Below are 140,839 nucleotides of genomic sequence, written 5' to 3'. Positions count from 1 at the left end.
TGAGCTGTCCCCTAGCTCTTACCTTAGAACTGCTGTGTTTCCTTGTCTTGTTGTACATCTTTTGAACAAAGGACTGTTTCTACGGTAACATTAGGCCATATGACCTGTGACCAAAGGAATGTGGCAAGCTATCAGCAGTGATTTGCATGCCCTGATTGTTTGCCATTTCCTTCTCTTTAGATTGGACCGGCAGACGCAGGCGACCACTCTCATCCATCAGATCTTTGGAGGGTATTTGAGGTCTAGGGGTAGGTGTTTGCAAAAAGGGAAATCTTTTGTCCATGTCTCACACACCTTCAATTGATAATCATTGTAATTTTTTTAAACTTTGGTATATATTTTTCTATTTACAGTTTCTAGTGTGTGTGGCTGGTCCTTATTTATGTATTTTAATTCACAGTAAAATGCCTAAACTGCAAAGCAGTGTCTGATACCTTTGACCCATACCTAGATGTCACTTTGGACATTAAGGTAAGATTTTTTTTCTTCTAAATACGTGAATCAATTGTTTGATTTTATGCACTGTGATCCTTATCACTGTACCATTGCATTGTTTTTAAAATCCAGACTGCCCCTACCATCACTAAGGCTATGGAGCAGTTTGTAAAGCCAGAGCAACTTGATGGAGAGAACGCCTACAAGTGTACCAAGTAAGTTATTACAATAATATTTAAATATGACCATTGAATTTGTTAGGTGATTGGTCACTATTAGTTCTATAGACATCTTCCTGGTTTAATCTGTCATCATGTGGTTTATAGATGTAAGAAAATGGTTCCAGCATCAAAGAGATTCACCATCCATCGCAGCTCAAATGTGCTGACCATTTCACTCAAGCGATTTGCCAACTACAATGGCGGCAAGATCGCAAAGGTCAGTATCCTTCTTTTCAGCCTTATTCCACTCTACTGTTCCTCTGATGACCTCGAACAATAGCTCATGAAAGGCCTCATCTCTACACAGGACGTGAGGTACGCGGAGTACCTTGACATGCGTCCCTACATGTCCCAGCCACATGGGGATCCACTGATCTACAATCTGTACGGCGTGCTCGTCCACTCCGGCTTCAGCTGCCACGCCGGCCACTACTACTGCTATGTGAAGGTAAGGCCACACCACGCTTCGCTGCGCCCCCTCAACCCCTCGCCACGAAAAAGACTTAGGCATACCTTCTCTGTGGAAGTCCTCCACAGTGTTGATACACAAGATGTATTTTAAAACTTTCAAATGGGGTCTTTCTGTTTTTAGGGTAGTAGCGGTCAGTGGTACCAGATGAACGACTCCTCTGTGTCTGTCAGCGATATCCGTTCGGTTCTTAACCAGCAGGCCTACGTCCTCTTCTACATCAGGTTTGTTGCCATCCTCCTTTAAAGATTCTGCGTTGGATATTCTCTTGGCATCTTGCTGCCAAATGACTGATTTAACGGGTTAATTGGAAAACATCTACTTTAATCTGTCCTCACCAGGTGTCATGATGTCAAGAATGGAGGGGAGTTGTCGCCCGTGATCCGCACCCCTCCCAGGCCCGCTATGAGCGTTCGGGGCTTAACGGTTAACCGGCCTGCTGTACCCTCCAACGGGCCTACGCGCCTGATCAAGGTAGAACATCAGGACCCTGGCCTCCGAGAGTCATAGTGGCATCTATTTGCTTCCATCAATACGAAATTATGAGCTGTATGCTTGAATGGAAATGTATAGTTTGCCTGATGTGTATGTGATTGATGGCACTCTAATGCTGGATTGTTACTATTTCCCTCAGGTTGGCCCTCAGGTCAATGGGCGGGCGTACCACAGTGGCTTCAGATACGGCAGTAGCGCCGGCAGCGGCAGCAGCACTTCAACCAAAACTGGCGCCGGCATGTCCTCGGCCTCGTCAACCTCCTCATCTGCATCATCCTCCTCCTCCTCCTCCTCCACCGCTACCTGCACCTCCCACACGCCCAGCAGGCCCACGGAGATCGCCGACCCGGACAAAAGGCAGAAATTGTCCTTCCTCATTGGCCAGGGCAAGAACGTCCGCCCAGGCCTGACCCAGCCTGGCTCCTCGTCCTCCTCTGCGGTATCCCACACTCAGCCCTCCTCTAGCGCTGCTGCTGCCGCCTCCTCTTCATCCTCCTCCTTCTCCACCTTGCACTCTACCTCAGACCCCTCCTCCTCTGGCTCCAAGCTCAACGGTGCCCCCCGCAGCAGCAGCAGCAGCAGCAGCAGCAGCGCCACCGCCGCCTCTGCCTTCCTGGTGCCCTACGGTCAGGAATCCTCGGAGGAGTCAGACCAGGAGAGCAATAGCGGGCTCAGGCACAACGGTCAGACCGAGGCTCACGCCAATGCCAAGCCCACCAATGGGAAGAGGAACGGACATAGCATGTCGCCGCCCCCTAAAAGGCATGCTAGCGACCCGATGGGCGGCCAAGCCAAGACCAACGGCTCCTCCAATGGCTATTCTAACGGCCACAATGATAACGGCCACACTGACCCAAAGCCCAGCCAGAATGGCCACCACAAGGTCAACGGCGTGAAGGTATGTAACACAACGACATATATGTTTTCTTGAGACTTTTTTTTGTCTCCTGACATAATACAGATACCGATTTATGCTTCACTGTCGCATGTGAGTGTGGAGTGCCTCTAATTATTAATACGTCATGCAGGTCAACGGGAATGGTCATGCGACCTCTCCCAACTCCTTTAACGGCCAGGATGCTGAGTTTAGGGCTAATCCAGGCCTCAGCAAGCCCAGGTGAGTTCCAACGAACACAACACTACTTTTTTCAGATTAAGAACTAGTGGGTCACTATGTGTGGGGGAGAAGTGGATAATTATGAACTACATGATACTGACTCTTCTTTGCCCCTGCGATATCTCAGCAAAAACCCTGATACCTCTGCTGGCATGAGTATGCCTTCTGTCGGCAAGAACGGTCATCAGTCCCCACCTCACACCTCTGGTATCTTGCGGGACTCGGGTGAGGGTAACGCCTTCTCCCAGCTGGGCGGCCCCTCTGGCACATCACCGACCTGTGAGGCTGCTGCTGAGACCCAGGAGAAGCTGCCCGAGGAGCATGTGGACAGCCTCCTTAAGGCTAAGGAGCAGATGCAGCGAGCCTTTGAGGTAAAGCACCCGCCCCAGAATGGTTCAGGAGACTGCCCCTCGGTCTCGCAGGTGAAGGCCCCCCCCATTGAGCCGGTGCATGTGAACGGGCTCAACGGGCGACCAGAGGCGGGTGACTCTGAGTCTGCTAAGCATGCCAGCCGGGATGAAAGGGACAGGGACCAGGATGGGGACCGACACACTCGCCCATCAGCCTACCTCTCCAAGGACCGCGAGAGAGACCGGGTGCGCGACTTGCACCGCCGGCACTATGACCACAACGGAGGGGGCGATAGGGGGAAAGAACGCTATGGTCACCGTGGCGACAGGGAGTACCGCCCTCCCCGCACGCGCTCTAGCAGCCGAGAACGCTACCACCGTGACTCTGACCGCTCCTGGGACCGCCACAGGTCCTACCACCACCGCGACCACTACCACCACCGTCACAGATCCAAAAGTGACCGCGACAGGAGGCCTGTCGTTGGGGAGTATAACCACCACAGAGGCTCCGGGCGCTGGGAGGACGGCTCCAGCCGCTGGCGTTGGGGAGGTGAGGAGGGGCGCGGGCGGCTGCATGTCAGCGAGGAGGAGGAAGCGGAGCTCTCCAGCAGGGCCAAGCAGCCTCAACCCCCCGCCTACAACACCTCTGCCTCCAGCAGCCACACAGACAGGAAACGCAGCCTGGAGGACGACCGTTCAGAGGAGCGGCAGGTCAAAAAACACAAGAAGTCCAAAAAGAAAAAGAAGAACAAGGACAAGCATAGGTATGTCTCCTAGCGAATTGAGATAACACCAAGCCATATAATGTTCTAAAGTGATTTACTTTACAATGCAGCAGTTTTCAATCACACTTATTTTAATGAAGGCAGGGCAATTGGACAACAAAATCAAAATCATGCCAGTATACCATGTATTTGCCAATCCACGTTTTATTCATTTTTCTTTAAAGATTAATGCATATATATATATATATATATATATATATAGAGGATGTAAATCTTCTACGTGCTTATCTGATCTCCTCTTCCGTGCAGAGATTCAGATCAGGACTCCCCTGAGCGGACCAGCGATGGCACCTCAGTGAAACACAAGAAAAAGAAGAAGAAAAAGAAGAGGAGGCACGAGGACGAGCTAAACCACAGGAGTTCCGGCAGCGAGGAGCGACCCAACCGCAAGCGTCGTAGCCACCAGCGAGATCCTTCGCCGCAGGACTCCAAGCGCGCCCGCCTCGACAACCATTCTGCCCACACACCCAGCACCCAGCACCGACAGCTGAACGGCCACATAGGTTCGAAATGTACATACAGAAACAATGCATACACAATTGCAAATCACATATAAATGTTCGCCTTGTTCTCTTATGCTAGAAGAACGGTTGAACTGAATTTCTTACAGTGATCAGGGTTTTAACAGCTCAAGTTTTATGTGTCGTCTCGCAGGCAATGGCTACTCCTCCATGTCTTCCCAGGAAGGCGATAGCACCCATGGAATCTCCAAAGATGCGAAATGCAGTGAGTGTTTTAAGGTTCGGGCTTCTGCTGGTCTTGAGAAAAGACTGGCCAGGGTTAGTAGGTCTGAGCGGCATTTGTAACGCATGTTTTGGTTTTGCCCCCAGTGATGGCATCTGGTCGGCTGCTGAGCCCACTGTGTGGGGGAGGAGATGGGGAGAGGAGGAGAGCTTCAAAGATGTCTGCCGTCGATGTAAGGAGTTTTGTTCTGTTGTTCCCTTGTGTGCTAGATCAAAGGCATCCCAGTCATACCTGAAAGAAGACGCACTGCCACAATGCCTTGTATATTTCTCACCACAGAGGTGAAAAATTCTAATCCAATTTAATAAAAGGCTAAATTCTAGATAATTACAATGTAATAAAAGGCTAAAGCCGAATGTTGACAGAACCACAATTAGGCCTGTACAATAACCTGACAAAGATCAGTTTCTGATTTGATGACCGTCAGAGTTTGAGTTACACTCCAGCAGATTGTTGCAGGGTCATTTTGTGAGGTTCGATATCCTGATAGCTGTATTCCCTCTTTGTAACAGGTGTATGGACATGTGGTGTAGAAGACGCCGCTCTTCCTCTAGATGCCCAGGTGAGGTGGCAATCCTTCTAGCAACCTTGTTATTCCCATTTTTCCACAGGGCAAATGTGTTTCCGTGACGATAACCATATTTTCTGCATACATTTATACTTAACTGATGTTTATTCTTTCCTTTCAGATATGGTTAACTGTCAAAAATAAGCTTTTGGAAAATCGAAACAAATCTACAGCAAAAGAATGAGATTCTTCTAAGTGAACCTGGTGCTTTAAATCATTGATATACTGTATTTTTTAACCACACAAGAAGCACTTTTGTGTGGATTTTAAAAAGAAAAACTTTTTTAACGGACCGCATTGGAATATTTTTTTTTCTTTTTAAGTTCACTCTACAACTGTGAACTCTACAACTCAATGGAAGTTATGAATCTAGAGTTAATATATACATTCAGAAATAAAGAAAAGACAGAAAGCCTGGAGCTTGAACATTTGACTTGCTGCTCAGACACAGACTCAGGACACACACTCAAGGTGAGACCCCATTCCTGTTGAGGATGAATCTCTTGCCCCCAACCCGCCCCCACTCCCACCCCCCTCCCCCGCTTTGGGACGTTTGGGAATTGGGAATTACCAGACCACCATGTCACACAGGAGAAGAGGAACTTTATCAAAGTGTCTCCTGGCCTCTGATGTCACTGGACTCATATCTGTAGGGGAGCATCCGGTGGGAGTGGACTCTTCTGCGAATGCTACATGGGCACTTAACCACATCCTTCACCTGGACACGCTTGAGGATGTTTGCCGTGCTGCTTCTCTTCTCGGCACAGACACCTACAATTGTCCTCCATTAACCAGAAACTTTTTTTTTTTTTTTTTTTAAGTAAGCGTTATTAATTAAAAAAAACACAATAATCATGTATCTTTAACGTAATTTTAAGTTGTTTTTAAAAGAAAAGTTCAGTTCATTCTGTTATGGAAAAAGAATACTCTGAACTTAAATTTGTTTGAACTGTACTATCAGTTATTTGTATACATAGTCCTGTATCAGGAACAAGACACTTTCTCGTTTTTTTCCCTTTTTGTTTTATTTTCTTTTTTCATTTTGTAGTGAAGCCCCATGGCAGAATTTTAGACCATGTAAAATGGGCGTCAGGTTTGTTTGTTTTGGTTTTGAGTGTGTGTATGTGCGTCAATTCAAGAAGTGGAATGGTTATGGTAATGTCAAAGCCTATGTTCTACTGTAGCATGTTAAATTAAGTTTATACATTGTACAGTTCTATAAAGGGGGAGAAAGCCTTAAATGCATTTGTTAATGTTGGAAATTGAAAGTTTTCTTTTCATTTTTTTTCCTCACTGTTTACATGATTTTCTTTGTTTGGAGTGAATGCTGACAGTTGAAAATGTTTGTTTGATGTGTGAGGGGAGAATGTTTGGATTTGTACAGAATGGGCTCCCTTCTTTTTTTTTTGTTTAAAAATCAAACAAAAAAAATATTTCGTTAAAATGTGACTTTTGCAATTTTATTGAATGTGGTCTTGTGGAGAGACCCGGCCGTTTTGACAGTAAATACGACAGAATACTTACGTTCTAGAGCTGTTTATTTAAACACAACATGGGTTGAGTAAGGGGTTCAACAACATGGCACCACCTTCACCCCAAGTTCACAATTGTCTGACCCAGATTTGATCCTGCCAAACTATTTTCTGTTCAGAAAGGTATTTTTTCAAATCGCTGACCCTGTTAGAGGACTGGTTAAAAGATCTTCAGATTCAATTCCTACATGTCCATTTTCAGTTGTTGGTCTGACCGCAATATCCTGGTCTTTTAACCTAGTACATATAATATAGAACACTCTCCTGCTACAGTGCTATGGGAATCTCTTCACCATTATTGTTATTATCAGTGTCTTGCAGTTCTTAAAGAAGACAATAAACAATGCTGCAATAGCTTTTAATATATGAAATCACAGCAACAAAAACTGGTTATTGGTGTATTGCCCAATATGCATTCATACAATTAAAACAGTCACTGCAATTGTTAAAACTATAACTTTACATGCTACAAAAAAACAATGAGGTAAAGTAACAATCTTACATTATGTACACATAACTTACGACTTTTAATGATGGAAAATAAATACGAGTTCTTGTGACATGTCATAGTAGAGCAATACTTAAGTAGCCTTGAAGACCTCTACACAAAAAGAACATTGGAGCCTTCATTTACTATTGTACTTTTATGAATGCAAATACAATGAAACATGACTTATTCTAAAAAGCTTATAATGCTTCACAGCCTCCCAGCTATCAGTCCAGCTGACTCAGGTGGACACTGTGTGTGTGTGTGTGTGTGTGTGAGGGAGTGTTTATCACACCTTTACATCAGTAAAGAACCAGCGTCAACATGAAATGAACACAATAAACCTTCAGCACTATTTCAGAAGGAGGGAATGTAGCAATTTAGGTGATTCCTTCAAAGAAAAGAGCTTTACGAAACAAAAATGACCTTTGCTACTGTTTAACATACAAACCAAAGATAACACAAAATGTCATGGTGGTGGTTTTTACAACAAAGGACCATTAGGGGGCATCCTGGTTGCAAGTGCCCTGAGAATTGCATCTTAACTGCTGCATCCATGATCAGATTCAACAAGGGGCATACAAACACTCGTCCACCCCTGTACAAAAAACACTCAAACATTTCAGCTTGACTCACTAAAGTCACAGTGTCATTGTCATTCACCAAAGTATTCTGAAGGTTAGCTGAAGAGTTCTCTACATATCACATCAGAGCATTATTCTTCCGTGACAAACCCAGCTCTGATGAATACATTTGCGGACACTTGATTGTCCAGTCTGTCGTCTCATGCTGATCCTCTGGAGTTCTGCTGGATCTTGCCTAACCCCCACACCCGTGAATTGGCCTGACTCAACTCCACCCCATGGAGAGACAGAGTGGATTGGCCCATCTCTTTGACCCACGGGGGGCGCTGGGCTCTGGTCAGACTCACTTCTTGTTGGCCACCCGCCGTTTCCTGCTGGCCAGCATGTCGTAGAAGGGGTCCCTGCTGATGCTGGCTCTGTGGAGGGAGAGAAGACGGTCAGCAGGAGGCCAAAATATAACACGCCCAATCAAGGTTTAGCTATTACTCAAGACTCTCTTAAGGTCGATTTAGGCTACTCCGACTCCGTTATGGACGAACTGACAGACGGATTTGATGGACTTTTTTTCATTTATGGTTCTCTGACGGCTGTGGGTGCTAACCAAGATAATTTACTGATAAGCCAATACGTCCTCACTTACATATAGGTAGGCCAAATGTAAAAGGTGGAGTAATATAGAAGTGAAGTCCTGTCATGCACTACAAATCTTTTGCATCAATACACCTTTATATATAGTATTACAAGAATGGACGATGCAAGAGCCTGGTTCATTTTTTTGCAGTCAAACAGTGAATATGTGTCTGGTCTGGCGAAAGTCACACATACAAGCACAAGTTTTCTATCATCTAGTCTATAAAAAAGGTCCCAAAATAATGTGATTTAAGATTCATGGGTGTTTTATTTCAACCTTCACAGAAGCATTTTAAATCAGACACATTTGTGTCTATATATTGTGTTTATGTCCCTTCAACAAATTCACAAGGGCAAACTAAAGCTATCTTTCATTGTTTTAAACAATCATTTTAGGCATTCATTTGTTTGGTTTGCACAAAGTGTGATTCATGCCTTATGTCAATTTTCAAGTACACTTGTGTTTGTGGAAGTGCGTGTATATGTGTGTGTGTTTCCGCAGCGGTTTACGCCATGCTCTGTCTGGTGAGGAGTCTGAGTCTGAGCCAGGGGTGGGAAACATTGGAGAAGACGCCCCTGTGTGTCCTGCTGGGAACATAGTGTGTCACTGCTATGCCTCAGACTATGTGAGTCTGTGTGCGGTCAGAGGCTGGAGGGGGGCTTGGGGGTTGGGGGGATTTAAGAATGTGTGTGTGTGTGGAGGGGTGTGAGTAATTGTCCAGAATTCCCGGCAGGCGCTCAGGTCGTGCTGAGCCAGCCATTCACAGTACAAACAGACGGTACTGACCGCAGGGGCGACTGCCACCTCCTCTGCGCCTGAGTCAGGGGACGGCCGTCTGTCCCCACACTAATGAGACGTGCACGGACCACCCCTCTGTCTGTCACGGCCAGATCCCCAGCACTCCACATCAGACAGACGAATAGGTCTGCATAGCAGCATTTAAAAGACTCTCTATCTCCACCTTTCATTCATCCATCACTGTGCTGCCCACACCAAAAACAACGACTACAATACTGTTTTGTAAGAGAGCTGTCATCTCGCAATTCATGGAGCATTAATAGCAGAAGGACAGGGACAAGATTGTGTTCTCCTCCCAGCGTTCTGAGGAGAAAGCACATTGGCCGTGTCTGTTTTCAGTCCACACAGGAAGTTCAGCGGCAGCACAAGAGCTGCCTGTGCGGAGAGTGTTCATGGTCTTCCCCGGGCCTTCCCCTGTGCAATCAGTTGGGTGTTATCCTCAGGAAACCCATTTGGCCTCCAGAGAGCCAGACCTCCCTAGGCCTTATCTCTCCCCGACTGTGAGAAAAAGATCTCAGAGTCACACGCTCGTTACCCTGGAGTTGTGACCCTTGTCACAGGACTCTCTTATTAAACGCTGGAGTAACAGAAATACAATAAAAGCCATTCTTCACACCGCAACGAGCCCCTAAGGTGCTGCTATGTTTACTGACAAACACTCCCCACGTTTAGACCATTAAACTGTCCCTGGCGGCCCCTTTGGGGCTTAAATAACACTGAAAGGAGCAGAAGGAGTCATTGCCAAGTTTCCAAATGTGAGGTGGGTTTACAGATACAGAGCCCGTGTAAATCCAGTGAGCCCTAAGAAGGAGGATCCTTAGCAATATGGGTACACTGTTTGTTACTTTATCGCTCATTGACGGCACGATGGGGTAGCTAGTCATTTGTCCGAAATTGACACATTCAAGTTACGCAACGTAACAAGTACAGTCGAGAGCATAAAAGTGGTGGAATTAGTGGTGGAGTTTTTGGCAGTTGTGAACTTACTTGATGGATTTGATCCACTCCTCCTTCTCCTCAGCTGTTGGTGCTGATATCCTATAGACCACATGGTTTCCCTCCACCACCCTTCCATCAGCTTCAGTCTTACAGGCCTTGATTACCTGGCCCTTATGGTTGGGCTTGTAGAGCTCAAAGCAGTTCTGAAAACACATAATAATATACTATAATAATATACTACTTAGAGTCCAATTTAAACTGCAGGTTTTTTCTCGACCACATATAGAGATATCTGCCATGGCATTATAGTATTGTAATATTGTATTACAATATTATTTAACATTGTCTTATTATTAAAGGCACCCAGTTCAACTTTATGTAAACATTCAATGAAAAATAAACATTCAATTTCTAGTCTTTTTTACACGTAGTAAGTTTCAATAACTCCATACCATTACATATTGACATTCAAGGAGCAAAGATGAGACGTCGTTGTGTGGTGAGAACTGATAGAAAATCGTAAACAACAACAATCGCCGGTGGGGAGAGGCCATTTTTCCATTGACTGGAATCCTGCTTTATTTATTGTAGGTAACACAAAATAAAGAAAATGGCGGTGATTGTTGTTGTTATCGATTTTCTATCAGTTCTCATCACACAACGACGTCTCATCTTTGCTCCTTGAATGTCGATATGTAATGGTATGGAGTTATTGAAACTTACTACGTGTAAAAAAGACTAGAAATTGAATGTTTATTTTTAAGCCTTGAAAGTTGCACTGGGTGCCTTTAACATTGTGACACACTGACATGATATAGAAACACCATCAGAAATCATGTGTCTATGTGCTATCTCTTCAATAAACTGTATCTACCACATGCATGCAAACTTACAGTATGAAATGTGTGCCATTGTTTTCTTTCTTTTATGAAAGGTTGTCAACTGAAAGTAGTTAACTCACAGTAATAAGGTAAACAACATAGATATCTCACCGGCTTCCTGGGCTCGTCAACCTCCCTGATGCTGAGGTTTTCCAGAGGAATAATCCCTCGAGGCTCCTTGTCCTATGGAAATATTACCAGGAATAGTTCTGTAATCCCCTTTCAAATCCACGTCTTTTTCTTTCTTAATACAAACATGATTAATGCCTGGACTTATTTTGCAATATGCTTACTGAAACAACATCAGGGAGGGCTTATGGAGGTGCTTAGCAAACTCAAACCAATTCCAAGTGATGTGGAGCAGCTATTGTGACTCTCCAGGTCTGCATTTAGAATGGAGCGTTGTGGGGGATAAGCGCAGCATTATTCCCTGGGCTCCCTGGCTTAATGAGGGGGTCTCAGCGGGGAGGTGATTGCCAGGGGACCCCGAGTTTAGTGCTCCTCTGGGGAGAGGGGGGGACTGGCATGGCATTGCGTTTGAAGTGGCCACATGCTCCACAGGAGACCATGGCCAGATGTTCTCCGGTGTTTTGTTAATTGTTGGATGCGAGAGCAAATTCCGCTTGGGGCTCTGTCTGCTACAGCTTAGGTTTCACTGATAAAGGCCTTTCAAACAAAACAAAAAAAAACTCTCTCACTGTCTGTTTGTCTTGCTCTGTTTTTCTCCTTCTTCCCTTCCCCACTTGAAATGAAAGGATGAAATGTTTCCCCAACCAGCCAGAGAGCTGAGTCTGCAGTTACTTACAGTTGTGTACTCGAAGTAATACAGGCAGTTGTCGGTTAGAATGAACCACCTTCTCTTCCACGTCTTCACTCTTCCTCCTGCATGGCAGACCAGACATGAATTATAAATGACCTGTAAACTACACAGAATGGCGGAATAACTTAAGCTACAGAAAAGTGCTGTCGCTGGCAGGAAATGCAAGGACAACCCACAGTGGCTGAGGTCATTCTCCTGTTGAGGAGAGACAGTCCCAAGACGATACAGGCTGATTTGCTTGAAATTGCAATGGTATGGCTGGCAACAAGAAAGCTGAGAGACAGCTGTCATGATACCTAATTAAATACTGACACCACACTAAATTCTGAAATGTATCTGAAGCTACATATCATTTACTACCATTAATATATATAACTACACATCACTGCATGCAGCATATGTTGTCCTCAATCAAGACAAAACACCTGTTAAATAATTGCAGCCTGGGGCCAGAGGCTCCGAGGAGTTTTTCTGGGTCAATAAATATATGTTATACGGTGGTGTGTTGTTTATAAAATGTTTTAACATTAATATAATAAAGAACAATTGTCTTAAGAAATCCAGAAAGGAGGAATCAGCTTTTTGCCCGGTGCTGTGGCTGAAGTGGCTGCCCACGTCTTGTAAGTGTTAATTGGTCACTGCTCCTAGCACGTGTGTGTGTGTTCGTGTGTTCACTGCCAACGAATGGGTTAAATGCAGAGTCCTAATTTCCCTCGGGATTAATAAAGTCTCCAAGAAATTACATCTTGGGACTGTTAATTAAAGTCAAACCTTTCAGTGAGTGCATACACAATATTAGACTGTTCAAATGGCAGTGCCATACTTAATACACTGATGAATATTTTCAAAGAACCCATGAAAAAAACCACCACATCCAAACTATGCCATTGATATGGATATTCAACACAGTAACACATCATAGTTTTTTTTTCTTCTCCAAAGTGGGTTCATTTAAATAAGCCAATACAGTGAGCCGAGGACTGCACAGTGTTCACACACGCTAATGAACCTGAACTCAAACGTGTTAATGACCTGGAATGAGGAGCCCAGTCCCCAGTGGCAATACTGTATTAGCCGTATGTCTTAAATGACCTGGAAAAGCTGGAAAATGTCTCATTGCAATGTTTCACGAGAGCTGTAATATTACAGTTTCGCTGTCTCAATCAGGCCTGAAATGGGTATATGGTGCGAAGAGACGAAGAATAAGGAAAAAAGAGAGGAAAAGCAGCATTAAACTAAATTAGTTGGCACAGTAGGGGGTCTGGCAGGGAGAGGGCGCCCCCTGAGAGGGAGAGAGAGAGAGAGAGAGAAAGAGAGAGAGGAAGAGAGAGGCCAACAGCGGGAGAGGATAGAATGTGGCACAGCGCTCACACTGGCCTTGGAAAGCCGCAAGGGAAGCTGCCTGCCAGCTTCGATCACAACGGGGGGCGTACAGTAAACTGTACCAAATCAGTTTCTATATGGGGGGAAAACATTCCCTGTCTTCAGCTGCTGATAAAGCTCTTGGGAAAGTCTTTCCGAAAGAGTGATGATAATGTGGAAATCTGTGTGAAAGGGTGAGTGTTGATGAAGCTACTGCGTGTTTTCCTGACCATGACCAGACCCTTTCCCTAATCTGCTGCTACACTGGAGTGTGAAGTGTAAAAGCAAGTGTGAAGGAAACTTTGCCTGCATGCAGCAAAACATTTTAATGGGGCTGAAATCTGAAGGAATTCTAAATATGAAGGGAATACAGTATCTGCTTACACTCGCTAAAATAGGGCACAGAGGAATCACTCACCAAAAAAGAAAAACAAAGTCCTAATTCTACTATATCCACCGTCCACGTGAGTTCACAGAGAGATAACCTGATATTGCCCAGGCAATCATAACTCTCCTCACACTTTTAAAAAACTAGTATATGGTTCAAGTCAAACATCAGGGCTGTGTTTTTTTAACAGCCAGCTGATGAACCGATAGAATGTTTGCAAAGAGTGAGACGTAGCTTCAGGGTCGTGTATGCTAGTTTAGCGAAACAGTGGCGCCACCCAATCAAGGAAGAAGGAGGTCAAAGGTGGCGTAGAGATAGCAGGAAGGAACATTTCAATACAAACAATTCCTGCAGAAAATGGACAACACAATGGACAGCAAGGAAAGCACAGCTTCAGAGATGGGTGTGGAGTGGGTATGGTGGGGAAAGGACGGAACAATGTCACAGCACAGCACAGTTGTACAGATGCCCTGGCTACTCAAGGGACAGAAACACAATCTACTTGGCGAAAAAAGGTTGATAAGAATGAGCACAGCTCATCAAGTTTTACTGACCCAGCTTGAGAAGCCAGCCTTCCCTATCCGGGTTGAAGAACGTGTGTGTCAGGTCGTTGCCATCATCCTCGGGTATTTTGAAGGGTTCATTTTTTATGCTTTCAAACAAATTCTACACAGAAAAAGACACACATGCAAAGCATTTTACCAACAAATATTTCTTCCAACATCTCTTTAAATTATGTGCCATTGCACCTTCAATAACAGTTTGTCATCTTTGACATGGCACAGAAGGAGCAGCTGGGACCAACGACTCTACTCTACACCGTGTGTTATACACACTGACAGCAGCTAACATGCTGACAACACTCACAAGCCTCTATAATTAACAAACACATCTTGTCTTTGGCTTCCTATAGTGAGGATTCAGGTCATATCCTGTGGGAGCCGTATTAAGCATGCTTTCTTGCAGAATATGCTGGTGAAGTGAAATGTCATCTGTTACTGTTTTCCCATTGCCGAGGACAAACAAAACTGGAAAAACTCTGCTGTTGGTCAGCCGGTGTCTCTTACATGGTTTTCCGAGTGAAGATTTGTAATTGATAGACTGCATACGGTGTCTGAATTAAATTCAATTTAACATCCAATTCACAATCATGCACTCCACCATCACACAATTTCTTTAGACAATTATGTACCTATAGGGTCTGTTTATTTGTCCTCACTGTCATTGAAGTGCCCTTCAAAGATTTTAAACACATTTAGAACACATTTAGGATACCCTTAAGGTTGTGAGAACAGTTCTAGCTGGAGCAGAGAGGCCCCTCACCCTGAGCAGCTCCTCGGGCAGGTCTCCTCCCTCGTTGATCCCACGGTTCATGGAGATGAACCTCTCCACCGGCGGCTTGTCCCTGACGTTAGGGTTGTGCAGGCTGGTGTTCAGCATGATGATGGCAAAGGACAGCACATAGCAGGTGTCTGTTAAGAAAGGGCAGGGGTCACGTTCAACTCTGTCTCCCACAAGCTCTGCTGTGTCACAGGGTGCAGCCAAAACATAGAACGTATCTCCTATTGAGGTCAGATGTCATATAGATGACATTCATATTTGACTGTTTAAACATCATCCCATATTTTGAGCACTAAAGCTCGTGTTGCTGCAGCACTGAATTCGTTGATGACCCTCGGCAATAGCAGAGAATTGGTGACATCCATTGAACACCGCAGGAGTGTGCTTTTCTAAGGGTTTGGCTTCGCGAAGTGATTGAAGTTTGGATAAATCTGAGCTCACAGTCTGCAGTGACGCACCTCCTTCCACTTTCCAAAAGGATGGAAAATGTTTTTTGGCTTCCAAGCACTGGCAAAGTCTTTTTAAAGAGAAAGACAAACTCTACCCTGAGAGTTGCTCCGCCATTCCGTGACGCACATATGCACCGTTCAAGAATCAGTGACCACTGGAGCTCTTTGTGAGGAAACAATATAAAAAAAGGAGCGGGAGGTCATGAATATGGATGCACTGACGCACAGCAGATTCTGAGTGAATAAATCATTATCCTGCGCGCGGTCATAACTCAGCCCCCTACTCACTCTTGCCAGAGTTGTACTCCAGAGAGTTCCCCCACTGTGACAGTACCCATACAATGGAGCTCTAAGCTCTGCATATAATGCTATCTGCTGGCATGTCATGCAGGATTCTGCAATCCCACAACAAGAGACAGTAAAACACATTGTTATGCAGATCTTGCGCCTGTGTTTCCTTCTCATGTGATGGACAGTGCTACAGTGCTAGGAAACTGGTGATGGTGCTGTTTTAAAGTACACTGCAAAGCAATTGTGTTGAATTTGTCATTATATCCTGCAAGGGAATTTGGCAGTGCATACCTTGCATTGCTTATGGTTCTAGTGATATTAGGAATGATGCATACTTCCTCTTCCTACTTCTTAGTTTTATGATTTGTACAACATTCCATAGAATTATGAGCTTGCCTGATGTAATAAAAAAAAGTTGCATAATGAGGTTTTAATGATGGGCAACTAATCGCCCCTTTCTCTCTCTCTCAGGCACTCAGCAGGGTGCATGCAGCTCTACAAAAACATTACACATATTTAGGGCAGCGAATATGTGGTGCGAATGAGCATAGAAACACAGAAACGTTCTTTCCCAGGATTCATTCGCTTCCAAAAAAATCAGAGGCTGTGTGGGGGCTGACCTGTCGACTGGAACACGCCTGGGTTGCACTGACAGTATCGAGAAGCAAACGCCTCCATCATCCGATCAATCTTCTGGGCCTCGCCGGGCAGCCGGAAGCTCCACAGAAATTGCCTATCGTGGGGAACAAGGGGATAAATCAGGGAGTACTCACATACACCTATCACTGCACGAGTTACCATTCACCTCAGAAAGAGACAGGGAAACAGACAGATGTGAAATTGTGCATTTACACTCATGTGCTAAATAAATGATCTGATCAACAAAGAACATTCACGTGTAACACATTCAATGGTCAGATTAAAAAACAATCGCTAACATGCTGAATTATATTATATTTTGTTATTATTATTTTCAATTTTTGCTATCTCCTATATCTACACACTATCCTCTCAGATGCGGCTGCCACCATTCCACACAACACAGATACACACCAATCAAAACCACTGCCTTGAAGTTCACAGCTGGGCAAAATTAAAGACACCCACAAAAAACCCACATTTTTATGTGAGACAGATGACATGATGTGTGAGCAGAGCAATATATTTTGGCTGAAAGGCCTGTTTCCTGCCTCAGCGTGACTGAGAAAACAAACCTCTCACCTCAAAGCCTGCACCAGGTTCAGATCTGCAAACTCATGGAGCTCCACGAAGGCCTGCAGAACCTTGATGTTGAAGTCATCCCTGAGGAGAAGACGAAAGGAATTCCAATCAGGAAAAGCTCCCCCCCTCTTTTGCTTTTCTCAAAGCAGGCAATGGTAAATTATCAAGGGAGCATTAAAAATACGAAATGGAATAGCTGCACAGTTTGAGTCCGGAATGGGAAAGCAATATTTCCACAGTGATGGATTTCCTCCTATTGGCACCTCTCAGAGTTCCAAGCATTTTTTTCCTGCTGATATTGACAAGAGAAGTGGAGTGCTGGCCCTGAGAACAATCTGGATCCAATCTTTAAAAGCCACAACTTCAAAAACACATTTTTGGTAAAACTAGTTGAAGTTCGAAACAATCCTAGTGGCAACCATCAATCAAGGATTTAAAACTCGAGAGGGCCAAACCCAGTCTACTTCAGATGAGACAACCCTCAGGAGCCCTTACCCATGGCCAGGCACTGATAACACTGATAACTCAGTAATCCAATTTTACTCAGAGACAAGCACTAGCAACATGCACAGCACACAGATTCTGAGTGCTGATAGTATGTTTACCAGACTAAGTGCTAGCTTACTGAAGCAAAATCTAGAAAAACAAAGATATCAATTAACACAGAAACACATGATCATCTCTTGGTTCCACAAACATATAGTCACTATAAAAAAACACAGAAGAACTTTAAACCAATAATTCATTTGGTTCCTGCACTCATCCTTCTGGGTTTACAGCCTAGCAACACAATGAACTGAGATCAATTAATCTGGAATTTTCCATCAAGGGCTATAAATATACGTGTCTAAATATATACAGCTTTGTGTGATAAACACATTTGTTTAAAAAAAACGTATGGAACGAGTCATTGGACGAATTTCCTGCAACATACGCCTGATTACACAAACTCCACTTGAGTCATCCCTTCCTAAAGCAAGCCTATGACCACAATGAGAGGTAATAAGAGGTTACCGTTCGAGTTCCTCACGTAAATACAATTAGCAGTAATTGCTAATTATACCTCTCCTCCACTTTTGTTTACAGTTGCCTGTGAGTGGGATGGCGAGGGCTCTTTGAAGAGGCCCTGGAGCCTGGCTGAGGCCCTCAGGGGAGGGCAGACTGTAAGCCACTACGCTCACAAAAGAGCTCATTCGTTTGGCACAAGGAGTGGAGATGAGATTATCTTCTCACTTAAGCTTTAAGACAGTGATGGATCTCATTAAGGTGGTTTCCTGAGATCAGAGAGAAAGTTTGACCTTGCTCTGCTTCAGAGACAGTGGTCACCTTTGATTTTAAAAAGTCTCCCTAATGAAAAGATTATCACAGAGGTGGCCAAATGAAATCCTATCCTAATTAAATTTGTAAAAATTCATTACCGTGTGAACTTTTTCGAGTTAAACTATAAATCCTTGCTTGCAAAATATAACTTTTTTAAATTAAATATTTGGGTGGTTAAAGGAACAGCATATTCCAGCAAGTATTGACCTCACAGCCACAGTATGCACAGGCTGTTATTTAACAAGCCAGTGTGAAATCTGCCAGACACGGATAATAACATTTATTGCCAGTGAGAGGGGCAATCAAAGAGATAAGACATCTATATTTCCAGAATGAAACACGTCTCTGCGGAAATTGCTGGTTTTCTTATCAATTAGTGTAAATAATTTCCTGCACAGACGGAGTAAGATTTAAAGGATTGTGTTATCTCACAGCACATACATCAGTCGTCAGAACTCAAACCAAAAAGAGCTGAGAAATCATCTCTTGTCTCCAGCCACCACATAGCTGATCTGTTCCTTACCTTTCACCAAGGTAATCGCCAATGACCGTTTTGTTGAGGCCCTCTCCTTTGTAAAGAAACTGTGCAATGTCCTCTGGCGTATGTTGCAAAAGGTCATTTTCCAACAAAAACTGGATGCCCTGAAATCAAGACAAGGTTATTGTCCTACACCACATGTCCAAATGCATAAACATAAGATAATTAGCAATACGCTTATAAATAAATGTATTCAAGGACCCCTAGGGATTAGTTAATTGATGCCTAATTGGGCAAAAGTCATTATGGAGTACATGATACACCTGCAGTGCCAATGACATCTAACCTTTTTGGGATCCATGTTGAATTTCTTCCTCCCAACTGCAATCTGTTTGTTTCTTTGTGTTGTTTTGCTGTAAATTTATAGGAAGAGGATGGAAAGCATATCAGAATTCCAGGTCAGTCACACTACTCTTGTCTCTCATAAAATCTGTGATCATAAGAACAAACGGAGAACAAAGAGAGAACAAACGAAGAACAAACAGAGAACTCCGTGATCTACTCACCTCTCTCCCACACATGTCAACTGCTCAATCTCAGTCATTACTTCAGAAATCTCAAACTTTAACCGCTGCAAAAGGAAGGCATAGTGTAGAATATTAAAAAAATGCTCTGATGTCATTAAAACTGTTTCTACAATAAAGATGGTGTTTTTTCCTATAACAATTGTTGATTTGAATATGCTTAAAACAGCATATCAAAGAATCGGCACAAACACATGAACAACCAAGTTCTGTGAGCATGCTCTGAATGCCAAACCATTAATGTTCAAAGAGTTTGAGTATTAGAACACAGACAACTGGGGATCACGTTTGTTCCTCCACTTCAAACGTAAACACAGATCAAGCCGCTCAACAAGGGTTGCATTCATGCAACGGCGGCCAAATCTAGTCTGTCTGTCTCCTGCTGTGTATAGGAAGAGCGGCACAAAAAAAATGGGGGGGGGGCTTTCCGAACCTCACTAATCAGTCCAGGCCAAATTAGATTTCAAATACAGTACCTCAATGTCATCCAGGAGCTCCTTCTTCCTGCGCCGTATGTTTGACAGCTCATCTCTCTCCTCCACAGAGAGGTCCTCAGGTACTGTAGGGGGAACACAGCGACAGAAGGCATCAGCTTCATGTCAACATGCTAACTCATGTGTTTTACGTACGGCACAGTCAATGTCACATGTGTATACATCCAAGGATTTAAAACCTCTAATGAAACAGCAGACAATACAGTTTTAATGAGTTGTGATTGTGGCAAAAGTGTCTTCAGAAGGAAATAATTAGATTAAGATCATTAATAATTGGATTAGGGGAAAAAGCGCATTCACTTCTTTTAAGTTAAAACCAAGAGGACACCCTCATCTTGGATCCACAGCATGAAAGCGGATGGGGCTGAGCGAACGTGTGCAAATCCAGCCTGGGAGGGCAACCCGAGAGTAAGACTCTGATTGCCCTAATTAATCCAGCCTATAAGCCAGCTGAGGTGTTCAGCTGGAGGGAGGAAATTATATGTGCTTTTCAAAGAGCACGTTGCTGTGGTTACCCAGGTTCGTACCACTTAGGTAAACAGTCTGCTTACAATCTCCGGAAATAATTACAGCTTCTCACTCAACCGATGGTTAAATGAAGGGTCAACAGGTTTTTAATGGCAGTCTTATCTAAAGCTGAAGCCTTTGGTCCAATAGGGTGTGTGTCAGCAAAGTTATAGCCATTTAGCATGATTGATATATTTTTAATTTTGTATTAAATTTTGTATTGATATATTTAAATTTCTATATATAACTGTTATTCTGTGTAACATTTAAATTACATGTATATATTTTTTTAACTTAATATCAGCTTCAAATCTGTTATGAAACAATAACATTTTGTGAAGTTATGGGAGACAGAATTCCGTAAGATTTGGCTGCTTGAAGTGTAGAAGTGAACAAGTACTTCCATAGTTTCTTCCATGACTGCTTTGCATCCAAGCTATGCTCGTTCCATTGTGAGTGTGTGGGTGATTGTGGAAAGATCGGCGACATTGGAATAACCCCGAATTACATACATGGAGGGGTGATCAGGTTTTGTTCTAGAGCATTATGTAATTGTACACCAGAACAGGGAGCCATTTGGGAGAGAGTGAAGGGGAGGATTTCCTCTCCCTTTGTGGTGTTACTTCATGACAATGGGGTGAATGTGTACCGCCATTATATCTGCAGCCCAGCAGAACAGAACAATGACATAATTAGCACAGTTCACCACAGTTACCCAGTGCTGCTTATGATAAATAGTACAATCTGCCTTATTATTTAATAATATTTTATTAAAAGGAATGGCTTGTGGTTATTTAATGATGAACATTTTTAAATTTGCTCCTTAAAGTGCAATCTACCATCTTCATTTTCCATAGAAGAGTGAACGCCTGAGGGGGTTGCCAAAGATTGTATTTGGAATTTCATTGGGAACTGCAGATTAATTGTGGGAAAAGACACCCCACGGCCTTTTTTTGTCATAGATTTAGCTCCTTAATTAGTCAGAGAATGTGGAAAACTCAGTTTTAATTAAAAAAGTTTATTTGAATTCAAAGGGTTTAAATTCTGTGCAACTCACTGACCCTCAGTCAACTGTCACATCCCACAGTGTGAACTGCACACTTAATTACCGAAGGAAGTCATTCAATTTAATATGCAGCAATGATTAGAGTGCTAAGCCATACATGTACATGAAGAACACAGTGTGAAGAGAGACAGAGAGGTGCCCATGGTGATAAAGAGTATAGTGCTTTCATCATGTTCCCTGGAGAACAGAAAGTGATCATTCGAACCATGCAATGTCTCAGTCTAGCACAGCTGAGATATAGAGCTCCAATTCAACTCTCTCTCTGACGAGATGATATACATGACCATGAATGGAGGAACAGCTGGGGCATGCAAAACTGCATTGGCAGAAATTCTACACTTTTGTATACAGCATGTAGAGGAGTGCTCTCGTACAACAATTCATTTAAAAGATATTTCATTTATAAATGTCCATGCCAGGGAAGTAGTCCTGTCAATCAAGGTAGGTTGTCTTTATTTTCAGGGAGCTTTGAGTCTCATCCCCTCAAGTCACCTCTACAAATGCTCAAATGCCTACTTGAGGAAGAGATCCATCTCAATGAGAAAGACGTGACATTCTGAACTAGATAAACAGCAAACAGTCGTTGCTGAGCAGCTGCGGACGTCAACAAAAACACTTCATGTAGTCCATGAGTGCTTAGTTGAGTAGCTCGGACAGTGGTGGAGATTACGGGGGGGGGGGGGGGGGGTGGGGGGGGGGAGAAGCAGTGTCTACATCCAGTGGGAATTCCCCCCGCTGACTGCCTCTCTGGCACGCCACCCCGCAGAGGCTTTAGGCTCTGCTGCGAGGGGCGGCAGAGGGCCACGTGCCCAAGTCATGGCTCCTAACAGCCGCTATAATCTACATTTTGTCCCTAATCCCCCTAACCGTATCTCACCCAGTTTCCTGTGGCCCGGGTGGGCTGCCAGCTGGCTTTAATCCGCCGGCGCATCCACAGCGATTAACCACCGCCTCATCCCAAGCTATGGCACAGGGAGAATACTACACACACAGATGTGGCCAGGCGCTCCCACTAACCTACTTTAGCTGTCATGATTATACTCAGAACCAGCGGCTCCTGCAGCAGCAGAAGCACATCTCTATATTTTCAGAGATGCATTTAGGCCATATATTAATATGTTACACTCTTAGGGGGAAAACAGGGCTGAGTAAAATGATATCCCTGTATCCTTCAGCACACTGATTTCTGAGTACAACCTTTCAAAGGTGATAGATTGTAGCCGTCACTCAGCAAGATACAAGTATAGCCAAGTCAAGTCAGTCAGGCTCTCTCTCAAGTGTACACTTGCATGCAATGACGCTAAAAGGGCCTTGTAGAACCTGATAATGTAATAATTTCCCGATAATGTAATAACTCCCGATAATGTAATAACTCACGATAATGTAATACAAATTCCTTCATAAGTCCCTAAAACATGTAATAAAACCTGATAATGTAATAATACCCCGATAATGTAATAAAGTGCATTTCCCAATAATTTTGCAGAACCTGATAATGTAATAATTACCTGATATTGTAATAACTTGGTTGGTAATAAATGGTTGGTGCTGTAGCATCAGGTCTCCAGTTTCAGAGGTCCAAACAGTGAAGCTGTCCAGAGACCTGCTGCTTCACTATTAGCAGATACCGTATATATTTTATATGATTGCGAATGCACAATTTTTACAATGGTGAAAGGGATATTCAGTGGTAATCAACTAATAGAGAAAAAATAAGAACATTTTGGTATGTTATAGACCGGCAGCTAATGGGCACATAGAACATTGAGTTTCTAAGTCCTCATTGATCATCAATAGCTGACATTTCGCTATTTGATTTATATCAAATTCTCTTTTGATTTTGTGTGGCAATGTCCCTTAAAAATTACACCATATACTGCAAAACATCATGCAACATGCATTTCCCCTACTTTCCTCAGCTTCTTGCTGTACAGGTTTGGCTTGCGAGGCTAAAGGCCTATACCATTGGGATCAAAATATGAGCAAAACAATAGTGGGTGGTTGTCTACACAGCATCACTACTTGGTCTGAATAACTGGTGTCCCAACATTTCAGCACTGACCAAAGTTTTTACAATATCAGGAATTTATTACATTATCAGGTTCTGCAAAATTGAGGCTAACCTGATAATGTAATAACTTCCAATTAATGTAAAATTTTATTACATTATTGGTATGGCGATTGTTACATTATTGGGAAATGCACTTTATTACATTATTGGGATATTATTACATTATCAGGTTTTATTACATCTTTTAGGGACTTATGAGGGATTTTTTATTACATTATCAGGGTTATTACGTTATCAGGAAATTATTACATTATCAGGTTCTACAGGCCTGTTTAAAGGAATGGAAATCTGAGGCAATGCATTTTGTATTGACGGAATATATCAGTCAGTTAAAATCTGATGATGTCATAGGTAATTGTAGTGATATGGGTGATATCTGGCTTAGATCTTATATTGAATGTGGGTGAGGTCATCCTGGAGTTGTTGGGGAGGTGTCTGACTAATGGAATTGGAACTCCATTATGCTGTTCCTGCCTGTGACTGGGTGTTCTTCCTGTGTTCAGGGTATGGAAGAAGCTGACCTACTGTTAGGTCACACAAAAGCAATGACCAAGACATTCTAATATTACCTTGATGTATGCTGACACTGTACTGAACAGCACTTCTACTACAGTACAAGTAGATCAGCACCTACAGCCCATATGTTTCCATTTAGAGAGATGACGAAACTGAGGACACTGTTGTCCTTGGCTCATTAGCCCTCTGGACACATGTGTCCAATTTCCGAGTTCAGTCCGATTTAAATTGGAGATTGGACACATGTGTCTCCCCAAATCTAGATTAATTGTGTCCGACTTGAGTCCGACTGGACTTCGATGTAAACCCCTGGATACACGATTCGATTCCGCTGGGAATTGGACTGGGTGCGCATGTGTCTCTCGAATCTAGATTCAAATTGGACAACAACAAATTTGCACGTGCGTGAGATCGTGCCCACAGACATATACATGCATCATATATGTCTATGATATGATAATCGCTGCTAGACGCTCAGTTCTTGTTCTCCCTCTCATCCACGTTGAAATACTGAAACCGAAACTGAAACTTTGAAACTGGAACGCAACTGTTTGGGACAGAACGCGCTAATTCAGTGAACAAATATTTTCATATTACTTTTCCACCAGTTGTTAGTCATGTAATCCATTCATATCGATGTGAATCAATCAATACTAATACAACTTTAACTGTGGTGTGTTTTTGTTTCATTTCACAACGTATTTACTGTATAATCAACGGTAGCAGATGTAAACATTCCGCATTTGATTTGGACTGACGCGGCCAAGATCTAGATTTGTTACTGCCATGTGCTTTGAGATAGAGCAGTTAACCCCCCATGGAGACCCCATGGAGAGAATCAGATGGGATCGGAGTGCTGCCATCATGTGCCCGCACTGAAACAGTTTGTATTTGGGTTTGTATTTGGGGATGTCAGGGATCCAACCTCTTCTGTTCAATCAGACTTCTTTGGCCTTTGGGCCAAATTCGACAGAACAACAAAACTGATTACCATAGTTGTACAGATGATAGACAGGTAAATCTGGCGCTCTGGCCAGATGACTACAGCCCAATAGACTCACTGTGTCAATGTTTAGAGCAAATAAATCATTGGATGAGCAAAAATGTACGATTGGACCTTTGGACCATTGGACCATTATCCAGGACCAAGAGAACAGAGCACATTACTCCAGATCTAAAGGCTTTACACTGGCTTCCAGTCTGTTACAGAATAGATTTTAAAGAGCTGCCAATAGTCTATAAATCACTGAATGGTTTTAGCCCCGAACATATCTCTAATATGTTTAAAGAAGATACACATAGATCCATGGACTCTAGGTCATCTAGTAGAACCAGAGTCCAAACTAAACATGATGAAGTAGCATTTAGCTGTTATGCTACATACAACTGTACCAAGATGCAAGAAGATGTTGCAACTGCCCAAATGTAGGAATTTCTACATCCGGGTTAAAAGAATTTTTGCTTTCATGTGCCAATTATTCTGTTAAGTTTGCTCCACGCTTGTCCGCTGGAGTGCTGGAGTGTGTGAAGTTGTACTTTATACCTTTTAATTATATTTTTTATAATTGAATTATATTACTGTCTTTTACTCACAGGTAATTATATTTTGTTGTGTTTCAGTGTTTTTCACAGTTTTAAGCACTTTTCTTTCTGCTTTTATTTATGTAGAGCCCATTGAATTGCCTCTGTATTAAATGTGCTATATAAATAAACTTGCTTTGCCTTTATTTTGATTAACCAATAAGACACAGGCAGAGGCTGACTCTGCATAATCAAACAAGACCAGATTGCCAAATGAGAGGGAAAAAGTCCCCTAATTTCGGAACCCCTCATGGCTATCTTGATCTTCTTACTTCCACTTAATCCGTTTATTTATAAAACAAAACAATTAGCAAGGAGGCAGAGAGAAAATAATGCCACATCTGCTCAAGCTTAGTGTAGGGAGGGGAAACCGGCATCAATTAAACAAATGAGATGGCAGCACAACTGAAAATCTAAAATTAAACTGACTGAACTGAAAAAAACAACAACTCAAAATCAACTTATTCTTGCAGAAATGATGGTGGTATCACGAATTATAGCTTTAGCTCCAGATATGAACAGTGCTTTTGTCCTAACATCTTTGAGGGGAAATAGTAAAGGAAGGAAATGGCTGTAAATTGAATACATATTGGGTGTGAGGAGGCTATTGTCTCCTCTCTAATTTCAAACTGCTGTTCGAAAACCTTCAGTCTGGGTTGACCTGGTGTGAACATGGCAGTGCCTGGAAAGGAACCAGATACTGCGGTGAGTCCGTCTGTGAAATTTGGGGCGCAAGGAAAACTACAAAACCAATGAGACCTCTCAGTTCCACACCACATTAAAAGCCACAGCTGTACAACAGGAAATTAACCGTCTTTTGCGAATCATAAACAGCCCTCTCGACTCAGTTATTGTGGCTGGTGTCCTCCAACATCCCAAAGCGCGTCTTTAATACCATAGTGTGAGCTTGTGTCTCACATCAGTGCGTATCACAACATATTCATCAGGTTTGAACACATGGGCTCTCTTATGTAATGGCAGCTCTGCCCTTTCCTCAGGTCAGGCCTCCACTCTTGACTGATCAACCTGAAAAGAATGCTGGCATGCTGAGGGTCGCCCGCTCTTGCATTCCTGAGGGGTGAGGGGTCCAGAGGCCTGGGCTTCCCTGTGGCTGGACACACTTCCCTCTTTCCCCCCTCACTATCAGTCTACCTGATGCCCTCTCCCGAAATGCTGCCATTAAACAAGGGGGGCTGTTTTTTTACCCCAATGCCTGTGCTGAAAAAGTTTCCATCACGGTGAAACTCAAGTCGTCAAGCGGTTTGCTCTCCGTTATGTGTTTTTCTCACTTCTCTCGCTCCCTCAAAGAGAGGGAAAACATACATACGCTAGTCCACATCCCAAACATAGAGCACTTTGCCGTGTACCACCCCCGGCCGTTTTCACGGCAAAAGAAAACATCTTGGAAGGCCCCGCACCCCCCCTTAAGCAATGCCTCAAATCAATCCCACATGTTTGTGCCGGGCCAGTAAGACTGCTGCCATTTATGAGCACGCCTCTCCTCCTCCAAGGCCACGTCTACCTAATATCTCAGCTGAAAAACAACCCCGCATCTAAATGAATGCCGTGGCAATATGCGCAGAGTAAATCCAAGCTTGAGAGCCTACACAAACAGAGCAGGATGCTTTTCTAAATCTCTCGCTAAGTCCACAGATGACACATCATGGGCGGATGCCTACAGCGGCTCTTGCCGCTCTTTGCACGTGTAATGTTTTTTTTTATCCTTTTATCCTTTAAACGAACTGCATCTCTTTAAGCAGCTGACAAACAGGGTTTTGAAAGAGAGAGAGAGAGAGAGAGAGAGAAAAAGAGAGCGAGAGAGAGAAGAAGGGAGAGAGAGTGAGCTTATGTCTATCAGCAACAGGGCTAGGTGCGTAAAGCTTCAGCCCAGGCAAGCATCTCCTCCAGCTTAAAGTCCTGACCTCGCTTGGCATCGACACGCCGGCTGGAAGGCTTCGCCGGCATGCTGAGAGATGATGACACTGCTGATGAGGTGATGCCCGCTGCCCACAGTGGCGTGCCTAGTGCCAGACAGCCCCCCAGGGAGAGCGTGAGAGACCATCTGAGCCAACTCGCCCACAGTATCAATAACTCTCTTCCAGAGGGCCGTCTGTGCAATCTCCCCTGATTACCTATCCATCCCATGAAAATGTTTAGAACCAGGCCAGGGCGTGTTATTTAATGTCAAAGAATAGAGGCAAGAGGTCCTCCATGCAGAGAGATGCCTGTGGTGTGCATAAATGACAGCCTGTTCACCATTTTCCATGCACCAGTTAATACATTTAAGACCAAGTGGAAAAGGCAGGGGAAAAAAACAAGCACAGAACATTTATTTATGCGTGGGACAACAGACGAATGCACTGTTTGCAAAGTGTCCGTTCTGATAAGATTGTTTTACACACATTTTGTCCCCTCTGGCTGGCGTGGTGTCCCCACCCCCTCTTCCTAGTCCAACTTTCAGCCTGAGGAGAATAGGAGGAAGAAGCCTACACAAATGGCCATTCCCACGGTTTAAAAAGAAGAAGAAGAAGCAGAAGAATCATTGAGTCAATGAATAACTAAGGTTGTCTGGCATTATGATACACAGTTCACTGGAGGTTACCCACTGAATGTGAAACACGCCAAAAAGCAAACATTTTCCCCCTGAACTGGTGACGTCAGACACGCCTTAGCAAAACCCTTGCACACATGGACTGTAACCAAAGAGACCGACTCCCAGGCGTAAAACATCCTCATGCAAGCTCTCACCATTCCCAGACTGAATAGCTCTCACGTCTGTTTTCAATTTCCCACCCCGACTCCACACTGAATCTATAAATAGACCCTGATTGCAATAAACAGTAATGAGTTACAGGCCATCTTCCACAGCGGCGAATACAGCAGCTCTTTATTTTTCTATGAGGCATGTGGTGCACAAATCAAACCTGTGAGCTAAGACAGTTGTAGGGTGGGCACAGTGTATTCCTCAGGAGTGTCTTTAGCTCAGTGTTCTTGCCTCATGTGCCCGATGCTGGACGGAGCACACTGTGTGATATGCATCTGAAACAGCACGCTCCCTGCCTAGGAGACTGTGATATATGACGGCATGACACCTTGCTGAACGGCTTATTTCCTGTGCAAGATAACTCCGTTATCCGAAAGAGAACAAGTGCTCACCGCCTCCGTCACCCCGTATGAATAACACTCTGGATTGATTTGTCTCCTTGCTTGGGTTGGACACAGAACGTACAAATCACTCGGCAATCCAAACACTTTATCTCACACGTGCTCTAATTACACCAGATCCCATTATGACCTCCACTGTAAGTGGGTGGCGGTGTGGAGACTAATGGGCTTTTTAACTGCCTTCTGTGTGATTGATCACACAGTGCTGTGGCGTGGAGGCAACACTTAGCAAATCAGAAATGGTGTGTCAGATGAGCCAGTCTGCCTCATGCAGATATCAAAAGCTGTGACATGATGCGACCCACACTGCTTGAGACCCACTGCTGGTGGGACCAGACTGATTGGATGGCATCCTGAAGCGACCGCTGTCTCTCATGAATAAATGGTTCCGTGTTTGGCGAGGACCTGGTACAATAGTGACCCTTCTTATATTCAAACAGTTCTACGGTTCTACAGAGTACCCCATATGTTTCCACATAGGACTTAAAGAATGGGGATCTTGTTCTGGAGAGGTAAAGTCAACTTTCAACTGTTCATTTCATAAAAGGTTTTTTTCTTTCGCTAATGTAATGGCAACTTGTTGTCTTCAATTTACAATAAACAGGAAACACACAACAGACAACCAAACAAAGGCAGTAAATGTCCTGCCCTCTAATTATTTTTGTCCATGACATGATCAGATACCACAATGCCGATCCCAGTGGTCACGAGGCAGCCCTGTGCAAAATCATTTCCATTTGATTAGCATCAAATCTTTCCAGTTTGATCACAAGGCAATATGACTGTCTGCACAGATAGCCTGCCACGTGAACCAGAGGACATAGCTGACTGCCCGTGCACAAAGCCAGCTCTATGATAACTCTCCACTCCAGCCTAGACAAGAAAGGGACTCTGGCCCACTGGTCAGACCGAGATACAATCTCAGGCTGCTGCAACACATGCAATATTGAAAGGCAACATGCTCGCACATTACTACCCCCACTCTGTTCTGCGACACAGGATTTAATCTGGGAGATTTCATGACATTCCAGTGCCATAAGTGCAAAGTATACTTCACCTCCCAGCTGCTGACTCGTATCAACTCACACAAACCAGGGATTGAAATTGATTTAAGAGACAATGGTTCCTCTCTCCTCTAACTGCTGAAATGGATGGCATGTTGGGACATCAGACTGAAGTCAATCAGAGGCATGTCTGATGAATTATGAAGAATGATTTGGGAGTCACTCCCAAATTAGAATGCCAAATTCTTCTATTGAAATTGTTATGTTTACTTGATGATGCATCCATGTCCAGCCAGTGATACCATGTTTTGGTGCCTAAGGCACTCATTGACGTTTCACTAAATATCTCTTTGCCCCCGTCAAGCAAAAGATGAACCTCTTCCAGCGACGTGTTTGTGTGCGTTTATTGTAGGCTACGAATGACTGACTTCTTAGGTGTATATGCACTTTAAGCCAGAATGTATAACAAATGGACGTGAACGGAAACTGTTCGTTGTACTATCATTCGTTAAAGCTCATAAGATCGTTGCCTGGTTTTCTTGCCACTGGCGACCGCCACACAATAAAGCAATTACACGCTCTCGACCGTCAACGGAGCAGTGTCTTCGTTCTTCACTTCAAAGCATCTCCAACTAAGATCAAACACTGAACTGGCAAAATATGTATCGCACTGCTCCACTTCTGGGCTATAGTCTATTTACAGCTGGCCCCTTCAAAGAAAAGCTTTAATAAGTAGCTATCATGAAGTTTGTTTAACAGCGCTTCCATTTCATAAGTCATAGCCAATAACTAATTTAAAACGGTCTAAATAGCCTAATTAGATCTCGTCACCCTGAGGGCAACTTTTTAAAGCACAAACACCGATAAGGGTAAGGCGGTGTAACATTAAATGTAACATTATATCCATGGACATCACACATTTTGCCAATAGACTGTCAAACTTCAAACGGGATTTGTTTTTTGCTGCTCGTGGACTTGCCTGGAGCAGAGAGACCCCCAAGTATCGTTATAGTAGCCTAACAGTAACCTTGAATAATTTCACTGATTAATACAGGCAACACAACGATACATTTTTCTAATCACTTATTCGGATCAAACACAGGCTTCAGTCCATCAGCTCATATCATACACAAGAGCATGACTTAATAAAAACGGTCAATGAATTGTCTTACCTCTGCTGTCTTCATCCATGTTAACACCTCCAGACATTGTGATCAAACAATCCAAGCAGCTGGTAGCGAGGGGGAAAACAAATAAAAAAAACGATCCTCTGTTCAACAGTCGGACTGCTGTGTGTCTGTAGCGTTGACAGTGTTTAATTTATTCATTTAATTCTACGATTTAGTAATCGTATGAAGTGATTTACATATGCTACATATAACGATGTTAAAACCTTCAAATCGATATAGCAACGCCGGAATCTAAGGTGTTAGAAGTGTTTTATCCATGAGAAAAATGTGGGTCCTCCGTCTCTCATCGCAGTCCACTGTTTCAATGGTTTGTTGCAGACAGCTCCATCTACTCAACGTTTACCACACGTCATCACTATGCTCCGCCCTATTGGAACTTGAAAATCTCTCGTTTAATTTTTTCGATCTGATCTAACCACGGTGCCCCTGAAAATATGAGGGGGTAAAAAGCTTACCTTGATCTTTCTTCAGTATGCATGTTGAGAATACCATTTTCAAGTTTGCACATAGGATTACTGGTCGTTTAAACCAACAGGATAGCTGGTGGTGTAAATAAAACAAAATTAATTTGGTATTGGACTGGATGGTGAAATCTTAAAAGCAATACTTACTGATTGATGCCTTAGAAATATAACTTAAGCATGATGTCAATACTAAGGCTTTTTCCCCAAAGATTATTTATGAGAGTCAACTAGTGAATTATTAACTCTCCTCAAACAAGCCACAAAGTCCACTATACAAACTGAGTCACGTAGCCTATCGTTTCTATATTTGTAACACATCTAGTACACTCAGACACATCATGCATATTTCAATACAATAGACGTGACCTGCATTGGTCCAGTCTGGGATCTGAGAGTTTAACAAGTGAGATTTTGTGAATGCAGAATCGCCCCATTGTGTTTAACTTCACTGACTCAGTGTCTAGTCAGAGCTTTGTTTGATAGCAAAAATTAGACAATTTCATATTCAGGAGACGTGGGGAAGAAGTGTAGAAATGCATGGTGTGGGGGGAGAGTAGAGGTCTTTAGACATATTATCTCCCATTCTACCATGTTAGCACTGACAGTGAACTGTAAGGAAGAACTTAAGCTAGCTATGTAGACCATGAGCCATCAGTTTTTAATGAGGCTCCATGATGACGTTCCTTTTAGAAGGGCCTGAAAATGAAGCGATCAGTGAACACAGCACATGACCTCTACTGGGCCGTGCAGGACAGCAAGGACTTCCCGCACAGCCTCATCCAGGACACACCCTAGCAGCCAGTGATCTCATTCCCTGCAGTCCATGTGACTCACATGTTTCATGAGGTAACTATTCCACATATCTAATCCAGAATCAAATAAGGTCAGCTGTCCTGACCGAATAGTGTCATCTCTTGTCTTTTTCCCTCTCAGATGACAATCATCCCATTCTTTTCGTTTCAAACTAGTATTTACATGAATAATTCATAGTCCAAAAAGTTGATGGTTTAAATTGGACTTCTAAAGATCACAAGGGTGGCCAAAGAATTGTGCAACAATGCTAGGAAGCTAACTCTCCTTCACCACACCCTCCCATCATTTCCACCCATAGAACTTCCAAGGCACAGAAGAGTATCCCAAGATGCACTGCCGCTATTCTGATAAAGGCTCTAAGTCATGTTTACTGTGTCTAACAACATTACTGCCTAATATGACCTGGCACCGAAACAATGAGCCTGCTAACATGGTTGCGTGGAGAGTCAAGGTCAGATGGTATATTTGACTGTGTTTGCATACATTTACAGATGCTATACGGCAAAAGTGCTGAGGAAGGAGTAAAAAAAATATTTGTGGACCTCTCGTGCTTAGGGAGGTGATTAGGCAAACACAATGTAAAACTGCTGTAAGATTCACTCCCAGTGACAAACACAAGACTCTTGTATATTCTGCCAATATTATGTTTCACTCCATAAGAACAATTACATTATGTTAAAATGTCTTCTCTGAAGAGGCTAAAAGAGGTCAACACATTTCTAATACACTGAAAGAATCGTTATGGAAAGCCTTCCTAAATATTCATTTAGCAAATCCAATAATATGAAGCAAGTCAGGCAATTTATATGATATGGAGACTCAGGAGAGGCCTATGACTCTCCTCATGGTTGGTAACCAGGACTCTGTGTTCACATACAGGAAAGGGAGAAAGGCCAAATGATGTTCAGTCAGAGGAAGAGTTCGCCTGCCACGACCTGCCAGTAAGAGTGCGTGAACGGGGGAGCGTGCGGCTGACTGAGTGGGAAATGGGGGGAAATAAGGGGCTCCAGAACGGGATTGATTTCCTGTTGGGGGGAGCAGAGCAGATATCCGGTCTGGCTCAGAAAAGCTCTGCTGCCTTTGGGATTTTTCTTTTCAAACAGCTAACGAAATTGAAAAAAAAAAGTGCATGTGTAACCTAAGGGACTTTTAAGGTCTTGGCTCTGGACACGACTACGCCACCTGGTGGCTTTCACACCAAGATATAGGGTGGATATGATGTATACCTTTTTCGAGAGACAAGCGGTTTCTCGCTCAGGTTCGCTCTAGTGAAGACAAAGACAAGGTACTCCAATGATAAAAATGACAATATTTATTTATACAATTTCTATGGGTGGAGGATGGCGGGAGAGTTGAAAAGGGCTGGATAGTTAGTACCGGCTGCCACCAGGATGGTAGGGGGGCATAGGGCGCAGCTGTTACAAGGAGGTTACCTGTCTGAGGAAAAGGGGAATGAGACCGACACGCCACCCGTGCTCTGGATTTGTACTCCTACTCACACAAACTCTGTACACAACACACATAGGAACATGCACTGCAAACAGGTATCAACAAATTGTGAGGTGCGTGTTACCACTCAAGGGCATGCAGTGCCCGAAGAAAAAGACTCAGGTCCGATAACCTGCCCCGCAGACAGCTGTGATATTCTGGGGAGGAAGGGGGAAGAGGAGTTGGGGTTAAGCCTATTGGGCTGAAACTAGGCAGAGTTTCAGCATCAAAAAGGTTAATTCACTAGGGACCAAACTGGGGCAGCCTATACAACCCTGATCGCACTGGCACGGCGGGGAGGAGAGGGAATAAATACTGAGAGAAAATAATAAAATGTAGTACACTAAACCTAGCTCACACCTAGGCTAGGTCCAACAAACAAATATGAAAACAAACAAACCAAAAACTACAACGAGCAAACACTGAAATTAAACCAAATTTAAGGCAAAGCAAAGCAGCAGTGGCAAATCTCCTGAACAAAGGAAATAAAATGGTTTATCTAATTAAACATAATCGAAATATTATTTGTAACCAATCACAATAACATTTTCAGGTTACCTTCAGAAATGACAAACCCAAACACGGACAATTGGTTCTCTGGCAACCTCCGACAGTCTTCTCACTGCACCACAGCTTAATGTCATTCAACCAAACCTTCAGTAGCAAAACGCACACGCTACCCGGAAGCGTTTGGATGATGTTGACACCTGTTGCCAGACAGTAAACTTAGATACCGTACGGTACACATTCACACAATAAACTTAAAAGTACGTTTCGTCATACATCTACATGCCGACAATGGAAATTATTCACAGCACATACCTTTAAGCAGCAGCAGTATGGACCGAAAGAATGTTAAAGCCCCGAGATCGCTACCATGTAGGCTACTAGTGAGCCTGTTATATAGGGTTGCCATTTTGCACTAATGACTTGAAATGCTACCTGGGGGCGTGACAGAGCAGGACAGAATGTACGGTGGCTGCTGAGTGACAGGACCGTACTTCTGCCGGTTACAATCTACCCCACCATTTGTTATCGGCGTCCCGCAGATAAAAACAACAACCTATACATTAAAAGAAAACATAAAATGGGCTCTTAACCCCAGGGTCGGAAAACTGCTAGAGTTCTATTACTAGACCCAGGCACCTGGGAGTTCGTAGACCCAATCACGGTGGTCCTACTCTTAGGTACTGGGAGGTGATGTGGATTTCCATGCCTCCCTGCAGTGACCCGGGACGTCCTTCGTGAAAGTGGTACACTCCCACCAGGGCCAGGATCTGTGGGAAAAGGTAGTGCAGAGGTTAGAAAAGGCAGTTCAATCTGCTCGTGGGGTCTGACGGACCCAGAGGCTGCCGCAGGAGGGAAAGCCGGGTTGGATGGTGCAGGTTGCATTGAGGAATCAGGAGGAGTAACGACAGACTGTCCCGTCTCATCCTCTTCAGTACTCTCTGGTTCCGATACTCGGGGTGCTGGAGGTGCAGCAGGGGGGTCGGGCCAGTGACTCCGTGGGGCCGGCTTCAGCCTGGTTCGCTCTACTGGATGGTGTACCCTCTGGTCAGGCCGCTCGTTCCTCCGTAGCACCACAGTCTGCTGCACAGGAACCACTCGATCATTCTCACACTCTCTGGCATAATGCCCAGGCCTCTGGCATCGCCTGCAAAGAACAGAGGGAGAACGTCCAGGCCTAGCCTGGTGTACTGGTACTTGCACAATAGCAAAGCTGTTGATGAGCTGGTTAATCTGCTCTTGCTGCACCAGCAACATTGCTTTTAATTCAGTCATCTCGGACTGAACTGGGTTTTCCTGGGGTTGGTGGCTGTTCTGCTGGGCGCTAGAGGCCTGCATTGTACAGAGGGCTGGGCTGGAACAACAACTTCTTCCTCTAGCGAGGTCGCGGGGCCCTCCTTCACGCTCCCACTGGACGGCTTCGGCTCGTACCTCCAACATGGAAAGCCCTGGGGTCTGGCGGACCAATCGCTTCAGCTCCCTGCGGAGATCAAGGTCAAGGACATGCTCTACAAATGCATCACGTAATAGAGCATCAGGGTCAGCCACTGCCACAGGGGAACTCCGAGTCACTTTATTCATCAGAGATAACAAGGCATGAGAAAATTTGTGTAAGGACTCTCCATCCAGCTGTTTCCTAGAGAAAAAGTTCTTTTGTAAAGCAATATATGATTCCGAGCAACCATAAAGTTCTTGAAGGATAGCAAAAACCTTTGTTGGATCCTCCCTCTCAGCCCTTGTCCTATATCTGATCTCATCCTTTGCCTCCCCATCCAAATGGTCAAAAATAAAATAAGCTTGATCAAGTGCCCCCAAGTGCCTTGCCCTCATGCTTGCATTGACTTCTTCCACCCATTCTTCAACCCCAATACCTGCTCGGCCCCTGAACAGTGGACACTTTCTTTCCCTAGGGAAATACAATAGTCGTTCAGAGGTAGCAACAGGGTTAACAGAACCAGGATTAGCATGGCTAGAGGCCCCAGCACTTTCTGTAGACAACGCTTCAGCTGCGTCCCGTCCCTGCTGTAAGCGTTCTTTGTCTGTCTGTAGTAGCAGCACCTGCTGCCTCAGTTCCCGCCGCTCATCTTCCATGACTACACCAGAAGGTCAGTGCAGTACCACAAGAAACACATAAACAAAACAGGTCTCTCTGCCGTCAGCCGGTAGAGGGCGCTGCCGTTTGCCCAGTGTTATCGTCGGGTCCCACGACGTGCCAACTGCTGCTTTGCCTAAAATTTCTATCACAGTTCAACAAAAACACAAAGAAAACGAAAACAAAACCAGAAATACCCGTCTCTGTGAACCAGATCCTGCCGACTACGCCAATTTGTAACCTAAGGGACTTTTAAGGTCTTGGCTCTGGACACGACTACGCCACCTGGTGGCTTTCACACCAAGATATAGGGTGGATATGATGTATACCTTTTTCGAGAGACAAGCGGTTTCTCGCTCAGGTTCGCTCTAGTGAAGACAAAGACAAGGTACTCCAATGATAAAAATGACAATATTTATTTATACAATTTCTATGGGTGGAGGATGGCGGGAGAGTTGAAAAGGGCTGGATAGTTAGTACCGGCTGCCACCAGGATGGTAGGGGGGCATAGGGCGCAGCTGTTACAAGGAGGTTGCCTGTCTGAGGAAAAGGGGAATGAGACCGACACGCCACCCGTGCTCTGGATTTGTACTCCTACTCACACAAACTCTGTACACAACACACATAGGAACATGCACTGCAAACAGGTATCAACAAATTGTGAGGTGCGTGTTACCACTCAAGGGCATGCAGTGCCCGAAGAAAAAGACTCAGGTCCGATAACCTGCCCCGCAGACAGCTGTGATATTCTGGGGAGGAAGGGGGAAGAGGAGTTGGGGTTAAGCCTATTGGGCTGAAACTAGGCAGAGTTTCAGCATCAAAAAGGTTAATTCACTAGGGACCAAACTGGGGCAGCCTATACAACCCTGATCGCACTGGCACGGCGGGGAGGAGAGGGAATAAATACTGAGAGAAAATAATAAAATGTAGTACACTAAACCTAGCTCACACCTAGGCTAGGTCCAACAAACAAATATGAAAACAAACAAACCAAAAACTACAACGAGCAAACACTGAAATTAAACCAAATTTAAGGCAAAGCAAAGCAGCAGTGGCAAATCTCCTGAACAAAGGAAATAAAATGGTTTATCTAATTAAACATAATCGAAATATTATTTGTAACCAATCACAATAACATTTTCAGGTTACCTTCAGAAATGACAAACCCAAACACGGACAATTGGTTCTCTGGCAACCTCCGACAGTCTTCTCACTGCACCACAGCTTAATGTCATTCAACCAAACCTTCAGTAGCAAAACGCACACGCTACCCGGAAGCGTTTGGATGATGTTGACACCTGTTGCCAGACAGTAAACTTAGATACCGTACGGTACACATTCACACAATAAACTTAAAAGTACGTTTCGTCATACATCTACATGCCGACAATGGAAATTATTCACAGCACATACCTTTAAGCAGCAGCAGTATGGACCGAAAGAATGTTAAAGCCCCGAGATCGCTACCATGTAGGCTACTAGTGAGCCTGTTATATAGGGTTGCCATTTTGCACTAATGACTTGAAATGCTACCTGGGGGCGTGACAGAGCAGGACAGAATGTACGGTGGCTGCTGAGTGACAGGACCGTACTTCTGCCGGTTACACATGTATTGTTGGTTCTCATACATACTCATGGTTTATTCTTAAAAGCAACAACCAGGTAAGAAAAGAAAAAAACTCTTCTAATCTTTTGGCTGAATACTGAAAACAAATGGTTGAATGCTCATCTCCTGTGCCAATAATACACATTCCTTCAGTTACTGTAAGTCAAAAGGGAAATACAGTGATGAGTGATGGGGAGGGACGGCCAGGCAAAGGGCTGTGTGCTTGGGTGCACTTACACATCCAGTGGAGGCATCACAGGCCAGCCGCTGCACCCCCCCCTTCCCTGAGGCAGCATATGTCTGTCACAGTGAGGCATCGGGTGTGGGGGTTTGACCGAGTTAACACACAGTGGCCAGGCTGTGTATGCAAATAGTCATCTGCCTGTCTTCCTGGCCACTGGAGGCTAGGCTCCCCACCCCCACCCCCACAAGCGAGCCCTTTCATCCAGCCTCGCTCCACTGTCTGCAGACCTGGAGCTCTTTGAGCCAGACTGTATGGCCATGTGGCAAGATTGCCCTGTCTGCTTCTATAACCTAAGACCTTGCCCTCCTTTCAAACAAAACATCTTCAGCTATTGTGTGTCAATGTATGTCAAAGCCATAGGAGCATCCAAATAGCCCTGTGAGGGAGATGATCCTCTAATGTAGAGAAGGTCTAATGTTTTCTCAGTATAAACAGCCAAGACCAGCTCTCCCAGTAGGTAGATGTTGTTAGGAGGTAAAAGGGGAACTTATTCCTCTGATGATTCTATGGTGGGGATGGGATTCTGAGAGTCAGAATGATCTCTTTTGATATATAGCGGAGACTTACAAGATTATGAATCACACTATTCTTAGTTAGAATTTCAGGAAGGCTGAAACAGAGGAATAAATCATAGGTTCAAGAGAGCGATTCTTTGGAAATCTGTGTGTCATATAAGTCCACATGTATTTATCTCCTTTTTTGTAACGAAGAACACTGAACAAAACCCACACCTTTTTTCCTTCTTTGTAAACTAGCAATGGTCCTTCACACTTATGTCCACAGAGTCCCATAGCCTTCCTGTTTGACAATAAGAGTGCCTGGTGAAATTGTCACAGAAGGCAGAGGGGGAGAACTGGAGGAAACGAGAATGTGTGGAACATCCTCCTTCCTTTCAGTAGGATTTGACCCTGAAACAAATTAGCTGAATAAACAAGTGAACCTCTTCATATTCTGACTATAGGAGGCTGCCAATCCTACTTTATTTTGCCTCAAAAGAATCCACTCCTGATTCCTCACACTGTAGCTGTGTTGTAACATGGCTAGAGAGTTGGTAACTGAAGTACAGCTAATTGGTCACTGGTAAATCTTACCACTGGTAAGATATGTACAGTCGATGTCTTAAACCACAATAGGCTTTTAAATGACTTAGGCTGTTTGAGACATCCAACATTAACACTCCAAATGAAAATAACTGTCACAGCTATATTTGAGTTGATTTTTGGAAAAAGAGTTTTGACTTTATTCACCTGCCCAGGGTACTAAAGATTAAATGAAGCTTGTCTGTTCAACAAATAATCAAACATTTGATGGAGACATTTCCATCTTTAAAAAACTGATGTGTAACTGGAATAAACAGAAATTTCACAATGATATTCTTGACCTTGCTCCTTAATATAATAATTCTAAGAGTACTCTGGATAAGGATGATAAGTGGGCAGATCCCGTTACATTATCTCCAGAAACCCATCACAAGCATCCCAGATGACCTATGTTATCCCTGGTGTCATTTCAGAGATGGATGTCTCTTATTTCCCCCAGAACCACATGTATTGATCCCAGATGATGTAAGAGGGAGGGGTGCCACCACCTTACGGGAGAGGAGATGACTGGAGAAACATAAATGGCTTTGAAAATGGCTTCCTGTTCTTCCAAATGCGTGTTCCATGCTACACACTTCTCCATCTCGCCACCATGTAGGAGGGATGACGAGGGGAAGATAGGAAAGTTTTGACCTCAGTGCTTACGCTGCTCTGACAGACTACATCCTGCTTCAGGGACACACTATAGGCAGCCATTTCCTTGGGTGGACATTTGCACACATACAGGACAGGACATCCCTCCCACTCACTTTTTACACACACACACACACACACACACACACACACACACACACACACACACACACACACACACACACACACACACACACACACACACCACACACACCACACACAAACACACACAAAAAAATACACACACGTGCAGGCATGTACACACATTTGTACTCCTCGAATTGTTTCTGTTAAAGAATTGGACGTGGTGACATAAAGAATGAAAGAGTGGTTAAGTGATAAGGAACCAGTGTACATTCAGAACCAGGAGGCGAAGTACTTTCCTTCACTGATATTTCTGATTTGCATGCTGCTCTTCCTGATGCCTTTTGCCCTTTAGAAAAAAAAGAACAAATCAACAGATCTGTTCATTTCAACTGATTTGACTGAACTTGCCTTTGGGCAAAATATTAAAGATGTCTTTATCCTAACATCCAAAGAAACTTCCATATAATGCAGTGTTTGCAGAACAGTAAAAGAAATTTCAGTGGTGCTTATCCATAAAGGAAAGGAAAACAATGTATTTTCTGCTCATGTAGCCTAGTGATATGTAATATGAACCTGCAGAATGTAACACAATATGATTGTGGTCTTACACATCTTCGAATCAAATCCAGACTCCTGGTTCTCTGGGTTTTACCCCTTCATGTTTTCTGAAGATTAGTAAATGTGCTTATCCTTTCTTTATTCTCTGTTTGTGGCACCTAACTTAATACTGTTTATCCCATTAAAGTGTTTCCCTACTAAAACACCCCTTCATTTAATCCTCTATTTACAGTTCAGGGCATGGCATGGCAGGGGGGCGGGGTGGTGGTTGCGAATGGCAGTTACCATAGCAACAATGATTAATTATCTTTAGTCACAGAAAGACGGAGATTGAGGAGGGGGTGATAAGTGTGGGTCAGGGAAAGGGGGATTGGATTCAGTTTTATACAACTTCAGTTTAACTGGATGGGACATGGATTTATGGTGTCAGCAGTTGAGAGATTCATAATTATTTCACTGATGAGAGATGAGATCACAAACGGCCCCACTGAACTATTCATAAATGTTACATCAGCTTGTTTTTACGAAAGTCATTTCAAGGTGAAACAGATGATCAAATAAAAATACGGTTTTATTGGCCTACTAATAGTTCATATGGGTGACCATATGGAGCCAGGCCACCCACATTTCCAAGAGAACGTTGTCCTCTAGTGGTCAAGAACCCCCCCCCCCCAACTAAGTGTTTACTTAAGTGTTGAGAATCTTGTGGTAGTTTATTTTGTGGTGCGCATCCATGAAGTACATAACTGACCAGATGATTAGCCAGGCGCCAATGTAGTGACAGCACAATGTTTGGGGATACCTACTACAATCGTACTACAAAATGCTTTTTAGAAACTCACTTGGTTTTGTGTGGGTGTTGGCCATAGTTATCCAACAGAGGGCAGTGATTCACAACCTTTAGAAATGTCCTTTCCAATCCTGCAGCGGGAGAGACCGGAAATGACTCGCCTGGAATTGGGAACACTGGAACTACAGTTTCCGTTGTCTGAGTTCGAGGGCGTTTTTCCTAGCTCAGGACCAAAGATTTTTTGGGGTGGTGGCTGTTTGTTTAACAACTTCAGAATTCCTCTGATCAAGTTAGTCTAAAGGCAATAGGTTTGGGAAATTTCCCGCTGATAATTTTCTTGTGACTGAATCTCCATCTGGTAGCTGCGATCCTTGTTTTTCTCTTTGGGAAAACAAGTTAAATCAACAAAGGGTGGTTTTACTAGCTAGCTCAAAGAGGCTACATTAGCTGGCTCGCTAGCTAGTTAGCTAACGTACAGAAGCGTCAAAAGAACGCAGCGCACAGATGCAGGCCATAAAGTGTGTAGTCGTGGGAGACGGGTAAGTTTTCTTTTTGTTTAAAATACCCGCATGTGTCTACTACTAAGTGTGGAGGTATCGCGTTAATATTTGTGTTCACACATTAAATGGGATTGTGTTGCCGCAGTCTTTCAAGCTCACTTAGCAGAGCTTGCGTGCTAGCCAACTGTGTTGCAGCACCGACCGACTTTGTTGAGTCTTCGCTAACGATTGCTAGCCAGACTAACTTCACTCGTTGAAGCCAGTGATGACTATCTATCTATGTCGGTATCATTATGTTCCGCATTCCTGCTTATGCCACTTCTGTTTGTTGCCGTCAGTAACCTCGTATTCAAAAAGAATGTAGGGAACAACTTTGTCACAACCCTTTCGTGCTTAATATAAGCGTTGCCCAAATAAATTATAGTAGTTGATGGCAAATGCATGTTGCCTTGGGGTTGAAACGACACGTTAGCGAGCAAATTTCCTTTAAATCTGTTGGTTTTCTTTTGAGTTAAGCCAACTATATTTCCCCTTGAGAAACGTTTTCAGTCCCGATTACGTTAATTTCACTTGTTCCAGTTGGCTAGCCAGTCCTACAATAATTGAACTCAACCATCAGTTAATCTTCACCTAGTTAACGTTATTGACAAACCAAAAATCTCGTTGGTAATTTAGTAACGGTATCCACCCGGACAGCTAACATGTTGGAAGGCGCAGCTTGTGTTAAATGGGCTTTTGAGTAATACCGTGGCCTGATCCAGGGTGGGACCTGAAAAGAGAAACTTAAATAGTGTCATGTTGCTTGTAGTGGCAGTTTCGTCTAACATGAAACTATCAATTTATACTTCTACGTTGTTCGTCTAACGTTATAATGTAAAACTGTATGACGCTCTTCACGACCAATGACTGGTAAATATTTACCTAAAGTGACCGTGGCATGAAGATTTATGCGAGACATTTTTTTCCATCTCAACGTGATCTTTTTTCATGCATTGTGTATTTTATGTAGAAATTGGATGTTTTTATTATAAGCGCCACTGCGCCACTCTATGCAATCACGTTACCGATATATTTTGAACGTACTTCTTTATTTTATCAACAAAAGGATTCCATTATCCCGCAAAACTGGTACCATGTTTCCTTATTGACTAATGACTAGGGTGCCTTACATTGCAAAACAAAGCTCCAAACAGACTCAAGTCTTAAGAGAAGGCATGGGCAAGGCAGCCTTGAGTCAGCCGCTGATTATAGTCATGAATTGGCTTAAGTAGGTCAAAGTGGTTAAAGGTGTTATATCCCACACATATCTACAAAGACTGCAATTTTTGTTATCCAGATGTTTGTTCCTCTGTTTCTTATGTGTGCATTTAAAAACAAAATGTATTTCATGCTTTTATGTATTGGCCCTGTAAGGGGTTTTAAGACTTTAAGATAGGTTTCCTGATACATGTGACCACAGCTGCTATTTCTGTTACAAGTTCCTTGATTATTTCAGGAGTTTGACTGCCACTGTGTCTATCAGGAAGTAGTCTGAAATTATTGCGCAAACATTTGTTTGTTTGTTTGTTTGCACGAAGAGGGTTCGCCTGAAATCTGGATTGAATTGGCATATCACGTTTCACTGCAAAGTTTTGTCAGTGTGGGTAAATGGTCTATGCTAATAGCTATCTTCTTTTTTCCATGTCAGTGCGGTGGGTAAAACATGTCTTCTGATCAGCTACACCACCAATGCCTTCCCTGGGGAGTACATCCCCACTGTGTGAGTATACTACTTGTAGGACCTAGCTGAAAACATGCCATGCCACTTCAAGCACTGTCGAAAACAAGTATAATAATCAAATTCGCTTCCTTAGATTCGACAACTACTCAGCCAATGTGATGGTAGATGGGAAGCCGGTGAACCTGGGCCTTTGGGATACAGCTGGGCAGGAGGACTATGACAGGCTTCGTCCTCTCTCCTATCCTCAAACGGTGAGGCGACGACTGTGGTGCTCATTTTGTTTTTGTAGTGCTTGGGCTGTTTCTCGTGAGTCCTAGATTGATTGGGTTATTTACAAGCAAGAGAAACAAGGCAATAATGGACAGAATGAAAGGAAAATGGGGAACTGCATCCAATCAATTGTTCATCCATAGATGTTTATTGTTTGTGTTCAGGTTTAGACATACGTATTGTCTACTTCCCCCAAATTAGTGGCCATTGGTGTCCATAGATTGGCATGTATCTTTTCTGGTCCAGAGAGTGCAGCGCGGTGTCCATTGACCATGATAATGTCGACCATGCTTATTTAGAGTTGAGGAAGTGAAAGACTGCCTTGTTTGTCCTTTGAGTCACTGCCACAGACTGTCCTCTGTGTTTCTGTCCATCAGTGTAGAAGTGAGAGTGGTTCAGTGTCCACACCAACATTGTTCCCAAATAGTTGCCTGCACCATTCATCACTCATTAATCATTGACTGCAAATACAATGGGTTATGTAATACAATAAGGGACTGTACTTCTACAATTTGCGTGGAAGTGTTTGGGCTGTAGTTAACTTGCACCCATTAGAGGATGTCACATGGGGCTTATCCAACATACCCTCAACTAATGAGCCTTTTTAAACATTTGGCCAATTTGTTTTTCTTTTTTATACAGGATGTGTTCTTGATTTGCTTCTCGCTCGTGAGTCCTGCCTCCTTTGAAAACGTCCGTGCTAAGGTAAGTGATACGTCACGGCGGGTGTCTGACCACTAGAGGTCTAGAAAGGTAGAAACTGAAGACGAGCGTTCTGATATACGATGTTGCCACATTTTCAACTGATCAGTTTGAGCTCATCTCATTTACCACTACTGAATGTTTCAAAGTGGCTTCAACACAGTGGTTCTTAGATCTTTGAGAATTAGTAAATATGTCATAGCATGCAGTTGTACCTTAATGTAAGGGGGTGGGGGTTGTCTGGGTCCCTGATTGGTGTGTGCCAAGTGATTACAAAGCTGCAGAGAACGAGTTCTTTGGCTGAAGTCCAGGAGGAAGTCTGTGTTCTCCAGTTTCCCCCACAGATAAACATCTCGTGCAGGTGGTTTGTGCTCAGAATTGCTGTGTGGGGATTTCTGCCTTAGGATGTAGTGGGAAGGGAATGGAAAAAGTGATTTCAAGACTTAAGTAATCACTGCTAACTTATTTTGAAACAGTGCTGAAGTATGATTGTTGTTTTTCCTCTGCAGTGGTACCCTGAGGTTAGACATCATTGCCCGAACACTCCAATCATCCTGGTGGGGACCAAGCTTGATCTGAGGGACGACAAAGACACCATCGAGAAGCTGAAGGAGAAGAAGCTCACTCCTATCACCTACCCACAAGGCCTTGCTATGGCCAAAGAAATCGGTTAGTATCTAAAAGTATATAGTAAAAGAATAAGTATAGTAAACGTATATATGGTCACCGCACATTGGTTTTTCTTCTGTGGAAATAGTTTTACATTTAGTAGACGTGTTATGTTTGTTATAGCAAACTCTGCTATATTTTGATTGTAAATCATTTACATACAGAAATATTTATGGCATGTGTGTTTATGTATATGAAGCTGGAAAAGTAGACACAGGGGTCAAAGGTTGTAACATTCTGTCATGCTTGGTCTCACTTGTGACCCATCCCCACAGGCGCAGTAAAGTACCTTGAGTGCTCCGCCTTGACACAGCGCGGCCTTAAGACAGTTTTCGACGAAGCCATCCGGGCAGTACTTTGCCCGCCGCCGGTCAAGAAGAGGAAGAGGAAGTGCTCACTACTCTAAATCCGGAATGCCCAGAAACGAACCGGCTGCAATCTGAGCTCACCTGGGAAAGCGTGAGGGAAGGGGGAAGGGAGGGAGGCAGGGAAGAGAAGAGAAGGGGAAGGGAGGAGTGGAGGGGAAGAGAGGAGTTGTGCAGAACGTCTCGGGAAGACGAGAGAAGACGCACCATATGCATACTGATATGTCATTCTCTCTCGTATTGTAATTAGTACTACTTATATTCAATCGACTTTTATTCCTAAGACCCTAGAATTAATTGTCAGCTCTGGAGAAGGGCGGGGAAGGATGCCTCCGGCCACATTTTCCCGCACACTAAGAAATTCCTGCTGCCTTCTAATAATGTTCTTTCTTTTGTTTTTAACTTTGATGCAAAAGGTAACATAAATACTCCTTTTTTTTCTTCTCTCCCCCTGAGAGCCCATATATTTTGTTTACAGTCTGCAACTGAGTAGAAATGGAGGTTTTGCCAAAATTCAAACTGCAGATCATGGATTTTGCTTGAACTCTACACTAAGTCCTTTTATTGATTTTCTTTTTTAAGGGTTTACACCTACAGAATATGAATCATTCACAATCTTGAAAAGAACGGTTTCACACATGAGCAAAGAGAATTAAGTGTAGTAATTCATTTAAAAAGTTGTAGCTGACAAATGTACTAGACTGACGATCATTTTAGGCAGTTCACTTTTGAAACGCTATATATTGTGAATCAAATGATCTCTTAGGCTACGTTCAGATTGCAGGCAAAAGTGGCCCAAATCTGATTTTTTTTATTTCTAAACTGCAGATGTGACTCAGATCGTTTTTTTTATTTTCATAACAGTGTAAATGGCACAAATCACATAGAATATGATCCTTTCAATTCCATTTTGGACCACCTCCCTATGTGGTCCTAACTCAGAAACCGGTCTGCTTTTTTGCAGTGACACCTCAGTCTGAACAGTCATGTCGGAATTCATGTGACACTAACGCCGCTCTGGATCGGCATTCAGCACAAGTCTGCGCTGGCAGGAGTCACTCTGTGAATACAAACATGGCAGTCAGCTGTGATGGAGGATGTGTAACAATCTTTCTCTTCATCCATGTCCTTGTTATCACAAATTCCGCTTATAACTTAAACACTAACTTAAGTGGCCGCCACGTTTACATCCATATGACAGTGTGCAACACATGACGTTTTCGTTATTGTTTTTTTTTTTTTTTTGCATATGCTGGCCAGTTCAGGACCGTGACCAGTTCACACTGGAATCTGATATCGGCCACATTAAAAAAAAAAATGAATAATGTGAACAGCCAAACGGATCTGAGCAATACATCCGGAATGGAGCACTAGGGCTTGCAGTGTGAATGTAGCCATAGATTATATACTGTGTAGTTGTCACTGCTATATCAGTCATGTAAGCAGAATTATCATTGCAAATATTGCTCAGCCATCCCTGTGCTTTAGCTACCCTGGCTGTAGACTTCTAATGTAGCTTATCTCTAATGCGCGTATGGAGAGGGTATACAGTATTTCATGCAGAACAGGTAACAGCGGTTGTCTTGATTCTGAATCTACAGATTTACTGGGTTATGCAATGAGCAAGCAAGGATCCATTTTTAATTCTATGGGCCCTTTTGGTTGATTAGTCAAGATGGAGGATTCTGCGTATGACGGTGTATGTTTTAGTACTGATCAGTGGAGATGACTTGTATTCTCTGTGGGAAGGTATCAAAATGTGTCCTTCATAGTTCCAGCCAAGTCCCCACCACCAGTAAAATGTAAATTCTAAATTATGCAGCGCCAAGTATGTTTTATAATGCTGTGTACTGCAGATATCATGATGTAAATTTGGTCTTTTTTTCCTTTAACAAAGCTATTACTGTGTTTCTATTGAAGCTATGAACAATGTATTAACCAATACCTCTGACATAGAAATTGTAACTGACCATGTTGTCTTTGTTCCCTTTAAAAGTATAGCTTTAAATGGTCCCATATACATTAGAAGCAGAGTCAATAAATACTCTAACCACTACTGTATCGTTTCTGAAGTCTGAAAAAAAAAGAGATCAAATTTGGTGGGCCTTTGTGGTTGGATTGTGATGGCTTTTTTTTCTTTCTTTTCTTTCCTTTTTTTTTGCCATGCGGCCAGTGGTGTGAAGTAAGTTGTTGCTGTTGCAGTTTCAGATGGACCAGCCACTCATCAACTTGAAATAGTGAAGGCCACCACATGTTTTCGGTCATATATTTGGGTTTCATCTTTAGTACATCATTACACATTTGTCTTGTTTTATTTTTCAAATACAAATAAAAGCATCTAAAGTCCTTTTGACTTGTATTTTATTTACATTTCATACTGGGTTTACAAAGATCAAAGTACAAAGTTGTTTATGTTTGACATTATTAACCGGCTCTGCAGTCTTCTTTTACAATTGTGTACAATTATGTTATCACTTTGCAGCTGTGAAAAACACTTGACATGATTCTGAATCTGGTTTTAAATACATTGGTCCTTTAGTTGTGCTAGACATATCTGGGGTTTAATACACAACAGAGATGGGACACCATGATAACTTCTCACAAACTAAACCTGGTTTGGTCTGGACCTGATTCACTTGGTGATAAAGGCACTCGATCTCAATCCACTGAATTCCTTCACTGACTCTTCCACTGGTCGTACACCAGCTTGGCAGACACCGCGTCCTGAATCCCCATACCTGTAATACAGGTAATTAGATTAGAGCTGTGTGGTTTAATCGGTGGTGGTTGTCTTACCAAAGTTTCAGGTCAGTTAGCCAAGTGTGGCACATTGTGTTTGATAAGTGCTGGGACCTTTGCTATACATAACTAATGTTTAAGAAGACAAACACTTGTTTACATGAAGCAGTGAACAACAGTTATCCGTCTGTAGAAATACATACTGGCAATCCAAATAGCCTTTTTTAGTGTGAGTATGTTTTTTGAGATAGGGTCTCAGCGGCTGGGATGAGAAGGCTAAAAATAGAAGGAATCCCTTTAGGGGGCTTATTTTTACCCCAAATAGCAAGTATCAAGATTTGGGACTCAAAACAAAATGCACTGTTAGGGTTATTATAACTATCAAACAGTTTAATTCAGCTGGCTGTCCCTCGTCTCCTCTCAATGCAAAATGGAAAAATGTTTTGGCCATGTTTGTAGTGTGTGAGAAAAGGACATTACCCAGAGACTTGAACACTGTGGTTTTCTCACGGTGGGCTGGAGCTGTTCCAGTTATGACCTCCCCAATCTCAGCAAATACTTGGGCCTGCAAAGAAACACTATGTTTACTAAAGGACTTCAGCAGATAAATATGGTGATGATGATGATGATGATGATATACACAACACAAAAGAAAACAAATTAATCTCATATTGCCTGGTTTCCTGTTTACAAAAGAGAGTTGCCAAGAATTGAATCTGTGATGCCGAAACACTGTTTAAGCATGGGCACCAATAAGGACGTTTCAGGACATGGATTATTATTTAAATTTTGTCCAAAAATTGCGACACAGGTCCAAAACCTCTCATGTCAAATGTCCATCAGACCATAACAATCTCAAAGACATACTTCAATGTCCAAGAATTGATGTAAAGTCCTCACAGTCGGTATAAGTTGTGGCCGTTATGGCTGTCTTAACAATGTGAAAAATGTTACCCCGGAGAGGATGACATCTCCGGATTCCTTCAGTGCACCCTCTCTGCTGTCCACATACACCACTGCCTGCCTCATCAACACGTCGTCCAGCTCCCTCCAGTCTGGTCTGCATGCTCCCACCGCTGGGACCATTTCAAACACACAACATTTAGGTCTGCCATCTGTATAAGGAACCGGCATGGAGGACCTACCCATGCTTTCAATGAAGATGCTTTTGGAGAACAATCATTCAGGGATTACTAAAATGCTTTCCCACGGGCCTTACCAGCAACATGGGCACCCGGCTTGACCCAGTCCCCAAACAGAACTGGCTGGCTGGCACCGGTAACTGTGATTATGACGTCGGCTCCTTCCACTGCCTCTTTAACAGAGGTGCAGACTGTCACCGGACCCTGGAGGGCACTGGCAAAGTGCTCTGCACTCTCCTTCCTTCGACTCCACACACGGACCTGTATGGACGAGCATGAGCACTAAAGGACTTTTTGAAAGGACAGACTTCCAACATCTCTCACTGTGATTTCCACTGAAGAGATGGACGAGCACTATCCTGTGTGTGAACAAAGTCCTAATTGTCCCCCTATAATGACTGGCAATATAGAAACCCTAAAAGCAATAGATAGTGCTAGGTGAAAAGGGGAAATGGATTCTGATCTTTTGGTTTTCCATTTCTCCTTCACAATCAGTATAATTTTCTGTAAATGTTGCTACATACATTGCTAATAAACAAATGAACTGTGAAAATTGTACCTGTTTAAAAGCAAATGTTTGTGTGAAGACTTCGTAGTGGCTGACGGCTTGGTGACCAGAGCCCAGGATACAGAGTACCTCTGATTGGGCTGGCATTAAAAACTGTGAATCAGAAACTGTAACTGAGTTCTAAGTTCATTCTTACTATAAGGCCTACGTTTAAAACAAAACCATACTTTAGCAGATATTGCTGACACTGCGGCTGTCCTCTTAGCTGTGATGACTTCCCCGTCCATGACCTGCAAAGAAAATCAAAACTGAGAATTTCCAATGAACACTTAAAATGTCTGACTTACCCAGTACATTATGAATTCCTTATATAAAGTGATAATTACAGGAGTGAGCCTGTTAATAAAGAATTTTGCAGAGAGTGGTATATTTCTCATTTGTAATAAAGTGATATTTCAGTTGCACAGCCTACATAACTGTCACTTATTGTTTTTATAGGCTAAATAGATGAAACAGTCATTAGACAGTGAAAGCCTATCTGGCGTTTGTAAAGTCAATCGTGCTAATTTCTCGAAAAAGTTAAACTTATTGTACAAAATTGTAAATGTATCTATAAAGCCATTACGTTTCGAAAAACCACTCACCGCTAACACACATCCACTTTCGGGATCAAACAACAACACCGTTGCCTGGGTAGAGGGTAAAGTTGAGCCCTGTTCTCTGCGGTAGAAGGCCACCATTTTTGTGCATAAAATATCTTCATGAACCATATATGCCGGCATTAATCCCAGGAATCTGTTATATAGTGGTGCAAAATCATGCATTAGTACAGTTTACCTTGAAAGTAGAAAAAAGTTTTGTCCAAGTCAAATTAAATGTCCAACTTTCATAGTGGATTTAAGACTGTCGGAGGGATCATACCCATTGTGTTTCGTTAAAGGGACCACAGTCCGGACGGGCTGGATCACCTCACAGATGTCGTGTTTGGAGAACTGCGCTAGTGCAGCCTCCAGTCTAGGAAGCAAATCTTTGAAATGTAGAAGTCGTGCAATATCTTCTTTACCGATCAACACAGGCAGGCCCGCCATGGTCATGAACGTACTAAAATATTTTCGTATTGGTCGAAGTTCAACTTGCGCTTTTTAACGCCGTGCATAAAGCGCCGCCTGGTGGACACTGTGCGTCACCCAATAACATACTGTCCCCCTGGCAAATTCAAGTAGCATACCGTGAATGCTTCTGTGGTTTCACTTGAGTTGCCGTTTCAGAGGTCCCACCCGCAGCAACAAGGTCCGACAGTATGTATTGATACAGACAAAATGATGCAAACATGCATGATCCAACAAACACCCACAAACAAATGTGTATCAGGGGCGCACAAGCACTGACTCTTATTGGTGGTTCCTCTGCCTCCAGTCAAATCATTTATGCGAGATGTTATAGGACATGGCCTCCATGATGACGTTTTGTCCCTCAAAAAACCTACATACATGATTGAGGTGGCAAAAGCCAGCATTTTCACTCATTGCCATTGTATTCTTAACACCTGAAAAAAAAATCCAAGTTGTAACAACTGATGTATAAACATGGAAAATCCCAGCCATATTCAAGTTCCTAGTGAGTAAGGTTGACATGAGCTCAATAGCCCATCAAATACACCACTACCTCCATTCTCCTAAAGCAACATTATAGGTTGGCTAGAGTGTATGCGTCCGTCTGAGAATGTTATTTTTTTTTTATATATATAAATTGGACATAAATGAATGTTCCACACTGAAGGCTTCTGAGATTAAAGGAACCTGATAAATTGTTTACCTCATAACATGGTCCTATTCAAATGTATTGACAGTTAAACAGTTTGGCTTACAGTGTTCTACAGATACTCAGATGAGAAGAAAGATGACACTTCAACAAGAAAATCTGATTTCACCAAACTTTATTTTGGCTTAATGTGTTGTCATTATACTGAACCTACAGAATATACAATTACAAAAAAAACTATATACAAAGAGGTAATTTACTGGAAGTAATGTGTTTAAAAAAAATAATGTTGGCATATGGTCTCAGCAGTGGCAACATTTGCCAAGCTTTTAAAAGCAAAAAAAGAATCACACCAAAAGTCTCTCAATGGACATCTGGACTGACTGGATCTGAGGCTTCAGCTGAGAGCCCTCCTTGATGGTCACCGATGTGGCTATGACTGGTCTGGAGACCCCACATGCCCGACCGAGTGCTTGCTTGGACCTCACAAAAACGTAGGGGACATTTTTGTCCTCGCAGAGCAGCGGCAAGTGAAGGATGATTTCCAGGGGCTCTGCATCAGCCGCCATCACAATGAATTCTGAGATTCCACGGTTCAATGTTTTAGTAGCTATAGGGGAACAGGGCAAACACTTTTAGTACAAAATCACAACCGTATCAATGCACCATTAAGTAATTAATCTCATTAGTATCGACATTAAAACTCGGAACCACACTCATAAGGACTAAACCCACCTTCATTGGCTCCTTTTCTCAGTTGTTTGTAGTTGGATGCTTGTTGCACAAGGTCCAGAATGGTTTTGCTCAGAGTGGCGTCTGCCAATGGGTAGGCTTTAGGATTCACTTCTGGCTCAGTCTGTGGGGGGAAAAAAGGCGATTGCCATCATTATCAGTCAAACCTAATCAAACCGTTACAGTTTAAAATAAATATTCTTCACACACTTCAATAAGACTCTGGGCACTGATTATGGGTTAACAACGGACTACTATGAGGTGAACAACGTGGGGGAAATAAGCGTGCTTGGTTAGCCACCTAGCTAGCTACGGTATACTAACTAGGTACCGCTGTGGCCTTGCTAGCTGTTCCTCCACATTTTGCGGTATAATAATCAGAAGCTGAAAACAAACAAGGAAAGTGTGCTTAAAATCAGGCTATAACCAAGTATTTCTGCGTGAAAACTCTACAGCACCTGACTAGCCCATGGTTAACGCTCACGCGTGATGATTCATTCACTCACCATGATTTTAGCTATTTTATTAGCTAGTAGTTAAATGTGGGTTTTCCTTTTTGTCGGAAATGCGGGGTCCCCTCGGCGAATGCTTCACGGAGGACGTCTGACGGAAAGGACAAACAAAATACTGCACTTTTAAAACACTTTCTCAAAAGCTTCTGAGCAAGCTGGGTAGACGGTATGGCAGTGCTGTTGCTCGATCCAACACGTGTGTCCTGCTTCGAGCGTGGTGCGCAGGCTCAAATACAGGCTTGGGGACCGGAAGTAGGTCTACAGATGATGCTCCTCCTTATGACAACCACTATGTCCTGGAAGAAGAATTATCTAACAACGAGCAGCTTTGAGTTAATTGATTATTAATCCAATTTTATAATTATCCAACTTAATTTATAAATATGTTCAGGTGATTCATAGTTATCAGTGGGTTTAATTTGAATGTTCTCTGGGTGGCATTCCAGTACACACGAGGCAGTATATAGCTTGCTTACTAACTTCCAACATTTCCACAGAGGAAGAAAAAGCGCGCTAGGAAGTCTGGGTAGGACATCAGTAGGTCAGCCATATTGTGTTCTCGTCCGGTCTGAAGGAGAGCGAGCATGAAGGGGTTGCGGGGAATTAGTCACTTATCGGTGAGACATTTGGGCATATTTTATTAATTACAAACTGTCTGTAGCATTTTGTTGTTAATAGGCTGTATATAGTCATAGATGGGTTGACATCCACTGGCCTTGGCCTTCATATGATGTCGGAAGATACGTGACAGCTTGGCCTTGGCTGGTTGAACTGATTTAGCCAAAGTAACTAAGTCGTTCACAGCATCCCTGTATCGTACCTCCTATGATGTTGATGAATACCACTGGTGATATTTCAGCTAACTGAGGGACTTGGGTGTAATCCGTGTCACTGTAGTCAATACAGAACAATACATATTTTGTTATCAGAGGCATTTAAAGTTGGAGCTAAGCGACAGATTAGGTAACATGAGCTAAAGCTAACGTCATTCTCACCAGCTGACACTAGACTATTCGAACTCAACTCAAGATTTTCTCGGGAAATTGCTAGGGAGTTTTATTGTCTGATAATCTTATCTGCAGTAACAGCCAGACTAGTTAGACCGTGTCATATGTGGGGTGACTGAACGTGAACGTCATTTCAGGTCACTGGGGGGTTGCCTTAAAATGTAGAGTAACGCTAACTACAACGTTTGATCGTCATCAGGATGAATTTGAAAATGGAAACATTTGTAAATGAGACTTGATGCTTAGTTAAGACGTATTTGAGGTCCTTTCATGTGACTGACAATAAAAATGTATGGCACGATACGGTCATTTCAGGTAAATGGCTGGGTGTGGAAACCTGATTCATAGCCTCCATAGCCAGTTGTTTTCTAGAGTTTTAAGTTAAGTTTTTCCAGTTCACCAACTAATATTTTAAACGGGAAGTCTGCAGGAGTATATTTATCATGTCAGTAGTGTATACAGGCTAGGGGTTGGGAGTGTTACCCTAGAACAGTCAGTCAAGTTGCAGTTTGTCAATCTGATCACTCTGCAGAACATCTGATTTCAAATATAAATAATGACATGTTGGAAGGACTATTATCACCCTTTCACTCAGCAGTCAGTTGTCGTAAAGTTTTATTAAATGTAAAATAATTTAGAAATATTGAGTCTTGCTTTCAGTATATACTGTTTTATGTGATGCTATGAAGATAGCTGAAGTTTTTCCCCATCATTAATTCTTTGGTAATTTTAATAACGATCATGTAAGGTTCAACAATGGTAGCTTGATACATGTGGAGAATTTGGGCTAACATTTTTGTCTTGCTCATGTATTACCAGTGCATGTGTTGACTTGATTGTTTACCGTGCTGTCCAAGGAAATCAGAAATTCATCCCTGTCATTTTATGCTCATTACTGACTTTTCATCAGTGATGTTGGTCTTCCATGAGAAGCATCTTGATGTTTAATTTTCCCTCCACTGCTGTCACTGAGTCAAAGAAGGCAATATAGCCACCACCACTCCACTCGAGTAACTGAAACTATATGGAGTTAAGTTTATGGAGCATTGGGGTTGGTCTAGGCTTGTCTTTTCCTCCCATCATCTGCTCCTTCACACACCCCCTCTCCCCTCTGGAGGTAAGACCTCGAACCCGCTGTCACCTCTCCATTTTCTGATTTGCAGAGGAGGCTTTACGCAGCCCAAGCTGCCCGTAAGGTCGAGTTTGCAGTGGCCGGGGAGCACATAAGGTTTCAGCCGCAGGAGGTGCAGGTCAGTGGGTGTTGACTTCTCTCTCTTTTCACAGAGGCGCTTCTATGCAGCTGGAGGCAGGCAGATTTTGAGTGAGCCTTTGGCTGGCCTCAAGCGTTCTCCAGGTGCCGGACACTCTAACCAGGATGTCCATGTATGTGTGGGTGGGGCATTTGGAGTTGATGGACGGGCCTTGCTTTGTGGGAGCACATAAAACTGATTAGCCATAGAATGGCCGCACTGTGAATGTTAATCTATTATAGTTTTTCTTATCAAAGTATTCAATACATGTGATTGAGTGCTGTGAGTACACATGGCTTTTATAGAGATGTTTCCTTTGGTTTAGTAGGTGTTTGTGATGTGAGAATAGCCGTAGCACATTGCTCAAGATGCTTAAGTCTGTAGCAGGCTTCTGTCTTAAGTAACTTAAGTTATAGTTAAGGTGTTTAGCAGTAACTAAATCATAAGAGATACCTGTCTGTAATGGTAAATGGTTTTCAGCAGGGATTGAAAGGCTGAACTATCCTGAAACTTCTTCTTTCATAATCCCCTTGAGAAGTTTTTTTTAATTGGCTTCTGTTTTTTTAAGGTCACTAAACTGCCCAGTGGTCTGGTGATTGCCTCCTTGGAGAATTATTCCCCTACTTCCAAGATTGGTGTGCTGATCAAGGCTGGTAGTCGATATGAAACTCCAGACAACCTTGGTGTCACCCACTTGCTCCGCCTGTCGGGCAACATGGTATTATTAGTGTAACTTCAAATGTCATTAGTGTTCCCTTGTAACCAATCTAGCCATGCCCTGACTTTGTGTGTTTGTCTTTGTTTCTTTTTTTTTTTTCAGACCACCAAGGGTGCGTCTGCATTCAAGATCACCCGTGGGATTGAGGCCGTGGGTGGCAGTATGGGGTTAGTCTGACTTTTGCCGTCTTTAAGGCGACAGAGGCACACTCTTTACTTCTGTCACAGAACTATTGTCTGCATTGCCCTTTGCAGCACAATATATGCTCCACGGGACCCCCATAATCGTTAGAAGAGGGTATTAGAACTTGCCCCTTGGGGACTAGAAAAATGGGGCAAAAAAATGTGTGAAACAATGTAGGAGGCTGTAAGAGTCTGTGTCTGTGTCTGTGTGTGTGTGGATGTGTGGTGTTAACAATTCCCCCGTGTGGCTCTTTCTTCTAGTGTGTCATCAACCAGGGAGAACATGATGTACTCTGTGGATTGCTTGAGGGACCACATGTGAGCTCTTTTTTTGTGACTTATCAGCCATCTCTCTGTTAGCTGTCTTTATTAGCTAATCAGTATTGTTAATATTGTGTATAATTTCTCTGACTTGTCTACCTGCAGTGACACCGTCATGGAGTACCTGATCAACGTGACCACTGCTCCTGAGTTTCGGCCATGGGAGGTGTCCGACCTCACATCAAGGGTCAAACTAGACAAGGCCCTTGCCGCCCAGACCTCACAGATAGGTTTGTTTTCTCTAAGATTGACTTAAGATTGATTCTGACTCATAATGGTTTTCCAGTGGCACAGGTGACAAGGTCTTTTTTTTAATAGGTGTGATTGAAAGTCTTCATGCCGCTGCATACAAACATGCTCTGTCCAACTCTCTGTACTGTCCTGACCACCGAGTGGGCAACGTTACCTCAGAACAGGTGATAACTAAGCTAACTAAGCTCTTATCCCAGGACGTTTTCTGTATGGTCATAATCCTTAACTGTCAATCGATTATTTCCCTGTGTTGTTATTTAGATGCATGAATATGTTGAGAGCAACTTCACAAGTTCCAGGATGGCTCTGGTTGGACTGGGTACGTGTCCGTGTTGTCTGTCGGTGTGATTACACCTTTATAACCTAGAAGTTGGCCTTAGTAGAATAAGCATGTGCTAGGTTACTGACAGTACATTCCCTTAATTCATGGTGTTCTTGGGTAGGTCAAATGATACAGAAAAATACAGATACACATATTCAGATTGTATTGTCCTTTGTATTTATTGTGTCTGAAAACCATCTGTTTGTACACAACTGTTGACACATTGACAGAGCATGTAGTCATGGTTAAGGTTTAGCTCAGTTCCTTGGTAGTAACTTCTCCTGTATTGTCCGACACATATGTGATCATTGTTACTGTATGTTGCAGGAGTGGACCACACTATTCTGAAGCAGGTTGGGGAGCAGTTCTTGAACATCCGCAGTGGAATGGGCACTGCCGGCTCAAAGGCCCAGTATCGTGGAGGTCAGACCCTTGAAACGCACTTGCAGAAAAGATGTTTAAATATATTGATGTAGGCCATTAGCAATTAGAAAGTGATTGTCCCAGTTCAATAAGTGGTAAAGGCAAGGGGCATAATGCTTCATTATGGCATATCAGTGGATATGGAAATAAATGTTACTGTATCTGCCATTAGTAAAAGCTGTTTTAATGGAATGACAAATATGAGAAAGGTGTTTTAAATCAACAAAAGCTGTCTTGCTTTTGTAACTAAAATGACATATTTGTTGTCACAAAATACCTCTGCAGGTGAAATCTTACCAAAAGCAACTCACTACATCCTGTTCTTTATCAGAAACCCATGTCTTGGTTCTACTAAATGTGCACTGCGATTTAGTGATGGTAATACCGTCATTCCCTGTATTGCAGGTGAGGTGAGGGAGCAGGGATCCAGTGGCCTGGTACACGCAGCAGTGGTCAGCGAGGGAGCCACAGCTGGCTCTGCCGAGGCCATGGCATTCGGTGTCCTGCAGCACATGCTGGGCGCCGGGCCCCATGTCAAGAGGGGTGCCAACATCTCCAGCAAGCTCAGCCAGGGTGTCTCCAAGGCCACCGCCCATCCTTTTGATGTGAGTGTACCCCCCTCGGTTTTCTACAGACTTTTCTTGCCAGAGTAAGTGGCTGCAAGTGAAACGCTGGGGAGAAAGGTTGTCCTGTGCTTTACCATATTTCCAGTTATTTGCCCATGCACAGTAGAGTCAGTGTATTCTTCTTAGCTTTGAAATCATTGCTGTTAGTGTTTTTATGCCTGTTTTTTTGTGCCATTTCATCCTTAAGTCTTAAGTCTTGAGGTGGACCTTAATCACGTTTAGGCCCCTGGAGATGAGGTGTTGCCTACCTTTCACAGGTCATGATGACACAACACCTTCTCCTTTGCTTCCTTGCAGGTTTCTGCTTTTAATGCTGGGTACTCTGACTCTGGCCTCTTCGGAGTCTACACAATCTCCCAGGCAGCAGATGCTGGTGATGTGAGTATTTAACTAACACACTCACTTTCCTCCTGAAATCAACCCTTCATTTTAAGAGCGCAATCTCAGTATTATCTATTTAGAGTAGTGCAAAGTTCATTATGTTTCATTGACTGGACAGGGAAAAGTCGTATTTATATTACTTATAGTTTTAAGGCATATTATGCTTCTCTTTTTTCTTCTTCTTTAAAAAAAAAAGTTTATTATGTAATGTTTGAGGATGTTACGAGTTGTTGTTGCTTTACCCTGCATAAGCCAGAGTAGGTCATAGAAACCACATTATCTTGCTGACTTGCTACAATTCTGTTAAACAGCTTATATCCTTTTAGTTTCCTTGTAAAAACTGTTTACAGTTTCCACCCTAAAACTGGCAGCTTGTGGCCTGTAGTGTTAGCTGTGTAATCATGTGATTGTTTGACATATATGAATGAGTGGTCTGGTTCTTCTCTCTTCGCAGGTGATTAAAGCAGCATTAGATCAGGTTAAGGCTGTGGCAGAGGGAGGCTTGACTGCAGAAGACCTCAGCCGTGCCAAGTGAGTCGCTCATGCACTGCTAAAGTATACACTTTCAGACAAGCAACACTTGAACAGTGACGGTAGGTTACAAAAGACATGGTTGAAGTGGGTTTCGTTTTGTGCTGAGAACCCGGCTTACCCACAGTGATGCACAATCAGAGCCATAAATCATATTTTAAGTGCCTACTGTGTTCTTCCCTGTGTTCGCTCCACCAGCAAGAGATCCAAGAAAAGGTGTTTTACGAGCTCATGTATTTTTGGTTTGCATGTTCATCATTTTGTCTATAAAGGTGCAGGTAGTACTTTGTGTGGTTCAGAAAAATCTAAATGCTTCAAGACTTACAGTTCTCATGTACCGAAAATTAGGAGGAGGAGTAATCGAGTCGCCCCCTTTGGTGGTAACCCTCCCACTTTTGGGTGAAATGAATGGGACTCGTCATAGAGACGATTTTAGAAAAAATATATCTCAGTTCACATCGAAAATCGAAAAGTTAGTGGAATTACCTCCATGACATATACTTTGAGATAAACTTTATTGACTCTGGTGATCATAGTTTACTTTCAGCCACATTTCGAATTGTTTCAATTCATCTTATAACGAGGTGATCGGGAAATACAGTGAATATGTCTTATAGAGGACGTCACCGAATTTGAACACCTCACTGATCAAAATCCTATGGCTGGGTGAATATTTTTGTAATAACAAGAAATGCATAGCGCATGATGGAAACCATTGCACATGTGTGTGGTGCAGTGCTGCTACCCACATGGTGCACTGACAGGTGGTGTCAGGACTTGCATGACGGATAAGGCATATGCTTGCAGTACGTTTATGAAACGAAAGGAGCCATATCAAATGTTTGAAAGAAGGCAGTATATTACTGTACGCACAATGACTTTTTTTTTGTTTGTATAACTTCACTGATTTGAAAATCCGCTCTATGGGATTTTACTTGTAAACTGCTCTCCGATAGGATCGCAGCCACAAGGGCTGTAGGTTTTCGCTTTCCCTCCCTATAATATAAACAGTGTCTCGATATTACTGTGCGCTTCATTTACTTTATATACTTTTATTTACTATATTTGTAAACATATCCTGCCCCTCTAAATTGTCAACAATCTTAACAACCTTACACTTCAAACAAAAGTATCAGCATGCACAGAAGATCAAGTAACCATTGTCACTCATTTACTATTGAGCCATCTGTCCGACAACCGTATTGCCACACAAAAAAAGAGCGGATTTCCCACTCTCAAAAGAAAATAGCATTTTAAATGGACTCTTGCCATAAGTCAAATCTTAAACAACTCCCCTCTCTGTATTGTTTCATGACTTGATTTAAGGGTATTTTTGTGATATTGGTTCAACAGCGTCCATAAACTTTAGGCCTAAACATCACATTCTCTGCTTATTTGCACTTTTTATAACACCTATAGTGATTGTGAATGATGACCAGTTTAATGTAAGGTGTTTGTGTTGAAATGGTACAATGTCATTGAGTTTTGTTTGCATGTCTGTGTGCAGGACTCAGCTGAAGGCTCAGTACCTGATGTCCCTGGAGACCTCCGAGGGCCTGTTGGAGGCCATTGGCACTCACGCTTTGGCCGAGGCAACCTACCACACCCCTGAAGCAATGTCCCAAAAAATTGAAGCTGTGTCCTCTAATGATGTTGTCAGTGTAAGTGTGAGCTTACACCACGGCTCTGGATTGTGGCCAATTACGAAGATGTTTTGGTGTGGCAACCTGGTGTTGATATGGCATCATAACAGGTGGTGTACAAAATTGTGTTATTCACGTTGTATTTCTCTTTTTGTTGTTTCTGTATAGGCTGCGAAAAAGTTTGCTGCTGGCAAGAAGTCAATGGCCTCCAGTGGACATTTGGGGAAGACTCCCTTTGTGGATGAAATTTAATCTTCAACCTCTATTCCCTAATATTTATAAACTGAATGGCAAACACTGTCTTTCAGCCCATGTAAAAAGCAACAGCAATGGTTTTAAATCTTACAGCCACAGTGTTCAACCAGAACATCTGTCTTGTCTAAACAAAGTAACTGTATTCCTGTCAACAATCGGTCCTCATGGTTGTATTATTTTTTTAATGTGGACGAAGAAGTGGGGAGCACAGAGGGATATATGTTCATTTAAAATGTATAGCTGATGTAAATGAATAAAGACTACCGAAGTGTTGAATAGATATTGGTCTTTTTTGTTAGCAAAATTTGGGGAAACAGGATGCAAATAAAAACAGGATTCATTTTGGAGGCATTTGTTGCAGTTTTGAAACTTTGGAGGGCATTTATGCTCTAAACCACTGATTCAGATTCTGGATGAAACGGAAAACCTAGGCACTAGACAATGTTTCATTGGTTTATTATAACCTTAGCTTTACTGATGCTATTCAGTCTAGTTTTTAAACTAATTTAGATCTTTTGGATGCTTCTGAATATTGTTGAGGTAAACATCTCTAGGAATTCGTGAACTGAACAGCTGTCCATTATAGTCGATGCGTCATCAAAACATCGCCCCCCACGCAACCAACAAGACCCCGATCTCTCGCGAGAACAGAGGTCATACTGATGTGTATTTGTGGGGAGGTCTGACAAACGTTTAGCGTTCCAGCTGATGTCTTGCATTGAGCATATGAGTGGGTATTGCACATCGGTGAAAGAAGATGGGGCCACTATACTGAAGTATACAAACAAATACCTCGGCTTCCTGTCACTCTTTTCGTCTACAACGACCAGAGCACACCTTCAGTGAAGACCTTGTGGCGAATAGGCTCACATGCGTCCTTTAAACGAGGAGGACCTTATATGCGCGAGTTGTGATGGGGGAACAAGGGGCACAGGAAATGGATAACCAGCTGCACAAGAGCCCCTGTGAGAGATTCGATATTCGGTGGACTTTTAGCTTCCAGTGGGGCGCTAACCTCGTCGAAGGTATCGGTCTGAATTGCTCAAGAGCAGCAAATGTTATGTGTCCCGTTTAGGGCCAAGTTTTGTGTATAAGTTCGAGGCAAACGGCAGCCCGATGAGCTCTTTACCTCGTCAAAAGATTATGCTATTGTTTTGCTTCGCACCATGGGGCCAGTGATGGAGAGCTACAGACGGATATAATCCCCAACTGTGGCAAAACCTGATAAAAGCAGACTATTTCAAACGCTCACTTGTTCGTTGTAGCCTCTCGCCGTTCAAGGTTTTAATTCACAGAGGTGTGGACGCAATGAGAAATGGATAAACTAACCATTATCTCAGGATGTCTCTTTCTCGCAGCCGATATTTTTGCCATCGCTAGTATTGCAAATCCCGACTGGATCAACACTGGGGAAGCAGAGGGTAAGCACATTGCCCATCATTATGAATTGTCCTAGGTTTATGCCGTTTGGACTAACCTCTGTACACATTACTTCGATACTTTAATTTAGGCTACAGAATAAGTCGTTTTTTGATACATTGTGTTTAAGTCCGACAAGTTGGTAAAATATCTGGATGTGATGAGCCACACGCTATTTCTTATCTCAGTGTCCATTGGGAGTGGGTCATTTTTAAGTATTTTCTAGTTTCATGAAACAAATTGATTAATTGGTGACCGTAATTGTCGAAATCAGTAAGCCTGTGACTATAGCCACATGGAGCTAACATACTCATTTAAATAGATAACAGTTATTCCAATGTGAAATGACCATTACATCGTGTCGTTCACTTTCATGGCAACTTGCAGTGATTAGCTTGTTGTAGGCTATTTAATATCGAAACGCTTGAAAGCCTCCCACAGGCCATGTACGTTGGTCTTTATTTACTTCAGGCCGACTGTATTATTTAACCTAATACGTAACTTTAGAGTTTTTGTGACATGACCCTGGTCCACCCGAAACTATCCTGTTCACTGTCGTTTAATTTGCTTAATGATAATTGACCATTGTTGCTCAGAGGACATTCGTGGTTGTTCTAATGAAGACCCTAGGGATGAATATTCTTTCCACAGGAAAAGAAAATCTAAACATGCTGTGCTGGATTTGTCTGGGAGATTTACATGGTCACGATGGACATTTCCCTGTCCCATGAGGGAGCCTCGAGACTTGTTTAGGAAAGAGAAACAGCCTCCTTTGCACTTTAATGGCGTAGCATTTGACCAGAGTTCTGTAATCTAAACACTATAATGGAAAGAGTATTTATTGATTAGATGGCTTATCAAAGGTCAGTAGGCCTGTATGAATTGGTTATAACCTTTCCAATGTCTTGAAGCGGCTGTTTTCCACACATACCTAATAACTGTGCACCCTGGTGGTGCAGACCCAGGCATGTCGTTGTTTGCCAGGTGGAAGGATTTTGTTTAGTGGTCTGTGGTGGGCTCCTAGCGGGTGATGGTGTGCCTGGCAGTTATTATGCAGGTATTCTGAAGTGAGGTTTAAAGCAGCAGGAGACGGACCTGAGCTGGATAGGTGAAAATACTCTGCAGGCTCTGATTAAGCTGAGTGTTCCTCTCCTCCCCACTGAAGATCCAAGAGACCTTCTGCTTGAAACAAACTCGTCAGAAAGAACAGCTTCAGAGTCGCTTTCATATGAACCACCAAAAAGTTCCAGAGAACAAGGCATACAGCTCGCTCTGTTGCTTGGGTAGGTATGTAGATTATGCCTGCAGTTCTGCACGAAGAGACTTTTGACAGAGCCTCTTGAATATTACTGCATTGTACTGAACACTAAAACAGAAATGTTTAGTGGAGGGATTTGTAATCTTTATCAAACTAAATGATGTGGTCCAGTAAGGACTGCGCCGAAGATAAGCTACAACATCTAGGAATGTGAGGCTGTGTTTCTTTAAAAAATATACAGGGGTGGACCAGGATTTCCTGTATATAGAAGGAGATCATTTTTTAGGAGATCATATCATGTGGGGGTAGACATCCACATTGTGTAGTATGAGTTAAATCAGTTAAGGTTGTACTCCAGCAAATGTTAAGACGGTTTAGGTTAAACTGTGAAATCCTTTTTGTGATGTCAGAAGACACTGTTCAGCCTTCCTCAACAGTGTAAACGCATTTGCGCTTTGATTTACTTGTTGCAGTTGGGTTGATCTAATTAGATTGACTAAATATGATTTCAAAGTGGCCTTTCATCACATTAGTCCTCCAGTCATGGTAAGTGTTGGCTCAGACATCCAAGCTCACGTGCAACCTCATCCCAGTTTTAATGAGTCTATGCACAAAACATTATTTAACCACATTAATGAAGATCCGTTTGTCACAAGACACAGATCTTTTCTTTTTTTCAGATCTGTTTTGCAGTCAGGGTTTTGTTTTCAATTTCAGCTAACAAATCAGCAGTTCATCATTTGGACACACCAGGCTCTGGCCCTTAAGATGAAGCCTCTCTTGGGTCTGAGTGAGAGGCCTTTCCCAGTAATCCTCTTTCAGGGGTTCTGAGCTGGAGACGTCTCACACATCCCTCATTTGTGAAATCCCACTGGGCTTGCCATAGCTGGAGCCGCTGGTACGCTTCCATACAGAGTCACCAAGAGTACCACCCTGAAGATAACATGACCACGGGGACAGGAAGAGTGAGCTCATTGGGGAGGTTATTAGGTCTTGGTAGTTCTGTGGTCGGAAAACATAACACTGCTATACGCTTGGGATGAATTAGGTAATGATGACTCTTGATGTAGGGAATTTTGCTTAATTAGTGAGGACATGACGGGAGTTGGAGCCTACTTCTCATCACACGCAATATAGTTCTGTAAAAGCAGGGAATGCAAAATGCTCTGGGAATTATGCAACGCAATGTGAATTGCATAACCTCTTCATTATGTTGTGTTTGTAATTTTGTAAAACATCTAGTGTTTATGTCTCCCAGTGGGTTGTTTTTGCAATCACATGGAGCATGACTCAGTTGCCACATCGCAGCCATCAACTCAGGTGCTGCATGATAATTACAGACGACTACGAGTGCTCTGTGTTTTTATTGTTCTGGGTGTTTAGAGGAGCTCATTTCACAGGAAGACCTCGCAGAGCCGCAAATAGAATTGTGGACTAATGTGCGACAGAACACTTGTAATCAATTACGCCCGTTAATGATGGTATCATGGTATCGGACATTTGGTACATTCACCTGTAATGTATCATGTTTTTGCAATAGAATATCTATTATATTGATTAACAACTCCCTACGTTTAAGTGCATCTTAAGTTTTGCTGGCCTTTTAGTGGTTTAGACAACTGAGATGCAAGGTGTTTGTGTTTTGACTTCAGTTTGACTTGCAACACATGAACTAGTAATGCTAGTAACACATGCAATTCTTTTGTTTTTGAGAAATCCTAATGGATGGGCCGTAGTTTTAGCGAAAATATTGATAGCTGGGGCTGTGTGATGTCTTGCGAGATCCTCTCCTCTTATGTTTAGCCCGTCTTGTGATAATTAGGCCTCTGTTATTAACTGACAGGTGCTTTGACAGTGGGTCTTGTCCAGCAATGCCAGACCATCCATGGGCGAGACCGGACCTGTATCCCACCCAGCCTCCCACCAGAGTGGGTCACCACCCTCTTCTTCATCATCATGGGCATAGTCTCCCTCACCATAACCTGTGGCCTGCTGGTGCTCTCACACTGGCGACGGGAGGCCACCAAATATGCCCGCTGGATCGCCTTCACAGGAAGTGAGTGACATACATGAAATGGGAAACGTGCATAGTCATAATAACCATGGTTATGGTGAAGGAGCAGCAGCATGCTACTCCTCACAGGTGTAAGATTGAGATCAAATTTACAGTAATTTTGTCAATTCATACTGTCACATTTTTTCTAGTTTGCAAAGATACACTGGAATGTTGATGTTGAATCTGATAAAAAAAAGAGTTCCTGTTTGTGACAAGCCAGTTTCAGCATGATCACCATGTGCTGGTAAATTACCGGATCTGTTAATAATACAGTGAAGCTACATTTGGCTGGTGTTAAGGTAGTTTCCTAAGTCAATTACATTGATGGTGTTCTAGTCAAGTTTTTGCAAAATGTCAAACAGTAGCCTGTGTAGGTATAGCCTATAGCATAAAGGCCCATCCACTGTAGCACACATAGGCCTAGTTCAAGGAAGAGATTCTAATTAACGACTAGTAGCCAATTACTTTGGTAACCAAATATGAAGCCTAGGAAATAGGTGCTCACATAGCTTAGGCCCAAAAGGTTTTATTAAGTTAGACTGAAATAGCTGCGTACATGATGCTTATGTCCTTTCTAAATCGGAAGTTTACAGTAGTGCTCTAACTCAGATGTGCACTTGCATCTGCGACTACTAAGGCTGATAAGTTATTGATTCACTTACAGCTCCCTAGCCCAATTTAGCTTATGCAACACTGTAAGTAGGGGCCAGGAAATCACTTCAGCATGTTGAAGATTGCAGCCTCTTTGGCCTCTCATCTCATGAAGAGCCTCTCTGCATCACAGCTCTTTATGGATGCAGCAAATCTTTTTATTCATGAGTATAGTAGATGGCACTTAAAATGAGTCTCGGAAGAGCTGTTGATGATCCTGTAATCAGGTTAAAGGTTGCCTCAATTGATACTAGAACCACCTTCTCTGGCCTTCATTACTGGCACTTCCAGTGTAGCCATTTATTTGCATTTATCACTCAAGACACAGAAACCAAGCAATTTCCAAGGGGTAGAAGAATAGAACCCTAACCCTAGAATGATGGTGTTCTGTTCTTTTTTTCTCTCTTCCAGTGGTTCTGTTCTGCATGGCTGCTCTCATATTTCCCATTGGATTTTACATCAATGAAGTTGGAGGACAGCCGTACAAGTTGCCAAACAACACCGTTGTTGGTTCTTCTTACGTACTTTTTGTTCTGTCTATTTTCTTTACAATAGTAGGACTGCTCTTTGCAGGAAAGGTATGCTTACCTGGCTGACAGACTCCACTGTTGTTGCTAAATTGAAAAAAAAAAAAAAAAAACCTGTAAGGGTTTGAAAGCATTTCCTCAAAATGCATACACTAAAATGGGGATATGAGACACTTGTGTTTCCACAATTTTCCCTCCTGTAATGCACTATGGAAGATGATGGTCCACTTTGCAAGGAACACAAAGAAGAAGAATACCATCATGCCATAAACATCCGGCTTGCTGTTCACAACAGCACAAACCATCAATAAGCTCCAGCTTGAATCCCCTATATCCTTAAGCGCATTAAATTACTATGGTCACTATTGTTTAATAGTTTGGTTCTCTGATCTTGTTTCAATGCTGTTTTACTCAGCAAATGCTACAGTTGAACTGTAGCCCTCAGCTTTCCAGAGATCTCTGCAAAGGGTGGGAGCTTCATGGAGTGTAAGTTGGGTGGTCAAAGAGGTTCATGAACATCCATATGTGACCCCTCCCAGGAAAAGACTAAAGAGTGAGGGGAAACATGGTCAAAAGTTTTCTTTTTCTCTTTCTTTTCTTCTTTTCCAAAGGGAACATTTATAAATTAAATATTTGAAAACAAGCCAGACAGGACTGCTGGTCACATGTACGTGGGGCTGGCCACAGATTCAAGAAATAGTGGCGAAGTATCTCTCTTCAGTGGGCAGCCCTCACAATCTGACCAATCATTGGAATCGAACTGTAAAGAAAGAATGGGTATTCAAGGACTTTTTTTTATGTTAACGATTCAGTTGAGTTTATAAATGAACTTTTTTCTGTAAATGCACTGCATCAGGGTATTTCACAAATCTATTTGTTTTCTTGCTCTATTAAATGTGTAAGTCTGTTTGGTTATTTTGTTGCCCAGAAATCTGTAATGAACAATTTGAGGAAGCACTGTGATGGAGTTGAACTACTTGGGCAAATACTAAGAGCCATTATAAACTGTTACAGACAAAAACTGACTGGCGTTTTATGTCTTGCTTTGAAACATTACATGTAATTTTGCTTGTATTTTCAAACTGGTATGAAGGTAAAATGGATCATTTGTATGGATTACGATTATTTGAGATTGAGAATTTGTATGGATTTGAGATTATAGAGCATAGTACAGTATTTTGTGGATTCCTTCAGGATTTTAGTTTTGTTTGGTAATGCTAAGGATAATAGCACTCAGACACAGGCTGCCTCTCAACACCTTTCTTAATTTCAACACCTTTATTAATCTCAAGCACCTTTCTTAATCTCAAACACATTTCTTACTCTCAACATCTGTTTTAATCTCAACACCTTTCTTAATCTCAAGCCTTTTCCAAGTTTACATCTCTGACCTTCAACGGTATACTTCACCTCGGGGGCTATTTAAAGCCATTTCGAGCTTAATATTCCTTCTCTTTGTGAAGTGCTCTTTTTAGCTGAATGTGTCCTGCTGTTTCCATGGCAACCACCAGTACTGGAGGATAGGAATGAATAGCTTTTACTTTACATCTCTCTCAATCTATTCAATCAGTGCCAGGCACCAACAACATTGAAAGGAATATTGGATGAAACCAAAACACACAATAATTCTGAAGGAGGTAAGAGGTGTAGTGACAGGATAACTTGAGCAACCTAGGTGCATGCTGTACCCATGAAAAGTACAGAATGTGTGGGAGTGTGTGTGTGTGTGTGGTTGGGGGGGGGGGGTCAGGGGTTAATCCTAAAGATTTCTATGAAAAAAAACTACCATTTGATGAAGGGACAATTGAATAGTTTCCATGCCACAGTCTAATAGAATAAGACGCAAATGTGGACAGTTCATTAAAACGATGGTGGACAACAGACAGCAGAAATTTTCCTTCACATTTGTTCAGAATGGATTTGATGATAATACATTATAAAGTGGACAAACCTGGAGCCTTAAGAAAGGCTTTTTAAATTGATTTTCCAGGCCACTAGAGGGCGTTTGTTTTTATGTTGTTAAAAGAAATTAAATCTATTTTGAAAACTGAACGAACCACTGTTATCGCGCTGATAACTGTTTTTGGTAAGCAGCAGTCGGTTAACCTGCCACCCTTCAAAAAGGAAAAGAATGTGGCAGCGGTGGGATTCGAACCCACGCCATCGAAATGACTGGAGCCTAAATCCAGCGCCTTAGACCACTCGGCCACGCTACCATCCCTAGTCAACGGTAAGGATCCGCCAATTTCACATTGTTTTCACTACTCAATTAACCTGTATTTTTCTCTGAATTCAGTTTCATGTTTTACGGCCACAATTGCATACAAAACTATAACGATAAGAGCAATGTTTCAATCACACGTTCCTTAACTACAAATATAACATCTGCTATTACTATAGTATTAGTATAAGTGTTGTCACTACAGCTAGCTAGCTAGTTTGCGATATCTACCGGTTGTGTGAATAATGCTTACTTCAAGCTTGCAGTTGATGCAGATGATGGAACCATCTGGCAAAGTTCTAACAATTTACAAGACAGACTTTGGCTTCAATCGTCAGTTACCTACGTTCACTAATGCACGTCTAAAGTTGATTAAATGGGTTTCTACCACTTAAAAATGTGCAGTTGTCACACAAATGTAGCTAACGGTAGTTACCCTTAATTGATTTCTTGCCGATATTTCACAAGTGTCGCATTTTTGCAACCGTCTAAGCCAGTTTACATTACTATCTTGGCCATATATCTCGTCAACATCAATTATGTAAAGAAAGCTTGTTCGAATGGTATATGGACTTAGGCATTTAGCTTCTTCAAATATTTAAAGATAGCCATATGGCAAAACCAATCAAAGAGGTTTTGCTGTCATCTAAAGTGTACCAAACCCAAGTAATGGTAGTTCTACATTCTTCTTACGCATTGGAAGTACATCCGCACAGCAGTTTCTGGCTGTGGTGGGTGGATATGCGTAGTACGTGCAGTCTGCACATGCTGTCGTGGAGGACGAGAACAGAACACTCGAGGAGTTCGGGAGGGATATTAAAGCAGCTAGCGCAGGACTGGCACTGCACTTGGTCTCCAGCACCACCAGGGTCGACCGCTGGAGTGACAGCTGCAACCCAACAAACCAGGGGTAACGATATATCTAATCCACGTTAACAGGTTCCAAAATCGAAACGGAACTGTATCGAATCCTCATGCGCAGCATGAATACTTTCTTTTAATTGTACTCAATTGTGTAATGACAAAGGTTTGTGGTGTTTTGCCATTCAACTAATCGTTTTAGTCGTAGTAAAATAAAGCTTTTTAGTGAAGAACTGTGGACACACACCGTCCAATTGCAGGACTGTATGTTCACGGAATGCACGTTTTTTGACTGAATTCCACGAGGCTGTTTGTGGCTGAACAGCCGTACGTCTATTGTCGATGGTCGCTAGCTAGGATTGTATAAGGAGGCTCTTAATCTGTGGGGGGAAAAAACAACTACCAACCATAACCAAGCGTCCCATTGTTCTAATTTATTTTAATCAATAAGTGTTGTGGGGTTTATGGTTCGTAGTCATAACTGATGATTAAAAACCCTTAAAGTTACACTATGCAACAATTTGACACTTTTTGAGGTAAGGTTTTATAGGAACCTAGTTTTGGTATCCTCAAATGTATTTTGATAGCATATGGTGATGTGAAGGACAGATAAACACCTGTGTCTTTCCCACTAGCCAACCAGGATATGCACTATGTAGTTATGTGTTTCCTGGCTGGAACACCTTGCGAAAATGGAAGAAAAGCTTTCACAGCATGACATTGCCAGCTATACTGCCAAAATACACCATTTAGTTAGTTGGCAAGCTCCTATCAGTGTCAACTGGGCGGTCGGTGGTGTTTGTAAGTTTTTTTTTCATGGCTTTTAGGTAGTTAGCGTGCTAGTTTTGGAACAGAACTCTTTACTGCTGCTTTAAGTTTGCATATGGTTGTTGACTTGTGCCCATGCCTGTGTCTGTCTTTACACCAGCTCCATTCCTCTCCCCTGTGCAACACACCTCAGTCAGAATGGCTGAAGAAGAGCTCATGTTTACCATGGAGGAGGTGGGCAGCGTCCAAAAAGGTGGCAGGCAGCAGAGGAGTATTTCTTTCGGTGACGCCAACGCCAGTGAGGATGAAGATGATGATTACTACATCTGCTCCATCTTGGACGACCCCATCAGCCCCACCAAAGACATTTGCAACTATTTGAAGAACCTCGTACACAACAAACAGCTGTCCAGCTCCCTGCCCAAAAATTCTTTTGCCTACAGAGTAAGCTATCATCCATTCATATTTCATATATCTTTCATATCTCTCTTCTCTCTAGACTCTTGTCAGTTTTACTCAATGCAGTTACACAGTAGTATTAGTACAGTACAGTATACTTTTGTGTACATCTTAAACTTTCACAATGGAAAAGAAAGTTCAGAGCAGTTTGGTTGCTCACTGTACTTCCTGCATAAATGTGAAAATGCTTAGTATTGTCTGTGGTGAAACACCATAGCTTCACTGACCACAGAGATTACATCCTCAGCGTTGACGCTGTCAGTTCTGAGGAGGTTTGACTCATCTAAATTCAACATATGCCTTGCATGACTGGCTGTCCGTTTGCTCAAGTTGTGTTGTCTCTTTATTGCTCAAGAGTTGGAGTGATAACCAAGACAGTGCTAGAGGTTTTAATGTTTGTTGGCCAATGATGACTCTCAGAGAAAAAAATCCCTTGAATGCCACTGTTTTGCATAACATATTTAAGCATAGGTGTGTCTATACTCTATAGTGATGGCTATGCAAAGTGTAGCATTCTGAAAGCAAAAAGGCAGGGGAGGGACTCTCCCATATTTGGAGTTGGAACCTTCTGCGCCTGCTATGAAGCACAAGGGGGACCAACACCAACAGCTTTCCCACCATGGTCACTTCTGAGAAGCAGGAAGTGATGTCAGAACTCAGAGATGTCTTAAGCTCAATGTAAACATGTTGAATAACTACCTATCCGGGTGACTCTTTCTTAGGTCACTGAGGGATCCATTTGTCCTATGCTGGTTTTCTTGAGAAAAAAAAAAACTAAACTTTTTTTTATACCTTCCATTATAGACTACAAAGCAATTAGAGCCAGAGAAGAGGGTGGTCAGGTTTGGGTCGTTAACCGAGAAAGGTCGGGTAGGTTCAAAAGTTCACAGTTGTTCTCTTTATGACCCTTGTTCTCTTTATGACCTTTATCTTCTGCTTCAGTGAAACCTCTTTCCTCTTTAGTCTCCCTCCATTAATTCATGATACATATGTCTATCCTGACTTAATTTCCCCTTAGCTTGGTTAGCATGCTCTTACTCTTATTTTTCCTCTTGTAGGAGTTCCTGTAAAACTGTTTTCCACCATAATCTTCCTCATAGTTATTATTTGGGTTAATCTAATCAGACTCTTTAAATGTGTCATAAGATTGGCAATACAACAGTGTTTGTCAATTATCATTTCACTGGTCCATCTTAAAAATATGACATTTTATGTCTCCTTATAAAAAAAATCCTTATAAAAATAAACCCTCCATTGCCTATTCCTCTGTTCTGACTGGTAAAGTTTATTTCAGACCAAGTCAATGTCAATATTTAACTAGACCACAGAAACTGGGTCTAACTGTACTCAGTATTTTTATTGGAAAAGAACCATGGCTGCTCCCCTGTATGTCCAGGGTATATCAGTTTCCCCTGTAATCTTGTGATGGGTGTATTGAATTTCATATAGAAAGGCCATTCTACGAGAGAAGGGGGGGCACCTCCTCCTCGGGGGACAGTGGTGGATGTTCATGTCAACATGCCACTGTCCAGTAGTGACCTTCTCACCAATGAAAAAGTAAATACCTCAGAGTTAAATATACACTGCACCGTACCTCAGGCATATCTGCCATTTCATACGCTGGAAACCAATCTGGCAAACATGCTGTGTATCATTGCTCATTCTCAGAACGATTCATACGAGGGTAACTTAGAGCCAGATGCTCATGTACAGCTTAATATATCATGTTCTTTATGACACAGTTAATGATTCATTTCCTTGTGCAGAAGGGCAGGGTGCATGCCACCCAATCAGGTGAACTTGCAACATCAACATTGCTATGTTAGCCATTAGGCTACGAGTAATACAAATAACACTGTGTGGTAGAACACATCTTGGATTTTTCCAGTTCCCTTTTGTGTCTATTCATCTATTTAATTCCTTTTAGTAGTGTTCATTTTTTCCCTCATTAATTCATTAATTCATTCTTTTGGTGTTGTTTTTGGAGCCCAATATTCTTCTTGCTTTCCCTGCATGCAAACTGCTCTTTCAGCCACTGATCCTGTGTGTCTCCCATCCTCTCATTCGCCTGTGTACGGTTTCTTTCCTTCTTTCAGCCATACACTTGATCTGCATGCCGCTCCCACAGGAATGGGAAGCCGGTCATCAATCAGCAACCAAGGCACAAAGGAGTGCTTGTGTGTGAGTGTGATTGTGTGTGTGTGTGTTTTTGTGTGAATGGATGTGTATGAGAGAAAGAGAGAGAGAGAGTGACTGAGTGTTTGGCCGGACGTCTCATTGTTTTTCCTCCACCCCTCTGGCACAGACTACGTGGAAGAATGCGATCGAGAAAGCTCGGGCCATGCCAGACCCCTGGGCTGAGTTCCACCTGGAAGAGGTGCAGACGGAACCCTGCACCCGATACAGGTCTGTGTCTGACCAGCAACCTGTCCCCAGTCACCCCCCTCTACAGCCTCTGTCCCACTGTTTGGCCCACCATACTTGAACTTCTAATGGGTTTTTTATATCTCCCTACTGATATAATATACATATTCGAGAGGGTTAATCTCAGGCCTCTCTCGACTCTAAACAGGGGCTAATTTTAAATGGCTCGTAACTTCACTCCCCCACATTCCTCTGTCATGGTCTGGGCTCTTTGGAATGGTACTCATGGAACAGAGTGTTCTAAAATAACCACGTGGGGAGCACGCTTGTCGCCCTGTGCGTAAATTGTCGACTTTTAGGGAATGACACTGAAGTGTTGGTAAACATACTCTACTGTAAACAGGAGCAGAGACATACAAACAAACATGAAGGGGGTTGTAGGGTTCTTGTGTGATTATTATTCATAGAAAGCAATGACATAGGAAAACAAACCTTCCACCACTTTTATTCCTTTCATTCAGGCATAATGTAAAGAGATTATTATGGACTTGTCTGGTGTTTTTTTCTCACAATGCTATTACAACTACTGATGGTCCATCCAAGATCGTAAAACAGTATAAAAAAACAGGTTACAAAAAAAGTTGCAGAAGCAGTTGATGGTGTTTTCTAATGGTAACAGTGTTATGTTTGCAGCAGTGTTATGACACTTACAAGTCACATGTTAATTTCTGCTCTCTAGGTACAATGCTGTTACCGGTGAGTGGGCGCAGGACCCAGTGTTCATAAAGATGTCTGGACAGGTAATTTAAACGTACTCATGCATACTGTATCTTCATATTCATACCTACCATATTATTAAACTCACACCTTAAGTGATGCGTGTTTGGCATTGAGAAGATAAAGTTGAATTTGTTTGTTGGTGCAGCCCTTCGGAAGAGGAGCCATGAGGGAGTGTTTCAGAACGTAAGTAATACGTAAAGAACTGCACATGTGTAGATTCGTGGGTGCACATGTCTGTCCATGTTATCTTAAACAGACATTCACTAGTCTGTGAAAAATGATGTGGACTTGTACAGGCCTGGACTTGTGTTGACATTTTTTCAGCCCTCTCTCAGGGTCCTATGGCTGACTTCCAAACCAAGGAATCTAAGAATAGATTGCAATGTACCCTTTTAGTTTGAAGAAGACTGCAATGTACCCTTTTAGTTTGTGCGCCATGGCATGAAAGTTGTGGAGCTTTTTAAAGGTTATTATCCATTGTTTATAAAAGGAATAGCAGTAGGTACCAGTCAAAAATCCCAACAAACTCCTTTTTAGAAATATTTTGTCTTGTTTTCAATACTAGACACCCAGGATGGTTTTGAAGCTGTTTGAGATCTGTCATGATTATGAAATACTTCCACATTATTTTCCACAGAGTTGCACTTTCACCAACTTAAGTGTTATGTCTGCTTATACAAATCATCATGTCTGACCAGACTGTGGTTTCTTTATTTTTTATGGCAGGAAGAAACATTCAAACTTTTCCAATAGCAGCAAGTGGACAGCCGCGTCCAACTACGTGGCAAAGCGTTACATGGAACCAGTGGATCGTGAAGTTTACTTTGAGGACGTGCGGTTACAGATGGAGGCCAAGTTGTGGGGAGAGGAGTACAACCGCCACCGGCCACCTAAACAGGTACAGCTCCACTAGAACTGAAGAAGCATATCTATCCTTTGCTAGCAGAGTTGCCCATTTAAGGAACTGGTCTTTCTTTGTTTGCATGACTTGTAGTTCAGGTATAGTCCCACTATCATTAAATGGAATCTGTAGCGTCATACTTTTCAGAAGAATCATTTAAAAGGTTTTTATAGCCTATATGTATATACTGTATACTTGAGCTAAACATAAATTGTATTTTAGATTATCTATATCTGGCTTTACCGTCTTAGCCTTAGCCTCATTGCCTTGTTTATAGTCCTTGTGTCAAATGTAAATGCATCCTAGTAATTTTCTCATTTTCAGTTACAATGATCACCGGGCTTAACTGCATGGTTGACTTATGTTTATCGGTGTGTGTCTTTGTGTGTGTGTTTCCCACAGGTGGACATCATGCAGATGTGTGCGATTGAGATGACAGAGCGACCTGGTAAACCACTGTTTCATCTGGAACACTACATCGAGGGCAAGTACATCAAGTACAACTCCAACTCGGGCTTCGTGCGAGACGACAACATTCGCCTCACACCTCAGGTGCGTTTTCCGGGCAGGCATTGACTGCCACATACACAGACCAACGACAGAGACCAAAGACGTGTAGCTGAGTTCAATTGAATCAAAGGATTGAAAATCATAGTAGTCCAGAAGCCCTTAGTTTACCTGAAGACGTGATTGTCCACAGAGAACTGCACCCCAGAGAGAAACCTTGTCTTCCCTATACTGGGACTGAGATCTTTTTTAAACTCACAGTTCCCCTCTGTGGCTTCTGCTTCTTTTTAAAGGCATTCAGCCACTTCTCGTTCGAGCGCTCTGCTCACCAGCTGATAGTGGTGGACATCCAAGGCGTCGGTGACCTCTACACCGACCCTCAGATTCACACGTCACTAGGCACTGACTTTGGGGATGGGAACTTGGGTAATGAATATCTTCCTTCCCATAACATTTCAGTTGAATGTAGCCAGTCATTGTTCTTTTTATTGTTTTGCAACTGTAATAACTGCTCTTACGACAATAAATATTGCTAAATACTGTGTGTGTGTGTGTGTGTGTGTGTGTGTGTGTGTGTGTGTGTGTGTGTGTGTGTGTGTGTGTGTGTGTGTGTGTGTGTGTGTGTGTGTGTGTGTGTGTGTGTGTGTGTGTGTGTGTGTGTGTGTGTGTGTGTGTGTGTGTGTGTGTGTGTGTGTGTGTACGCATTTATGTTTGTTTGTGTATTTTATAGGTGTCCGTGGAATGGCCTTATTTTTCCACTCTCATTTATGCAATTCCATTTGCAAAAGTATGAATCTCTCAGCCTTTGACCTGGCCCCCGCAGAGAAGACACAGCTGGACTCCAACCACACAGTGCTGGTGAGTCCTTAATGACATGGGCCCAACCACCAGGCTCTGACTTATAACTCATTAAATCGCAGTTATGACAGAGGAACAGAGGGCCATTGCTGCCCATCGGTTCTGTCTCTGTGGATACAAGGTTTATAAGACCCAACAAATCACGGCAACAGACATAAATGCCTGTGTAGCATAGGTCAGTGTACCATTGAATCATTCTGAATGGGTCACAGTGTTTGTGTTCCTTCAGAACTTCAATAACTTTTGTAAAAAATATATGAACAGTAGCTTTTATCTTTTGGCGGTTCTCATTGCCTATTGTATGAGCATCCAAAGAGTCAGAGTAGTGCAGTGACGTGACTGTCTACAGAGATGCCACTGGGGGCTAGTTGAATCTTTATGTTATAATGAATTAATTCAAGTAAAACATATAGTTATAATTACTGTAGTTATATTGTTGGGTAATGTATTTTCTTGTCATTTCCGGTGAGTATGTAACTAAGATTAGCTATGCAGTTTTGTGTGTGGGTAAAGAAGTCAACATGTATGTTTGTATAACCAGCTAATTTAATGAAGAATATTACGTGAAGTTTGAATCATGAAGTTGGGCAAAAGATGGAGCAAATAGTCCCCAGAGAATTCGACAGAATGAATTAAAAAAAAATCTATTTACAATCTATCTGATATCAGACTTATGCAAATGTCCTGTGAATGCAGGGATAACGATAGGCCCTGTGTTTATATATTTATGTTAATTTAATTTAATGGTTTGAATTTGATAAAATGTGGGTCGCCAATTATAACCATGGGAAAAAGTGGGTCCCAAAGCAAGACAAATTGAGAACCACTGGCCTACGGTGTTGTTCTAGGAAAAGGTGTCCTCTGCAGCATAACCCATCAGATATTAATAGTCTACTACAAATGTCTGTTCCCCGACCCCACCTGAGCAGATGTCAGCACAGACCGTGCTGCGAGGCTGTGAGGAGATCTGTGGCTCCCCCCGCGTCAGGACCAGCTCTTTCAACCGGGCGCCCCCTCTGCTCTCCCGGCTCTCGGAGACCTCATCGGCAGACGACAACATGAGTGACGCAGACTCCATGCCCTGCTCCCCTTTGGGTATTGGCATTGTCGACACCAGGTCACCTCTGGGTAAGGGACTATGGGATGCTTGCCATGTTCCTTTAGTCTCCTCACTGCCACCATGTGGTGGGTGATAGAAAGGCAGGTGGTGGATTCCCTGAGGGATGTTCTCAGTAAAACAACTTTATACTGTATATACGGAAAAGACTGTTCATATACTCATATACAATATGTTACTGTTGTGGGAGTTATCTTGTGAATATCTCTTTTAGTAGTTTTAGTGCAAACAATGTAAAACCCAAAAGGACGTCTCATGACGCTTCACATGATTGTCAAAACCTCTAACTTATGTTGATACTTAATGACTACAATGTCATAAAATGTTTATCATTTACTGACAGTTAAAGCACTCTCTCCCACCCCAGGCTGGTCAATTACAAACGAGGCCAACGAAGCAGAGCAGAAGGTACAGGACCATCATGCATTGCAAGACCACTGTTGAGTCCTGGAAGCAACAGTATATTGTAGCACCAACACCCGTCAATGTCTACAGCGCTTGCTTTGTTTTGATAGGATTCAGAAAATGGAGGAGACAGTGGTTGCCCCAGCGAGAGGCGGAGTGAAGGGGACCCCGCAGACCATGCTGAAAGGGTAAGAACCCGTTTGCTGTTTCAGACTTCACACACTCTATCAAGCACCTTTTCAGCTCTACCCACAGAGCCTACTTCAGGCCTATTTCTTACTATACCTATATCTCCTCAAACAAGCCCCTCATAACCATGAATGTCCCGTAGGGAAGCCGTAAAATTAGAGTAAGCTGAATGTGCCTTACCTGTACATTTTGTTAAAAATTGATAGTCCAAACATTTGATTGCACTATGTGACAATTTTGTACAAACATTCAAGAAAATGCGTTCATATTATAAACAGATAAACTAGTAACTTTAGTTCTTTTTTAGTGTGAACTGCATCAAGGAAATACAGTAGCCTGTAGCTCTTCATTTTGGCATATGATCAATTCAACAGTCTTGTTTCACAAACGCTGGATGTGTATTTAACGTTGGCTTTCATATGCATCACAATGTAGTTTCGCCCCAACTACACCAGGCATTACTCAGAGTCGGATGAGGACAGTGCTCGTCGGGTAAATACTACTTTAAGCCCCCAATCCTCATTAATCACCAATCAGTAACCCAGCTCTGTAGTTGTTATTTCAACCTACATTATACCCTGCCCTACATTTGTGACTTACTTACTACATGTCTGTTGATTGGGTTTCTTCTACCCTCTCTCACTATCTGTATCTGTCTCCTTCTCTAATCCAACCCACTACACTCTAACTGATCATCCCCATCCCTTCTCTCGCCAGAAAATGGTGGTTAATGCCAACAAGCTCTTCCAAGCTGCAGACAGTCCTCAGATACAACCGGTGATTACAGACGGCCTGTTTTTTTAACATCCCTAGAGTTTGGCACTTCATGTGCCATTTCATTTCCGACTCTTGCTGCTGTGGAATGTTTTTAAGCTCTTTGTTAGCCCCAGCATTCACACAGAATGGAATTTTTTGGTGATAGCATTGGAGTCACCAATGCTAGTATAAATACGTAGCCCACTTCTTTCTTCTTTTTCCGTGTTTATTAGATCTTGATTGGTGTTTGTATTTTTAATTAAGCTCTTAAACTGTGATCATTTAGATGGGATTTTTGATGTTTTCTTTTTTGTTTCCTACTGCCTGTTGAAGTACCCGGAAGGAATTGTGGTTGCCTTGCACTTACACACCTATCGTCAAACCTTATCTCATGCATTCTGCCTGCCTGTTGTAACTACATAATGTTTGTCCTCTTTGCATGCATGAAACGTGCACCGCCGTAATGCTAATTGTATAAAGACTAGCCACCATTTTGTCCAACAACAAAACAAATTTCAGATGTTTGCTCTGACTTGGATCTAAAATATGTGGACATATTGTTTTTAAAACACCTGGGCTGCGTTTCTCAAAGCAGTTTCAGTGTATTTTGTTTTTTATATATACTATATGAAAGTTTGAACGGTATGGCTTCACAAAGATGCTTCTTTTTCTATGAGGGTTTCCCAAGGCACTCTTCAGAGGTTTTCTCAGGGAAAGCTTCCTAGGTCCCTTGGCTGGTCATTATATATTTTATACACTGAAACAACTGGTGGTCAGAGAGCTTGGATGCCAAATGGTACACACATGTGAACGAATAATCATTGATTATTGGTTATCATTGATAGTTGATAGTAGTAAAAGATGGCAAGACTGATTAAATGATCATTAAGGCCTTTCTTTTTAGATTAAACTGAGTGGCATACAACAAGCACTTTCAATTGTGTAAGCAAACTAAATCCAATAACTATTGAATATCAATTGTTGATTTTGGAGCCATAAGTGGGATGAGCAGTGGCTTCAGAATAGAGTAAATTTAGAGTGGCTTAGGTCATCCTTAAAAAGTATCTTTTTGAAAGGGTATACCTTAGCTTAGCTTAATTGGCTATGGGAAACACCTCACAAAAATGAAGGAATATCTTAAGGTACAGTACTGTGCAAAAGTTTTAGGCAGGTGTGAAAAAATGCTGTGAACTAAGAATGCTTTGAAAAATGTAAACAATAAATGTTTATTTTTTTATCCATTTACATGGTAAGACTGAGCACAGCAACAAGACACAACGTAGTTATACTGCATCAGCAGGGTCTCTCCCAGACAAAGATTTCAAAGCAGACAGGGGTTTCAAAATGTGCAGTTCCAGCTCTTTTGAAGAAGACGTTGAGGATCGTAGACGCAGTGTTCAGCCAAGGAAACTTAATGCAGCTGATGAAAAACACATCAAGCTTATTTACCTTCGAAAACGGAAGATTTCAAGCAGTGGCATCAGCTCAGAACTGGCAGAAACCAGTGGTACCCAGGTACAGACATTTACTGTCCGGGGAAGTCTGGCCAGAAGTGGTCTTCATGGAAGAGTTGCAGCCAAAAAGCTCTACCCCGACAAGGAAACAAGGCCAAGTGACTGAACTAAGCACGTAAACATAGAAACTAGGTCGCAGAAACATGGCAGAAGGTGCTCTGGACTGATGAGTCAAAATTAGAAATATTTGGCTGTAGAAGAAGGCAGTTTGTTCGCTGGAGGCTGGAGAGAGGTACAATAATGAGTCTGCAGGCAACAGTGAAGCATGGTAGAGGTTCCTTTCCAGTTTGGGGCTGCATTTCTGCAAGTGGAGTTGGAGATTTGGTCAGGATGAATGGTGTCCTCAATGCTGAGAAATACAGGCAGATACTAATCCATCATGCAATACCATCAGGGAGGCGTATGATTGGCACCAAATGTATTCTGCAGCAGGAACATAACCCCAAACATACAGCCAATGTCATTAACAACTATCTTCAGCTTAAAGAAGAACAGAAAGTCCTGCAAGTGATGGTATGACCCCCACAGAGCCCTAATCTCTACATCATCGAGTCTGTCTGGGTTTACATGAAGAGACAGAAGAATTTTAGGAAGCCTACATCCACAGAAGATCTGTGGTTAGTTCTCTAAGATGTTTGGAACAATTTACCAGCCGTGTTCCTTCAAAAACTGCGCAAGTGTATCTGGAAGAATTGATGCTATTTTGAAGGCAAAGGGTGGTCACACCAAATATTGATTTAATTTAGAATTTTCTTCTGTTCCTTCACTGCATTTTGTTAATTTATGAAGAATTGATGAAAATAAACTGTTAACACTTCCATTTTTGAAAGCATTCTTAGTTTACAGCATTTTTTCACACCTGCCTAAAACTTTTGCACAGTACTGTATATCTTACGAATGATGCATCACCAAAAAGCCTCCAGGCAACCTGGCCCTGTTCATTAGTTTCCCCTTGTGAGTTAGTATGTCTGCCTTTCACAGCTCACAGAAGAGAAGTGGAGTTTCTACCACACTTCTCGCTCAAACATCCACAGACCCTCCTGTGTCTCTGTGGAGGTGGAGAGGCTCAACGCTCTTTTACTGGAAAAGAAGATTGGCAAATCCATACTGGGCCAGGTAAACTCACAAATCGTTATTCGAGAACAACATGATTCATGTAGACCTCAAAACCCTGTGCTGTATTTTGAAGCTAGTTTTCTTGTGGCGCCTGTGTTTTAGTACAAGGTTCAGTGAAAACACAGATGCTAAAGCAGAGCTAGCATTGTTTGTTGACCCATGTCTCATTTCAATGTACTCTTTTACCATTGGCCATCACCCTATTAGGTCCATCTTGCGATGGTGGTGTACCATGAGGCCGGTCGATTCTGTGAGAAGAATGGGGCGTGGGACCAGGACTCTGCTGTGTATCACCTGGAGCGGGCTGCCATGTGTGGAGAGCTGCAGGCCATTGTGGCCTTGGGCCAGTGCTACCTCCAGTTGCCCCACAATATTCTATCTGAGATTGAACTGGAGGCACGTATTTTTTTTCCTCGTTTCGAGTTCTTTCACACCAGTGGTAGTTTATCACTACTAAAAATGTTTGCTTTGGGCAATATTTTACTTTGAAGGTGTAGTCTGTAATTTGAATGATTTAAGGGTAGTGTTTTTGCTCTCTGAAGTGTGTTTGTCTTTTGCTCCTCACAGGATAGTGAAGAGAACAAGATTAAGGGATTCCGCTACCTCCTGCAGGCTGCTGAGGCTGGTGACCGACCCAGCATGATTCTGGTTGCCAGGGCTTATGACACGGGTTTCACCCTCTCTTCCGATAGGTGGGAAGATGCATTGAAATACGTTGCTATGATCAAAGAAGTTTGTCTGCTTGAGCTTCTGTTGATTACTTTAACTAACTGAATCATATTTTAACAATTTAGGGAAGTTTACCCCATGTATCTGTTTGCATGTGTGGTATTTTAGGCTGACTAACATGTCTTGGTTGACTCTCCTGTGGGCCTGTGCAGGAAACAGGACTGGGAGGAGGCGGTTCATTGGTATGACAGCGCCCTTAACATGACCGACTATGACGAGGGTGGTGAGTTTGACGGCATGCAGGATGAACCACGTTACCTCCTGCTGGCCAGAGAGGCACAGATGTTTCAGGAAGGGGGCTTCAGCTTGGACTCAGATCCCCAAAGAGCAGGTGAGAACCTAACATGGTAACATGACGCCACAGGGTCTTCTTGAATACATTTTGCTTAACTTATACCTTGTAAGTCTGCATATTGTTTCATGAATGAAAAACTCCTGCCGTGTCCAGGTGACCTCTTCACAGAAGCAGCAGACGCAGCCATGGAGGCGATGAAGGGACGTCTGGCCAATCAGTACTACATGAAGGCTGAAGAGGCGTGGGCATTGATGGAAGAATGAGAAAGCCACCGTTCCCATTATGGGCCTCCAAAAAAAAATGTTTACAAACAGATCGTTCATTGTGTTGCTGCCCTTTGATGACTTTCTGGTGCTTTACAGAACAAAAATCAAGTGTTTCTCTCTCTCTCTCTCTCTGTCTGTCATCTCCAACTTTTTTCAGGAGCCTTTATTCCCCCAAAAATGAATAGTTCTGTTGGGGAAAGTTGTTGAGGATTTTTTCAGGATCAATTGTTTACTTTAACTTTTCCTAATTTTGTATAGTTTGTATGTATACTGTACAGTGCGTTGTTTGTGAAACAAGGGAGATTTTGTTATGGCTGCAGGAATGCTTCTTTGATGTGACAGAAAAGAGAATGCTAGGAATTTGTTGTCTCACTTCCAACATGGAAATAAAGTTAATATTTGTAACCCTAGACTGTTGCGTATATTATTTTGTGGATTTGAACACCAAAACAGCTTATCAAGTCCAAAATTAGAAAAGGGAAAACTCTTCATAACATCACGAAACTCTGCTACAGTGGGGTTCGTGGTAGCATGGTCAATGTGCCATTGCTATCAACTGACAAATGTCCATGATCAGGATGGACAGATGTTTGGGAAAGTATCCTACATTACTACCTTCTGCAGGATAGCGTCAGCGTTGATTGCAATCAACAGTACCTTGACTGTTTCTGTAAGAGTGTAGAGCAGGGGGCTTCAACCTTTTTCAGCCCAAGGACCACTTGGAAGAGAGAGACACTGAGCAGGGACCCCCACCTCCACTGCCCCAAATTTAGGCCTGATATTCATTTATTTCATTTGGGAGTGTCAGTCACATATACACACACACACACACACTTCCCTACACATTTTTATTATTGAATTTTTTTCTCCCTTACAGTTAGCCATCACTCTGTATTCAATTAGGGAGGGGAAAATAATTGAGAAGCTTAAGCATGGATGGAATATCTCATACCTAGTGAGAGGCCTGATCCTGGTGAGTGGCACAGAGCTTGTCTATTCTGGGGCAGATGGAGGTTGAAGCCATCTGACCCCAGAACGATAGAGGAGCCCAGTGTGTTTGAAAACACAATTCTGTGCATTCATGATCACATCACCTGGAGCACATATCACACACGTCATGACGACTTCATGACAAAACTGACTGGGAACTTTACAAAGAGATTCCAGTATTTCAGCCCCCATGAGCTACTGCTGTTTGCTCTCGACGCGTTACACCTATCTATTACACCTGACCGGAGCTGTGTGCAAAAGCTAAAGAGGAATGTTGTGTTGATGAGAGCATGTTTCAGATGGAAGTGATTGATTTGCAGTCATCCTTTGCTTTGAAACACCACTTGCAGTCTGCGGGTGCGGAAGACCTTTGGTCTTGCCATGTTAATAAGAATCAGCTCCCCACAGTTAGGAAAGTGGCCTTGCAAATTCTAACAATGTTTGGGTCTACTTACACTTGCAAGTCTAGCCAATTCATGCATGCAAATATTGCTTGATGTTTGTCAGGATATTGATTGATCTGTTTTACAAATATAAATGTGACAGAAGTCTGGCGTGTATACATGTATAGCCTGAGGGAAGATTTGTAGTCCAGGATACTGTTCCTAGTTTCATTTACAAAAGAAAAAAAAAGACGAAACAAAAGTGACATCTGAATAGTAGTAATTGTGTATCGCCCATCTACTGATTCTGTTTGGCTGGCATTTTTGATAAATAATCAATGAATGGGGGCCTCTTAAGCACCTTATGTCTGATTGAGATGTTGTTTTTATTAAGAGCAGTGTACAGTATTCTTTTACACTGACACAATGATTGTATTTCAATGACAATAACAATGAAATTAGATTATTCGTATGGTTATATGTTTAGTCTGGGTTATTATTTTACTACCAATATCTGTTTACATGAAGTCTGTTTTTAGCCTGCCAGAGTTATATGTGTCATGTTGCATGTTGTCACATCATTAATCAGATGATCCGTTTTTTAAGTAGACTGGATTCCATACCTGTCTTGAATACAACGCCTGTGCTGCTGGGTGGCAAGACAGGATTCAGGACCAGTCATGCACAAGAACTTTGACAAACATCGATTTTGTACATAGCACCACAGCTCTTTGGCGCCTCCCTGAGTTTAAAAGTAGTGTGTATTTTAGCACGGGATTATGGGAAAGGTAAAACAGCAGCTCCTCCCCACGTGTCTGTGCAGTAACATTACTGGTATCAGCATCATGGCAGCATTAGACCCAGATTTCACACATTGACATATTCAGCACAGACAGGCTTGTGCTTTGCTGAAGCGGTCAAAACACGTAGAGTAGAGGACTCTGAGGAGATCTTGATCTCTGTGTTACAGGTGAGACTGGATTAATTGCCTGTGTAAATGTAGGTACCACAGTTAACCAGGCCTTGGAAAAATACTTATTTGGCAGCTAGCAAGCTAACTAGCTAACTTATCGTTTTAAAAGTTATCCACTGTTAGGTGACTTTCTGGAAGAATGTCCATAACCGTCATGCGTTAACGGATGGCTATAGGTTGTTGGATCAGTTAGACGGCAGAGGTTAGTTAAAGTAAACATGACGTTACCTGTACAGATGCATGGAATTTTCAACCAACTCTACTAACATTAGCTTGTTAGACAGTCATCTTGCAAGTAAAACCAGCTGCTATGCTGCTGAAATCAACTAATTTTAGTTTTTTATATCTCACCAGCATATTCAAATAGTGTTACGGCGTCAACGAAACAAGCAATATAATATTGTCAGAATGTACGAATAACATATAGTCTGAAATGACACGTTCTTACATCATTTCACTGAAGATCAATTACTAATGCTAACGCTGGTTGACTAGCGTATGTTAGCAATAGGCAGCTAGCTCAGCATTTGAAACCACATATTTAGCCTTACAGTCTGCTCTTAATGATGATCGTACTTTTTTTTAGTAAACTTTCTGTGTAAACATACCATCCTTTTAGTCACGAAAGTATAACAATTTAACCGATGTTTCCAACAGCTGAGGACTTAACGTTATAGCAGACAGCACTCACACGTATTGCTCTTTAGCTAATGCGTTTGCTGGTTGAACTTGATATTTTGTACGTTAAAAGAGCAAACCTTGTGAGCTAGTCCGACTATAGTCTTCTTCCATGTGTTCATAATGAAAGGTCCGACTTTTCAAAGGATTTGGATGTGTCAGCTTTGTTGATGCTAAACGATAGACTGCTGTCGCAAGTCATTTTAAACAGAAAATCGGGCTCTACTCGCATTACACCGTGAAGATGAGGCCAGCGTTGTGCTTGTGTATGTTTCATTCAGTATCCATCACAAAGTGAGTGCCACGGTATTTCGTGAATCCTAGGTTTGGACTTCAGAGCTCTGTTGCAGAGGTTCCTCCCTGTCCTCTCATCATGGCCAGCGGGGATGACGATGACCCCATCATACAAGAGGTATGCGGATTTTGCCGTTAAGGTTTCCTCCTAACTTTACAACAGAATAGATAAACACTATCTATCAGTACAACTCAGCAACTATTCAGAATGTTTGTTCTCAGTATGAGCTGTTGGGGTTAAGTGTGTCTTGGTGTATCATAAACATTTAAATCAGGTCAAATTATCTTTTTGTTTGTTTGACTGTTTGTTTTTGTGCTCTAGTTTGACGTCTACTTGGCCAAAAGTCTTTCGGAGAAGCTGTATCTGTTTCAGGTAAACACTGGGCGCGTCGTCGATGCCCCTTGTCAATTGGACCTTGGATTGGATTTAATGTTGAGCTTGTGCATATGACTTTTTTTTTTCATTTCTTTTAGTATCCTGTGCGCCCCTCAACTATGACGTATGATGATGCACATCATTTATCTGCCAAAATTAAGCCTAAGCAACAGAAGGTGAGGTGACAATCAAAAGCTGTCATGCGTAGTAATGCTAATGCTTTCAGCTGCATATCATATGGCAACCCATTTAGGCACAGTAGTGACTTCTTGCATTTCTGTGCACAGGTTGAGCTTGAGGTGGCCATGGACACTATGGGCTCAAACTACTGCCGCAGTAAAGGGGAACAGATTGCTCTCAATGTTGATGGCACTTCTTGTGAAGAGTCTAACCTGTATTCTGTGTGAGTGAGATGGATGTTACCATAGGTGCTTTGAAGTGCTGCTGCTATCAGGACCAATGATGTTTCGATGCTTTGTTATCACTTTACAGCATTGATACATCATTGGTCTATGCTTTTCAAACAAAATCATCAGCTGTTAATTTGTTTTTATTTAGTATTGTCCAAAAGTGACATGCAATTTCTTTCTTTTCGAATAGAAAAATGATGGACAAACAAACCTTACAATCTATTCAGGCAACCACTGACACTTCTCGCTATGCAGCTGCCATTTTTCGCAAAGGTAAGTTTATGTTGTCATACTGAATTCAAGGGGATTGTCTGCATTTTTTTTGCAATGGGCTTTTAGTTAACCTCTTGCAGTGTGTTGTCCTGACCAGAAGTTCCACAAAATTATGAGAATTTAACATCATTCAGTTTCTATGCCATCATGTGTTAAGACAGTGGCCACTTATTTGCCACTTGCTTAGTGTGGTGTTGTCTGCCAAACAAACATGCTTAAGCAGTAAGGCAACCACACCCTGACAACCTGCCTTTGTTGACTGCTACCAGGTGAGTTCCACCTCACACCACTACAGGGGATCCTACAAATGAGGCCCAGCTTCTCCTACCTGGACAAAGCAGACACAAAACATCGCGAGAGGGAGGCGGAGAAAGAAGGTAGGACGGAACACTTGGTTAGCTTGGTTGATTCATTATACTCAGGGGTGTGCTGGATTTGGGATTTGAGTTTGTATGCATAGGCAGTACCAGGGTTGTTATAAAAAACTAAGACGAAGACATTTTCATAAGCTGAAATGAAGTTATTTGCCCAAAAGAGACTAATAATGCCTTTAGTGTGTATTAGAGGTGCAGTCTAATTCTGCTAATTGCTCCATAGGGCTCCATAGAGTTTTTGCAGTAAAAAAATACTGGTGTTCGTACACAGTCCGGGCTTTGTAAATAGGAAACAGTGAGAACTTGTTGGACTCGAAGTAATACCAAGAGCTAACTGTATGTCCTTTAAAATGTTTTAAATGTGTGTTGATGTGTGGACTCGTTTGTTGCTGTTTCAATGTAGCTGGTGACTCCTCTCAGGATGAGGCTGAGGAAGATACCAAACAGATCACTGTAAGTTTTTCACACTCACACTCACACTCACACTCACACTCACACTCACACTCACACTCACACTCACACTCACACTCTCACACACACACACACACTCACTCACACACACTCAAACACAAACATTAACACACTCTACAAGACATCAGGCCATCATAATCGTACAATCTCAAATATTTACACTTCTCAGACTATCTTTTTTTTGTCATGTGTGTAAAGTGGTCATACAGAGATTTAGCTGTGACTGTACTGTCCCCTGCAGGTGAGGTTTTCCCGGCCGGAGTCTGAGCAGGCTCGCCAGCGTCGTGTCCAGTCCTACGACTTCCTGCAGAAGAAGTGCGCAGAGGAGCCCTGGGTGCATCTCCACTACCATGGTGTAAAGGTACATTTCCTAGAGTATTAGATTTTTCTTGCCAGTTCTTACTGCAGATAGATTGAAGACGTTAGACCCCAAATCGTTCTCTGGGCATGGTTGTTTGGTGTTCTCAACTGATTGATGTTGAGCTATCAACAGAGCTCTTAATGGTGTAGGAGATGTTTGTCTAATGAGTTTCACATTGATTATTTGCACAAAACTGGTTTGTTACAGTGAAGTGTTTTGCAGAAGGTGATTGTACTATTGATTTTGATGATCTAATCTGTACTAAAAAGATAATTCCATCAGTAAAGATGTGACCACATTTACTGACTTGGTTTGAGATTTCATACATAGTGGTCTGAACCAAGGTTGTTTTTTTAGTTATACATTTGATACAGTTGGTTTTGGTTTCACATTGAAATTTTGCAGCGTACTTAAGAACTTTGCATAACATGCCTACTTCTTGTCATGACCTACGCAGGCTGCATATCCCTATACTTGACCTTAATTGGTTTGTAGACGGGTGTGCGTCTGACTACACCACCCTAATGGGTGAGCTTGTTGGGCGAGAGCCCAGAATGTGAATCCAGGTCATCATAAAAAGGAAACCAACCATGGTTCAGGTCCACCTCATTTGGTCGACCGTGGTTTAAGGCATTTTTCAAACCTGCTATTTTTGGTTCGGACCGAACAGAAAAAACCCAAAGGTCCGGACAAAACAAAGTAGATGCAAAGGCACCCTTACATTTTCTAGAGGTCATTGAAAACCATACACATTTGTCCCACTATTTCACGCACATACAGTCTCTATTCTCAGAGCAGAATACAGCAGCTCCGAATTTGAGTGTTTGTTTGTAGTATAAGAGATCTGTACTACCATTACCCCTGTTGTGTAGGATGGACGTTCTGAGCATGAGCGGCAGTACCTGTTCTGCCAGTCCATGGGTGCTACAGAGAGCACTGAGCTGGTGAAGACACCAAGGTGAGCACAGTTAGGGGACTGATTGCCCACAAGTATTTATAAGCAGGTTAGGCCAGCCATGTTGAGTTGAACCGAAGGGCATTCATATAGGTATATATTTCAGTACTATTTATGTAGCCTATATAGGTACATTATTTAACACATTCACTGCAGCATGAATTATTTTGTAAGTGATTTAAGCAGTCGTCTTGGTTGTTTTTAAAATGCTTTTCTCTTTACTCTGCAGTGAGTACTTGGCCATGCTTATGCCTCCAGTAGCAGAGGAGAAGATGTGAGTATGAGTCTCAACCTTCTCTTTGTCCTTCGTATTTGGTCCCATTTTAACATGAGTGCAAACAACCTCATTCACTTCTATTTGGAACATAATTGTAATGACACTGCACAGACCAAAGCGTCAATTGTTGTGCCTGTTAGTGCTCAGGCAGATTGTGCGCCGCTAAGGAGCCTGGGTAAATACAAGTCAGACTACTGTGCAAGTCACATGACCCCTCCTGTCTGTGTTGTGATGTTCCAGTGTGAAACCCACTGGCCCGAGCAACGTGCTCTCGATGGCTCAGCTGCGTACCCTGCCCCTCGGTGACCAGGTCAAGACCCTCATGAAGAACGGTGAACAAGTCACTTTGCCCTCAGAAACACAACAATTTAGTGTTATTTATGTCTTACTGCAGCAATGGTATAAAGGAATAGCCTGTTTGCCAGCTGTAATTGCATATCAGAATGTTAGTTTCTGATCTACTTTTTACGTTGAGAGGTTTCTCCATCACAGCTTTTGAAGTGAAAGTGAAATTTGATCAGGTATTTGGCAAGGGGGACGGAGCATTAGATGATATGATATGTTTGTGTTATGAGGAACTGCTATGACATCTAGCTGAAATAATCATTTTGATTCTGCCAATCATGAATTATTACTACTGGGAACCACTTACTTTGGTTAGGAATAGTACATAAGATATATCTAACAATGCACTGTTAATCGGTGTTGAGCCCAATACTTCATATATACAATTATCCTCACTTGTCCTGTTTGTTTCGTATGGAAAGTGTCTTTAAGGCTAATAGTTTTGTTTTAAAGGCTCAAAACACAACTTCACCCACTTATCCCCCTGATTCTAAATGCTGAGAAAGATCGACTCGCAACACATTTCTCTTCATTTGTGTGTTTTCTTTCTTCTTTCTCCTGTCGCTACAGTGAAGGTGATGCCTTTTGCCAACCTAATGGGCCTTCTAGCTACAGGCACAGACTCCACGTCAGTACTGCGCTGCATCCAGCAGGTGGCGATGCTCGTACAGGGAAACTGGGTTGTCAAGAGGTGAGCTCCAATCTCTTTCAGTGCTATCTGTTTCAGTTACTTGTACTCTTCCTTTGCAAAGACTATGCATATTTTCAACACTTTTCAACATAAAGTAAATAGATATAACTGATGACCAAATTTCCTATAGAATCTTGTCATTATCATCGTACACATTATCAAAGGGATCAGTGAATCGGATAATACTAAATGACCATGAATCTGTGAGCATGTGTAGATTATTGGAAGGCTGTAACACTTAGTCAATATTGTGTGAAAGACTCTTTAAACCACTGTATTGATAGAGTGCTGATAGAGTGCTGATTAGGCCAGAGCTGATGTTGCTATACTCCTTTCTGCACAGCAATGTGCTCTATCCAAAGACCACTGTATTAATAGAGAGCTTATTAGGCCAGAGCTAATGATGCTTTACTCCTTCCTGCACAGTGATGTGCTCTACCCAAAGACCAACTGCAGCCCCCACAGTGGCGTGCCTGCTGAGGTGCTCTGCAGGGGCAGAGACTTTGTGGTGAGTCCTTGTCTCATGATGCGAGTGATGAACAGTTTGGTTTTCTCACAGCCCTGTTGGAACATGCTTCTCATCTGTGCCCCTGGCGCTTGTCCTCTTCTTTTAGATGTGGCGGTTTACTCAGGAGCGCTCAGTGATGAGGAAGGAGGTGGCTGCCGTCATAAAGGTACTGATGAACGCACAACTTTTTCTCATAACTTCACCCTGAAACAGCTCCTTATTTCACAGTGCTCTCCGTAGTTGCGGCAGCACAGCACAGTACAGCGATAACTATGATTATGTATGCATTTCAGATACAACATGCAATAATTCATTCATTGTGCTAATGTTGCTTGATGAAGAAATAATGATGTTTAGCCTAATTGTTTGTGAACTCATGAGCACAACAACAGTATGGGCCAGTTGATCTCCCCAGCCTAGACCCTACAGTGTTACTGTACATGTGCTAACAGTACATGGAAGGGCTATTTTTGTTTATCAAATGAAATGCTACCCCCTGCCTAGTTACCCCCAGAGGACGTGAAGGACTTCCTAGAGCAGATGGCGGTCCCCAGGATCAACCGTGGCTGGGAGTTCTTGTTGCCCAGCGACCACGACTTCATTAAGAAGCACCCAGACGTGGCACAGAGGCAGAACATGTTGTGGCTGGGCATCCAGGCTAAGTGAGACCAGTAGACACAGAGACAATAGACCCCTACATAACCATTATCCACTCTAGCTAAGTGAGGGCACTGAACTTCTTGTGTTTCCCACAGGCTAGAGAAGGTGTTCAATTTCTCCAAGGAGGACTTTGCACCAAATAAAGATTCTCAACCAGGTCTGTGGTCAGCCCACTCCAGTGGTCCATGTTAGGGCATGTTGTTTTCTACCTGTGTCGCCATTCCCTTGCTTATCATGATCAGTCTGCCGTAGATAGAAGCCTTTGGAGGTGGAGAAGAGAGGCCATTTTGATGGTGATGTAATTATCAGTGCTGCACTTTAGCCCTGCTGGTTGTACAGAATACGGCTGGACTTTAGACAAATTACTGAGGTCATCAAGACGGTGTCAATGTCACAATAGAGTAGCCTTGAGTACATTTGAATGAATAATTAGCATATATATTTGATGGAGGTTTCATTACACATTGTCAGTGTGGTAATGAGCAATATTGAGGCATTTTCTCATTAATTTATGAATCTCAAGTGGTAGAAACCTGCCTCAAGAATGTTAAAACAAACCCAGCCTTCATTCAGGAGCTGACTTGATCAAGGTAGACACACTGCAAAGAAATTATTTGTGTATGAAATCATTAGTCATGGAATGCTCCTAATCCTTGTGGTTCGGCTGGCCTTTTTCAGAACCAGTTCATGTGACTGGTGAGCAGCGTGTGAAGTCCGCACGGGAGAGTGCCCGTGACAACCACGCCACGCTGCAGAGGGACATGGACGCCCGCCGCAAAGGCTCTGCCCCCGGTGGCAATGCCAGTGCCTCCACCTCCTCGCCATCCGTCCGTGTCAAGCAGGAGCCCCTCAGCGACTCCGAGGAGCCCATGGACACCTCCGACACTCAGACCTCCGCCGCCTCCATCCCCAACGGCTCCCTGAACGGTTACCCAGGCTCCCCCGACCCCCAGAACGGCCACTCGCCGCCCGGGCCGGAGCTGCAAGACTTTGTGCGCTCCACCTTCCGCCGGCACTTCGTGCTGACGCTCAGTGAAGTCAAGCGCCTCTTCAACCTGCACCTGGCCAGCCTGCCTCCGGGCCAATGCCCGTTCGGCCCGGTCTCGGACCACGCGCTGCAGGACGCCATCCTGCTAAACCAGTGCAAACAGATCCTGGTGCCTGTGAGTACATGCCACTGCTGCTGGGGGGGGGAAGAAGAGTGCTATAGGCACTTCAGGCTTCCACATGGTTTTATTGGTGTATGTAATGACTTCATGTCCGAGTAAAAACAGAACAGTGTTTTCTGCTGGTCTGATACATGCAGGTCATATTCCAAGAGAGGAAAAGAAAATGGAAAAGCTTAGAATCCAAAGTATAGCATGAGTTCCTAGAGGCTTCACTGATTAAAGATATTGTGGAGAGCAGTGCTGTTCATTTCCTCAGATATATAAGCTAACTCGTGTAGCCTCAAGCTGACTCAAAGAAACTGATGTAGGCCCAATCTCAATTCTTCCCCTTGCCCCTTATCTTCCCCCTTACCCTTGAAGTTGCGCGTTCATGTGAGAGCTAGTGGTGTCTCAATACCCAATTTGATCAAGATTAAGGGATAAGATTGAGGGCTACATGGCCCTTAGATTTAAGATGATCTGAGACCTTACTTGCTCCTCCAAGGGCTATCCCAGAGCACACAGCGAAACCAGCTCGGGAATTTTCAAAAAAACATGGCTGCTTGAAGCGAGGAATATTTTACATGAATAAAGCTATCTACACAACTTTTTATAAGTTTATAATGACTCGGTTTGATCTGAAATGTGCTACACGAACGATGCAGAGTATTGTAGGTCTTAACTGAAGCTTTTAAACAGTAGTTTTAGGTTACAGCTAGCACGTATGCCACCACTCCATTGCATTATATGGTAGCTTGCTAGGACTAGCCTGACTCCATGCATGTGTACAGATAACTTTATTATCCACGAATTACGTTTGATATCTGTGAATGACAGCACTTGCAAGTGCTAGGGTTAAGACAAAGACAAAGACAAAGAAAAAGGGGCAAGGGGAAGAATCGAGATTCGGCCCAACTGTCCTCTAGATTCTCAACTAGATGTTTGTTTGAAGCTTAACCATTCTCTTCATCCATTACTAGAACTGACAACCTGTGTTGGGAGAGCCCTGGGAATAAAAGGAGACAAATGTGATTTGAAACAAACTTGGGAAGAGCGGTAGTACCAGACAAAGTCAGAGCTATTATTTTGTTATTGCAAATACCCCAGACCTGGGGCCTGTTGAAAACTTTCAATCAAAGCCGTTTTCTCAAAGGCTTTTGAGGACTGGAGACCGCAGTACTGGGCCCAGTTTGGGGATTTTATGGAGGGGATTAATTATAATGGCATTTCAGGTTCTGAATCTTATGTGCCAAATAGTTTGGCAGGTTTATGGCGCTACTATTGACTGCGAGGAAAGAGCCCATATTCACAGGTCGCACCCATCCTGCATGCAGAACATTTTCATTTTAAGGGTCTACAGCAGAATTTCACACTGGAGTTGTCATAAGTCTTCTGAGTGTATTTCATGTAACAAATGGTGTGGGAGTAAATCCCTGACAATAAAGATCTCCAGACCAGTGCAAAGTGCAAGGTTCCCTGTCCAGCTGGAGGTCATATTTCACTGCTATCAGGAGAGATTAATTAATGGCATCATCCAATCTGAGAACCATATACCCAGTTGACTTGAGAAATATTAGACCTCTCTACTGTTCATCGGAGCCTGCCATGACTTGAGCCGCAAGCAGAGACAGGCCCGGATGCTAAAGCACTGTCCTCTGTGTGCATCTGCCACAGGCACATTACTGTGTCAATTCGGCTGCCGAGGTGTGCGCTCTGAGCTTAGACTTCATACTTGCTGGTTTCCACATAGTGGAAGTTCCATTTACCATATCAATTACCACAACTATCCCAATGTTATTATCGGTGAGTCTTTACATTGTATTTTACTTTATCCAAGCCCCAGGTAGAATGTCATTTTAAGAGGCTGACATTGTTTGAATTCCCATCCCATCAGTCTAATACGATGCAGGAAATGCCACCGGAGAAAGACCTTTGTCTGTACTACAAGCAGTCTCCTCGTATGTGGTCCCTCTCTCTCCTCTTCACATGTGCACAGACATGGCTGAGGGTTACATGACAGAAAGCCGTTAGATCTTCCTCCCTCCATTATGTGAGGAGTGGTGGGTGTGTGTTCGTCATGATCTGTTTAGTCGGTGACCGTTTTTTCCCTCAAAGTCCTCAGTTCTTCTCGGTTACATCTCACGTGTTCAGGTGAGCCGTTGACCGTTGTACGTGGAAGGCCCCGCCTCCTCTTGTATATTTGAATTCCAGCATTCTCTGCCCGGGCATCATATTTCAGGGTTTGGACTCCTGCTGGGGGCCTGTTGTTCATTGTGTCAGGAAAGAAGCTTCTGGAAAGGGCATTCTACTATGAAGGAAATCGGTTTCACTAAGAATGCTGCCGTGCAACTTGTGTGTCCATCTCCTCAACTGCGAGCCAGGCAGACACTCCTTGACAGAAGGAGAGGCCCGATGGGCCTTAATCCAGTTTTGTTTTGGTGTAAGACCTGGGTTAATCCTGCTTTGTGCATGAACTAGTGGGGGGTGTGGTGAGACGGCTAGGAAGCCCAGGCTTATATAATTGCTATTAATGGTAGAGCAGCGACAAAGCGCATTAGCTCGTAAGGAGAGCAGCCTGCAGCCTCTAGCAGAGGAGGGAGTTGTTTATGAGGGAGCGCTGATTGTTAGTTTCACACCTCAGTTATTTGGATGGTTGAACTCTCTTACTCCAGGGATAGAAGCTATAATTAGCTCTACAAGGTTGTCGTTGTGGAACAGATTTTCCTTGAAATTGAATTGTGCAGTTCCTGTTGTGGTTTATCTGAGAGTATCGGTGTGAGGTTTTTGTGTCCTTTAGATGACACAATGGCTGTCAGTATATGGAACAAACCTAATTGAGGTGTTCTGTAGAACATTCTGTCCAGGCCAAGACCAGCTATGCTCCCTGTCCAGATGGCCATCCTGGCTGTAATAGAACTCTGGCTCCAAAACACTACAGTGGTTGTAGTGTTCTATTACAGTGTCCATCTTGAGGCAACAGAAGTTTGTATTGTTCATTTAAAACATTCGAAACCAATCAAATGCCTTGAAAAGGTGGAGCTCTTTATACAGGTGCAAATTCAAAAAGAAAACAGAGATGGTGATTGGTGAATTTAATCCCTCTGGGCGGGTTTTAGGAAGAAAGCCAGCGCTGTTGGCGATGTCACCCACCACTCAACAACGCATTCTAAACAAGTTGTGTCAAGTCTCAATCACATCTGACTTTGTGGGAACACGCAAATATGTCAGGAGATATATCACCCACGTTACTCTTCTATCCTCTTGTCTGTTTTTCAACACAGTTTTCTTGTGGATGTTTTTATGAAAGGGTAATGAATTACTCAATATTCGTTCCTCTGTGTAATCTTATATTAAACTCCTCTTTGTAAAGTATGCAACTCTGTGTGGTTCTGACCGTGGTTCCACAGATCATGTTATGGGCAGTGTGTGGTGTGTGTATGTGGTTGATTTTTTTTCTTTCTGTCTTTGTTTCCTCCTGCAGTTCCCCCCTCAGATCAGAGCTGCCGCAGACGAGCAGAAGGTCTTTGCCCTGTGGGAGTCCGGAGAAACTTTTGACAGGGTAAAGCCTGCGCAGACCAATTAAAACCCACCCCACCCTTACTCAGGACATTTACTTCAGAGTTCACTACCATAATGCATTTGTGTTATTAGCGCTCTTTGTCAGCACAGTGTAGAATCAAGGCTTGAGGACATGGTATTGATCAAATCTTAAAACAAAATGGTGCTTCATATCTAAAAGCGCTCCATGTCCGAATAGGCCTTCATGACTTGATGCCTTGTGCCTCAAAAAGTAATTCATTGGGGTATTGCTTCAAGGCAGTGTTAGAGACTGCCTTCTTCCATAAGTCATAATAGTAAAGGTGATAAAGAGGGATTTTGTCAAGTTGTTCTTAGAGGATCCTACCTATCTAAATAATAGTGTCTGTTTTTTGAAGATTTATGTTTTTTTTTTCTCCTTCAGTACCGGCAGATCCTCTTTGAACTATTTAAGAAGAACTACCGGGTCCGGAGAACTCTGGTGCATAGTCGTCTCACTCAGGAACTGGGCGACAACGTCACCAAAGCTGATGTGGACCGGCTGCTCAAGGTGACCCTCCAGAATGTACACAGCCAAGCATGAGAGAGATTAGAGAACGGCTGGCATATTTCCCTCCCACTTAAATTCACTGAATGCCTAGATGCCCAATGTAGTGTGCATTTGAAAACATGTTCGAACTGCTTTCACGTTTATTTTTTTGAATGGTTTTGCTCTGTTGTAAACTGTTCTTCACTGCACTGTTCTTTTATATGCAGGACTGCTGCGCCACCCAGGGAGGCATGTGGTATCTAAAGGGAACCATGCAGTCGTGACGATGGGGGGTGGAGCCCCGACGGGCTCTGTCAATCAACACCCCCTTCTGCAGAGCCTGGTGAGAGAAGCCTCTGCCTGGGGGAGGCGAAGCAGATTGTGTGTGTGAACCAATCACTGACCTCCTGCCGTCTCTGGACAAGCCTGTGATTGGGTGATTGAAGAGGTCCATCGTTTTTGCTCCTGGAGATGTGCTTTTGTTAATGCAGACGAACACGTAGCCAGGTTCAGACATAAAAAAATTGCTGTGAGTCTGAGCTAAACCCCAAACACCTCGCTTAATTCACTTCAATTAAAAGGGCTGGAGCATTGGAGCCAAGCAAGTACATGAAGGGAATGAACTGGTGTCAGACATGCAGTTGGTTTGAATGATACTGTATAGTTATTTTTTTTCCCTTTAAATTAAATATAGAATAGTGTTAAAATAATGAAAGGCAAATACAGTTCAAGGTTAAATCAGATTTGTGGCCTTTTGCAGGTGGATAAAAAAAAGTGACTTCACAATTCCTGTTTCCGTTTGTACAGGCCTTAAGTAGGAACTATGTTCTTGGTATGTGTTTTTTTTTTTTTTATTACTATTATACATTTTTTGTTTTGTCCCTTGGTTTGTTTTATCGATGGATTGCAGTTGAATTGTGCAAGGGTTTAAGGAGCTGGTTACTTGACAGTTGTTTTCAGTGTGTTACACTTTCCATGATGCATATGCAAAAAAAAAAAAAGAAAGAATTTACCTTACTACTCCGAGTGAAAAAGGCACGGAAGAACTGGCTGAAATTTGTCCATGCTTTTGAACTAATAATAATAATAATGATAATAAAAAAAATCGTAAAACAAAAGCTGTGAGAATTGAAGGCACTTCATGGAAACTGGAATTAATAATCTGGTTCCAAGCACATATCTCAGACCAATGTTTACGCAGACCACTAGAAAATTGTCAAACCAAAGTCCCTCGTACAAGGATGGAGGCTGCTAAAGACCGTGGACTTGGGCGAAACGGTTAGGGTCTCCAGCTTTTACTCCGTAGGTTTTAGGGGGATTCCTAAATCCCTGATCCTACTAATCAGGAATCACAAAAAAGAGGATTGTAGTGATTGTGCCATTATTGAATGTCATTGGGGGAGGGTGTCCACTCGAGAAGATTCGAAACAAGAAACTTGATAAAGATTCCGTCTTCGTTGAAATCGTCAGCAGATCGTTTGTTTGGAATCGTTTGTTTTCTGAATAGGACCTAGATTCTTGTGGCGGTAGGCTTTTAGATGCTGCTCCACTAGAGCCCAGTTGCTTTATAAACTGGTTATGGCAGTCAGTGCCCTAGATTTGATCCTCTTTCTTCAGCTTAAGGGAGTTATTTAAGAGCAGTCTGCTCTTCTCCCTGCCAACAGAAACAAACCTTTTGTCGTTTCTCCTGTCGCTAGTGGCCAGGAAAGTGCCATAACCGTACCTCAGGTCTTCAGTGAGACGTTTCCATGACCGATGACTGACCTTAACCTTCTTTCATGGTCTGTGCCACATCATTTTTCCTTTCTTACTTGGCCTGTAGGGTAGCGTGTTTTTATTTATTTCAGTGTCATGTTTAAGCAATTCAAATGACTGGAGTTATTAAGGGAAGTGTTTGGCTGAGTGACTTTTTGAATTTTCAAGCTGCTCTTCAGTTGAACCGTGAGGTGTTGAAAACGTCGGCTTTGCCTCAAGTCCTCAGTCAAGAGAAAGTGCCTCCTTTGTATTCAGGAGAAATATCATCCTCATCAAACCAGTTGATCATGTTATCAGAATGAGGAGAACACCTCCCAACACACACACTCACCGATATCTTGTTCGCAGTGGGAAGGGCCGAAAATGTAGGCACCAAAGATCGATGTAGACATTTTTAAATCATTCCACAACACAACACCTTTCTCTTCAGGATGGGACGATCATTTACCTTTCCCTCACATTACTTCTGAGAAAATGTGTGAAAGACTTCATCCTTAGAGATGATGGTCTTTTACACATCATTTGTCACCTGGCTCAATAAACACTGTACAAAACTAAAATGTATGGTTTCATGTGGTTCTGTGGAATGGGTAGCATGCTTAATTTATTTTAGCTTTAAGACGAGGCAATTATACTTTGTCTGTAAAGAGATAGAAATTAACTAGGCTTACTGACAGTCACACATAATGTGGTGCGTTAAAAGTGTATTAGCTGTTTATCATTGGCCACAAAATGTACAACCAGGACCTAGCGTATTCATTAATATCACAACCTCTTGTATTTGAACAAGGGGAAACCTATTTGCACACTGGAAGGACTTCAGAGAGAAGAGGAGCCTTCAGACAATGAATTATGCAAACTAGCCAACTAACGCACCCCAACAAACCCTGTGCCTCACGCTTGCTTTGGTCTCCTCTGCCACCTCCATTGGGTCTTTGTGAAGCGGCCAGTGCACACACTGACTGGGAAAAAGACTGCCAAGCTGTGGACCAGTTCTTTATTTTCGATGCAGAGCTGACCTTGTAACTTCTGATTGGCGTCAAGGTAGTGCTTAAAGGTCGGCTTTTCAACTGCTGTTTTTTTTTTTTTTTTATCTCCAAGGAGTTCAAAAGGTTGTGTCATGTATGGCTATGTGAAGTCTGTGCAAGAAAAACAAACCCCAATTCCAGTGAAACAAGTTTTCTTTTTTTATATTATACAACTGACACATTCAGACAGACAATAGCGTGTCATACAATATCATCCTGTGAACAGTTCCCTATTTTAAGTCATATAAACAGCTGTGCATTAAGCATTATAATTAGACATACATTCACAATTTTTGAAGGAGCATCTGAAGGACAAGGGAACATTTATACACGCAAACTCATACAAACAAAAACCCTGTAATCTTTAAGTGCATTGAAAACCAGTGTAATGCTACATCATTTTAACAAGCAGTAGAATTGACATAAATGTTGACAAACTCATGGAATATGACATAAATAACCTACACATCTCCTGAATGTGTCAAGATCCAGTTCTACAACGGATTTGATGGCTATGGCAATATTTTTCATCTCCGTGCTTCGGAAGTCCACTGCAATGTTAGAACAAGGGTGTGTTTGCCACCATAAACTAGACTTTAATCAGGCTCACCTGATATCCGATCCAGCATACTTTGATTATAACTTGCTGAGATCTGATCCAGCATACTTTCATTATAACTTGCTGACATCTGATCTAGCGTACTTTGATAAGAACTTGCTGAGCACCAAAACATTAATATTATAGTGACCGCTAACAAGCGTCTCAGATCCTTAAAGCCAAACATTAGGGGGGAAAAAACAATCCCATTACCAAACCGGAAGCTACCCCTCGGTGCTGTACAGACTCAAAAACTTTGATTGCAGTTAAATATGAAACATTGCTTACTAAGCCAATCCATTCACATGTTTTAACACGGAGTCCATGAACAAGCCGTTCATCGCCAGAAGGCATCCACAACAGCGAAGAGTCAAATTCAATTAAACATGCTAGCTTGTACATGGCTCAATGGATCCAAGACCTCCTATTCTACTGAGCTCTAACTAGCCCTAAAAAGTGCAATTCTACAAAGGGAGCATAGCTGAGGTTGGTATGTTTGTTTGTTTCAAACACTTTGGAGAAGGCAGGATAACTGAGTTGTGGTCTATAAATAGGCACTGGTGTTAAAAGTGCAGAAGAGGATTTTTCAAGATAATTTTTTTTTTATTGGCTGGTTCAGAAAATGAAACGAGCTCCCACCATATCTGAACAACTCAATTGCCTCAGGACTTCAGCCAAGCCCTCAGTCTGATAAGACACAGTAAATGTTCTTCACTGGCTGCTTAGCACCTGCCTCACTCGACATGGCCAGCATTGGCTCTGTTCTCCAGTACGTCTGCCTTGGACTTCTGGATGCACATAAAGATCTCGTGGAAGAGCGCCTTGTACTCGGGGAGCTGTGCATCCTCCTCGACCCCCACTGCGACAGAGTGGGTACTGAGCACAGCAGAGGCCTCGATGGTGGTGGTTGTTGTTGTTTTTGTTGTTGTGGCGCTGGAGGAAGCATTGGTGCCGGTTGGTGTCTGTACAGCCTTGTTGCTATGCGGATGCGGCCCCCCCTCGCACCTCCTGAGCAGGGCGTCGTACTTGATCTGCAGGGCGCTGTACTGGGCGTCCACCTCATTGAGCAGGGAGATGCCCCGCTGCTTCACCACCTCCGACCGGCCCAGGCAGGCTCGCTCATGCCTGTAGCAGCCACCGCCACCACTCTCCACTTCTAACTCTCTGACACCCTCATCCTCCACGTCCTCGTCACAGTCCCCCTCCTCCAACACCCTCAGCTGCTTCTCGCTACTGCATCGCTTCAGCCTGTTCTGGATGCCCAGCAGGCACCCCTCGCCCCTCTCCCTCAGGGGCCCGGGCAAAAGGAAGAGGGTGTCGGGCAGGAGCCGCCCAGCGGCGCCGTTGCGGGCCCCGTCGCTGCGCCACAGCTCCCGCAGCTCAGTCGCCTCAGCCTCGGCCTCTGCCAGCCGCGCCCGGCAGCCCTCCAGCAGAGACAAGCGCAGCTCCAGCTCACTGCACTCCTGCGCCATGGCGTCCGCATCCCGCTCGGCCCCCTCGCGCCGCGAACGCTCTGCCGACAGCTGGGCCTGCAGCGCCTGCATCGAGTTCACCAACGTCTCGTACTCTTCCTCTTGCTCTGGGTCGTCTTCAGCCCTGCAGCAGACATCATCGTCGTCGTCAGAGGCACTGTGGGAATACTGCCTGTAAACAGAGGACCAGATAATGTTTAAAAGTTTATCTTTATAAATCAGGTTTATTGTCCATCATCAAGTACATTTCAAAGTGAATATCATGTTGATGTAGGCTTCAATTTGAACATGCTCTTGAGTGTCATCAGTGTTCATGTGACCTCTATAATTGTAACGTTTTATAGAAAAACACCCTTGAGGCATCACAGCCACCAATGTAGTCTGATGCAGACATATTTACAAAAAATTGAAAAAAATAGAGACAAAACAGGATGTGCCTAGATCACAGTGAACCTCAAGCTGTCAAGTCAAATCATATGGTATGATCTATATAATAGAATATTCTTAACCAGACTTAGTCTTGCAAGCTTGTCCACTATGTCTCAAAAATACATATATTTAGGACCTTGTGGACTTTTAAAATTTGTAAATTCACTGCAGAAATAGTGACTCACTGTCATGCTCTGAAAATACAATTACTGCCGTCTTGAAATTGTTCCCCTTGAGAGATATGCGAAAAATCTGAATTGAATTAAATTTCCCCACCGACTCAAACACTGGCTTTTTAGGACCTATGAGCACACCCGAGCATGTGAGCAGGAGACAGAATGACCGACAGACTGGCCAATGGAGTGTGTAACTGGAATGTCATTTCGTTGCGCTTTCCATATCTGGATATCATCAACATGGACATGAAGAATGTTTGTTATGTGGTGCAACATTCTTAATGCCAGCCTTCAGTCCACAGAAACAGAGGGTGTCTGTCAACCAAGCTAACACATCAAGGCAGGGCCAATGGTCTAGCAAGTCAGTCCAGCCAAGTCATCAATGATTGCTGCCGACCTGAATGCGGGCTCTGTTAATTCTGACTGAACTTAATTCTGAACTTCGCACGTCACCTCTCAACAAAGTTCACTTTCTCACAGGTAATCCATTTAACCTGATGACCGTTTATCTCCACAGATAGCTATCAGCCTCTCACTGTTTTGACTCGTCCACAGCCTTTCTTTTTGTGGTTTATTCAAGTATACAGTGTGGTTTGCCTCACTTCAATTGTTTAAAAGGCCAGTTAACATTTCCATTGGTCTGAAAGAGTTGAACCAATTTGACTCTGAGGCCAGAGCTATTTTAAACACCTTCACTGACCATTGCTGAATTTAGCATATAGGATTAAAGAGGAGGCTAGTCCCCATGGATATCCAATCAAGCAGGCAAATGATGAGAAGCTGCTTGGACATAAACACCATAACATGGGATGGGAACAAGGTAGGCTGGGTGTGTTTATGTCTGACTTGCTCTGCCGTCTTTTCGAACAGAACACTTACACCAGACAATAACAGCAAACAGGAAAGAGTCATCCTGATCCAAGTCATCACAATTTTCAAATGTTCTATTAGTTAAAACAAAACAACGTAAAGGTGTTTAAATGCAAATGTGTTTGAAACGCAAAGATAATTTTTTTTTTAGCTTTGCACTTACCAGGAACCTCCACGCTCTTTCCCTGAGCCCAGGCTCCTGGAACTGGACCGGCGCTGCAGTTCGCTCATCTCTGCGGTGGATGCACTTAGGTCCACCACCTGCCTCTGGAGGTCGTCCACCTGTTTCTGCAGCCCCTCGATGGTATCTGTGAGTCTGGAGAGAGGAAAGAAGGCCACGGACTCATTAGTATTGCCATGTTTTCCCCACTGTCCACTGCCAATAGGGCCGGGAGAAAGCAACAGATATCTGGGGTAATAAAATGTACTTTCACATTCCACACGACTCTCTCACATTCTCACATATCACAAATGGATAATGTGCAGGTGAACCCATTGGCATGCCCTTTTGACACATGCATTTGCATGTTTGGGGTCACACTGAAACTGAAGTTAAATGAGACAATATGCAACAATTATCCAGTCTATATGCCAACTCTGTCGTTGGTATTTGCATGCCTTTTCAGCAGTTAAATTGCTAGTTTTCAACCAAAACCCCTTTGTGCTCCTTTTAGTTTGAACAAAATGAGCCTCTGAAATCTGCCAGGTGTTCCTGACGCTCTTCTTTAATCTGGTCTGTCTCACCCTTGGCTCTTGTGCTGGGCCGCTCGGTTGTCCATCACCAGCCTGTGGTTGCTCTGCTCCAGGTCTCGCGCCATGTTGTCCAGCTGTTCATACACCTTGGCATGCTGATCATTCACAGACCGCAGGAGGTCCACCTGCTTGGAGAGGTACTAGAGAACAGAAGGAGAGGAAAAAGAAGGAATAAAAAAAAAGAGAAAACGTGAGACTATGCATGACTGGAACGTTGCATACAATTCATTTACTTGTTCTCTCACTACAATTAAGTTTAACTCAGTCTTTGGCTTTTTGGTACGGTTTCTCAGTGTCCTGCACTTGGCTAACCCCAGAGGGGAGCAGTCAATAATTGATCACATCATATTAATATCCTGATATCATGTAAAACAGAGTAATTGCATTGTCTAAGGTAATGTGACAAGACAGCTGATGACTAATGAGAAAATGAATAAAACGTGCAGGAAACTGGTCTAACAGCCATGTTGCCACGACCAACCATAAACTAGTGCTGCGTCAACCTGACAGTTTCCACTCTTGTTTGCCCACTGTGGAATGTGGAACTTCATCAATACAGACTCAAAGGTCAAGTCATTCTCATTAGTGCGGTGTACACCTGAGGGTGCTAGGAGAAAGCAGCTTGTCGTTAAACAAACTTTCCCCCCCTTTTTTTTTTTTTACTGCAAAGTAATTAACACAGATCGTTCTGTACACTCTTGAAAGCCTGAGTCTGCTCATCAGCGGACCCTCCCTATCAATCAAAGAACGATGGATAGATAAGAGTTATAAAGATAACCAACCTCTGCTCAAAATATTATGGTCTGTTTCAGCATGTCAAATGTGGACTGCCAAGGAATAGTCCTTTTTATAGGAGTGAAAGCTTTACATTTGCAGATAGCTCAATTGTTTTGCTTTGGATAGCCATCAAACAAACACACATCAAGCAAACTATATTCAGCACAAATTAAGTGGGACTATTTTCAGCTGATGGCCTTCTAAGCTTGCTAGGGATTCTCTTTCAATTCATATTTGTGTGCTCCAACGAATGCTTTAAGAGAAACAATATTATTTCCTCATACTTGTGACTTGAAAGTATTTTATAGGAGACTTACACCAGAACTTCATATCAAATACAAACAACAAAGTAAAAGACATTTGGACAATGCTTCTTTCAGTGAATGCTCCAAACACTCCAGTTTGAACTTTCAGTGCTATGCCTTGCATCCAAGCCCCAAACCCGCCTTAAATTGAACAGGGAGGAAGTTAGAGACTATCTGTCAGCAGCAGCAGGTTTTAATGTCTGTACTTCTTTCAGCAATAAAATATGGCGAGAGAGATGAGCGGTCGGTCACTTTGGTTTAGAGGACATTCCCCAATGGATTTCCCTTTCATTTGACCTTATTAAGGATATTAAGTCCACATCTCCCATTCAAATGAGCATCCTTGACTGTGTAAGACTGTTTGAGGTAGCGTTGTGGTGCCTCTGAAATACACACAGGCCTAATATGATAGAAATACAACAAAATGAGATTAACTTTGAGTCACATTGCTTTGACTAATATTGGATTAGAACAGCCTAGCCGGCATACAGTTTTCATAGTACACAGTTTCAAATCTTAGAAGGGTATTTGGTTTGTCTAATAAAAAGTTGTCATTTTTTTCTCTCTTTCTTTAAAAATGAAAATAAAAATTGAATTGAATGTGCCAGTGGCACTTTGGTGACCAAACATGACAAACTTTTTTTTCACCTCTATCTCTTGCAGCTGCTCCTGGTTGTTGGTATACATCTGCTGAAGGCCCTCCTCCAGCTCCCGATTACGATCCAGGAGGGTCTTGCCCAACTCAGCCGCCAAATGAAGATCTATGCCAAACACAAAGGCCAAATGAGAAACATTTGCAGTCAATGATTTCTCAATCTATACACTTCAAGTTCCCTTTTAGCTTAGTCTTAACCGAACACGTCTTGCAAGCTAGTCCCAGATGTCTCAAAAATACATATATTGATCTTTGTGGACTTTCACTATTTCTAAATACACCTGTGTTGAAATATAGAGGCCTACGGTCATGTTCTGAAAATACAATAACTGCCATCTTGAAAATGTTCCACTTGAGAGGGACAGAGAAATCTGAATTGAATTAAATTCCCCCACCGACTCAAACACTCGTTTTTTGAGGACCTATGAGCACACCAGAGCATGTGAGCAGGAGAGAGAATGACCGACAGACCAGCCCATGGAGTGTGTAACCGGAATGTCATCTCGTTGTGCTTTCCATATCTGGGCATCCTCAACATCGACATGAAGAATTTTTTGTTATGTGGTGCAACATTGTGTCTTAATGCCAGCCTTCAGTCCACAGAAACAGGGTGTCTGTCAGCCAACATCCAGTAAACGAACATAAGGCTTTCAGAATCGATTTTTTTTTGTTGTCTTTCATCTTGAATCTGCCATTGTCCACCTGCTAAGTCAACTTCTACCAACATGGATGACAGCTCTCTAGAAGCTCTAATGGCTATGTTGTGAAACTGTCGCAGGATGGAGAAATATTCTTTCGTTGGTTGGAGTGTTTTAAACGGTTGCTTTTGAAACAGATCTTACGCATGCATCTCAGAGGTTAAGCTCAGGTCGTTCCTGTTTGTTTCAGCAAGATCAGTAGCATCACAAAATCTAAAGGGACAACTGGCAAAAATCCCTATCCGCTATCAGCTTTAGTTCTAACGAGGCGCCACTATATGAGCTACAATGCATCAGTCATTTCAGTAATTGATTAAAATTGAAACTGTTACACGTCCCAAGTTTTTTTTTTTTTTCAAAATTGGCAGTGCGTTCCCGCAAACCTTTGTCAAGCGCGGCGAACGTACGTTGCTGACTGGCACAAGACTACAGATTCGTAACACTATACCCCAACGGCTGCTAGCGTGCCGGGTTTACCCAGGTATTAATCAGTCAACCATTTACCATGCTCGAGATCTGTGTGGTCGAACCAAGGTTCCTCTTCTTTAATTTCGAATTCCTCCTCAACAATCATGTCTGTCAGCATCTTCTTCCACAGAAAAGGTTTGTTCCTTAACTCTGTGTTCCTGCACCTGTCCCCAAAAGCACCATGCCCATTTACTATGGTTCGTCTTTACAGGTTATCCGTGTGCGTTGTATCCTCAGGCGCGTTTCAAAAGCCGGTTTCCGTTCTGTGTCTCGAAGAGCATGCTGTCTTGCTGTGCTTCGCTGTGGTGCATGACTACAGACAGAGCAACCTCACTGTACCCTCCCCTCAGCAACGTCCTTAGATACGAGCTATAACGTGGCAGGCTCTTCGTACCTTTGATAATGTGACGTCAGGTGGAAGGATGTGTGCTGTGCTAGTGCCTTAAAGCCTAGAAGAGATGGTGACCTGGCGCTCTCTGTCTGTAGCCTTTAACCTATCTAATAGGTTAATTAGGTTAACATGTCAGTGTACAGCGAGAAAGTTTAGGCTACCTCAACTAGGTGGGGAGAAGATAAAATATTGGTACGTAAAAGCCATACCCTAAATACAGCATAGACCTGTCCAAGTTAATTTGTAAAATTCAGTTAGGCTCATTATTAGTGGTTAACCCAATTAATTGTAAGACTCACAGCCCTTCATATGCTAGCATTGGCGCTCCCTGCTGGAAAAGTACAGACCTGCAATTGAAAGACAGATAGACAGACGTACTGACAGAGTAGCCTACTGATTCCCAAAGACAAAGAGAAATGTCAGTGTGGTTGCACACTCATACACACACACACACACACACACACACACACACACACACACACACACACACACACACACACACACACACACACACACACACACACACACACACAGTTGTATAACTGGAGGAGTGACTGATATATTTGCTGGTTACAAGTCTAGTTGCTTTTGAATACTATTGCCAGTTGCTGGAGGCTATATGCTGAGAAGAGCTGTTTATGCTGGGAAATTGCAAGCCAGTTTAAGCAGTGCAAAATACACACTGGTCTGGGGTGGTTGCTCAGCTAAGATCACATGACCAGATATGAAAAAAAAAATAAACAACATATATCAACAAATCTTCTAAATCAGGTCCGTACAGGTTAACCCATCTCATGCCAGCTCATCAACTTTTCTTTTCTTTTCTTTCCAGGTTAACATGTATTTAAAAAATAAAATGTATTTGTTAGCCCATTCAGAAAGGGGAAAAGGGAAATCACAGCACAGACAACATTTTAATTACGATCAAAAGGTCATTTATTCTAACATGTAGGCAGGGATGGGCATCATGGTGGAAAACAAAATTATTGGTTCTGAATCAATGATAGCCTACCTAAATGTTCAAGACTAAACCCATATTATAATGAGAAATCGTAGGCTATATGCTATTCTTTTTTAAAAGGTGCTGTAAAAAAATGCTTTCGCAACTGTGGATTTTACCCTTATTGTTTCTGTGTTTAAGCCATTGTATATATTGCATTTACTGGTCCTTTACATTGTCAACATTTTTTTTCACAAACGACCCAACAGAGACTGAAAATGCATAGAAGACACGAAAGGTCTAGCAGCATTTCAGTATTTTCATTAAAAAAAAATATTGGGACTACTGTACCTTTAACACGTAACCTTTTACCTTGCTCCGAATCCGATTTTGAAAATTGTTGAAACGGTTTCCTCTAGTGGTAGACACTAGGGCCTTATACATGTGCCACTGAGATCAGATCAGTTTATCGTATCGTATTCGCGTGTAGGTGTGAAGATTTTCAAGGGAAACGGCTCTTGTCGTTACCTGTATACATGTGCAAAATGTAAAGCGGTTACATTGCCTCGGGCATGCGCAAAGACCACGGAGATGTGCTCCCACCTGGTTTGTTTACTAACAACATCAACGTGGATCCGCATCGGGCACAGGCAGTGTAGTGGCTTAAAGTTCCCTTCTTTCTATCAGCATATAGTGCTTAATATTTTTCTTTGAATAACCACTCTCGGATGGAAAGAAAACGAGTCTACGCGTGGATGTGTTTCAACAACGGTAAAACTGTGTTTGCTCCGTCTTTTACTGGACTCATAATTATATGACAGTGGTATTAGTTACAGTTGAGACACCCGAAATAACTTGCATGCGCAGCAATCCTGAGACGTGATTTTTAGTTTGCACATGAATACTAACGTCTTCTTTGATCCCAGGAAATTTGAGCACATAACCCATCTCCCTTACGGAGATATTGGCGAAAGTTAACCTACTTCATTGCAAACGTCTAGTTTTTCAAACGTGTCTAGTTTTTGTGCAGTAGTGAATAGAGTCTCAGTCTACTACACCATACATAGCATATCATGTTTGTAGAAAATGATTAAGGTGCAACAAATGCCAATAAGCATATTTCAATTAAATGATTCACATTGCAAGCAAAATGGTGCGGCTGGAGCACAGGGAGGGACAACGGTGACGCAGTTTGGATGTAGCGACAAACATTTATGTGCTGTAGCAAACAGTGTTAACCAGTATGTGAGTAACGTGGCTTTTATTAAAACATAGCGTGTGTAATGTGTAGCTATTTCATTCCGTTTATTAACCTTTCCGGCTGTCTGTATTACTAGCCAGCAGCAGACGTAACGGAAAGGGAGCATTTTACTCCCCGGCAATCTCTCTACAAACTTCCATACAGACGCGGGATCAGCAGAGGGAAATCTACTTTCCTTTTGGGAGAAACCAGGCCAGTCATTCCCACGACTACAGCACCTTGTAAAACGAATTATATGCGTTCCAGCAACAGGTGCTGCGAGTGAGCGCTCCTTCAGTGCAGCAGGGCGCGTTATAGAAGCCAGGCGAGAGCGCCTGAATCCTGACACTGTAGATGCTATTTTATTCCTGCATAGTGCTAAGACAAATTCTAAATAGAACGAAGGTTAGGCATATCAGCAGAGGTATATTTTGGTTACATTAGGATGGCTACGTTTATAGCTTGCGTTTTGGGCGCACCACAATGCCAAGAAGTTTGTCGCGACTGTAATGGCATATTTCATTGTGGGGGTGATTGATAGTTTAAGGCTTACGAGACACGGTGTTTTCTGATGTTTTACTGAGTCCTCTCTGTCTCTATCACACACACACACACACACACACACTAACGGAAGCAAAAAAGGTTTAAATTAAGTGACATCCCTCAAATGTCGCGTCTCCCGCAAACCTGCAAGCTATGAGTCAGCTGTCAGTATTGGAAGAAGCCTTAACGTCGAAGATGAAACTTCCTGGGTTATTTTGTTTCGTTAGGCTATTAGTTATATTTTAAAACAGCCAGTAATTGTAGCCTACCACTCATGGAATAAGGAATTTCAAAGAGATGATGGAGTGAACTTTCTAGCCTCCTGTCACCGTCTCCCCCCAGTCACGCACGGCCTCCCCCATGACACATCGGCCTGATTTGACACGCCCTTTTGTAAGACGAATTAACGTGGTAAACCACCTCTCTCGAAAGGCTCAGACGATCGGCGGAAAAACTAACGGTTTACATCTAGACCCCTTATACATGAGGCAATTGTAACACGCTCGCGAGTTTCTATCGTGGTAGGCGCAATGTAACCGCTTTACATTGACGCATGTATAAGGGGCTATTAAGTATTACATACAATTTCCACAGGCGGACACATTATAATGTAACACGGGAAGTAGACGTGTTGTAATGGCAGAATTTTGAAATGACAGAGTAAAGCTACTGCTCTTCATAGCATGCTGAACAGTTTGCATTTGAGATGAGACATATGGTGTGTACTGAATTGTTTTGAAATGGTCGCGCAACGGAGAGGGAACGTAAAAGTTAATGGCGGTGGCGCAATAGAGAAAAAAATTAAAAGGTAACCAAGGCTGTCTCATTGTTTCATAGGGCAAAAGTTCGACTAATTTACATTTGTCAGTACACTGTAAAGTGAAACAGTCCTGATGTCCCTTGCAGTTGGCTAGCTAATGTGGTTTATGTTGTTTAACGATAAACATGATCTTACTTGCACCATTTATTTTAATCTCAAACCAGAAACGAAGGAGCTATGTTTCTATTTCTATTCTATTTATGTGCATTCTTTGCATGAAGTTTTGTTGTTATATGGCCTGCCAAATGAATGCATGGTCTAGATTGGGATTTTGAGATATTATAGCCTGTGAGGACTACATTTTGAACTAAGAGTGCAAATTACTTCACCCCTTGTAGTGTGTGTTAGTGTTTGCATAAGGGTGTGGCTGTTGTATGTTTCTTTTTTTCTTTTTTATGACCTGTGGTTTGGTGAGTAGGGGAAATGCACAGAGACAAGCGTCTCAATGGAAACGGAGAGCTGGCACCTTGTGGTGTGCAGCGCTTACTGCAGTAGCCACACTGGGTTGGTGGTACTTTACCGTGGACCAGGACATCGCAGAGACGTTGGTCTCACGCAGTGTAGTTCTTCAGCAGCCAAAGGTCTTCCCTGTGCAATGCTCAGAAGATTATGAGAACTACAAGCGCTTCCCAGGTGATGAGCACAAAACATTTCTGAGCCGTCTCTTCCTCTTACCCCAAACATCACTATCTCTTTCCTTCCATCTTCCATTGTTCCCCTTCAACGTCTGTTTTTCTTCCTTTATTTACCTACCATAATTTGTAACCTCTTTTACTCATTTTTTAATCAGTTGGACATCTCCTCTACTGCTTCCTGCTTCTCTCCATATTATTTTTCGGTTTGTGTGAAAGAATGCCGTTATGTTCTCTTTGCACTGTGTCTGGTCTGTTGTTCACTGGGTGGATATGCTAAAAGTTCTGTTCTTCACTGCCCAGGCTGCACACCACTGTCATGTGCAAGAGCAGTCACAGACACTGTCGTCACCAGAGAAGAGGCGCTAGCTCTCAGGCAGTACGGACCTCTCTCTCTCTCCTCTTCCCTTCCTTTTGCTTCATAGTACCGTAGTAAAATGGTTGTGGCATTTTCAAACTCCTCTCTCTCCTCACAGGCTTGCTGAAAGAGGGCTGGCACTGGGGGGATCTGAAGGAGGGGTGAGAGCCTGTAACCTTACTCCACACAATCAGCAATATCTGGTACTAAATATTTATCGTGTGGGTGTCTTAAAACATGAACATGGTTGCTTTTTATTTTCTCCCTTTCCTGCAGGCCTCTATACTGGACCTGCACTCAGGGGCTCTGTCCATGGGGAAACAGTTTGTTAACATCTACAAGTAAGCAGAAGCAGAGAATCGGTCATAGAAAGTCATTGCCACCTTTGGTCTTGCTCTAGCTTATTTCCAACCATCTTTTTGTAAAATGTGTTCTTTAAAAATGTCCTCCTGGATTTTAATCCATTAAACTTTTTGTCAAATTGTGTGCTTTTTAAAAAAAAAACAATCCTGTAAATAGGGAACAAAGTGGCGTGGGCTGAGAAATCTACTATTCCAGCCAATCAGCAGCAAGGGGTGCTTATGCTCCAACTGAAGCAGGGGTGTATTTGATTGGGTGTTACGTTCAAATATCAACAATCTTTTTAACACTATCAAGGACTGCACCTTTAGGAAGTTAAGCTTAATTTGAATTTGTGATGTACAAAAAAAAACATTTAATCTTTACTGTAATCATTGATAGTGTGCTGTCTCCCATGATTACAGGTATTCAGGAGCGCAAATCAAAGATGTTTTCTCAAAGGAGGATTTTGATCTCTACAAGTAAGGACATGAGTCGTATCGTAGTTCCCACCATTTTACATCTGATAAACCAGTTGTGTGCTCAGCAAATGAGGTCACAGTTTCATTATTTAGCTAAAGTAGGTCATAGCTCCTCAAGATTAAACTGTTCAAATATTTATCTGCAAACTGACACAGTGTTTGTTCCAGTAACCTTTATCTTTGATTTCAAACGTGTAGACATGCCTTCCTGCCAAGTTCAGTTACTTCAAGGTCATGGTCCTGCGTGCCATATCCACGCAACTTTGCATGAACATTAACACCACAAACCCAACACTGACCACTGACCGTGTCCGCTAAGACTCTCTCACAAGAATCTTTTTACAAAATTATACACAAATTATACAGTTTTTGTGAAGGCCTAAACAAACCTATTCGCCTTTTGTGAGAACAAACAGAAGTACCTCCATGAGAAACTGCACAACTGCATGCCCTTATCCCTTTCCCATTGGCATGCACAGAGACGTGCGCAGCCGCATCCAGGGGATGATCGCGGACACCTTTGGCCTGGACTCGTCTCGCATGTACCTCACCAAGCCGACCTTCTTCTCCCGCATCAACAGCACTGAGGCCAGGACCTCTCATGACGAGTACTGGCACCCCCACATCGACAAGGTACACCCGCTACTTGCTGAATACGGACATGCACATGAGTATACACCGTACGACGCACACATCTAATCTTTTACTAGTTTTACACATTTTACAGAGACTATGTAAGGGATAACGGCCGACGAGCTGTGCAGTTCTACGAAGTTAATGGACGCTGCGGGGCAAAGAACACCACAACGCGGAGTAGAACATAAACAACTAACCGAGTCAATTTAGACATATAAAAAGTCGTGTAGATAGTCGTGTAGATAGCTTAATTGACATAAAACATTGCCCACTAACTTGTCCCAACACGGCGCCATCTTGGTTCAAATTATCCTAGCTGTCAAAAAATAAACGTTACGTTGGTTGTCAATGGTAACCATTCAAGAGCATTGATATGGAACGGCGATTTAACTTTTCTACTGGGACTACGTCCAAGGTGTGCAGTTCCACGAACTTAATGTACACCCCATTAGCCAATCAGAAAACAGTATTTCGTTCCAGAGGGAGATAAATATATTTAAACTAAATTGTAATAGTTTGGATAAAAGCAATAAATAGATGTAAATGTACTCTACATGTTCTTCGTATTTGAATGCTTGTATGCTTGAGTCGGGTCTTCTTGATGCCTCTGGCAGGTGACGTATGGCTCCTTTGATTACACCTCTTTACTCTACCTATCTGACTATGGGTCAGATTTTGGTGGCGGTCGCTTCATTTTCATGGACGCCAGTGGGAACCGAACAGTGGAACCAAGAGCAGGTGAGGGGAATCATTTGTTAATCGATCAAATCTGATTTTCATGGGGGGCACTGTGGCGCGAGCCAATAAGCCCCCCATTTACGGGCTACAATGCCCGCATGGACACAGGTTCGATTCCAGCCTGCTGTTGTTTTTCTGATCCTCTCCCCACCTCTTCACTCCTCCTTACTTTCTGTCCAAAATACTTCACTGTCCATAAATAAATAAATCTTTAAAAAATAATAATAATTCATAGCATTTTCCATACAAGTAAATGCATGCATGTAGTAATGAGAAAGGATTAACGACCGTTGTGTCGCCTAAATCAGCCAGAAGGTGTCAGGTACTCCCTTTTTTCTAAAACTTTCAACTTTCAACACACACACTCAAACTCCTGGACCCATCTCTCCACCTCTCTTTAGGGCGAGTGTCGTTCTTCTCATCGGGCTCAGAGAACCTGCACCGTGTGGAGAAGGTGAACTGGGGCACTCGCTACGCCATCACCGTGTCCTTCACCTGTGACCCAGACCACGCCATAGACAACCCCACCCTGCCTTAGAGCTGCGCTGCTCATGCCATGACAGGGGGGAGTTGCAAGTCCCCATTGGCTGGTAGGACATCCTGAGGAGGAAATGCCACATAGCTAAAGCGGAGGAAGAGGACTTGTGAGGCACAGGCAGCTACAAGTTTAAGTCTTGGCTAAAGTTCTAGTGTGCATGGCTTCTTTGCCTCCATCTAAGCTTGTGTTGTGCAGGATATTTAGAGTGAGTCTATGCCAAGATGTATAAATAGCCTTTTCTAAAAAACGATTTTTACATTCCAGTTCATTCACATTCCTGATTTAAACCACCATCAAAATAGTTTTAATTGATGTGAGATCATTTCTTCTGCTTTACTTAGATTTTTACACAATCATAGCAATTCTGAGAAGATTTATGTTGCATACTGTTGCGGTTTTCTTTCTATGATTAAATAAAAACATCCTCTCCTGTGGAGAACCATATCAGCCATTTTGTATCCCATAGGGTGGTGACCAGTTGACTTTCTCCATTGGTGTGGTGTCCCCTACATGAGGCCATTTGTTCCTCCATCATGAATGTGGCCTTGTATAGATTTTATTTGGGAAAGACTTATTACATTTAAACAAGATAATACCAAGCTATTTGCAAATCCATCATGTGATCTTTTATGCTATTTATAAAGATTTTTTAATGACGTTATGACAGTATAACAAACCTCAGCAAACTTTTACATACGGAGTAGCCCTTGGTAACAGCACATAGAGTTATACTTGCCAAGTGTTAGCACATGATAATCTGAACCTGAAGAATCTGTACATACACTGTAAATACACAATATGCATTAATTTGTATTATTGTTCAGGTTTTCAATGATTAAATGTTGTGTTTGTTGCTTTGGATCAAAGCTTCTGTCAAATTCTTAATCATAACCATATTTCATACTGTAAGCACAATGTATTGTTACGTGTCCTCAGCTCACTGCAGTTACTTCGAGGTTCATGAGGCACTCAGCAATGCAAAGAAATCCTAAAATTCTGAGGTGCACACCAACCTCATCAGTTCCTAAACTCCTTGCGGTAGCCTCAGATAATTGTGACTCAACTCAATAGATATTTGAATTAATATTATGAAACAAATTATGAAATACTTCTCAGAAGTGTTCAGGACTGTAGAGGAAAGAAAACGAGAAGTGCTACAGACCAAAACGGCAAGATGCACAAAACTGTCATGCATCCACTAATGTGTACTAGTATACACACTGAACAATATGTGTGTGTACTAGTATTGGACTGAACAATATGTGTGTGTACAAGTACTTTGTATGAAGTTTCTAGTAAACTGAATGCACTGTGGGACCCTAACCCTAGATTCACTGTAAGAAAAGATATGTAATTCTGGGTAGTGAAATATGTTGAATAAATTAGGAATTTGTTACCCAGTTAATGTTTTATTATTAGCCCCTCTTCAAAAGTGAGTATGCATCAGTGATGATTTAAAAGGAATTTTGGAAGGATTAAAGGGTATAGCAGAGAGCAAATTGAATCGCATGGGTGAGTTAAGATATAATTATGGCATGGAAAGGTATGGAGTTTGTCAGAAAGCTAGGAAGGTAAAGCAAGGTCAAGCCAAGTCAAGACAGCAGGGCGAAATAGAAAGGCTGATTTGAGAGAAGGGGCAGTAGGAAGAAGTAGATGATGAACAGAGAGAAGGTATAAGTGTCCTGCAGGCAAAGGTAAAGAGTAGATGGGCTATGCGGACGAAGAAGGAAGGAAAAGCTAGGACTGGATTCAACAATCTTTACCCACTCAAGGGAAAGAGGGAAGTTTAAGAGTTGAATGAAAAAAGAACCTGGAGGAGTATTTTCAAAGGGTAAGGACATGAGTCGTAGCCATGCACATGTGGCCATGTGGACAGGTGGTATTTAATTCCGTTGGAGGGGAACGCTGAGACCGAAGGCCAGTTAAACTTCACGTTTCAAACTGTTGCAAAATGGGGAGGCTACATATTTTTACCACAAAAGGTACACAGTGCACTGAATCCTGAAACAGAATCAGACATATTGTCTGTGGACAGGTTGGTAGAGAATTTGAGAATAGTGTTTGAGACCTGTGTATTATTGTTCACCGGTTGGCCACTATGGCGGCGTGCCTGTATGCAAATGGTATGAAATGAACATAGTTTAAGAGGTGACTCAATCTTTTCAGCTTTGGGATTTTGAGCTGAGAAATTAACTTGTCGCTCGCACTGGGTTGTGATTTGAGAACTTGTTTTGACAGTCTCACGGTTGTGATGTGAGAACAGAGGTGGCTCTCACCTTCCCCGGTACATTGATTAAAGTGCCTGTTCCTTGACACTGTGTTGACCTGTTTGGATGAGTCTAATTGTTTTTTTTCCAGCAGCGTCAGATAAAGGCAGGGCAGCACCTGGTTTCCTCCCACTCAAGCTTATACGTATGGCCGGCATGATGACGATTGCAAGAACTGCTCAATGACAATCCGAAATTTTGAAATGTATTTAGTTTTTCATGCACTTTTTGTTTTTTAGACAATCAAAAGAAAATAGTTATTATTAATTACATTAACATCCATTACACAGCAAGAGGAAGACTCCTCAGCACACATATCCATACATATAACTCAAAAGCAAAAAAAGACAAACATTTGTTTAAAAAATAAATACAAATTCAGTGGGAAAACATTTAATAAAAACATTATTAACAAGGCATGGCTCCAGCTCTTTTTAATCTCTAATCTTTCTATTTTCTTTTATTGCACTTTTACTTTATGTGTAATTTTATGTGCTCATTTCTATAGGAACTTTGAATTGCCAATGTGTACGAATTGTGCTATATAAATACACTTTCCTTGCCAAAACATGTGATAAGGTTGTAGTAGGTGACCATGACGCCTGCTCTGCCTTATCTTTGGTGTTCTTTTCATAACAAGTTGCAGAACTACGTTCTTGGCTATGGAATCACATGCCAATCTGTATCTTGCATAGAGCATGCATGATCCACATAACTAACTATATCACCATCTTCCAGCATCCCTCGATACAAAAATAGCATACATACAGTATTTAATAGAGGTCTTGCTAAATAATGCTTTAAATTCATTTTATAATACTTCAGCGTTAAGTATCTTCGTATTTTTAAAAGATTGTATTTACTTTAATCTAAAGGGTGTTAATCGACCTTTGGAGTAGAAATATTATTCATTTCTACATGCTACATTTTACCAATTATAACATTTTGGTAGATAAATACAGACACCCAAGCATGTGGCATTAAAAAGTTAATAGTTAGTTGAATGTTCTCCAATAAAATACATACATAAATAGTGAAAAATACAGATTGTGTCAAGTCACACTCCATATGATGCTGCTCTTCACCAAAAACATAACGGCTGTGGTACAATCTTCCAAAACCATCAAAAACATGAAGGAAGGAAAGTCCAGATATGTTGAGATGATGAATGCCAGAGCCAAAGATTAAGAGTCTGCAGCCGACCTCACATGATGTGAACCAGCATTGCAAATATTTCATGCTGAAATCCGCATGTATATTTCCTGTTTGTGTGTTTGTGTGTGTGTGTGTGTGTGTGTGTGTGTGTGAGAGAGTGAGTATCCTCTCATTTATAGTGTAAGGAGATGGAGGATAGCAGTCCTAAAGTGAGTTTGTGAGATGGAGGATATAGCAGTCCTAAAAGTGAGTATGTCATCCGCATGGTCCTTGTAATCGCTCCTCCCCTCCTTAAATTAATCAATTCCTCACTTGTTGACAAGTTGCCTTGTTTGTCTTCCTTAATGGGTGTGCTATGCAACAAGTAAGACATTTGTAGTGTTGTTGTATTAGCTTTATCTGTGCGCCCCTGGTGTAATTTATGACTGGCTGGCCCGCAATATTTTAATCATGTCTTTTTTTTTTATGATGTATAATAAATGGACATATTATTTTTTATATACCTGCCTCTGTAAAATCCTTTAAGAACTATGTGACAGGGAGTAGGAAGGCTTTCAATGATAAGGAACATCTTTTCTTCTTAACTCCACTAAAGTGCCCGGGGCAATTCTGGCATTCATGAACGTTTTGTAATCTGGGATTCATTCTTGGCTAAAAACAGGGTTTAAGGATTTACCTTCCTTTCTTTTTTTTTTTAAATTGCGCCCTGGATGGCTTTTGCCTCTTCGTAGTTTCTTTCGTCGACGTTGCTTGGTCACACACATTTAAACCATACCCCTCAATTTGCTAGCATGTTCTGACAACACCTAGGAGGTATGTACCCCTTCCTCTTTCAATTTTTGGCAAATTTTTCCCTTATATTAGATTCATTTTTTGAATGTCAAAATATTAGTTGGAGGTAAAGAAGTGGGCACAAAAATCTTTTTTTTGCTGGGCGCAGTTTATGGCTGAGGAGCGCCCTGGGCAACCGCCTAAGTCGCCTTTAGGAAGGACCAGCCCTGCCTCCCGGAATCGGCAGCAACATACACCACAACAAAACAGAAAATCAAGATTCAGCCGGGCCATTGCACAATTCAAGAGGATCATGATGGCAACTTTACTTCCCTTTACGCTGGATGTTGTGAGCGTTGAGTTGTCTACAACGTTGGCTCCTCGTGGTTCCAATGGTTTGTCAGTGGAGTTTCTTCCAATCCAGAAACGGCAACCAGCAAACCTCGGATGACAAGGCAAGGGATCAAAACACAGCAGGCCAGGTAGACAGCAACAACGGAGCGTTTAACCATGAAGGAAATGTTACGTCCCTTAGGTCAGGATTTGTGAGCTTTGATCATTCTGCAAACGCGGCTCTCCGAGACGATGGCGTGCTCTTGTCTGCCTCTCTATCCGTTGCAGCCCCGTTAGGTTGGTCTGCCACTGTATTGCTGCCCCCGCCGTCTCTCGTGAGTCTGCAGCCTCGTCTTCTTAAACCCCTCCTCTTTGCCCCTCGATCCCGTGGATAGGCTAGATGGACTCAGCCATTCGCCGTGTGAGTGTCCCCCTGTACGGTTACTCTATGGATCCAGTCTACTGGCAAGCATGCGTGGCGTCCCAAGACCATGAAATGGGGGGTCATGTAGGTTGTTCTATGCATGGCGTTGTTATAGACTAGGAGCAAGGCTGGCAGCATAGCCTGCCACTGCAATTTTTCCTCTTCCAGTAGGGTCCCCGACAGACCCAAAAGGGTCTGATTGAAGCGTTTGCATGCCTCGTTCCCTTGTGGGTGGTATGGTGCTGTCCGGCATCAATACAGTTGGCACAATGCCGCGAAGAGAGCCAACTCAAAGGCACCCCTCGATCCAAAAGGATCTGTTCTGGGCAGCCGAAGACTTGGAACAGGTGAGTCCAGACAGCACTGGGCGGTGGTCGACGTCGCGTCTGACTTGTCCTTGGTAGGGACAGCTACTGCATACTTCGAAAACAAATCAGTCATTACCAATGTGTAGGGGTGGCTATCGCCAGATCGCACAATGACAAATAATCTATACCCACAATCTGGATCGTGTAGGTTGACTGAACAGGCACCAAGAGTGCTACCATCTTTGTAAGGCCAGGCTGACGTTCTCCCTCTCCTGAGCAGTCGGTGGGGACCCCCTCTCCAACCAGCTTGCGTGCCGGCACAGGTCAGGATCAGGTTGTTGCTGGTGGGCCCAGTCCTCTTCCGCCTCCTGTTGGGCTCCACTCCCTCCTTGCAGCAGACATACCAAAGCCACCTGCTCCCCGGGCAACCCTGAAAGGATATCTGCATTCTGGTTAGTCTTCCCTGGTCTGTATCTTAGGGTGTAGTTATAGTCGACCAACTGCGATACCCACCGTTGTTCTACAACGCCAAGCCGAGCTGACTGCAGGTGGACAAGAGGGTTATAATCAGTAAATACCTAAACAGTAGCACCCCAGAGGTTATCCTTCAATTTCTCAGTTATGGCCCGCTTCAATGCTAAAAATTCTAGCTTAAAGGAGCCATAATTCTGATAATTTCTTTCGGTAGGGTGTAAGCTATGACTAGCATATATATGATTACCCTCTCTTTACCGTCCTGTACCTGTACCTGTACCTGTGCCAATCAAGGCTAGCCTCAATGTAGAGGTGGAAAGGGAGGTTGAAATCGGCATATGCCAGAATTGGGGAACTCACCAGGGCGTCCTTCAATTGGTAAAAGGTTTGCTCACACATGTGTACTCCACACCACTGGGGTATTCTTGTTTGTTGTCCTACCTCCCTGCAGGAGGAGGTTCAATTGGGCTGCGATCTTGGCAAAGTACTTGACAAACCGACGATAGTAGCCGACAAAGCCGTGGAAGGACCGCAGCTGATGGACGGTGCTTGGTGCTGCCCACTACTCCACTACTGCGGTCTTCATCGGATCTGTAGCTACCGCTCCTGGATAATTACAAGGCCAAGGTAAGTTACCTTTTTCTGGTAAAACCGGCATTTCTTGGGTTGTAGTTTGAGCCCCATCTCCTGCAGGCGTCGAGAAAGGTCGCCAGGTCACACAAATGGCTGTCACAATCTGTTGAATAGACAATCACGTTGTCTAAGAAGATTAACAAAGATTTGTGAATCATCCCCCCCAGACACCACTGCATTAGCCGCTGGAAATTCGCCGGACCGTTGCACAATCCAAAAGGCATCCGATCAAACTCATATTGCTCCATAGGGGTCGTGAAGGCAGACTTTTCCCTGTCTTTCAGATCGACTTCAACTTGCCAGTAGTCAGAGGCTAAATCTAAATGGAATATCAGGCAGCCTTCAATGACAATTGGAGCTGCCCATGGGCTGAAACTCTACTGTACTACCCCAGTCTCCAGCATGCTTTTCAGTAGACTGCGGAGCTTGGGATAAAGGCTGGGAGGCACAGGCCGGTATCGTTCCCAGCTGGGTGGTGTAGAGCCGGTCAGAATCTGGTGTTGAACGACCCCTGTCAGCCCGAAGTCTTCCTCGTGCTGCACGAAAACAGCACTTCACTGGTCCATCAGGCCTGTCACTCTCTGTTGCTGTTTCGCAGTCAAACCTTCACCCAGCAATGGGGGCGCTGCAGGGTCCCCCGGCTGAAGGGCATCAATGCTGTGGATGGTGACCTCGACAGTCCCGGTCTCTTTACCATGCAGGTGGAGCACCCGTATTACTAACTTGTTGATGTTTGACTGTTAGGAAAGTTGTTGACTCGCTAGTTTGTCATAAACAAAGTAAGGGAATTTCAACAGATTTAACTAAGTTTAGCCATTAGCAAGACATCGCGTTAGCGATGTAAGCAAGCTTGTTATAACACGTTTGGCTCGTGTCGGCTTCTTTGTAATGTTATTGTGATCGCTATGTTGGCTAGCTTGCCAACAACTTTCCTAACACAGTCAAACATCAAGCAAGTGCAACACAAGACAAAGAAAGTCAGCAAATAAATTACTGAATAGTCCAGCAGAAAGTAGCCCCCTACCTGGCGGCTTAAGAAACTCCATAGTGTTCCTTTAACACGTGAACTTGAAAATCAAATACGGGAACACTGGAATACAGGAGCTAGGGAGAGAACACGAAGAGACAGAGTAACCTTAAAGTCGGGGAAGTTGACGGGAACCGGGTAACATTGCAAACTCCCTTGTCAAATACTTGCCCTCAAGAACACTGCGATCATCTAATACTGGTTTATCTGAGCAACAGCCATAAGAAAATCGGGGATGCAGCCTTTCTCAATTGACCTGTCGCTAAGCGCCGCCCTTAGAACGCAGATGAACCAATGACATTCCAGCCTGAACTGGACTCGGACATCACCTCCGATAACTCCATTGAAAACAACAGGGAGGAGACCTTTTTCAATAATTTAATGATCGATTGATGTTGCTTATGAAAAAAAAAAAAACATGGTCAAACGATGTGCTTGGGGTACATGTAACACCGACAGTAGGTATCTCGATAGGCTGCAGAATGGGTATATTTCATCCCTTTTCCCCAAGCCACAACGGGACAAAAACAAGTGTGTAATTGTGGTAATGTAGTTTCAACATAAATGGCCAAACGATGTGCATGGGGTAGATACAACACTGATACGAGTTATCGTGAGAAGATAGGCAATGGGGTATATTGTAGCCTATCTCATTTCCTAAACGAAAACAAGACCGGTCCGAAATATCTCCGGTGGATTAAGCTGTGTGACAGACCACTCAGTGAACGCTACGTTCATTAGCTTTCTGCCATACTCTTGTTAGAATTTCCCTTTGCTAAAGCAATCAACTAAGCCTACATGATAAAAGGCATAGGCCTACTCATTATTCACAGTACCTGCTTACTTTCACCACTGATGTTATGCTAGGCTTAGGCAAGTTATCTCTGGTTCAAAATAGCTAACGTCAATTATTCAATAGCTGCGCTAGCGTAACTTTGTCAGTTATTAGTTTATTAAAAATCGGCCATTCTATTAAACAAACGGTAGGTTTAATAATGGATTAACATGACAACGTGAACGAAACACACGCATGCCGGTAATTAACAAGGTTACATTAACAAGCTAGACAGTTAGGACCATAGCCTATGGTTAGGACACTGTCCTGTCAGGGGCAGGTTCCTGCTAGTTAATAAACGTAGGTGTAGGCTACGGTGCCTTCCAGATTAGTTAAATTAACTGACTGTGAATTCATTGTATCTTCCCCATGCGGTGCATGAACAATGCTGGTATTGGATGTATTTATCTGCAATCGAGATGACCGTGAGTTGAGGCTTCTCCCTCTTGCATTGAGCTCTGTAAATTCTAGCCTCAAATTTAAGGTTGTTATCCACCATATCGAGTTTTAAATTGTATACATATCCCTCCATTGCATAATTAAGTCCCTTTTGACGGCTTCTAGGCGAAATCAGGTCCTTTTGTCTCCAAAAGTTGTCTAGAGCCTCTTGGGATATAGTTTTGTCACTGATAGCTGCCATTGTAAACTCTAGTCAGCTCTGATAAAGTGTCCGATTTAGCAACTGTCACAATGGGGGGCGGGGCTTAGCGATAGGTCAATTACGCCCCAAAGCTATGGAACACACTGCCTTTAGATATACGGGGAAGCTAGCTCGCTAAAAGTTTTTAAAAGAAAGCTCTTTACCTTAGCCTTTAACTAGCTACAACAGTATAATGTGATATAAAGGGGGTAAATAAACTATATCTCTGAGGTTTTATTCATTTTCTGTCTTATGTTATGCAATTTATGTATTTAATCTCTGCACTCCATCCCTGTCTTTATCTTTGTCTTTATCTTTATGTTTTCATGTAAACTTTATTTATTAATTTATGTTTTTGCACTTTATCATGGGCAGAACACAAAAGGGGGGTTGTGACACTAGGGTCAAAAGGATCAGGGGTCAAAGTCCGTCTGCGCGGGTGTGGCAAATGGCCCTCAGATGGTGCGTGAGTGTGCGTGAGTGTGTGTGTGTGTGTGTGTGTGTGTGTGTGTGTGTGTGTGATGTTTTATGTTAATCTTATGTCTATTTTTATGTGGATCATTGTGCATGTCATTGCTGTCCACGTAACTTATTTGCTGTTAAGCACTTTGAGCTGCATTGTTTTGTATATAAGATGCTATACAAATACAGTTTATTATTATTATTATTACTATTATAAACAGTGGAGTGACAGGTCATGGTGATCAGTACTCAGGTGGTTGGGAATGTAATGCAGCTGGGTGAGTTGTAACCGGAAGAGGTGATTCAAGAGCAGGGTTCAGCACTAGCGTGACAGTGTGCCTGTATACATTCCAAACAATTCGTTATTCCACAGTTGAATTGTGTGATAGCTGTTTCTGTGCTGACGGTGCAGTTTTATCACATAACAAGCTCGTATGAGGTATTCATTACAACTTAAAGATGACCTATTATTCTCATTTTCAATGTTCATAATTTTATTTTTGGGACCTACTAGAATAGACTTACATGCTTCAATTTTCCAAAAGCACATTATTTTTCTTATACAGTATATATTCACCCTCTTTCTGAAAGGCTCCATTACAGCTCTGTGTCCTTATGCCCCCCTGCCCAATGACCCCAGTGTAGTCTGATTGGTCACAAAGGCGGGCAGTTAAAATTGTGTTGCGACTGTCATCTTGTAACAAGGGAAAAGTGCTAAAATTCCAATGAAGCGTTTCAGGCAGAAATGTGAGAAAATGGGTTTCTGTGAGAGAGAGCTGCTCTATATGGTGTGTACTTTTGGCTTTGTAACTTTGCAGACTGTTTACATGCACAAAATGCCTTTTGTGAACAATTGCCCTATTAGTTAAAGCAGTTAAAGTGTATGGAACAAGAGGAGGATGAGGATAGTAAAGATTACATCATTCATACAGAAACATGACGCAAAAAAGATAAAATATGTGTGTGTCCTGGTAGAAAAGTGAAATGTGACTGCGTGTGTTCTGTCACGTAATATCACATTGGAAATGATCAACAGGTTATTTTGCATTCCTGCACAGACGAAGTGGAAGAACTCCAAGGAGTAGGTGCAGTAGATGGAAAGCGTTGAATAAAAGAGCAGGCTAAAAGGTTACCCTCTTGACAAAGAGAGTGAACAAGTTTGATAAGCATTCAAGTTTTATGTGAGTAGCTTTGACGTTGGGGAAAACTGAGATTGGACCTATGGTAGGGCTATGGTTTTATAAGGAGGGCTGCCTGATGTGCTGCTGAAGTTCCGTACTTTAGTGCCATTGCTGAAAGCACGCTGTGAGCTGTAAGTAAGACTGCAAATTTAATACTTTTACAATGTTTACAGCAGAGTCTATTGTCAAGGGAATCAAAGTCTATACCAAACGTTTTACAAATTTACAAACCTTTATGAATTTAAAAACCTTTATAAATTCTAGCGTGAAAGTTTTGCTTTCTACAAAGTCTAGGGTAAAGATTTAGAATTCTGCAAAGTCTAAAGCAAATGTTCCTTCTACAAAGTCTTGCTTTTTTACTAGTTCCACATTAATTATTACTCATCACACTGATTGATTAACAACTTTAAAAATGGCTTGTTTTACTTGTTGGGATGTTTTTTCTGTTGAACTATTTCCACACCAAATGTGTGTGTGTGTGTGTGTGTGTGTGTGTGTGTGTGTGTGTGTGTGTGTGTGTGTGTGTGTGTGTGTGTGTGTGTGTGTGTGTGTGTGTCTGTGTGTGTGGGTGTGTGTGGGTGTGTGTGTGTGTCCTCAGGCCACCGCTAAACGCAAAAGAAATGTTCTAATTATGATGTTCTTCTTTACAGTTGGCGAGAAAGAAATGGAACATTCCGGGCCCAACAGTGAGCTTATTACAATTAATATTATATATTATATCATATAATAATGCATCGTGAAATGGATAATTAGCAGCAGTGGCGGTTCTAGACCATATTTACTAGGGGGGCCAAGGAGGGGCCAGGGTTTAACCAGGGGGGCACATAAAAAACCCGCAACAAATGATATTTAAAGATTATAAACTTATATTACTTTAAAAACATATAAACATGTATAACTTAACTTAACATTATAAGAATGAGTGCAAGAGAGGTAGGGCCATACAAAATGAACAACAAGTCTTTTACAGTCATTTAACCCACCATGGGCAATGCTGAAATCACTGTTACAGATAGTACAGTGTGCAAGACTGTAATTGTGGTTTACTTTTATAAGACAGGGGTATTTACACCTTTGTATAGTCTGTTGTAAAATGTCTTACATTTTCTTTTTGGGGGGCACTCTCCCTGTGCCCTGTTCCTAGATACACTGAACTGATTAATTTCATTATTGATTAATTCGGTCGGGAGAAGAGATAAAAGCCCGCCCACACTGAAAATTCATTTGTTGACTTACCGAAACAGGTAAATCAGGTTGCTCCTGAGGCACACACGCACACTGCCTCACACACGCACAGTCTCTAGGTCCCTCTCCCTCTCTGTCGTGAGCGCGCTACACAGATGCTAACGCGGTTTGGATCACGTCTGTGCGCGGTCTGGCTCGCTCGCTCTAGATTCCGGGAGATTTTAAGTAATTTGCGGGCATCAAGGAGTCGTTATCAATATGCGGGAGACTCCCGGAACTTCAGGGAGACTTGGGATGTCTGTGTATTCACATAACATCTGGGAAAGTCAACAGGCATAGGATATTTCCATCTTTTGGTTCTTGAAAAAAATCTTCTCTGCCTTCATGTGGCAGAAAAATCACCAGCTCAGCCGGTAGACAGTTGTATATCATCACTATGGTTACCACTACAGGCACAGGCAGACTACCAGTTTAAGCTTAAGACCCAGCGATCCATTCATGATAGGAAGCGAGCTAAACATTTAAATCGTAGCTCCTCTCTCCAAGCACCACACATGGCAAACTACAGTGCGCTGTTTTAATTTACCCGTGTGGAACGTTGCGTCGCATTAGTACCGCTTTTGGCGCTTGGTGTAAAATCATAATAAATTCATATTTTGTTTTATTTGGTCAGCACGGGGTGGCCGCAGGGGTGGCCAAGGACATTTCTACGGGGGCACGGGCCACCCCCGGCCTCCCTGTAGAACCGCCACTTAGCAGGCTCTTGAAACTCAGTGGCTTCACACAAGAAATTGGAGTTAAATGCTATATGTTGTGCAAAAGAAATGCATTATGGATTGGCACCAGGAACCATAATGTGAATTAGTGCAAGAAACTATCTAAACACAGGTCAACAATCAATGATGATTTTTTTTCATCTTAGTTTTGCTCTATTCTTATTTATGGACATTTAGCAACTTGATACTGTGAAAAAATGTCTTTGCGTCTGCATTTCCCCATAGATGACCTCAAACTGGTGGCTTCCTCCCCTGCTTACATCCATGCCAACCCTGGTGAAGATGTCACTCTGCCATGTCACCTCTCTCTTGAGACCAGTGTGGTTACCATGGAAGTGAAGTGGCTGAAGAGGACAGACTGTATTTATCTGTTTAAGAATGGACAGGGGACAGAGGGTAGAGACTACGAGGGCAGAGAGAGCGTCCCTACTGAGGACCTGCAGAGACTGAGAGACGTCACACACTCAGACAATGGGCTCTACAGATGCCAGGTCATTCATGGAAACTGTAGGCTGGAGGAGACATTGTTACAACATGTCAAGAGCGTCCATAGTAAGCTGGCTGGTTTATTTCCTGTTCACCTTTCCTGTGAGCTAAATGTTTGTTTCTATGTGTACATGTGAGTGTTTGTGCGTGTGTACACAAGTTTCCCCACAGATAGATTTATGAGGAGTTGTTGTGTTGCTTTGTTATCTGAGATTAGATGTGAGAGTAGGACTGTAAGATGGTGGGGTCATGTTGCTATGCTGTTTTGACTGAGCCTTTGGCCCTTTCTTCTTGCGCTATGCTACCTAATGTCCACATGATGTCGCCATTTCCAATTTTATTACATCTTCTCGTCAATGACCTTGAAGTCTACTGTGGTGTGCTTCATTCAGGATTTATCACAGCAAGTGAGCTGTTTGTTTGCTACATGACCAGTAGTGTTTTCTCAGTCTGATGTTGTAGAATCACAAAAGTTGACATGAATGAAAAAATGACTAATGTGATCTTTCAAAAGTAAGTTTCGTGTGTCTAGCCAATCTGTCATTTTAAATGTAGGCGGAAGAGCAATCTGCTAAACTAGAGTTTTGCTTCAAGGTGACTTCTTAAGAACACTGACTGGTTTAATTGATTAATCATCTTGCGCTGGTTAACACTATAATGACTTGTATGTATTTCATTGTGAACGAGTGGTTGGTTTACCACTAATTCCGGATATGCTTAAGTACATACATTATTTGAATGAAATAATAATTTGCAGTGTTTGTGAATATACAGGCATATGTATTTTTACAAATATGCACAGTTTGGGCAGACTGTTGGATAAGACGTATATCAGCCAGATAATGTGGGTTCTTTCTCTATTTCATTTTAGATGGAAAAATCCGTCTCATGAGAACTAACAGTGCAAGTGTAAGCGTCAAACCAAACTGTAAGTCCAATGAACAACACATCAATTCAGTAAAATAATAATCAATGTATTTATTCTGGTCTATGACATTGTGATGTTTACATAGGGGATAAATAACGTTTAGTAGTGAAATCATGTACCATTTCAGTGACGAATGAGTCAACCTTTCTACATATTTTCCATGATAATGGGTGCTGCTTGCACTGGGTGAGTCAGTGGTTTGCACTGCTGCAACAGGAAAAATAGATAATTGATTGAGGTCAACCAAACTGAAGATATCTGGTTTGTGGCATCTACTTTAATTGGATGTGGTCATACATTGGGCCTCATTTTGGGACTAAGATTTCCATACTGACTCCTCTTATTGACCATTGATTGATTGATTGATTGATTGATTGATTGATTGATCGATTGTTCCCGTTCATACACGTCTCCTATTTGTCTCTCCGTTTGGCTGCAGTCATGGGACACAGGACCGGTGAGACACCTCCAGTGTGTCGTTCTGTCTCTGAGAGGAGAAAGGTGCTGCTGAGGAGCAACAACGTTGGAAAGAGGCTGCAGCAGACGCCATGGAAAAGAAGGAGGAGTCAAGGCTAACTGTCGGAACAGCAGACTGACTGTGCAGTAGATCAGGGTAGATTAGATTCAGATTTATTGCCATGTCATTGTGTGGACTAGAAGTTTCACGCCAATGAGTCGCAACAAAAGGATTTCAAAACAGTTGGCTGAGAAGCAAGCAAACAGGAGGGAACTTGCCATGTTAAAATTGCAGACTGTTGAAATTGCAGACCTGAAGACGATCGGGAAACTGACGGTTGAAAGAACTTGTGGACCTACAGTATGAACTATGTTCAGGGTTCAAAACAAGACAAACCTGTCATGGGCATCCTGCTTGAGTCACCTTTGCTCCGTTTCTGTGGATAGTTTCCTTATTAGATGTAGCCATTTGTACATTTTTATATTATACAGATTTACATTTACATGTATTTCCTACAGTTTTCTCAGTATCTGGTGGATTGTCAGATTCCGTTTCACATTGTGTAGGTGCTCACAGGTAGAGCAACCTAACTGAGATATGGATATACCCCCCCCAGTTCACCCCACTCACTCTAGTTTGTTCTCTGTCCTAATGTTTGGCTGTCTCCGTTGGGTCTTGGATGTACACTTAATTAGGATTGTGAGGTTCCTTCCTTGGTTTCATTGTTATGTAACATTCTCCCCCTGGGAATTATGGTGGAGTACCTGTTGTTTATCTCATTTTGTAGTGTCTAGTCTAGGTTGTTATTTGTGTGTTCCTAGTGCAGTCGCATGATGGTTGAACAGTAGCATTTGTCAGTTTCTGTGAAGGCCCTTTGAGCACCGTGAAGCTGGACGCCTCGTGGAGCTTTCATGGACACCTCATGGAACATACAAAGGTAAAGATGTTATTTTAACTCTTCTGTGTGTTTCTCACCTCTCAGAATGGATGTTTTTGCTCCTTGTTCAGAAGGGTGTTGGAACATTTTAGTAACATAAAAACCTGAATATTCTAGTTTCTTAGAATAGTTGCTATAGCTATACTATGCCATGCTATACTATAGTAAACTCATGTCCTTGCATAGGAATAAGATACATTTAAATTTTACACTAAATTACACACATTTCTCAGCATTGTATGTCAATGTAACTTAGTGCTCCATATAAGTGTAACAGAAAGGTTCCTTGTAATTTGTAATGTTGATGTGTCAAGAGACAGACAAGATTGCTTTTAATAGTTCCTTTAGAGGAAGCAAGAACAACTTGTCTGTGTGTCACATCATGTAATCTGAGAAGCAACATTTCAAATCCCAAACTGTTATGCATGAACAAAAGATTACGATAATTAGTTTCTTCGTGTCTTACAGTAGTACACACCCTCGAGCAAACCCCTACACCAGGAAGCACAAATCGCATGGATGCTCTTTGTCAAGATCCAAGTCCAGAGTCTGCATGTGTTCCATTTGACCTTTGTGTCAGCCTCTGGTGCTTTATTTCTAAGTATATCTATAGTAGATATTGTAGTAAGAGCTGTGGCTAATTATGATTTTATCTTTTCACTTTGTCTTTGTTTTACTTTGGATGTTCCGTTTGCACTTATTTATGCTATATAAATATATTTATGCAATATGATTTTATCCCCTTGTAGTGGTTCTCTTGTACTTGTACTACTAAGCTACAGGTGTTTTCACATCTTCTGTCTTGTAACTGATAGACTCACTAGAGAGAAAGTACACTGAAGAATTCAAACATAAAGCAAAGAGATGTATTAGAAGTACCCTGTCCAGATCAAAGTAGCTTAAATACAGAGCTCCTGTCTTATTCTTGGTTGCCTTCCCAGCTGAGGCAGATGCTACCACTGAAATCCAGCTAATAGTGTGTGCAGTGGACTCTTGTCAGAACACCAAACAAATAAAACTGGCACAGACAGCACTGAAGTTTATTATACTGGCTGACTACATGATATGTTTCATCTGAGAGCAATGTGGAAATTGCACTTCATACCTGAGGCTTCTAGGAGACAATATGTAGCACAGCAGCGACACATTTCATTCCAAGTATAAATCAAGTTGAGTTAAAACACCACCCAACTCTAGATCTTCCACAGGTGTCTATGAACATGACCAAATGTTGATCAGTTCACAGGTTAAGAAAACCGTTCCTCTTTCAGAAACATTTGTGTATATCCCATCCAAGGGTGAATAGGGTTTGGTGTGTAATATATTGTATTACCTACTAAGTCAAACACAGAGATTTCCATTACATTATTTATTGTGGCCAATTCTTTTATTATTAATTTCTTTACTAAAGTTACACATACACACAATACAAGTCTTCATGCACGTTGGTTTACATTAATACATCCAATCAATAAATCAACAATGACACATATATTTTGCAAAGTCTAGTATGGTGTGTTGACACGTGAATGTCTACATACCCTATTAATTCATGGCTATTTCTGTAGGCATGTCATGTGCTTTAAGTAGAATTACATAAAACTGTCAAAGAGGTGCTCTTGCCAGTTTCTCCATTCTAAAAGCTGCTGACTAAAATGTAGTGCAATCTTCTTCACTCATTACCTTAGTGGTTGCACCTGTCACCCTACCTCTCCATACCATCATATTTCATCCACCCGTTCAATTTGTGTATGTGTGTGTCTATGTGCGCGTTTTCTTAAACGCCCCCCGCCCACGTATCTCACCAAACCTTTACAGAGGCGCCACCCGAGAGCATGATGGGTGTTTGAAGAGGAGCCCTTGGCATCGCATCAGAAATTAGCCTGAGAATTCGCCTGGGTTTTCCCAATCCTCTCTCCAATTCTCCCCTCCGCCCACAGATGACATCTGAAAAAAGAAAAGAGAGAGAGAGAGACAGCTTTAGGTGTGTGTATGTGTGCAAGCATTGTCGACCAGGGTGTGAGTGCGTCCAGCGTCTATAATACCTCCACTGAAACACTGGGAGGGGGATATTTCAGAAGATCATAATCATAATATTTAATTGCACACCCTACGCGAAGAGGCGTAGAGACGGCGGGAGGAGCTGGTTTTGGGCAATAAGGAGAGACAGGAACAGAAGCTTTTTGAAATCGAAGAAAATATGCCAGCATTTTGACACGAAACGCCGCAAGCTACCTCGTAGAGATTACAGTGCATTTTGCTAAATGAAATCAACGTGTTTTAAAGATTCATAAGAGTACCAATATTGGCGTTGTCTGGTTGTTTTGTTTATTTACCTTAAGCAAAAAGGGGAAAACGCCGCATTCAACAACATTTCTTTGTTTTAGTACTGAGATAAGGCAAGACAAAACGTGAACTGTGGGAGAAATTGGATATCCCTTTGTTAAAAGAACCATCACCATCAACAACAGCAACAAAACGATTTTAAGCTTGAGATTTAATGTGCGTGTTTTTGGACACGCACACTCTATCCGAACCCAGACCCAAAGCAAGTGAGTATTGAAAGACCTGTGGGAATTTCCATGTATACATGCAATGTTCCAGTGGTATAACAGTTCAAATAACATCAGCTGTTTTTGAAACTGTTTTGTATCCTCACGTGAGTGTGACAAGTAAAATCCCCAATATCCAAGCTATTGGACTTAGTTTGTGAACATTCAACAAGTATTGTTGTGGCCATAGTGCGATATTTCCATACTGTGGGTGTGTTCTATGATAAATGATGGTGATATATCTCACCCCATGCCAACCTCATAATCAGGTGAGCACGATATCCTATTTTTAAAACGTGTCTTATCACCGACAACAATTTCAACCCCACGTCATAAACATTGAAATAGGCGTGAAACGTATCGCTGTTTTACTACGTGACACATTTTTAGAGTGACGTTTTTTCCCCTCAAACCGTTACAATGTTTCATTCATTTGCCTTCTGAATGTACGGCGTGTAACACGGGTGGATCAGTGGCGAGGACACCATGTTGAACGGGTACCCATCTATACGGGGAGATAAGTAAGACGATGGGAGAAGGGAGGGGGAAAGGGAGGCAGGGAGACGATGGAGGAGAAATGGATTCTGGGGAACTGGGTTTGGAAGGCTGAAATGAAATGAACCTCCTCGTCCACGGAGGAGGAGGAGAAATTGTGAGCTCAATGTAGACGCAGGGTTTAGTGTGTGGTTGGGGTAATGGCTTTCGCGCTGAAGCCACAAGCTGAGGGCCCTGCAAAAGAGGACTGAGGTGTTGTGGCTTATGTAAGGGGTCAGCAAAGTCGTGTGAATAATTTAAGAGTTGCACTCCGTGGCCGGAGACACTCTATGAATATTACAAAGTCCCCGTCTGCTCTCTTTCGTCAAAATGTACCGTGTGCCCCAATTTCCCCATTGAGCAGACCACAAATAGCTCCCTACACCACATCCTGACAAAATCATTAATATATAAAACAGTAGAGGCATTTCAACTCCTTCATTTCATCCAGTTCACTGTAGTGTAATTTCTGCCCTCTTTGTAGAGATGCTTTTATTTAACTTGTCACTGCTCAACTGTGCTGTCACAATTCTTTATACTTCAGGTCTTAAAGTACACAATCACTAGCATAGCAATATTTTAACCCAAACATTCATAGTCCATATTTGGCAGATAAATGGTCCTGAACCAAGTTTCACCCTGGCTCACTCTCAGGAGAAATCTATGTCCACAAAGCACTGAACACAGTACACATTTCCTAAGAGAGCTTAAGGACTGCAATGGAGGCTTAATCTCTTGCTCAGCAATTAGCTCAGGATCATTTTAACATTTTGAATTACAATGCTGGTTGTCCCCTGATAAAAAAGGCCTTTCACACATTAATAAGACTGAAAAGTGAACACCCCTGTGAGGTAGGTGCTGGCCCCCAGCTGTCCTAGTTTATTTAGGCTTGATCCCCTAATAGGCTATATCCTTGACACTGTCCTCTCAATCCACACTGTCCTCTCTGTCCTCTATTCCACACATTTACATCTATCATAATATACCCAGTTAACAAGGACTAAAGTATTCCTTTTCACTGTTGTTATTTTTGACCCATTTTCAAGAACACTGCCTTGTCTGGTTAAATTGAGTGGTCCGTTATGGGTACTGGTTTGGGAAGCTTGACAATACGTTTGTTCAATCATTTAGACTTCTGTGTCTTGGTACAACAGAGGTCTCATACTGCGGCTGCTGTGCACAATTGTTCTGTGGAGTGTGTGTGTGTGTGTGTGTATGTGTGTGTGTGTGTGTGTACGAGTGTGTGTGTGTGCATGCAGTCTTTCAATGGCTGTAATTAGCCACTAATGCCAACGATTTTAATGAGTATCGGAGTAAGCAAGCTCTTGGTGAATGACAAGAGGTAGCAGGGGGTTAAGACTAATGTAAGATTATCCTCACACACACACACAGACACTCACTCGCAGATCTCCCTCACTATCAGTGGGTTAGCACCTCAGTAAGATTATCCTTCCTCCCCTCAGAATTCGGCTCTTTCCATTTCTATATTTGTCTCCCCACATTCATCCTCTTTGTCCCTCGCTCTTCTGACCTTTTCTCTCGGCAGGGTCAGTGTCTCACTGCTGTGCTTTCTCAATTTGTCACGGAGAACATTTCCTTCGGCCCTAACGTCACATTACAGACTACACGCATGTGGCTGAAGCTTTACAGTCCATTTCACTATGATAACATGTTTGATGGTGGTCTTTCATGTAGGCTTACGTTTCTCCACATTAGTCCTCATGCAGCCTGTCTAGCATACGACCTTTGGAGGTCACGAAATGTGTCTGTGTAGCCTTATTATGTGTAGGCTATTAGAACGAAGTGCCTCAAGACATCTGCGTTTTCTCCCATGTTTTTGTTAAATATCCCTTTTTCCTTCGGGTTAAAGCTTGTCTTTGCTGTGCACTGCTTGGGGTAAGTGCAGATTGACGGTGCCCTCCCCGGTACACTTGTTACTGCCCCCTTGTTCTCAGCGTGGGGCAGTTGATTGGCCTTCTCTGCCCCGCGAGGGGTTTGTAATGCGCTCGTCAGGTGCCTGTCTCTGTCAGAATCTCGGAGTCCTGCCGGGTTTGTGTTCCTAGGTCACCACAGCAGAACTGTTTCAAGCAGTCCCTGTACAGCAGAGTTCTGTTACCCGTGAGCTTGATTCCTCTTATGTGGTCATTAAACCATTACAAGATTATATTTATGTCGGGGTGGATGAGGTTATGGTAGAAATAGGGGAAGACCATGCAGAGAGATAAAACTGCTAAACAACAAACAAAAGATAGAAACCACGAGTGACGTAACAGCACCAGTCTCTTTTCTGCACTGGGAATTTGCTTGTTAGACTTGCACAGCCACATGCAATTACATGCACATGTGCACATAAAGTATAACACATACACGTACGTACACTTGCGTGCAAACACACACACACACACACACACACACACACACACACACACACACACACACACACACACACACACACACCCACACACACACACCCACACAAACAAACAAACACACACAAACACACACACACACACACACACACACACACACACACACACACACACACACACACACACACACACACACACACACACACACACACACACACACACACACACACACACACACACACGCGCGCGCACGCGCGCGCGAATGTGAATGTGGACACTAACACACACACAGACTCATATTCACACACACACAGACAGACTTAGTTTAAGCTCCCATGGCTGCATGAGAAAGGGATTGGTTGGCGGAGTCACCCCCTCCCCACACACACTCACACACACATACACACACACACACACACACACACACACGTACACATACACAGTTTTCCTCCACAGTATCACTGGGAAGATGAGGCTGTTTTTGTCCTGGAGTGGTTCTTTCCAGCTGACAGCTTTTTTTGTGACATTTACATATGAATGGATTTTCTGTCTGTAGCTCTCTCCGAGTAGGTCTACTCCGAGAGCTACAATGAAACACATCGGCTTCGTACAATTGGTCCGATTCATTCACACGAAATCAGCATGTTTGTGACCAGTGAAAGGTTTCGCAGGTTTTCGAGAGAGTGAGTGAGAAATTTAGAGAGAGAGCGAGAGAGAGAGAGAGCGAGAGAGAGAGAGAGAAGGAGACAGAGCTCCAGGGAGATGGAGAGAGAGAGAGAGAGAGAGAGAGACTGGAGAGTGGTAGCGTGAGAGGGAAAGAGAGAGAGGTAGAGGACAGTGTTTGGTGTCACTGCATTGGAAGGGGAGGTGACTGCAGCATTTCTGCGTCTCTGCACTTCCTCCATCAGCCCAGGTGGTGGCTCCTCTGCACAAGGCAGAAGGAGGGATGGAGGAGTAGAGAAAAAAAAGGAAGGGGGAGGTGGAGAGAGAGAGGTGGGGAGGCAGAGGGAGAGGTGGATAGGCAGAGGAAGAGAGAGGTGGAGAGGGAAAGAGAGAAGTGGAGAGGCAGAGGGAGGGAGAGGTAGAGAGGGAGAGAGAGGTGGAGAGGCAGAGGGAGAGAGCACTGAAAGCAGTTGGTAAATCCGAATTGGCTTGAGAAAAGAAGGGAATGGCCTCTCTCTGTTTAAAAGCCCTTTTTCATGCTCACCCTCAGTGTACACTTTGCCATTAGGGGATCTTTGCCATTAAACCCCTCCCCTCCCCTACAGTCAAGTCTTTTTTTCCCATTATTCTCCAATCCAGAATCTGTTCGTGTATTGTCTGAATGCCCTCTATTTTTTCTTTCCCAGAATGCCCTTCTCTCCTATTCCTCTCCTTATCCCTTTCCCTCGTTCCTATTCCCCTCACATTTTCTCTTTGATCTTCCCGCTCTCATTTTTTCCATCACTCTGTCTTTATCAGTCAGTCCTCCTATTCTCTACCCCCACCACCTCTCCCACTCTCTCTTCTCTGCCTTACAATGTTTTCCTATCCTCCTCTTTCTCTACACCTCCGCTCCTTTTCACATCGTCTCTTCATCCCCTCCCTTATCCGTCGTTTTTTTCTTTCCCTTTCCCCCTCTCCCTCTCTTTCACGTCATCTCCTCCTTCCCTGCATAACCATCCTTTCCCCGACACTCCACTCTCTCGGTCCTAACAGCCCTCTTCCCAGTTTCACTTTCTCTCTCTCCCTCCCTCTTTCTCGCTTCCTGTCTGACAGAACTGGAATGGTTTTCCCGTGTTTTTGCCAACTATAGGAGCATATTTAGCTCAGTCAGCACTCAAACCTCTCTCTCTCTCTCTCTCTCTCTCTCTGCCTCTCCTGTTTTCACTCTAAACCTCCCCCTCCCCTACCTCCCTCTTTCTGCTGGTACCTTGCTGGCATTTCTGCTTGTAACAGCTTTCTCTCTCTCCGGCTATGTCTCTCCTCTCACTCACTCGCGCCCTCCCCCTCTTGCTGCAGTGTTTCTGCTAATATATATTAGCGTCACTGCAGTTGTCCTGCACAAGCTAGACTCTCCCCCTCTCTCTATCCCCCCTCTCAATCTCTTTTTCTCTTTTAGCAGTGGATTCAAATGCTTTTGTTTCAAGGCATTCTGCAAAGGTATTTCTGCACCTGTCATTTCCGTGTGTAAACATGGATACACAAAAACACACTCACACACACACACACGGGAATGTGTGATGCTTTTAAAGACACTGAATCTATTTTAATAATAGGAGAAATTCAATTCAGCACCTCATTCTTTCTCTCCCACTTTCTTTGTCTCTTTCAATCCAATCCCCCTCCATCCCTCACTCTATCTCTCCCCCCTCCCTCTCATTCTCTCTGCCTCCCTTTCCTTCCCATGTCACAGCCTCTCTACAGTTCTTATATATCGTCACCACTGTTCACCACAGCTGTAGGCTAACAGAAACCAGTATACTTTCATCTCTCTCTCTCATACGCACACACACACACACACACACACACACGCACACACGCACGCACGCACGCACGCACGCACGCACGCACGCACGCACGCACGCACACACACATGCACGCACACACGCACGCACGCACCCACATACACACACACAAACATGGACAACAATTTGTGTTTAACACATAAATAATGAATCTAATTCAATTAATTATTGGTGGTGATATTAAGTTTGTGTTTAATCTGAACCTCTTCATTAAGTGAAGTTTTTCTGCGCACATAAATATAAATAATTGACATTGTTCCTATTGCCCAAACAAAAATCTACCTTTTTTAAATCTATCTAATTTTTCTGTTTGCCCTTCTGCCAGTTTTATGTCCAGTCTCCCTGGTCTTTGTTTGGGGCAGTTTCACTGAGCCTCCTCCAAGCCCCTGTCCCATGACAGCAGGTACTGTCCATGGTGCTGAAATATGATCCTATCCACTTAAACACTGACAACTCATCCCTCTCTCGCTCTCTCTCTCCCTATCTCTCTCTCTCTCTCAGCTCTCTCCCTCTCTCTCAGCTCTTTCACTTCCACTTCCAATCTTTTCATGCCATTCCTCAACTTTTCCTCCTGCGGCTCTGTTTCCCTAGCATCTCTCAGAGGATCGACATGTTATTAATCTCATTCCATTTCACTCCACTTATCTCCCTCTCATTCTCTCTGTCTCTGTCAGTTTATTCTCCATCTCGTTGCAGTACTCCTGGCTCCTATTCTCATCCCGGACAGCAGGCAACTCTTTGAGTGTTTGTCAGGGATCCAGCACACGCAGTCACAACAATGCTGTAGCAGTTTCAACCATTTCAGGGCCTTCAGCAACTACTATTACTGCCACTACTTAGGCTCTTGTTGTCTTCTGTTTCTGCATGGTATTAGAATGCACTTCTTTTACCCCTGTTCTCAGTACCAAACTGTTTCTTATTCTCCATTGAGGTAATACAGCGGCTGTTCTTTTGGTTGTTGATCAGCGCAATCTCTCTTGTTTCCATGTAACTCAATGCACTCTGCCTCCTGTCCCATGCATGTTGGAATCTTACCTGTGCCAGCAGATGTCAGCTTGTCCTCAGATTCTTCTTTACAGAGTACCTCCATGTTGAGTAGGCGTTGATACAGGAGTTTAGAAACTTTGTGAAGATTTACAGAAGGTAGAGGCAGTAATGACAGAAAAAAAATGAAATATATACAAAAAAAAGAAAGGAAAACCTAAGAAATGTTAGGCAAAAGGAAATAAACAAGCAAACTAAAAAGAAAGACTAGTAAAGAAGAGGGGAAACAAAAAGGATGAAGAGATGGTGCAGAGGTGAAGAAAGAATGGTGGACTCATACAGTGTATGAGTTTACTGCAGAGGGAAAGAGGACGCAATGTTGGAGGAGCGAGGGAGAGAGAGAGAGAGAGAGAGAGAGAGAGAGAGAGAGTGGAGAGGGGGAAAGCAAGAAAGGTAAAAAAGCAACGCAAGAGAGAGCAGGGAGAGTGTGCAAAGAGAGAGCGAAGAGCCGATACCCCTTCAGTGTAATGTGACTCCTTTATGCGGAATAAGAGAGAAGGGGGAGCTTAAGGGGTGGGGGGGTGGGTTGGCTGAGGAGAGGGGTGAGAGAGCGGGAAGGTAAAGTGACATGCCGTCCTGACTGAAAGCAAGCCGTGAACAGGGTCTGACGAGAGAGGGTAGCGTTTAGAATGTTGACAATGACACTGTGTGTGCAGAGAGAGGACATGAGAGAGAAAGAGAGAGAGAGAGAGAGAGAGAGAGAGAGAGAGAGATTGAGAGACAATGAGAGAGAGAGAATGAGAGACAATGAGAGAGAGAGAATGAGAGAGAGGGAGAGAGAAAAAAGAAAAGGATGAAGCAGAGAGAACAATTCAGGTTTTTACTGCAGCAAAACTCATTCACTCTCTCCCTGTCCCTCTCCCTCTCTCTCGCTCTCGCTCTCTCCCCACCCCCTCTATCCTGCTGCTGCAGCTCTGCTTGTGAAGCTTTACTGCTGTGTGGACATACTGTATGCATGCTCCCTCTCCCTCCCTCTCTCCTTGTTTATCCCACTCTCACTTCGCTTTCTCTCTCTTTCTCATGTGCTCTCCCTCTCGCTCTCATCTCCATTCGTCCTCCTCCCTGTCCCTATTTTGCTTCAGTTGTTTTTCCCCTTTTTAGATCTGCTCTGTCCTTTCCCATCACTCTGTAAACGCTGTGATTTACTGTTCCTCTCTCTCTCTCTTTCCCTCTCTCTCCCCCTCTCCAGCCCCCACCTCTCTCCATAGTGATGAGGCTGCAATGAAACAGGGACTTATTAGCTGGTTCATTTTAAGGGAGGGAAAGATTTAGGGCTGCTCTGGGACAGATGAAAGGGACACGCGCGCGCGCACACACACACACACACACACACACACACACCCACACCCACACCCACACCCACACCCACCCACACACACACACACACACACATACATAAATACACACCGAGAGCGGGAGAGAGAGCAAGAGAGAAATAGATAGAGAGAGTGAAGCATTAACACTCTGCACCAAGTCGCATACGTCACAGAGAAGACTGACAGTGAAGGTGCTTTTTCTCAGATGCTTGTTTTTCCATCTCCCCCTCTTTCTTTCTCTGTCTTCTTTCTGCATTCAGTCTGAATCTCCTGAGCAGTTTCCATATCTTACTCTAAGTCACAGTTTTCCTCTTTCTGTTACATTCACTGACAGAGTTTCTTCTCTATTCTGTGAAAATAACAATGTGTCACTCATATCCACCAAATGCTCAGTTTGAATGCACTGGAGGTCTTCGTGGCAGGTGAGCAAGAGAGAGGCAGACCCCCAACACCCCCCCATCCCCCCCCCCCCATCCCCATATGTTCTGTGTCTATTTTCAGTGAGGCACTAACAATACCACATGCCCTTGCGTCTGCCAGGACTGTTACC

General features: G+C 42.8%; 11 protein-coding genes across 15 annotated transcripts in view; 7 read left to right on the top strand and 4 right to left on the bottom strand.

Moving 5' to 3' along the window:
• usp42 (ubiquitin specific peptidase 42) overlaps positions 1-5,969 on the top strand; it is an 8,788-nt gene extending 2,819 nt beyond the window's left edge. The window contains exons 5-19 of the mRNA XM_080833801.1: positions 181-248; positions 401-471; positions 568-650; positions 762-873; positions 964-1,104; positions 1,249-1,349; positions 1,467-1,599; positions 1,760-2,518; positions 2,649-2,737; positions 2,865-3,851; positions 4,122-4,375; positions 4,527-4,598; positions 4,703-4,788; positions 5,129-5,178; positions 5,306-5,969. Coding sequence (XP_080689927.1) covers positions 181-248; positions 401-471; positions 568-650; positions 762-873; positions 964-1,104; positions 1,249-1,349; positions 1,467-1,599; positions 1,760-2,518; positions 2,649-2,737; positions 2,865-3,851; positions 4,122-4,375; positions 4,527-4,598; positions 4,703-4,788; positions 5,129-5,149 — 2,977 coding nt within the window. The 3' untranslated portion in view covers positions 5,150-5,178; positions 5,306-5,969. The remainder of the gene's footprint in view (positions 1-180; positions 249-400; positions 472-567; positions 651-761; positions 874-963; positions 1,105-1,248; positions 1,350-1,466; positions 1,600-1,759; positions 2,519-2,648; positions 2,738-2,864; positions 3,852-4,121; positions 4,376-4,526; positions 4,599-4,702; positions 4,789-5,128; positions 5,179-5,305) is intronic.
• A 1,327-nt stretch (positions 5,970-7,296) lies between these two features.
• LOC308362516 (cytohesin-3) lies at positions 7,297-19,845 on the bottom strand. Its single transcript, XM_080835213.1, has 12 exons — positions 19,767-19,845; positions 19,273-19,337; positions 19,053-19,119; positions 18,752-18,870; positions 16,909-16,989; positions 16,308-16,420; positions 14,930-15,078; positions 14,161-14,272; positions 11,842-11,918; positions 11,148-11,219; positions 10,204-10,358; positions 7,297-8,203 (listed from the first exon to the last, which is right to left on the bottom strand). The coding sequence occupies exons 2-12, from the start codon at positions 19,308-19,310 to the stop codon at positions 8,131-8,133; spliced, it is 1,056 nt and encodes a 351-aa protein (XP_080691339.1). The 5' UTR covers positions 19,311-19,337; positions 19,767-19,845; the 3' UTR covers positions 7,297-8,130.
• Positions 19,846-41,481: 21,636 nt separating this feature from the next.
• On the top strand, positions 41,482-45,584 carry rac1a (Rac family small GTPase 1a). Its single transcript, XM_080835180.1, has 6 exons — positions 41,482-41,805; positions 43,454-43,525; positions 43,620-43,737; positions 44,399-44,461; positions 44,968-45,127; positions 45,403-45,584. The coding sequence occupies exons 1-6, from the start codon at positions 41,771-41,773 to the stop codon at positions 45,531-45,533; spliced, it is 579 nt and encodes a 192-aa protein (XP_080691306.1). The 5' UTR covers positions 41,482-41,770; the 3' UTR covers positions 45,534-45,584.
• Positions 45,585-47,879: 2,295 nt separating this feature from the next.
• crym (crystallin, mu) lies at positions 47,880-51,006 on the bottom strand. The gene is made up of 8 exons (XM_080834320.1): positions 50,803-51,006; positions 50,526-50,676; positions 50,109-50,171; positions 49,933-50,034; positions 49,451-49,634; positions 49,186-49,307; positions 48,712-48,796; positions 47,880-48,230 (listed from the first exon to the last, which is right to left on the bottom strand). The coding sequence occupies exons 1-8, from the start codon at positions 50,973-50,975 to the stop codon at positions 48,169-48,171; spliced, it is 942 nt and encodes a 313-aa protein (XP_080690446.1). The 5' UTR covers positions 50,976-51,006; the 3' UTR covers positions 47,880-48,168.
• An 811-nt stretch (positions 51,007-51,817) lies between these two features.
• snu13b (SNU13 homolog, small nuclear ribonucleoprotein b (U4/U6.U5)) lies at positions 51,818-53,074 on the bottom strand. The gene is made up of 3 exons (XM_080835939.1): positions 52,881-53,074; positions 52,378-52,498; positions 51,818-52,252 (listed from the first exon to the last, which is right to left on the bottom strand). Exons 1-3 carry the CDS (start codon positions 52,881-52,883, stop codon positions 51,990-51,992), a joined length of 387 nt encoding a protein of 128 aa, XP_080692065.1. The 5' UTR covers positions 52,884-53,074; the 3' UTR covers positions 51,818-51,989.
• A 337-nt stretch (positions 53,075-53,411) lies between these two features.
• uqcrc2b (ubiquinol-cytochrome c reductase core protein 2b) lies at positions 53,412-61,073 on the top strand. Of its 2 annotated transcripts, none has more exons than XM_080834692.1 (14): positions 53,412-53,503; positions 55,178-55,276; positions 55,712-55,861; positions 55,964-56,028; positions 56,305-56,361; positions 56,470-56,594; positions 56,683-56,780; positions 56,878-56,935; positions 57,266-57,361; positions 57,767-57,966; positions 58,285-58,365; positions 58,823-58,899; positions 60,407-60,560; positions 60,711-61,073. In XM_080834692.1, exons 1-14 carry the CDS (start codon positions 53,471-53,473, stop codon positions 60,792-60,794), a joined length of 1,377 nt encoding a protein of 458 aa, XP_080690818.1. In that variant the 5' UTR covers positions 53,412-53,470; the 3' UTR covers positions 60,795-61,073. The 2 variants fall into 2 exon arrangements, with proteins under 2 accessions (XP_080690818.1, XP_080690819.1); XM_080834693.1 differs by lacking the exon at positions 55,178-55,276 and adding an exon at positions 55,057-55,143 and having other exon boundaries at positions 53,427-53,503.
• Positions 61,074-61,555: 482 nt separating this feature from the next.
• mosmob (modulator of smoothened b) lies at positions 61,556-67,433 on the top strand. The gene is made up of 3 exons (XM_080836074.1): positions 61,556-62,218; positions 65,318-65,530; positions 66,593-67,433. Exons 1-3 carry the CDS (start codon positions 62,113-62,115, stop codon positions 66,775-66,777), a joined length of 504 nt encoding a protein of 167 aa, XP_080692200.1. The 5' UTR covers positions 61,556-62,112; the 3' UTR covers positions 66,778-67,433.
• Positions 67,434-69,710: 2,277 nt separating this feature from the next.
• eef2k (eukaryotic elongation factor 2 kinase) lies at positions 69,711-83,219 on the top strand. Of its 4 annotated transcripts, XM_080834246.1 has the most exons (19): positions 69,711-69,839; positions 70,719-71,002; positions 73,323-73,423; positions 74,121-74,181; positions 74,307-74,344; positions 74,888-75,059; positions 75,465-75,614; positions 75,863-75,995; positions 76,300-76,427; positions 77,357-77,555; positions 77,912-77,952; positions 78,060-78,137; positions 78,574-78,630; positions 78,856-78,915; positions 81,390-81,524; positions 81,732-81,920; positions 82,092-82,216; positions 82,406-82,584; positions 82,702-83,219. In XM_080834246.1, the coding sequence occupies exons 2-19, from the start codon at positions 70,757-70,759 to the stop codon at positions 82,809-82,811; spliced, it is 2,202 nt and encodes a 733-aa protein (XP_080690372.1). In that variant the 5' UTR covers positions 69,711-69,839; positions 70,719-70,756; the 3' UTR covers positions 82,812-83,219. The 4 variants fall into 4 exon arrangements, with proteins under 4 accessions (XP_080690372.1, XP_080690373.1, XP_080690374.1 ...); XM_080834247.1 differs by lacking the exon at positions 78,574-78,630; XM_080834248.1 differs by lacking the exon at positions 78,856-78,915.
• Positions 83,220-85,031: 1,812 nt separating this feature from the next.
• Positions 85,032-99,305, top strand: polr3e (polymerase (RNA) III (DNA directed) polypeptide E). The gene is made up of 21 exons (XM_080836021.1): positions 85,032-85,157; positions 86,163-86,250; positions 86,455-86,505; positions 86,607-86,684; positions 86,796-86,911; positions 87,109-87,191; positions 87,461-87,568; positions 87,969-88,018; positions 88,278-88,397; positions 89,270-89,355; positions 89,582-89,626; positions 89,870-89,961; positions 90,545-90,665; positions 91,092-91,173; positions 91,280-91,339; positions 91,678-91,835; positions 91,929-91,990; positions 92,512-92,996; positions 96,463-96,540; positions 96,943-97,068; positions 97,275-99,305. The coding sequence occupies exons 2-21, from the start codon at positions 86,212-86,214 to the stop codon at positions 97,329-97,331; spliced, it is 2,097 nt and encodes a 698-aa protein (XP_080692147.1). The 5' UTR covers positions 85,032-85,157; positions 86,163-86,211; the 3' UTR covers positions 97,332-99,305.
• A 1,857-nt stretch (positions 99,306-101,162) lies between these two features.
• LOC308362569 (cerebellar degeneration-related protein 2-like) lies at positions 101,163-107,149 on the bottom strand (the record flags this gene model as incomplete). Its single annotated transcript, XM_080835289.1, has 5 exons — positions 101,163-102,072; positions 103,539-103,691; positions 104,120-104,268; positions 105,859-105,971; positions 107,068-107,149. The coding sequence occupies 5 exons, from the start codon at positions 107,147-107,149 to the stop codon at positions 101,163-101,165; spliced, it is 1,407 nt and encodes a 468-aa protein (XP_080691415.1).
• Positions 107,150-110,796: 3,647 nt separating this feature from the next.
• ogfod3 (2-oxoglutarate and iron dependent oxygenase domain containing 3) lies at positions 110,797-114,793 on the top strand. The gene is made up of 9 exons (XM_080834226.1): positions 110,797-110,953; positions 111,384-111,598; positions 111,901-111,976; positions 112,074-112,116; positions 112,232-112,296; positions 112,720-112,776; positions 113,256-113,409; positions 114,027-114,150; positions 114,552-114,793. Exons 1-9 carry the CDS (start codon positions 110,886-110,888, stop codon positions 114,686-114,688), a joined length of 939 nt encoding a protein of 312 aa, XP_080690352.1. The 5' UTR covers positions 110,797-110,885; the 3' UTR covers positions 114,689-114,793.
• Positions 114,794-140,839: the final 26,046 nt, after the last annotated feature.

This window comes from Sprattus sprattus, assembly GCF_963457725.1.
Source record: "Sprattus sprattus genome assembly, chromosome: 3".
NCBI classification, from domain to species: domain Eukaryota; kingdom Metazoa; phylum Chordata; class Actinopteri; order Clupeiformes; family Clupeidae; genus Sprattus; species Sprattus sprattus.
Note: the sequence above shows the minus strand (reverse complement) of the source record. Positions and strands in the feature narration are given on the sequence as shown.

Coding starts and splice junctions, on each gene's coding strand:
- LOC308362516 (XM_080835213.1), bottom strand. CDS start 19,310: ATGACTGAGATTGAGCAGTTGACATGTGTGGGAGAGAG. Junction 11,919..14,160: donor AGGCTGGCTTCTCAAGCTGG/GTCAGTAAAACT, acceptor TCTGCCATGCAG/GAGGAAGAGTGAAGACGTGG. Junction 10,359..11,147: donor TTGACGAGCCCAGGAAGCCG/GTGAGATATCTA, acceptor ATGTGTTTTCAG/AACTGCTTTGAGCTCTACAA.
- rac1a (XM_080835180.1), top strand. CDS start 41,771: ATGCAGGCCATAAAGTGTGTAGTCGTGGGAGACGG. Junction 43,738..44,398: donor CTCTCTCCTATCCTCAAACG/GTGAGGCGACGA, acceptor TTTTTTATACAG/GATGTGTTCTTGATTTGCTT. Junction 44,462..44,967: donor TTGAAAACGTCCGTGCTAAG/GTAAGTGATACG, acceptor TTTCCTCTGCAG/TGGTACCCTGAGGTTAGACA.
- crym (XM_080834320.1), bottom strand. CDS start 50,975: ATGACCATGGCGGGCCTGCCTGTGTTGATCGGTAAAGAAGATATTGCA. Junction 50,035..50,108: donor TGTCAGCAATATCTGCTAAA/GTATGGTTTTGT, acceptor TCTGATTCACAG/TTTTTAATGCCAGCCCAATC. Junction 48,231..48,711: donor CACAGTGTTCAAGTCTCTGG/GTAATGTCCTTT, acceptor CCTGTATTACAG/GTATGGGGATTCAGGACGCG.
- snu13b (XM_080835939.1), bottom strand. Junction 52,253..52,377: donor GAGAAAAGGAGCCAATGAAG/GTGGGTTTAGTC, acceptor GTTCCCCTATAG/CTACTAAAACATTGAACCGT.
- uqcrc2b (XM_080834692.1), top strand. CDS start 53,471: ATGAAGGGGTTGCGGGGAATTAGTCACTTATCG. Junction 53,504..55,177: donor GGGGAATTAGTCACTTATCG/GTGAGACATTTG, acceptor CTCTTTTCACAG/AGGCGCTTCTATGCAGCTGG. Junction 57,967..58,284: donor CCACCGCCCATCCTTTTGAT/GTGAGTGTACCC, acceptor GCTTCCTTGCAG/GTTTCTGCTTTTAATGCTGG.
- mosmob (XM_080836074.1), top strand. CDS start 62,113: ATGGATAAACTAACCATTATCTCAGGATGTCTCTTTCTCGCAGCCGAT. Junction 62,219..65,317: donor CAACACTGGGGAAGCAGAGG/GTAAGCACATTG, acceptor ATTAACTGACAG/GTGCTTTGACAGTGGGTCTT. Junction 65,531..66,592: donor CTGGATCGCCTTCACAGGAA/GTGAGTGACATA, acceptor TCTCTCTTCCAG/TGGTTCTGTTCTGCATGGCT.
- eef2k (XM_080834246.1), top strand. CDS start 70,757: ATGGCTGAAGAAGAGCTCATGTTTACCATGGAGGAGGTGGGCAGCGTC. Junction 76,428..77,356: donor ACTCCAACCACACAGTGCTG/GTGAGTCCTTAA, acceptor CCACCTGAGCAG/ATGTCAGCACAGACCGTGCT. Junction 77,556..77,911: donor CGACACCAGGTCACCTCTGG/GTAAGGGACTAT, acceptor CTCCCACCCCAG/GCTGGTCAATTACAAACGAG.
- polr3e (XM_080836021.1), top strand. CDS start 86,212: ATGGCCAGCGGGGATGACGATGACCCCATCATACAAGAG. Junction 89,627..89,869: donor CCAGTAGCAGAGGAGAAGAT/GTGAGTATGAGT, acceptor GTGATGTTCCAG/TGTGAAACCCACTGGCCCGA. Junction 90,666..91,091: donor GGAAACTGGGTTGTCAAGAG/GTGAGCTCCAAT, acceptor CTTCCTGCACAG/TGATGTGCTCTACCCAAAGA.
- ogfod3 (XM_080834226.1), top strand. CDS start 110,886: ATGGTCGCGCAACGGAGAGGGAACGTAAAAGTTAATGGCGGTGGCGCA. Junction 110,954..111,383: donor ATAGAGAAAAAAATTAAAAG/GTAACCAAGGCT, acceptor TTTGGTGAGTAG/GGGAAATGCACAGAGACAAG. Junction 112,777..113,255: donor GAGGATTTTGATCTCTACAA/GTAAGGACATGA, acceptor TGGCATGCACAG/AGACGTGCGCAGCCGCATCC.